At 40.9% G+C, this 142,031-nt stretch overlaps 1 protein-coding gene and 3 long non-coding RNA genes across 6 annotated transcripts; 1 reads left to right on the top strand and 3 right to left on the bottom strand.

Annotated features, from left to right (window-relative positions):
* Positions 1-21,138: 21,138 nt before the first annotated feature.
* On the bottom strand, positions 21,139-27,013 carry LOC311445136 (uncharacterized protein). The gene is made up of 2 exons (XM_084536886.1): positions 23,791-27,013; positions 21,139-22,656 (listed from the first exon to the last, which is right to left on the bottom strand). Exon 1 carries the CDS (start codon positions 26,090-26,092, stop codon positions 24,827-24,829), a length of 1,266 nt encoding a protein of 421 aa, XP_084393012.1. The 5' UTR covers positions 26,093-27,013; the 3' UTR covers positions 21,139-22,656; positions 23,791-24,826.
* On the bottom strand, positions 21,139-112,263 carry LOC311445139. Of its 3 annotated transcripts, none has more exons than XR_014698232.1 (3): positions 112,143-112,263; positions 44,273-44,394; positions 21,139-24,057 (listed from the first exon to the last, which is right to left on the bottom strand). It is a non-coding gene; the product is annotated as an uncharacterized lncRNA (long non-coding RNA). The 3 variants fall into 3 exon arrangements; XR_014698233.1 differs by lacking the exon at positions 112,143-112,263 and adding an exon at positions 91,257-91,649; XR_014698234.1 differs by lacking the exon at positions 112,143-112,263 and adding an exon at positions 47,067-47,181.
* Positions 91,899-96,251, top strand: LOC311445140. The gene is made up of 4 exons (XR_014698235.1): positions 91,899-92,107; positions 92,719-92,857; positions 94,717-95,260; positions 95,369-96,251. It is a non-coding gene; the product is annotated as an uncharacterized lncRNA (long non-coding RNA).
* Positions 95,404-102,614, bottom strand: LOC311445141. The gene is made up of 2 exons (XR_014698236.1): positions 102,533-102,614; positions 95,404-97,282 (listed from the first exon to the last, which is right to left on the bottom strand). It is a non-coding gene; the product is annotated as an uncharacterized lncRNA (long non-coding RNA).
* Positions 112,264-142,031: the final 29,768 nt, after the last annotated feature.

The following is a 142,031-nucleotide window of genomic DNA, read 5'->3' as shown; positions in this document are numbered from 1 at the left end:
TGGACTGGCGTACACTTCGCTGGGTTAGAAACTGTCTGGATAGCCAGGCCCAAAGAGTCGTGGTGAATGCAGTCAAATCCAGCTGGAGGCCGGTCACTAGTGGCATTCCCCAGGGCTCAGTACTGGGACCAGTCCTCTTTAATAACTATCAATGATCTGGATGAGGGGATCGAGTGCACCCTCAGTAAGTTTGCAGATGACACCAAGTTAGGTGTGTGTGTCAATCTGCTTGAGGGTAGGAAGGCTCTGCAGGAGGATCTGGATAGGCTGCACCAACGGGCTGAGGTCAACTGTATGAAGTTCAACAAGGCCAAGTGCCGGGTCCTGCACCTGGGCCACAACAACCCCAAGCAGAGCTACAGGCTGGGAGATGAGTGGTTGGAAAGCACCAGGCGAAGAAGGACCTGGGAGTATTGGTGGCTAGTCGGCTGAATACGAGCCAGCAGTGTGCTCAGGTGGCCAAGAAGGCCAACAGCATCCTGGCTTTTATAAGAAGCAGTGTGTCCAGCAGGGCTAGGAAAGTGATCGTCTTCCTGTACTCGGCTCTGGCGAGGCCACACCTCAAGTACTGTGTTCAGCTTTGGGCTCCTCTCTACAAGAAGGACATCGAGGTGCTTGAGTGAGTCCAGAGAAGGGAAATGAAGCTGGTGAGGGGTCTGGAGAACAAGTCTTATAAGGAGCAGCTGAGGGAGCTGGGAATGTTCTTCCTGGAGAAGAGGAGGCTCAGGGGCGACCTTATTGCTCTTTATAAGTACATTAAAGGAGGCTGTAGCGAGGTGGGGATTGGTCTATTCTCCCATGTGCCTGGTGACAGGATGAGGGGGAATGGGCTAAAGTTGAGCCAGGGGTGTTTTAGGTTGGATCTTAGGAAAAACTTCTTTACTGAGAGGGTTGTGAGGCATTGGAATGGGCTGCCCAGGGAAGTGGTGGAGTCACCATCCCTGGAGGTCTTTAAAAGACGTTTAGATGTAAAGCTTAGTGATATGGTTTAGTGGAGGACTTGTTAATGTTAGTTCAGAGGTTGGACTCGGTGATCTTGGACGTCTCTTCCAATCTAGACAATTCTGTGATTCTGTGATAAGGAATTTTCTGGAAGTAATGACTTGGCATGATACAACCCTTTATGTTTTGTGTAAATGTGTTACACATAAGGAGTGCAGCAGTCCCCAGAACCTGGTGCTTCAAATTCTCTGAAGCATCACTATCATCTACCATGAGATTTAGGAATAATATCTATTAATAGATTTAGAAATACACATGTCAGAAGACAGACTCATTTGTAGAGTGGTCACAGGGGTTCGAACATTGCATTGCAATGAGCAGCATGAAAATGACATTTGCTAGAAAAAAAATATCTGTAAGAAAAGGAACACTAAGGATGACTCTAAAGACTCATATTTCTAAGGATGAATCTTTATCAAAGATTATCTATGGAAGGGCAGGTGAGTCTGACAAATTGCACTGATTATATTTTCAGTATGAGAACAAACTGACATTTTACCCCCATTACTTCTCCATTGTTCTATTCTGAGCTTTCCACAAGGTATCTACAGGAGAGAAATGAGCTATTATGCATGATGAGTGGTGTAACCTTACTTCTGTTATTGAGAAAAAGAGCAGAGAAATTTCAGAAGGAGAATTAAGAAGATGAGTGGCATTCCAATTTATTTGATTTTCACAAATTCACATCTTGCCTGGCAAAGACATGATAAAAGATATATTAAAAAAAAAAAAAAAAAAAAAAAAAGATATATTAAAAAGAAATAATAATCATATCTGTTTCAGAACTCATAGAAGAAAAATTGCATTTCCGGAATTTATTGCCTCAACACAAAATTTCACACTACGTTTGCCTCATAGCCAATCTCCTCCTGATGCAATCTAGCACTTTCCCACGTTCTTTAACCAAAACTGTATGAAATGCCCTCTCAAACTCAATGAAACACATGGCCTTTTTCATGTCTCTCTGGATCAAGGCATCTTTCACGCCACCAATTACAGAGCTTTAAAGGAACTATGTAACTGTTAATTTGACCTTGAAATCCCAACTAAATTTGTGGCTACATTTATAAACTGGAAAAATGCATTTAGATTTGGTGGTACTTAAAAACCCTCACAGATTCTCAGATCTGTGATGTTCTGAAACAAGAGCACAAGCTCCTTCTCCCTTCTGAATATTCTGATGGGTTTAAGACAGTTGTCATCATGTAAGAGATTTGGTGGTACAGGAGCACATTAACGGCCTACAACTAAGATACTGCCCTTCTGAGACACAAAGGGTTTAAAAAGAATCCATTTCAGAGTTTAAGTTTTCTGTGAAAATTGCAAGAAAAAGATCTTGTGCCTTTTAGAGTCATTCCACTAGCTTTGTCTTTCTGTACTATAAAAGTAGAAAAAAAAATTGTTTTTCACATTAATGAAAACAGTTTGTGTTTACCTTTAGTTCCTCCCTTTCCATAAGCCACAGTGATGGTTCAAAGCTCAGAGACACTAAGTGAGAAGAGTAGAATGGACATTAATGCCCATTCCATCTGCTCTCACAGAGGGTTTTTTACCTAGTTAAAATCACTGTGAATAATATAAAATGAGGCTGCTCCTGGGACACCACACACATAGTGTCAACACCTACAGATGCTGACTGAAAATGTGGCAAGAGGCATCAGAGAGTGCTTGCAGTGTCAGCTTGCAGTTTCCTCTCCATCTGCTTAAGGATTTGCTAACATCCACACAAAAGTCAACTGAAATGAAACACAGATAAAAATAGGGAATAATAATATAAAAAAAAATAGAAAAAATATAGAAAAAATAGGGAATAATATGTCACAGAATCACAGAATCACAGAATTTCTAGGTTGGAAGAGACCTCAAGATCATCGAGTCCAACCTCTGACCTAACGCTAACAGTCCCCACTAAACCATTTCCCTAAGCTCTACATCTAAACGTCTTTTGAAGACTTCCAGGGATGGTGACTCCACCACTTCCCTGGGCAGCCAGTTCCAGTGCCTCACAACCCTGTCAGTGAAGAAGTTCTTCCTAACATCTAACCTAAAACTCCCCTGGCTCAACTTAAGCCCATTCCCCCTCGTCCTGTCACCAGGCATGTGGGAGAACAGACCAACCCCCACCTCGCTACAGCCTCCCTTGAGGTACCTGTAGAGAGCGATAAGGTCGCCCCTGAGCCTCCTCTTCTCCAGGCTGAACAAGCCCAGCTCCCTCAGCCGCTCCTCGTAGGACTTGTTCTCCAGGCCCCTCACCAGCTTCATCGCCCTTCTCTGCACCCGCTCAAGCACCTCGATGTCCTTCTTGTAGCGAGGGGCCCAAAACTGAACACAGTACTTGAGGTGCGGCCTCACCAGAGCTGAGTACAGGGGGACGATCACATCCCTAGCCCTGCTGGTCACACTGTTCCTGATACAAGCCAGGATGCCGTTGGCCTTCTTGGCCACCTGAGCACACTGCTGGCTCATATTCAGCCAACTAGCCACCATCACTCCCAGGTCCTTCTCTGCCTGGCAGCTCTCCAACCATTCCTCTCCCAGCCTGTAGCTCTGCTTGGGGTTATTGCGCCCCAGGTGCAGGACCCGGCACTTGGCCTTGTTGAACTTCATGCAGTTGACCTCAGCCCGTCGGTGCAGCCTATCCAGATCCTCCTGCAGAGCTTTCCTACCCTCAAGCAGATTGACACACGCACCTAACTTGGTGTCATCTGCGAACTTACTGAGGGTGCACTCGATGCCCTCGTCCAGATCATCGATGAAGATATTAAAGAGGACCGGCCCCAGCACCGAGCCCTGGGGGACGCCACTAGTGACTGGCCTCCAACTGGACTTGGCTACATTCACCAATGGAGCCAAGTAATGACAATGGAGCCAATGTAATGACAATTGTAATTGTCATTACAATGTTATCACATTACCAAGAAGGTATATGTGCTAACAGAGAAATACGGGAGAAAATAAATAACCAGATTTTGACAAGTAACTGACAGCATGCAAAGAGATCTTAAGGTATTCACAAGTTATTTGAGTAACAAGGTAGACATAACTATGCATTTATATTCAAATGTTTCTATTTACCTCCAGAGTATGCAGAAGGTGCAGCTTTCTTTAAGCTTGAACTATATTATCCCTGGTATTAAAAAAAAATGAAAGTTAGACAGGCACTTAAAAGTCCTGTGACGATGGTAAGTTGGTTTTATCACATGGATGTGAGTTGTAGATTCAAATAACTACATATGTGTGAAGGACATCATCTTAACACAATTTTTAGCAATGCTACTAAGTGCCTTTCAACTTTAAGAACACAAATCAATGCTAACTTCATATGTACTTTTTCATCTTAAGGTATTCTATTCATAGCAAAATGACACAACATATATTTTGCAACTGAAAGTTTCCAAGTGTTTATTTTACAAATAACGTTCCCAATATTCAAGTTCAGCTTATTTCGGGGAAAAAAAAGAAAAAAAAAAAAAAAAGTCACCAAAACATTTAGAAGGGATGGGATTTGCTATGTAATCTTGAGTTTATAGTGATTCAAAGATGCAATCATGATTCCACTAGATCTGTGCAGTTTTTACTTTTAAATTCACTGAAAGTCAGTTTTTCCATTAACTGGTTTTACATGTCATAGATTGTATTGAGAAGTGTCTCAGCAAGTTATGATTATTAACTTGTGCAATGCTTATTGTGCATTCTTGCTCTGGTCATTACTATTCAGTTACATTTCTGCTAAACAGGTCAAAATTATGAGAATGCCTATTTTATACAGCATTTCTGCTGAATGAGCCTTGATAAATTGACCAAGCTTCTATTTCAATTAAGCATTGTGCACATAGTGCAAAAAGAAAACATGGAACACCTGAATCATCTTGCTGACTGTCTCCTGGTATAAAGAAGACCAATCTATGACAGTACTAGCCTGTTTAAAGATTACATAAAATTCCAGACACTATAGAATGCTGAATAACAACAATAAACAGTAGAACAAGGATTGGAGTAAGTCACCATTGATGATGATGATAACAGCAACAGTAACAAAAGGCTGATATACTTCAACTGTGACTCCTTTCTCCCTTCTACAAGCAAATTTGCTTTGTACCACTGGAACTTTTGGATGTGTGATTTATGCAGGATGAGGCTCACAATCAAGGAACAAAGAGTTTCCAAAAGCTGAAAAATAAATAAAATAATTAGTCTTGGGCCAAATCTGCTGAAACCAGAGATATACTACTATTGGTATATTCAGGTTGCTAATGCATAATTATCACATTAGAGTTAAAAAGAGTCACTTAGGTGGGTTATGTTGTATAAAAATAACTTAATTACTCTTTAGTCTAGGCACTTACACTATTTTTATTGTCCTAGTTAAAACATCACTAATAATCTTCCTAATGCTGCTGTTAAAAGATAATATAGGATATCTCAGCTGGAATTTTGTGTTGTTTTATGTGTGTTTGTTTTTTTTTTTAATGTGATTTTTCTTTCTGCAAATTTTTGTGATTGTGACACATAGAATGAAAGTATATTGAAAACAAATGTTTTCTATCATGAGTCTGAATGGTTTTCTTTGCTGTTACACATAAACATTTTTCTTTTGCAGTGATGATATCACTGAACATCTAAAAGAGAGAGAGAGGGTCTTAATAGCTCCACAAACATTTCCAAAAGAGAGCACATTATAATATCAATATTAAACAAAATGAATAAACTGCTTTCACAACAGTACTAACAAATTAGGTTTTCTGTGCTTAGTTGTTCATTTGAATGAAACTTTAAAAGGAAAAAAAAAAAAAAGAAAAAAAAGTAAACATTTTTCAGTATCCTGCCAGGTCAGCTACAGAACATGTAACACTGTTCTCTAGAAGCAGGGAATGGATATTTATTTCTAAATCATTTATTTATATTTGCTCATGAGTGCATTCTTAATGAATATATCTACCAAGCACATTCCGAGGGAAGTCAAGGTGAAAGCAAACAGGAAATGAAACCACTCCATCTCTTTCCATTTAAGGTCTAGGGAAATAACAACACATGAGCATTTACAACTGCAGTATGACGGACAAGATGAATGTAAGGTATCCCCTGGAGCAGTGAGACCAGTTGGAAAAAACTGATGGTAACAAAATGTAAGACAACTTAGTAATTAAAAAGGAATAAAAAAGAAAGAGAGGAAATGAGAGATTTCAGGCAACATGACAATTAATAGAATTGAGATTTCACAAGATGTACACTGTAACTCCCAAGAGAAATGTTTCTCCTCTTGTTGGGCACACGCAGATTGTTGTGCTGCCACAGTGGTAAGCCACAGGTGAAGGAGCAGTATTCATCACAGAAATCCCAAATTTCCAGAAGACCTTTCTTCCCATCCACCTTCCACCCTTCCCAAAACACCTCATAACACTGCTTTTTCAGGATGCCAGTCTCACTTTAACCAACACTGCTTCCTCCAGCTCACCTTTTTATCCAAAGTTATCTACCAACCCTTGTGCCTTCTGTATGACATCTACGGCTCTGAGGCATAGAATATGTTATTTATTACATAAATTCACAGCCAGCCCTCCCAGGTAGATGATACCATTGCGAAAGCATTTTAATCCTGTGCAAAACAGGAAGCTCAAGCAAATTAAATGCAGAGGGATACCGGGCAGAGAGCAGATGTTCTGTTCACATCAGGAAAGAAATCTGTCACAGTCTGGAGGGAAAGCAGAAGTCAGTAAGCTCCTTAATTTGTTCCTTCAATATATCCTATAAAGTCCAAATTGAATTTGGAAATTGTATTTTGTGTCCTTTGTGGTGCTAACCCACCAGGCTAAAAAATGACAGTCATTCAGGTATTTTACAAAGAAGTTGAACTCACTAAATTCAATTTTCCCTTCCACCACAGCTCCTTTATGCCATTGTGCCACCCCAATATTTCCAAAGCCTCTGGAACTATTTTTAATATTTCAGGCACAGGAGAGAGTGCCACTTAAGTATTACCACATGAGATATTCCTAAATTCTAGTAACCTCTGTTGTAACATCTCTTTGGCTACTCTAGTTAACATTGTTTAGAAAGGAAGGAGGGAGGAAGGAAATGTATGGCAAGGCCTATTTCAGTGCTGGAAGCCACAAAGATGCCTTACTAATGCTCCCTGTAGAGAGCAGGCACTGCAGAAAACACCAAAAGCTTTTGAAGGCTAAATAATTCCATGTTACAGTTTAAAGACACTTAGCAGCAGTTCGTACAGGCTAAAGATATACTTTCTGTGCAAGACATTGTAAGATAGAACTAACAGATGCAATCACATCTTTTATCACATGCTTATGCCTAAAACCAGAATGTTTATTTGTTATATATGATTCCATTCAAGTCTTATATACTGGGACAATGGCATTAAACAAGAAGCAAAGTGAGTGTCCAACATCTCTGTGACAAGTGGTTGAATCGCTACAGGAGCTACGACAGAGTTGTGCAGTGATGGCAGGGGAACAGGACAGGTAATATAGAAGGAAGACATTTTTTTCTTCACATGATGGTCATACATTTATGTAAAATATGACTGCTTTCTGGGAAAGAGGTCAAAAGGAGCAGGGACTCTTTATTTGGTCTGTGGGTTACATTCATCCTTGTTCATCCTGCCAATTTGGTGGAGATTCAGTAATACCATGTACAAAACATGAACTTTTAAGTGCAGAGCCAAAAGAAAAGTCTTCCAGGCTGCAGACATCTTCAAAAAGGAAAAAAAAAAAAAAAAAAAAGTTAAACGTGCACATAAGTTTTCAGGCTCTGTTGCACAGCTTTAAGGGTATATATGTGAATGACAGGCTATGTTTAATTTCTCAGTTAATCACTGGCAGAAAACTCTCATGCGGTATTTTATCTGCCTATCTCCAACACTTTATTAAAAAGAGACAGTGCTTAAGACACAAAGCAAACAGATAAGAGAAACAATCCTACAACCCTTTATTAAAAATGAAGAAAAGAAAACAATCTCTACAGCTAGAGTGTGATGCTTGTTTTAATGACTTTGGAAAGATTATGCAGGAGTAATGGAAAAATTACATTTCCTTTGGGTTATTTAGGAAATGATAGCTATTCCACTATGTATTTGCCAAGTCCTCTGATGCAGGGATTTAGAACTAGCATTGATTTTATGCTGGACAAGACAAAAGGTTTCTATCATAGGAACACAGAAGCTAACACATCAAAATAAAGAACTGTTAATTTAATTCAGTTCCTTCCCTTAATCCCTCTGTTTCAGATGCTGAAATCTGATATTCTGTGATTTCAAATAACTACGTAACTCATTTAAAAAAAAAAAAACAAAAATCATGAAATTTGAGCAGATGAGCAGATCTGATGGGGATAAAACTTGTGAATATTATCACAGAATCATCTAGATTGGAAGAGACGTCCAAGATCACCGAGTCCAACATCTGAACTAACACTAACAAGTCCTCCACTAAACCATATCACTAAGCTTTACATCTAAACGTCTTTTAAAGACCTCCAGGGATGGTGACTCCACCACTTCCCTGGGCAGCCCATTCCAATGCCTCACAACCCTCTCAGTAATGAAGTTCTTCCTCATATCCAACCTAAAACACCCCTGGCTCAACTTTAGCCCATTCCCCCTCATCCTGTCACCAGGCACATGGGAGAATAGACCAACCCCCACCTCGCTACAGCCTCCTTTAATGTACTTATAAAGAGCGATAAGGTCGCCCCTGAGCCTCCTCTTCTCCAGGAAGAACATTCCCAGCTCCCTCAGCTGCTCCTTATAAGACTTGTTCTCCAGACCCCTCACCAGCTTCATTTCCCTTCTCTGGATTCACTCAAGCACCTCGATGTCCTTCTTGTAGAGAGGAGCCCAAAGCTGAACACAGTACTTGAGGTGTAGCCTCGCCAGTGCTGAGTACAGGAAGACGATCACTTTCCTAGCCCTGCTGGACACACTGCTTCTTATAAAAGCCAGGATGCTGTTGGCCTTCTTGGCCACCTGAGCACACTGCTGGCTCGTATTCAGCCGACTAGCCACCAATACTCCCAGGTCCTTCTCCGCCAGGCAGTTTTCCAACCACTCATCTCCCAGCCTGTAGCTCTGCTTGGGGTTGTTGTGGCCCAGGTGCAGGACCCGGCACTTGGCCTTGTTGAACTTCATACAGTTGACCTCAGCCCATTGGTGCAGCCTATCCAGATCCTCCTGCAGAGCCTTCCTACCCTCAAGCAGATCGACACACACACCTAACTTGGTGTCATCTGCAAACTTACTGAGGGTGCACGCGATCCCCTCATCCAGATCATTGATAGTTATTAAAGAGGACTGGTCCCAGTACTGAGCCCTGGGGAATGCCACTAGTGACCAGCCTCCAGCTGGATTTGACTGCATTCACCACGACTCTTTGGGCCTGGCTATCCAGACAGTTTCTAACCCAGTGAAGTGTACGCCAGTCCAAGGCCAGCGCAGCCAGTTTTCTGAGGAGAATGCTGTGGGAAATGGTGTCAAAGGCCTTACTGAAGTCAAGGTAGACCACATCCACATCCACCCTGCTTCTTACTTTGTCATAGGAGGAGATCAGGTTCGCCAAGGAGGACCAGCGTTTCATAAACCCATGCTGACTGGGCCTGATCACCTGGTTGCCCTGCAAATGTCGCGTGATGACACTCAAGATAATCTGCTCCATGAGCTTCCCTGGCACTGAGGTCAAACTATCAGATGTATAATTTCCCGGGTCTACCCCTGGCCCTTCTTGTAGATGGGCATCACGTTTACTAGCTGCCAGTCAACTGGGACCTCCCCCGATAGCCAGGACTGCTGATAAATGATGGACAGTGGCTTGGCCAGCTCCTCTGCCAGTTCTCTCAGTACCCTTGGGTGGATCCCATCTGGCCCCATTGACTTGTGTACATCCAAGTGCCGTAGCAGGTCGCCAACCATTCCCTCATGGATAGTGAGGGCCACATCCTGCTCCCGATTCCCTTCCACCAGCCTAGGGTACTGGGTATCCAGAGTCTTGCCGCTGAAGACTAAGGCAAAGAAGGCATTAAACACCTCAGCCTTTTCCTCATCTCTCATCACTAAGTTTCCCCCCACTCACCTTGCATTTATTCTGGACAAAATTTCTTCCTGATATTCTTCTCCCTCTCCTCCTAAATACAGTTTTTGAACTTATTATATACTATAAACTACATTCATTTTAAAGAATATTTGGGTATTTAATTCTAGAGCATCTCATTTGTAAACACACTCACTTACAGGTGAGTCTCCCTGTCTGTAAATGCCAGGACAAAACTGAGATCTAAGAACACAAGTAGGATTTGTACTATTGCACATTTTTTTTTGTACAGGGCTGAATTTTCTCAATCCATACTATGGCAACCCTGCAGAGCTGCAGAAGAATGCTGCCTATCACAGAGCAGGGTATCAGCCATTACACACACACACACACCTGATTCCCAAAGTAGAACAATGAGAAAATGCCAGTGTGCCCCATTCATAAGCAAGATGAACCAGATATGCTCTACTAAGTCAAGAGGCAATTTGCAGATTTAATTGAATGTTTTCAAAACAGGAGAGCAGAGGTATAAAGGTAAGACCAAAGGGAGAGATAGGATTACAGAACAAAACTACCAGGAACCAAGAAGGAGATGCCTCCTTCGCTGGAGCACAGAGCCTGTGCTGGATGCCACACCCTCCAGAAAATAAATAAAATTTAAAAAAAAAAAAAAAAAAGGCCTAGCAACCACTGAGGTCACCTTGCTGAACCTGTTGCTTGATCTAGATCTATTATCTTGGATGGCATCCCAGAAGTGGTTTTACCTCAGCAGAAAGCATCATCAGACTGACAGGAGCTGCAGCAGGAGGAAGAGGTGGCAAGTAGCAAACTGATTTATCAGCCCAGACTTGTATAAATTGTGGCAAAACCGATTATTTTAAAATACATATATTGACAAGCTAATAAAAATTAAACATGCTTAGTTAACTTGTCATGGAAAAATGCCTCAGAACACTGCAGAGACTATAAATAAGAATTTGTAAGGAGATGCCTGGAAGCTGTGAGGTGAGGTTGCCCATTGATGCTTATTAAACACAACAGAACAGATGCAGCTTTTAGCTGAGGAAGCCCTTAAATTGCTAATTGATAGAAGCAGGTGAGAATATAACAAGGAAAGTGCAAGAATTTGCTTTATTTTGAATGCTCTTTCCCTAAGCACCTACTACTGCTGGCATTGTCAGAGCTCCAAACATGCACAAAGAAAGCAGAAAGATGTAATTTCTCATGTTTTATTAGATTCAATTCTCAGTCAATCTGATTGCAACATGGCAATTCGGTCTGACCTAATTAAGCTTGTGAAGATGTGGCTTGTTTTTAAAGCTGAAAACTTTTTGAGAGTGTTAGTTGTTTCCATGCTGTTTCAGTGAAGACCATTTAGTTTTGGTCTTTTTGTTCCTATATTTTTCCTCTGCCCTTTCCTGGCACAGAATAAAATAAATCAATAAATATCGTTCTATTCTATGTTTTTCTTCTGACAAGTACAGTTTGAAAAGTTACACTTCTTTTTTTAGTTCCTGAAAAGATGAAAAGAAAAATCTACTTCCTCCAATTTGAGTGATCCCAACATTACAAAAAAAAAATGAATAGATTTGTTCTATTTCACTGCATAATAAAATATGAAAGAGTGAACCATTTTCTTAAATAAAAGGTTATTCACAAAAATGACTAAAAAGGCATTAGTTTTGCTCCAAGTTCTAGTAATCCCAACTAATATCAACTGAAAAAAAAAAAAGAAAAAAAAAAAAAAAAGAAAAAAAAAAGATCTAAAATCTGTTTTCCATTCATAGCCTTTTTTTTTTTTTTTTTTTTTTTTTTAGGCCAAATAGTCCACAATTACTACTTTTAACATAGGTGGTTTGAAGTTTTCTGGACCAAAATACATTTCTCTCATCACACCTGCATTCCCATCTGGACAGACACTTTATAAAAAGTGGCTAACACCACACAAGCATTGTACCAAAGGCAGCCCTAGTCCCAGAGAGCTTGTAAGCTAACTTACACTCCATTAAATGCATTTATAAGCAGTAACACACATGAAGAAAGACTCAGCAACAGGAGCTTCTGCCAGAAAACCCTAATACTCTCTTCTCTTGCTGGGAAAAGAACTGTTCTCTAGCCAAACTCCACTGGCACAGGTAAACACTAGTGCATCAAAGATATGCAGCTGAGTTCACACAACTGCTTCCACTACTTCAGTACTTTTGAAAGCTACAGAAAATCTGAGCCATCTCCCCATGCATACAGCAGCTGCACTTGGAAGAATCATCATTACTAATTACACATAATTACATTATGTGCAATTACATCATTACGCAATGAAAGCTGCTCCATTTGCCATTTGAAAACCTCTCCTTTTTCTTGTGTCTCTTTTCCCTTTCCAATGTTTTAAATTCAAAAACTTTAACAACTTCCCAACTCATCTGGGAGTTACCTTCCATCTTGTGGTAATGCAGGTTCCATCCTTTTCATTTCTTCAAAAAAGTTGAATATAAAATGTTAACTTTGTGAAAGGCTAAGAAAACCCTGACATCCATCAGCCCCAGGAAACCTACTTTTAGGACTAAAAGCTTATAAAATTAAGGACAGCTTTTGTCATAGAGAAGCGCACAATTTCTACTTTGACTTCATTTATGTTGTGCAGCTGGATTTTTTTGTGATGTGTTTAACACAGAGTAGAAGAAAAAAATAATGTCTTGGCAAGGTATGAATATAATAAATGTTATTCCATGCCTACAGGCTGAGTTGGACAAAATTTTTAGAGTGCAAAAGCCTCTGGTTTCAGGAGGTTGCTTTCAAGATGAATATTTTTCCAGTGGAATCCAAACCATTGCTCAGCAGCATTAACAGATCAGTGTTCTGGTCACTTTATTAATGGGAAAAAAACACTAGCTTTCAAGCAAAGCAAGACAATTGATTTCTACTGATTTATATCCCAGCTGAATATTTTTAATTGGACCTTGCTAATTTTCTGCACCGATCGTTAGTCCTTCCTTAACAACTTGTTTTTTCCTAAGCAGTGGTGCACTGAGAAGAATTACTTTAATGATAGGCAGAAAAATGGGCCCAGGTGGAATTAAAACACTGTTAATTATAGCCCTTCTGGAAATACTTTGCCAGATGCTTAGAAAATAATGCCCATATACAACTTAAATCTGGATTTTAGCTGTGTGCTTTTTACACATACATATTTTCTTTACAGAAAATACATTCCTGTCATGATTTTTTAGGTAGCTTTTCATTTCTAAACCTGTGGATTGAATCTTCATGGGCAGGTACTGGAATCACACATCTATGCTCCATAATAAGATCCTTTTCCTGAAGAAGTGTCACATTCACCAGGCTTAGAATCAGCTCCTCAGATTGCTCTCTGGGTCTCACTGCTTTCACATCATAACACAGTCTTCAGGTCTCACTACATCCTAACTAGTCTCCAAAGCAGCTCCTGTAAGGTCAGCTGGAAAAAGCATTTAAAGAAAGTCACTTACACCAAACTAACCCATTCCATGCATCACCTTTCCCTGAATTTACTGAAGGAAGATTAGGTGCCTGGGTAATTAATGCAAAGTGCCAAGTGAGGCAGCAGTGCAGCCTAGGCACAGCACCACAACAAGCAAGATGAACAGCCTCTGGACCAGCGCTGGCTCACATTCAGCCATATCAAAAACAAGAACAGAGGCAGCGGATTTAATGTCTGTCTATACCCAGTCATATTGTCATGCTCTAATCTCAAATGCTCAACTCCCATTTTGAAAATCTGAAAAGGCATGTAGACTCTTAGGATGCAGAGACCCTTAATACATGAGGAGTAGAAAGAAAAGATTTTTCAATTCCTCTTTTTCATGTCAGATCATACTGCATAAACCAAAAACTAGGATACACATGCAATCTCACATACAATCACAACTACCAGGGCCAAAAAAAAAAAAAAAACTCAAGCAAGTCAGAGGCCACGACACTGAAACAGATAAGAGATCCCCATGAGGGTTGCTTAGGAGACAGAAGAGAGGTTAAAGAATTAAAAGCCTTTTAACTAATGTTTGCATATGAAGGGCACAGTAGTCAGAAATTATTTCTGACAATAGTTTAGCATATATTTTCTGTGATTAATTAGAGACAAAACTCCTAGATTCCCATAGGCAGCACCACAGACCACAACTTTGTTACAGAGATTGCAAGCAAGCAAACCTATTGATGATGTAAACGTGGATAATGGCAGAAATCACTACTGGCTTCGATATTATTAAAATACTACTTCTTTGTTTATTCTCATGATGAGAAAAAGTTCTTCTGCACACAGAACACCCAGGAGAGAAACTGGAAGACAGCAGAAGCCATGCTTGGCTCTCTGTGGTGCAAGCATAAGCCTGGAGTCACTAAACTGAGCAATTATTATAATTCTACTTTTACAAGACAGTAATGTTCCATTCTGAGAAGAAAAAGAAAAAGAAAAAAAAAAAAAAAGAAAAAAAAAAGAAGAAGAAAAGAAAAGAGAAGAGAAGAGAAGAGAAGAGAAGAGAAGAGAAGAGAAGAGAAGAGAAGAGAAGAGAAGAGAAGAGAAGAGAAGAAAAGAAAAGAAAAGAAAAGAAAAGAAAAGAAAAGAAAAGAAAAGAAAAGAAAAGAAAAGAAAAGAAAAGAAAAGAAAAGAAAAGAAAAGAAAAGAAAAGAAAAGAAAAGGGGAAAAAAAAAGAAAAAGAAAAAAGAAAAAAAAGAGGATTTATAAACTAGCAGCTGGTTGCCTAAATGAGTAAAGTGCACATACTATCTCTTTCTCATCTTTACCAAAATCAGTAGAGGTGCAAGAGAAAGATGTACGCTTTATGTTTTGACTTAAAACAAGAGATGTTCTTCAAATAATTAGTTTGGCTTTTATAGTTCTTCATTTATGTGATTTTGTTACAGCTTTTTGAAAGTAGTTTCTCTTCCTCTTTATCACAAGGTGAGAGAAACAAAACTCAGCAATGAGCTTTGAAGTTAAAGCCCTGTTGCTTGTGAAAAAAAAAAAAAAAAAAAAAAAAAAAAAAAAAAAAAAGCATTTGCAATAATGAACTTGGCAAAATAAAAAGACAAAAAACAACTTTTGTTGACAAAGGACCATGGAGCAGAGAGAAAACTTAGGCACCAACAATTGCCCAGATGCTGCCTGGCCCATTTGGAAGGCATTTGTTGCTATGCCTGTGCTGTCAGCAGGCATGCCACTCTCAGCCCTCAGAACAACACCTCTGCAAAACACCTACTACAGCAAGACCAAATGGGCGGATTTGTCAAGGAAAAACAAACTAGCTGCTGAGGCAAATCCCACCCCACAGCACTGCAAACACCTAACGTCACACTGGAACAGCTTCAATGAGTCAGGATTTATTCAAATATTACCTCTGCCTCTCTGTTCATGGCTGGCATCTGCAGAAGGGACACAGGTTGTGAAAGGTCTGTATGTCCTTCAACAAATGGCTGAAATGCTCTTTTCCCCTTTTGCCCATCACCCCAATTCAACTCTAGCACATTATTTAGGATTATTTATATCACTGTTTCCAGTTATTGGTTATTACCAAGGTTGGAACTATTTCCTTCCCAAACAGCATCAGCCAGTGCATTCATTATTTTCACAAATCCTGCATGAGTTACTAATCCCATCCTCCTCATGTCCCATCATGATAAGTTGCCTCATCACCACTCAGTGTTGGCCTGTGTCCTCTCAAATGGTACCTCACAAGTACTCCAAATTAGTTTGTGCCAGAGAAGGATAACGTTTTAACATTGATGGTACTGAAAAGGATATTTTATAAAAGTATGGGAAATTCCTCCTCTAAGTTTGTAATTCCTATTCATTTTATCTCTAAATTCAGCATAATTTATTCAGTAGGCAAATCATAATACCTTTCAGTCCTGACATTTGTTGGTGCCCTTTTTGGGGGCATCAGAGAAACAGTCTGGATAATGAAGTTTCTTAAGGGCCCTTTGGATCTGTTGTATATCCTCTGTACTGAGAGGAATCTCAGCTGTACTGAGGCTTGGTAATATTAATGAAAATTTCCAGGAATACGGGGCTAAATTTTTTGCTAAACTTGTGAAACACTGTAAATCAATAGGTTCATGCCTCCCATTAGCTAGTAAATCATTTGGCTCCAAACCTGCAAACATAAATAATGCCTTTGCTAATCTTTAAAAATGTCTTCATTGCGGAAAACCTGTATTTATTCATGATATGCTACAAAGATTTTTAATTATATCTGTACCCATCATGATTACTACATTTCATTACATGATAATACAGGTTCTTATTCATTATGAAAATCTAATTAAGAAGAACATCACCTACACTTTCCAAGACCCTGGAAAAAAGCTACTGAGAAAGCCTAACTGTGCTGGTTTTATTCCCAGAAGTCTCACAATAGAGAACTGAAAGCTTCAGGACAAAAAAAGCATTAAGAGATATTGTATCTCCATGCACTATGCACCCATGAAGTTAAACAGAACATTGTTGTATGGTATTCTGTTGCATCCTTGCTTGGTACCATTTAGCTAAAATGTTTCCTTTGGCACTTTTATCAGGTATTTTCTTGACTCAATGAAGATTTGGTGAAGATAATTTATCTCGAGGGTAAGAGCTACACCCTGCCAGCAGTCTGTAGAAATACACTGTCACTTGCTCAGTTACCAAAAGATTTTCATTCATTTCCGGAAAAAAAAAAAAAAAAAAAAAAAAAAAAAAAAAAAAAACATTGTCTTTGGACACTGAGCTTTCAATTCTGGCAGCAGCCAGGCTCTTTTCTGCTATAGTGCTATTCCTCTGCTACCTAATGAAATATTGATCTTTATAAGCAGGTGTAGAGCAATCAGGATACTAAAAAGAGGAGAATCAGGTGCAAGAGACCATCTCCTCATTCTTTCCATACACAACTGGAACAAACAGAAGTGGACTGAAACCAACAAGCAAGAAATTTTCCAATTCTAGAAATCTTTTGTGCAGTCCCTCCCTACTACAAGGCAAAGTTTTGTCACACCATATTTGACATGGCATGGAGATACACGGTGTAACAGTTTAGTTACGCTGTGTTTGCAAGCTTTTGCTCCTAGACTGTGGGACAAAGTGAACAGAGCCAATATCCATGGTACAATTTTCCTTATAAGCCTTCATAACTATTTTTTTCTTTAATAAAAATAAAGGAGAATGTCATATGTAGCCAACCAGGAGTCTACAGGTGCCTTCTGTTTCTGTGTATGTAAAAACAGCCTCCAGTACATGGCAGCTGGAGTTGGATGGGATGAATTAGGTCACAGAAACTTTTGCCCTTCTGAAGTGATTTGATTTAAATCAAGAACCTATATTCATTCTATATGTCAACTGAGGGTTCACAGTTACATGCCATTCTTCAAGAGAGACAACTACCAACAGGGGGAGGGCAGCAGCAGGCAACGAGGATGGTCAGGTACTGGAGCATGGCATCTGCTCCATGAGGAGATGCTGAGAGGATTGAGTTTGTTCATCCTAGAGAACAGAAAGCTTCAGAGGGGATCTTATCACTACATTTAACTTCCTAAAGTTGGGATGGATAGAGAAGACAAAACCAGAGACTTCTTAGAGATGCACAGAGAGCAGAGAGGCAACAGTCAGGCTGCAACAAGGGAAATTCCATCTGGACACAAGGAAAACATTTTTCACAGTGAGTGTGTTTCAGCAAAGACACTGACTGCCAGGAGAGGCTGTGAAATCTCTACCCTTTTTAATATTCAAAGGTCTACCAGGCAAGATCCTGAGATACCCAAGCCAACACTGGAATTATGCCTGCTTTCAGCAGTTGCATTAGAAACGTTCACAGGATGTTTCAAAACTGTATTATTCTATGTTTCTATATTCCTCAATATTCCTCAATTACAAAATGACTTGTACTTTTATTTAGACTGTAAGATAACCATTATCTACTAGATTTCCAAAGACAGACTGTTATACTCATTGTCCCACCTATATTCTTTCTACCTAGATTAAAATCATAAAGGTTCTCATAATCAGAGAATCACGGATTTGTCTAGGTTGGAAGAGACCTCAAGATCATCTAGTCCAACCTCTGACCTAAAACTAACAAGTCCTCCACTAAACCATATCACTAAGCTCTACACCTAAACATCTTTAAAAGACCTCCAGGAATGGTGACTCCACCACTTCCCTGGGCAGCCCATTCCAATGCCTCACAACCCTCTCAGTAATGAAGTTCTTCCTCATATCCAACCTACGTGTAAACTTCCACTGGCGCAACTTTAGCCCATTCCCCCTCATCCTGTCACCAGGCACATGGGAGAATAGACCAATCCCCACCTCGCTACAGCCTCCTTTAATGTACTTATAAAGAGCAATAAGGTCGCCCCTGAGCCTCCTCTTCTCCAGGAAGAACATTCCCAGCTCCCTCAGCCGCTCCTTATAAGACTTGTTCTCCAGACCCCTCACCAGCTTCATTTCCCTTCTCTGGACTCACTCAAGCACCTCGATGTCCTTCTTGTAGCGAGGAGCCCAAAGCTGAACACAGTACTTGAGGTGTAGCCTCGCCAGTGCTGAGTACAGGAAGACGATCACTTTCCTAGCCCTGCTGGACACACTGCTTCTTATAAAAGCCAGGATGCTGTTGGCCTTCTTGGCCACCTGAGCACACTGCTGGCTCGTATTCAGCCGACTAGCCACCAATACTCCTAGGTCCTTCTTCGCCTGGTGCTTTCCAACCACTCATCTCCCAGCCTGTAGCTCTGCTTGGGGTTGTTGTGGCCCAGGTGCAGGACCCGGCACTTGGCCTTGTTGAACTTCATACAGTTGACCTCAGCCCATTGGTGCAGCCTATCCAGATCCTCCTGCAGAGCCTTCCTACCCTCAAGCAGATTGACACACACACCTAACTTGGTGTCATCTGCAAACTTACTGAGGGTGCACGCGATCCCCTCATCCAGATCATTGATAAAGTTATTAAAGAGGACTGGTCCCAGTACTGAGCCCTGGGGGAATGCCACTAGTGACCAGCCTCCAGCTGGATTTGACTGCATTCACTCTTAGGGCTCGGCTATCCAGACAGTTTCTAACCCAGCGAAGTGTACGCCAGTTCAAGGCCAGCACAACCAGTTTCTTGAGGAGAATCCTGTGGGAAATGGTGTCAAAGGCCTTACTGAAGTCAAGGTAGACCATATCCACAGCCTTTCCCTTGTCCACATAGCTTGTTACTTTGTCATAGGAGGAGATCAGGTTCGCCAAGGAGGATCTGCTTTTCATAAACCCATGCTGACTGGGCCTGATCGCCTACTTGCCCTGCAAGTGCTGCGTGATGACACTCAAGATAATCTGCTCCATGACCTTCCCTGGCACCGAGGTCAAACTATCAGATGTATAATTTCCCGGGTCTACCCCGGCCCTTCTTGTAGATGGGCATCATGTTTGCTAGCCACCAGTCGACTAGGACCTCCCCCGATAGCCAGGACTGCTGATAAATGATGGAAAGCAGCTTGGCCAGCTCCTCTGCCAGTTCTCTCAGTACCCTTGGGTGGATCCCATCCGGCCCCATCGACTTGCGTACATCTAAGTGCTGTAGCAGGTCGCCAACCATTTCCTCGTGGATTGTGAGGGCCACATCCTGCTCCCCATCCCTTTTCACCAGCTCAGGGAGCTGGGTATCCAAAGAGTAACTGGTTTTGCCGCTAAAGACTGAGGCAAAGAGGGCATTAAGCACCTCAGCCTTTTCCTCATCTCTCATCACTGAGTTTCTCCTTGCATTCAGTAAAGGATGGAGATTCTCCTTAGTCCTCCTTTTCGTGTTAATTTATTTATAAAAACATTTTCTGTTGTCTTTAACAGCAGTAGCCAGATTGAGCTCCAGATGAGCTTTGGTCTTTCTAATTTTGTCCCTACACATCCTTACAACATCCTTATAATCCATCTGCTTGGCTTGCCCTCTTTTCCAAATATCATAAACCCTCTTTTTTCTCCTAAGCTCAAGCCACAATTCTCTGTTCAGCCAGGCCGGTCTTCTTCCATGCCAGCTCATCTTTGGGCCCATGGGGACAGACCACTCATGAGCCATTAAGATTTCCTTCGTGAGGAGTGCCCAGTCTTCCTGGACTCCTCTGCCCTTCAGAACTGCCTCCCAAGGGATTCTGCCATCCAGTGTCCTTAACAGCTCAAAGTCTGCCCTCCAGAAGTCTAAGGCAGCAGTTTTACTGGTCCCCCTCCTGACTTCGCCAAAAATAGAGAACTCTACCATTTCATGGTCTGCCCAAGACAGCTCCCGACCACCACATCTCCCACCAGTGCTTTTCTGTTTGTGAACAGAAGGTCAAGTGGGGCACCTCCCCTGGTAGGATCACTAACCAGTTGCGTCAGGAAGCTGTCTTCGGCGCTCTCCAGAAACCTCCTAGACTGCTTCCTCTGAGCTGTATTGCATTTCCAGAATATGTCTGGGAAGCTGAAGTTCCCCATGAGGACATGAGTGACCTTTGTAGCTTTCCCTTGTTACATGTATGACATCAACCTATCTCAGCAATTTCTTGTCAGCTCAGCCAACCACATCAGAGTTTCTACATAAATATTCTGCTTCCTTTTCTTCTAGAGAATTATTACTTAAAATCTCATGTACATCAAACTTTTGCAAACCATTGACAAAGTCATCATCTAGTATTATAGATGATCATCAGAGCAGATAGTAGCTGGAGTCCAAGTTGCCACATGAGGAAAATACTAAACAACCTTTTTTCTAAATTTATAAAGTAAGTTCACGTCTCACATAGAAATGGCATATCTGTCATTTCTCTTTACCTCAGAATCCATGTCCTTTCCTTTGGGAAGTAGTCTCTGTAGCTATTCTTCTGTCGCGTTAAGGGGTGTAGCTGATTAACCGTTACGGGCCTGGTCAGATTCAGGGTACTGAACCAGTCGGACATTCACCAAAAACACATTAACCGTCTGGGGGTCCAGTCAGACATTCACCATCAACGCATTAACGGCCTGGGGGTCTGTTCAGACATTCACCAAAAATGCATTAACCGCCTGGGGGTCTGGTTAGATTCAGAACACTGAACTATCACGGATAACCACCCTCACCCTCATTGCACTCAATGAGAGTTATCACAATGCAATCAAGTATGGTTTATTACAGCAACAGATAATCAGGTTCTTTTGGATTGCCGGTGATAGTGACTGTCTGCAAAAGCAAGCTAGTATGCATAAAATACACAGGTGTTATAGGTGTTACAGGTGTTATAGGTGTTGTAGGTGTTACAGATGTTACAGGTGTTTATAGATGTTACAGATGTTACAGGTGTTATAGATGTTACAGGTGTTTACAGGTGTCACAGGTGTGCAGCCTAGAAATAAACGCGTTAAAAGGATCAAAGACTCTATAGAGATCTATAAGCAAGTATTCAGATCTCACCCAAAGGCGTCCCAATGGGGGGGGGGAAAGAGAGGCTCAGCCCGTCGACTGATCCCAGGAGTCAGGAGGTCCTAAGGATGTTGTCCTCAGGATGGTATCTCCCCTGACGGTGGTATCTTCCCTAACATCCCCTCTCTCTTGGGCCAATTTATATTATTTTCTGTCTTTTAGGTGGAGCTTGAGTGGCTCTAGTCAAGCATATCTTAGTTATGATTGGTGTAAAGTTTTCCCGTCTCCGTTTAAAGTAATAGGCTCCGAGGAATTCAGAGCGCATGCTCAGTGAGGGGTGGTCGCACCTTGGAGGCGGGTAGCTTTTGGGATGGAGGTGTGTTTTGGTATTATAATGATATTATAATGAGCAAAAAGTACACTAGGGTACAGCATTTGTCAAAACATGACAGGTCTTTGGCTTAGGGTGGCAAAAAGTGCAGCTTTGTGCACAAGAACAATCGAGGTCCCATCTGATTACAGAGCCTAGCCGTGGTGTCTCCACTCCACTCCACTCTACGCTCCGTGCTGATCCTTAGAGCTAGCACACCAAGTTTCCCAGCGCGATAGCATCTAAGGCTGGGAGCCTAGGGAACGCTCAGATAATGCAGTTATGCCCTACCCTGAAAGCCTCTTCAATGCTGTACCTTTTCCTTAAAAATGTGAATGTTAGTTTTATTTTCCTAGTTACTTCAGGCATTTACACCACATAATCCACCCCGTGACTATAGTCACTCAAGCTTCACGACAGTTGGAATATGTCGGGGATATCACAAACATTCTCGGATTGAGGTTTATCGAGTGTATGTACATTTTGTAGGGATGCCAAACATTTCATCATAAACCAGAGTTTAATATACAAACTAATTGTCAGTATAAAGCATAATACAGTGAGTATTAACAGAACAATAACAGGGTGAAGCATCTTGTAGAAGATTCCTGTGGCAGCTGGCGACCATCCAAAGTGTCCCACCAAAGGTGTCTCTCATCTCTCTTTACTCTTTCCATCACTCGATGTGTTTCTTGTGCATCATGATGGACAGTAATCAGTCTTTTGTCCATTTTCTCGGACTTGTGCCATCAGCTGCTTCAGGTCCTCACGTACCAGCAATTTCTTCACCAAGGTAAGGTTCATTCCAATAGGAGTAGCAGCAGTTCATGAAGCAGAATATAATTAGATGCAATAAGTTGATAAGAAGTGACAGGAGCTGAGTATTTAAAATCACATCCTAGAATTTTGGTAAAATTGCAAACACAAACATTAGAGTGATTACTGGTATCTACCACTGTATCATCTACGACTATGGAATCACAATGAGTTCTCATACAAACACAACCTTTCCCAATATATACAAGTACAGTTTCAAGGGTTTCATTAGGATATATCTCAAAGTGGCAAATATTTTGCTCAGTGTCAAGACAAATGTCTTGAGATTCCAGTGTGTTATTTTCACAGATGCACAATGCATGCATTTACATCAATTGTTTGCCACTTTCCTCCCTTTTGATGGGCCCATACTTTATGCTCTTTAGGATAAAGTATAGTTCCATTATGATTGAGTCCTAATGCAATGATTGGATATACATTGCATACAGTGGCATTACTTATAGTAAGTATAAAGGCAACAATTTTATCATTTTCTGCATAATGGGTAAAGTTGACTAATTGCCACCATGCTTGAAATTCTTTTTCAAATTCTGAAGCATTATCCCAAATCAATTTTCGAATTTCAGTGGGCAAAGTTCTTCCTTTTCCCTCTCTAATAATAGCTGCTGCTACAGATTGTATCCATAACTGCGCTTGGATGCAGCTCAAGGCAAGGAAGGTATTGCCTTGGGTTTTTCCAAGGGCATTTACAATTAATTGATGATATAGAAGCCATTGATTTGCTCCTAAAGCCAATAAGGATGATTTTATTGGTTGTTCCAGTTTCCTTAGGTCATCTGTAGTAGCAGTTACTCTACTCATGAGGACCTCAGCATCAATGCTATTTAATATACCTAATCCTGTCCCTAATAACCCAGTTGCATCCCGTGGCCCTTTTTAGGGACCAACTAGGGTCAAAGAGAATTTGTTATTGAATTATGTAAGGGCCTGTATTGAAGATGGAAGGAGTTAGACCAATGGGAGGCTGAGTCGGTTCGTTTTCAAATATCTGCGGAGGCAGGGGCTTCTTATCCTTTGACCATGAATTCAAATAGTAATTCTGTGCCTCTGTAACCCCAAAGACAGTACACAATTATAGGTTTGGTGAATCAATGTATACTGTCTTAATTTCAGTCGGCCGATTATAAGTGGATTGTCTGTCCAGACATGGCTTGAAGTTCAGCCATTCTTAGAGAATTGTTCCAACTCCATTCACCTTTGGAAAATATTTTGTTTCCATGTAGAACTAAAGTAGAGAGATTTAGGTCCTTTCTGTTTTGAGATGTTCCAGTGACTGTGCTATACTGTGACAATACATGGTTAAATGCCATGGTGAAACACCTCAGCTCCATGCACAGCCACAGTAGCTAAGTTTCCTTTAAGGTCTGTAATTGCATCAAGGTCGGGGTAAAGCATAGCATTATTAATCCAAACTGTTGATTCGTCATCTTCCAGCTGTCCATATACAGTTTGCTCAGGGTTCCTGTGAACACAAAAGAAAATAAAATATGCTCGGTTGTATTCAACCGGCAGGGTTAGAAAGAGCAATCTTTGATTTCCCATGCATAGTAGTTAGCACTATTACTACTGTTAGATACACAGAGGGCTTTCACTATCTCTGCCATGTTTGGAACTGCGGCAGTCAAAGGTGTAGTGTTAGCATTCAGCTGTCTGTAATCCACTGTAAAATGCCATTGCCTGGTTGGTTCCTTTACTGGCCACACTGGTGAATTATAAGGTGAATGGGTCCTTTTAATAATGTCTCTTTTTTCCAATTCTGTTACCACCCCGTCAATCCCCGTAAATACTGCTGCTGACAACAGATATTGCCGATCATTAATGATTTTAGCAGGGGATAAGGGTATGGATGTTTGTAACAGGCTCAGTCTCATGGTGCCTGAATCCCTTTGAAGTGTTGCGAAACTCCACACAGTTCCATCAGGGAGTTTCCACATACAACCATGCAGTATGTCAAATCCTAAAATATTAGCATATGCAGCACCAACTAATACTTCTATCCTGGTTAATTTTTGTTCCTCTGGCAACCAGAGAGAAATTTTTGCAGTGGGGCATTGTTTTTCCACACCATTGATTCCCGTGAATTTAACCCTGCGTTGACCAGGTGTTATGCTCAGGGTTCGTTCTGTCTCATGTGTAATTACTGACATTTGGGTCCTGGTATCAATACGAAAATTTACCAATATTTTTTGGGGGGTTCAACAGGAATGGCAATGATAGGATCAGAGTGTTCATTAGAGAGCCATTGAATTGTTCCGACACCACAACTCACTCTGTTCCCTATTAGGTTTGAACCTCTCTTTGAATTTGGGGTATCTGGGATTTTTAGTGTGGATTTGGCAGACTCGCCGAGAGTGGTCTTGGGATTTAATGCTGGCTGAATTTATCCAGCCCATTCGGTGTCCGTACTTATCTATGTCTTGTACCAATTCACTCCAGGTGGGAATAGGGGAGTTAGGATTTCGCCTACAACCACTATCATCATCCCTACAAGCAGCTAGTATGTGATTTTGGGTGTTTGCTACAAACATCTTAAGACAATCAGGGAGTCCACGGATGAGAGGGGTTAATTGAACCGGGTCAATAGGAGCTAACATCGGGGATTTCCTTAATTTATCTCTTTCATATATCGCCTGAATGCAGGCTGCTTTCTGTACTGCTACAGCCAAGTCAGCTCTTGGTGTGGTGGTTAAAAATACTCCAGGTCTCCAAAAGCCTCCTACTTCTTCCTTACACAACATCATTCGATCTCCTCCTTTAAGAGAAACTCGACACACATACTCCACTTCTGATTCCCCTGACCGCCTTGAGAACTTCTCCTGTATTTTAACCAACTCTGCTGGTGACAACGGAATCGTTCGCACAGTAGTACGGATTTCATCATTATCATCAACAGTAGTCTCAGTCTTAACCAAAGGTCTCAAGGAAATCGATTGAGGTTCAGAATCAGAAATCTCTTCAACACCATCATCACTGTCAGACCAGAAATCACTGTCCCAGCTTTCAGGTTCTACACAATGCAGCACTCCACGAATCTGCTTGACCGGAGCGCAAGGCTGTACTTTATTTAACAGATGACTAACCCTCTCCAGCAATTGTTTAAGATGATTATTCTCACTCACAAGTTTAGCATTTTCACTCACAAGTTTATCATTTTCATCCAAAAGTTTATCCACTCTGATTCCTAATGTTTTTCCCGTCTCCCTTTCAAAGGCCAATGATGACTTCAATATTTCATTCTCTGATTTCAAAGTGGTATGTTCCACATCAGAGATCAGTTTGGGAGCAGGAGTTTCCTTAGCTTCTTGCTGAGCACAAGACAAACAGGCTCCTAACACAGCACAAATCGCACCTTTACCCTTTCTTTGACCAATCTTTCGTGAAGCCTGACACTGCTCAATGCGCTCTACCACTTTCTCCTCATCTTTCCAAAACTTTTGGGAAAACTTCTTCCCTGCCTGGGAAGGGGCACATTTGTATTTTTGCAGACGTTTATCCATAGCAATCCTGCCGACTACGCCAATTTTACTGTCGCGTTAAAACTGTATTAGCTGGAGGTCTTGTGTTTGTACAGTCTTCCTAGGCCACCAAAAACTGAAGCTGTCACAGAGTATATGGCCCTGGTTGGCTGAGAACATCAGGGCTCTGACATTGGATTTACAAGCCATGATAATTTGGGCATTGCCAGGGTTTCAAAACAATCCCTGATTCCTCTCTCTAAACTGAAGCTAGAATTAGTTTCTAATGGTGGGATTTTAAAATTCCATCGCATAACATCACCATAGACTATTTCTATTGAAATCTGTCCTATTCATTTCACTCAAAGCAACTTAAAAAGACGGTTCACTAGGTAGGGTGAAGAATCAGTGTGTGTGCAGATGCAAGTTCAACTTCAGCTTGCAGGGTATCCCATTTAGCTGATTTTTATTTGTTGTTATCCATGGTTCCTCACGTTATAAAGGAATCCTGTCACAGAGAAAAACACTTCTCTCTCAGTGTATAAACTATGTCAGGTCAAACTCAGCCCAGAGAGGGCTAAGACACCAAGCAACAGCAGGATCTTGGATTAGACACAGGATACTTAGCAAGCAGCAAATGATTAAAGTGTGGATCTGGGGGCATGTGGAGATTTCTCTTCTCTTCCCAAACACCAAAATTGTCAGGGCATGCTGGAGCCTTACGGGATCATGGCAGCACTAGGAAAAATGCAGGGAACTGGCAAAGGTAGACAATGAAAGCAAAATCAAAAGAAGAAAATGAAAAAGAGTATAAAAGATGTTAAAACAAGAGGTGGGGAAAAGGGTTATCTGTGTAATAGTGCATATACATGTATATTGCAAAGTGAAGCCCTCAAACATTTGTGTAAGAGTCCAAGAGTATTTGAAGTAACTCCTGTTTCTCAGCTCTGAACACAGCTAGTAGCTACAGCATTAAAGACCAACCTTCATTTGTCTTGACTGAGAGGTCCTCATCACTTAAAAAAAAAAAAAAAAAAAAAAAAAAAAAAAAAAAAAAAAAAGCCTCTATTTTCTCATCAAGTATGAATGGTAGAACACAAATGGAAATGTTACCCATGTCTTTAAGCCTTGCTGTAGGAGTGCGTCTCTTTAGCAAGTTCAAAATTTCCTTCCTTAGCTTGTCAACTGACATTTCTGATTACTGTGAACATACCTGGGATCTTACTGTGCTGGTGACCTCGCTGCTGGGGACTTCATACACAGAAACATTTCCTGAGACAAGCTTTACTAATTTAGATATGCTTTCCACAAGTAAAACAATTAAACATTGCATATTAAGAAATTATATTAACTAATTTCTAAGCCACCTGAACTGCATTACTTCCATTGCATACCAAGCCAAATGATCAAGTTAAAATGAATCCCACTCTGTCCTTATGCAATCCCACTCTGTCCTCATCTTCGTGTCCGTGTTGGCCAGAGGAGAACAGAGATTATCCCAAATTATAAATTGAGGTAGTTTCTTTGCTTAATCAGGCAAGTGACAATACTGTTTGTCTGCATTAAAATCCAGCCAAAAATGGTTCATTAGAGATTGCATGCACCTTGTTCTACATTAACAGAATCTTCATTTAGCTCTTACAAGTCTTTGCAAATTCAGCTTGAGCATTTAGATACCTCTTCCCACTTTGCATATTTACCATGCCTAAAATTAATCAATGTTATTACTATTTGCACAAAATTCTATGCACATAATGGAGATGCAGAAAACGACTGTGTACACTCGATAATGGGATTTTCCAATTCAAGTTCAATTCACATACTACAGGTGGCTCTTCAGAATCATCCATAAAATAAGCTTTCTTGTAAGCAACTATTACCTAATGCTTAAGTAATGCCAGTTTAGATGAATATTTAAATACCAAGGGAAATACAGAGCAAAAGAATGGGTAAAAAATCAATCATTAGTCAGAACTATTAAAATAAATTCATGATGTTCGCATTTTTAAAAAACATTGCCACTAAGTAAACATGGGAAAACACGCCAACAAAAATGGAAATGTTTCTGTGAATGGACTGAAGGAATCAATACATACTTCCCAAATTTGAAGGACAATTCCAGCAAGAAAGAGATAAAAAAGGGAATATGAAAAACTATAAAACTCCTTAATAATCAACATATTCAATGACTGGTGACAAGTTTTGTAAGCAGCTCCTGGAGCACAAATCTTTCCTGCGTAAGCAAAAGGACTAGGGCTACACCCCTCATTAGGAGCACTAATGAGATAAGCACTAAAGGGTAAGAATAAACCACAAAAAATGATAAGGAAAACAAATTTAACAATTTGTTAAATTGCAGATAACTACACTGGAGAATCTGATCCTGATATCAGCAATAGGGATCTTTTTTTTTTTTTTTTTTAAACCCTGTAAAACCCTTTTAAAAAGTAACAGCTTTTTCCAGCTCAGGGTATTAAACTCAGCTCAGTGCCTTCCAGCTCCCAGTACCCTCAGGACACACTTCAGCTTCAGACACAGCCATGCAACAATTTGACTCAGCAAAGATAAGACGTTCAGGATTCAGTAGAAGAGTACTGAGAAAATTAAAATCCTACACATTCCTGAGATAGAATAGGGATGAGGCTCCACTGAGAGCCTGAATCAAACCATGAAAGGAAATACAGAGATTGAGAGAGAGAGAGACAAACCTGTTCATTGAGCTCATAACACACTATCAAAGGGAGGAAGAAACAGAAACTGGCTGTGGAAGAATATCTACTACAAAGTTGACTTTTTTTTTTCTTGACAACTTATTTTGCCTTACTCCTTTTTAAGTGCCACCAAAAGCCACATACATCCAATCCCTCATCTATCTGTCAAAACGCCCAAAGCTCCAGGCCAACAAGAAGCTGAATACATGGTCCCTCCAGCACAGAAAAGCATATTAAAATAAAACAAAAGCAATAAACTAAACTATGGTCATCCACTTACGTATGTTTCCTCCATTTCTTTCTGCTCATTATGCCATTATTCTGATAGACATTGAGGAGTATATGCCATATTAATAACACAGATGAGAGATCATTTTGTTATTCTTCATTCGATTTACAACGTAAGATCTAGGAATAAGATCACCTTATCTCCAACTTTCAAAAGATGCTGAGTGTAGAACTCACTGAAATTAATTTCTGATTTTTCTTCTTCTAATCAGACAACTGCAAATCATAATTCCTTCCATTCTCTAGGGTATTTTCAATACAGCAAATGTGATTTTAAAACTCTTTGATCAGGGGAGACAGCAGTAGCTGTTTCAAATTACCTTTTAAGTCCTATCTATCTGTGATGGTGAATAAACTAAAGAAGTTTCAAGAAGGCAAAAGAGAAAAACAACTCCATGAGGCAATTGTCTTGGGATTCTATCTTGATACCAGTTTATGCATGCCAAATAGGTTTTCACAGAAATAGGATCCATTGGATAAAGAAACAAAGAAATAACACAAAACAAAAAAACTATTCAGAACAATTAAAAAATAGACGATAAAAAGCAAGCAGAATTAATATTTCCCAGTAACGGAAATGCTGGCAAGTGCAAGAAGCAGTGTACACAGTTCCCATACAGGAAAGCAGAGACACATGGCTAATTTTAATTTTAACCTCATTTGAGACTGAAGCATGTGATTCACTGCCCCATTTAATTCAAAATTAAAATCAAGCATGTGCTTAAGTGCTTTGCTGGACCGAGGCCATACACAAGAGTTTCTCTGGTTGTGAATCCCTATGGTCATAGGTTGATTCAGAATTGAAAAGTCAAAACTTTCAGATAAAATACCTATGAAGGGGTTTTGTTTTGTTTTGAAGCAAGAATGCATTGGTAACAAAGAACCGATTGTTGGTTGCTTTTGAGAAACAAATGCAAAATTAACAAAACTGTAAAAAAAAAAAAAAAAAAAAAAAAAAAAAAAAAAAAAAGTTTTCAAAAGAGATTCATCTAAAAAATTCCCAGATCCTGACTATAAAGATCGATTACACTGTCCCATTTTTCTGTGGGCATTGTGGCCACCAGCCCTATGTATTTCTTCCCCTATTTTACAGTGTGTGGCTCACAGTCTGTGCTGTAGCGAAGACAGCTGAAAGAAAAAACTGTTATGAATATCCCCATGGAGCAATTTGGAACATAATTTCTGGCTGTCTTACCTCCTGGTTATCCCTCAGCCATAGCCTAAGTAGAGACATAATCCCTCCCTGTGCCCAGGGAAATGTCATTTCTAATGTCACCTCTCAAGCACCAGAGCCAAAACGCCTTTCAATGCCCAATAAATTTTCCAGATGAATGCAGAGGAGAAAGGAAGCCACAGTTCTGTCTTTTCCTTACTTTAAGTTATTTGTTACCTCAGTGCAGAACAGCTGGTAGAGCAGAGACAAAGTGAAGGAACTACTCCTACCACAGCTCTAAGCACCCGCAATGTTGTTGCATCACTGCAGCTCATCTACAGGTCTTAGGGAGCTTGGGAGTCACCCAGCACAGGAGGGTTTGAAGTGGGCACAACAGAAAAGAAAAGCTCCTTCATCTTTTTACCGCCTTCTCTCTCTCCTGCTCTCCTTCAGCCAAGCAAGATCAACCTACATCACTAAATATTTTATTAATGCTACAGCAGATCACTCTGACTGCACAGGTGTATAACACTCCTGCACTGTGTACACTGTATGTATAGGAAGAGACTGAGCTAAGCATTTTGTACAAGAGTACTATGCCATTCTCAGAGGACTACTTCTTTCCTCAAGAAAATCGGGGACAAACTAAGAGAACTAAGAGAGGGTGATTGATGCACAGGAAACAGAACTGCTAGAGAGCGCATCTTAAGGTCAGCTGGGGCTTTCCCCATTTGAGCATCCATCTCATCATTTCAGTTCTACACTTCACACTAATTGAGCCCAGAAGATTCTGGCCTGCCAGGGCTATTTGAGCCTAGAAGAATTAAACTGTAGAAATATGATGTTGATATGTTGTTAACTGTCTGACTATAGTCCCAGCGAGGAAAGACTCGAGTTCCAATGAAAACGGGTAAAGAAAAGAAATTAAAAAGAAACTTGCCAAAATAGAAGCATATCTGAAAGCAAAATTAAGCTCCCTTTCTCTTTATGACTCATCATTTTGTTGTAGAAACTCTGTGTAATAAATGATACATCTGGAAAATACGTTGCATGAAAATAATCTCAGCCATGACTACAAGAGAAATGGCAGAGACTTACCTGTGTTACTGAGCTCTTCTACCACTTTCCAGCCACCACAGGACAGACCTGTGTGACTGGCTGCTTTAAACACAGCAGCCTTCTTGCGCAGCTCATGTAAGCACAACTTTAAATTAGCATTATCAACATATGTTTACATGCATTTGATTGCAAAATAAGACATGCTTTTGTGCTCTGCTAAACAGAGATTTACAGAAACAGATAGCTGAAAGCTTTCTTAGATGCTGATCTGTAACATCCATGGGAAGTGCACCTTCTCAGAGCCAGACACCACATGCTGTAAACCTCCCTCCAATACTTTGTGTAGTCTTATTCCCTCCTCCTTTTTGGTCAAACAAGTACAGGATGCCATTGTCAGTCTTACCACCACATCAGTGCCCGTATTTGTAAGGAGCAGACTTTGATTACGTTAATGCTTCACAAGGCTCATTCTTAACCGAAAAACTGGGAGTCCTGACATACATATTTATGGGGGAAGCTGTATGTCAGAGGCTCACATGCTTGACATGGTACCTTCACTTGCCCAAAGACTGAGGAAATGGAGGTGTTTCCTTCCTTTGGGAAATAGGCTTGGAGAAGCTCCTCTCTCTCCCTCATCCTCATCCTATGCTGCAGTGGCCAGTGTCCCTCTCTATCAGGATAGCATCAGGCTGTCTGGCTATACTCCAGTCTCCTGCAGCTGCCACCTCCTTTCCTCAGTGATGCCAGCAATCTTCCACACAGAACTTGTTACTGGTAGCTCTGTTAGCCTGGTTATGCTGAAAGAATTCAGTGTGGATGTATCTTTGAACGGAAGTTTTGCCAATCATCATATGCCAAAATAAAGTACTAACATCATTTAATACCAATGGCATTAGGACTCCCATTACCTTACTATTCCTACTGATAGACTTGGGACTTAGCCTTTAAGGAGTTCTCACCCTGAGAGTATCCTTTGAAGGGTCTCCTTGAACAGCCTCGTGAGGGACAGGATCTGCTGGGGCTGGAAGTAGTTGCACAAAGATTTGGGACTAGAGCTCTGGTTCTGCTTATCTAATATGCCAGTTGGAGAAGCCTCATTAACACAGGAGAGGAATGTTCACCTTGCCTCTCTGCCTTCTCACTCTCATACAACACCATAGGTGAGATAAAATTATGGGTTTAAATCCCTCATCAAAGACCAGCCAGATTCCTGCAATACTGGTTACTATACATAGTTCCAGAGCCCTGATGTCTGTAGACATCAAGGAAAAAAAGGGTTATTTACAGATATCTATTGGATTTCCTTATCAATATGGAAAACTAGGATGGTTCTTTGTTAGCATTTACAGTCACATTTTCCCTTTGAACAGCTTGAGAGAGTCTTTTGAAAAAGACAACAGCTGAAAGCCGCACATAACCAAACACCACCAGGGCTGTAAAGAATAGCAAATGTGAATTCTTTTTCACTGAGCTTCCTTCCCAAGTCTTTGTGCTACTGCGTGCCTATTGGTGGACTAGTTATGCATATAAATGGACAGGGAGAAAATCTACCTGGGAATTTGTTTTGATGCCTTTTCCCCCCCTCTGTAGAATGGGGCTTGTCTGCAAAAAAAAAATGGATGAAGTGTAATTGCATTTTTTGTGCAAGCATCTTTAATGGTCCATGTTATAAATGAAGTCTCAACTCAATCTGAATTTAGTAATATTTATAAAAGGAATATTTATAAAAGGCAAGTAAACAGTGCTGAGTGCGCGGGGAGTCTGTGCTCTACCAACATGCACACACAAACATCAAACATTCTAAATATACAGAACATTGCTTTTACATACTAAACCCGAGTATGCCTATACACATGTACAACCAGAAAAGGTAACAAACAATCCTTTAAGTCTATTGCTATCAATGTCCATGACTGGGGGAGCATAGTTGGCCTGGTTGAAGTGCTCCCATATCTTCCATGACTTCACAGTCTCCATTTTCCATTTATTTTCTTGATTACAAACACTGGAGAATTCCAGGGCTAGTGTGCGAACAATGTCTCACTTTAAGTTGTCAAGCAACTCGGTCTTCAGGCCTCATGCACCCTGCTCTATCCGGATCAAAGGGAAACGTTTCCATCTCCTTTTCAAGGCCAATAGGGCCTGGGTCAAAAGGCACGTCCAGGTCAGCAGGGGGCGTAACAGCAAAAGCCTTCCATGGCTGTAGCAGCAGAGGGGCCGATGGCATAGCAGTCAGATCAGTAAAGGAGCCCGCAGCTCCCTCACTATCTGGCAAACCACATGTTTGTGATTGTGGCCCCACAGGGCTCTTTAAGGCCTCAGAGACTGCTCGCCAGGTGCCAAGCAATCCCACTGCATCCTTGTCGTTTTTAGTTGCAGAGTCCCACACCTTGACCTCAATTTGGTCCCATATTTCAGGATCATAAACTGATTGTTAAGAAGGAGAATAAGCTGTAAGGTTATGTTATATATAGAGTGGTAATTCGTGTCGAGAAAATGGTTGATATTAATAAAGAAGGGGGAGATTTGGGAATGTGGCCATGGGGGTTGGAAAGCCCCGTGGTTGAGATATAAAAGAGTTTAGAGGGAACAAAGAAAGGTGATTCAGGAGACTCCATGCAGTCTCCGGTTTCTTGTTCCCCAGCTGGTTTTCTTGTTCTCCAGCCGTTAAGGCATGGATGCTTCTGGGTGTTTGCTGTTGTTGTTACATTCAAAGTTGTCTGACCAATGAAAAGTTTTTTGGAAAAGAACTGCTGTGGAGAGAAGGGTATAAGAGGGGAGCCTGCCCTCGAGATTAAAAAAAAAAAAAAAAAAAAAAAAAAAAGCAGCACGATGAAGTTACATCAATAAAAAAGCAGGAAAAAGAAGTGAAGAGGAACAGGCTGGGAGAATGGAGACCAGGACGGGAACAGGCACTTTGATTGCCTCATTAAGATAGGTTCGGCCAAACTCAGCAAACCGCTCAGAGAAGCTCGTCTCTGGAAATAGGCGGCACTGTAGCTGGAGAGAAGCAGACCTGTGCACACAACTGCCTCTCGCTGGTAAGCAGTTGCGCATTATGGGGAATCATACGTCCTCAGGAACAAAGACTGTCCTGGTAACCTTACAGTTTATTCTCCTTCTTTACAATCGGACAGTTTATGAGCCTGAGATATGGGACCAAACTGAGGTCAAGGTGTGGGACTCTGCAACTAAAAACGACAAGGTTGCAGTGGGATTGCTCGGTGTGATAAATTAGTAGGGGTTTGTTCATTGTCCTTTGTAAGATACCACCCACCCACCACAAGACATCCTGTTTTGCCCCCACCTGAACACAAGCACAACGCACGATCACCGGAGGAAGAATAACGACCCTCAACAACAGACTGCGCATCCTCAGAACAAGTCTCGACAAGTCAACAAGTCAAGTCTCGACATGCCAGAACTTGAATGCTATAAAACAGTGACACTGGAAAGGGGAAGTTGTGTGCTGTTGCGGAGCGGAGACTCCCCAGCCGCCCAGCGCTGTTTTGCTTGTGTCTGCTTACTTGATTAATAAAATAATTTCAATAGACCAGAAAATTGTGTGCTCTAACTTATAACACTCAGCACCTGGCGAGCAGTCTCTGAGGCCTTAAAGAGCCCTGTGGGGCCACAATCACAAACATGTGGTTTGCCAGATAGTGAGGGAGCTGCAGGCTCCTTTACTGATCCGACTGCTACGCCATCGGCCCCTCTGCTGCTACAGCCATGGAAGGCTTTTGCTGTTACGCCCCCTGCTGACCTGGACGTGCCTTTTGACCCAGGCCTCTTGGCCTTCACAAGGAGATCATAGAATCATAGAATATTCTGAGTTGGAAGGGACCCTTAAGAATCATCAAGTCCAACTCTTGACACTGCACAGGTCTACCCAAAAGTTCAGACCATGTGACTAAGTGTACAGTCCAATCTCTTCTTAAATTCAGACAGTCACTGCTCGGTGCAGTGACCACTTCCCTGGGGAGCCTGTTCCAGTGTGCAACCACCCTCTCTGTGAAGAACCCCCTCCTGATGTCAAGCCTAAATTTCCCCTGCCTCAGCTTAACCCCGTTCCCGCGGGTCCTGTCACTGGTGTTAATGGAGAAAAGGTCTCCTGCCTCTCGACACCCCCTTACGAGGAAGTTGTAGACTGTGATGAGGTCTCCCCTCAGCCTCCTCTTCTCCAGGCTGAACAGGCCCAGTGACCTCAGCTGTTCTTCGTACGTCTTCCCCTCCAGGCTTTTCACCATCTTCATAGCCCTCCTCTGGACACTCTCCAGCAGTTTCATGTCCTTTTTATACTGTGGTGCCCAGAACTGCACACAGTACTCGAGGTGAGGCCGCACCAGCGCAGAGTAGAGCGGGACAATCACCTCCCTTGACCTACTAGCGATGCCGTGCTTGATGCACCCCAGGACACGGTTGGCCCTCCTGGCTGCAAGGGCACACTGCTGGCTCATATTCAACTTGCTGTCTACCACGACCCCCAGATCCCTCTCTTCTAGGCTGCTCTCCAGCGTCTCATCGCCCAGTCTGTACGTGCAGCCAGGGTTTCCCCGTCCCAGGTGCAGGACCCGGCACTTGCTCTTATTGAACTTCATGCGGTTGGTAATTGCCCAGCTCTCCAACCTATCCAGATCCCTCTGCAAGGCCTTTCCACCCTCATTCGCGTCCACAACTCCTCCAAGTTTGGTGTCATCAGCAAACTTGCTCAAAATACCTTCTATTCCTACATCCAGATCGTTTATAAAAATATTGAAAAGTACCGGCCCTAAAATGGAGCCTTGAGGGACCCCACTGGTGACCGCCCGCCAGCCTGACGCAGCCCCATTTACCATAACCCTTTGGGCCCTGCCCGTTAGCCAATTGCTCACCCATCGTATGATGTTTTTATTTAGCTGTATGGTGGACATTTTGTCCAGTAGGATCCTATGGGAAACCGTGTCAAAAGCCTTGCTGAAGTCCAAAAAAAATCACATCAGCTGGTTTCCCTTGGTCCACCATACAGGTGATCTTATCATAAAAGGAAATCAGGTTAGTTAGGCAGGACCTACCCTTCACAAACCCATGCTGGCTGGGACCAATGACTGCTTTGTCCCCCAGGTGCGCCTCAATAAGTTCGAGAACCATCTTCTCCATGATTTTACCAGGCACTGACGTGAGACTGACAGGCCTGTAATTGCTAGGGTCTTCCTTCTGACCCTTCTTGAAAATCGGCACATTTGCCAGCTTCCAGTCTACCGGGACCTCTCCAAATTCCCAGGATCGTTGAAAAATAATTGAAAGAGGTTCCGCGATGATGTCCGCCAGCTCTTTCAGCACCCAGGGATGAATCCCATCCGGACCCATGGACTTGTAGGGATCCAGGTGGAGTAGCAAATCCCGCACACGTTCAGGGTCGGTTGGGAGTTTGTCATCCCCACTGTCCCGGTCCTCCAGCTCAGTGCACCCTGGGTCCCAAGACCCATCAACGGCATTGAAGACAGAGGCAAAGAAGGCGTTAAGCGTCTCTGCTTTGCCTATGTCATTGTCTGTGAGGAGACCTTCCCTATCAAGGAGCAGCCCTATGTATTCTTTAGTTCTCCTTTTTCCATGATGGACATGTTTTTCTTCAATCTGGGAAGAACGGGATACATAAGGCCTGAAGACCAAGTTGCTTGACAACTTAAAGCGAGACATATTGTTCAAAAGTCAAAAAAAATGGAGACTGTTGTTTGTAATCAAGAAAAGGAATTTAAAATGGAAACTGTAAAGTCATGGAACTTAAAGGATTGTTTGTTACCTTTCCTGATTGTACGTATGTATAGGCATACTTGGGTTTAGTATGTAAAGCAATGTTCGGTATATTTAGAATGTTTGATGTTCATGTGTGCATGTTGGTGGAGCATAGACTCCTCGCACACCCAGCGCTGTTTACTTGCCTTTTATAAATATACTTTTATGTTACTAAATTCAGAGTTGAGACTTCATTTATAACAGTTAGCAGGACAGTCTTTGTTCCTAAGGACACATGATTCCCATAATGCGCAACTGAAGCGAGGGGCAGCTGTGTGCGGAAGTCCGCTTCTCTCAGCTTGAGCTTCTCTCCAGTTCCAGTGCGCCCATTTTCAATGACTTTCTGTATGAGCTTCTCTGAGCGGTTTGCTGAGTTTGGCCGAACCTATCTTCATGAGGCGATCAATGTGCCTGTTCCCGTCCTGGTCTCTGTTCTGCTAGCCTGTTCATTTTCATTCCTTCTGCTTCTTTATTGATGACATAACTTCATTTTGTTGCCTTTTCTATCTTGAGGACATGCTCCCCTCTTATACCCTTCTCCCCACAGCAGTCCTTTTCAAACAACTTCTCATTAGTCAAACAACTTTGCATATAACAGCAACAGCAAACACCCAGAAACTTCCATGCCTTAATGGCTGGAGAACAAGCAACCGGAGACTGCATGGCATCTCCTGAATCACACTTCTTTGTTCCCTCTAAACTCTTACATTCCTGATAGCCTCATCGTTAAGAGTCTGATGTTCTCATCAACCACGGGGCTTGCTGACCCCCATGGCCACACTCCCACATCTCCCCCTTCTTTATTAATATCAACCATCACCGACACGAAATACCACTCCATATATAACAGTCCAGAATAGTGGGGCTTCATTTTTTGTTTCATTTGTTGTTGTTATATTTTTTGTTGTTTGTTTGTTTTTAATCACATTAAGGGCAGAAAAGACAGGACATACCTATCCAAAAATAAGCAATAATCTCATGCAACTGGCCTAATCTACAGCCTCGGTCTCTCTTGTTAAGCTGTCTTGTTTTAAAAGTTTCTGGGACAAGAAACAGAGAATGAATCTATGCCTGATATTTAGGGTACTTACCTGTCACGAGTACTTCAAAAAAGTCAAGGATCTTGGTGTGAGCAAAATTCTTAGCAGGCAAAGTAAAACCTTCCAACTGATAGCTATTTAATGAAGGTTTGCTTTCACTACGTATTTACAGGTCTGTACATTCTAGGAAATTTTTATTTTTGTAGACTGAAAACTTACTTTTGAACCTCTTTTATTTTTTTTCCATTTTTTCAAGACAAACTTTTTCTTCATGAAAAATTCTCAAAAGTTCTTTCCGGCCCTAAAGCCAGACACATATCATTTGAGTGAAATTACTTCAAGTGAGCTCCTTGCCCCTCTCATGGAGATCACCAATCTGGGAAAAGATATGGATAGATGGATGGATAGATGGATGGATAGATGGATGGATAGATGGATGGATAGATGGATGGATAGATGGATGGATAGATGGATGGATAGATGGATGGATAGATGGATGGATAGATGGATGGATAGATGGATGGATAGATGGATGGATAGATGGATGGATAGATGGATGGATAGATGGATGGATAGATGGATGGATAGATGGATGGATAGATGGATGGATAGATGGATGGATAGATGGATGGATAGATGGATGGATAGATGGATGGATAGATGGATGGATAGATGGATGGATAGATGGATGGATAGATGGATGGATAGATGGATGGATAGATGGATGGATGGATGGATGGATGGATGGATGGATGTATAAAACAAACAAACAAACAAAAAAACTGTCTGGTTAAAGCCTCTCTCTATCTCCTTAAATTTTAATAAGATGTTTTCCAGCTAGTAAATCTCCCCTATTCAGCACAGCCTAGTCACTGCCTCCTTCTTCCAACAATCATATTTCTGTTTATCTGCCTCACTACGGATGCTGTAATTTCCTATCTTACACCCTCCTTCTCCCCTCATTAAGTGCTTTTCATCAAAGCACTTACACATATGCACAAGAATAGCCCATTAAAGTTAAAGCGTGTGTTTAAGTGCCATGATTTGCTGTATTAGGATGAAGTGCTGTATTGAAGTGCAGGACAGAATCTAATCCCCATAAATATTTTTTCGTACTAACTTGTTAGTCCCCAAGAAGTTCATAAGGTTCCAGACAGAAGCACCTGTTGATATCCCAAAGAAACACTGAGGACTTTTTCAACCTCCAGGAATTACTCTAAGGACTCAATAAACAAACACTTGCACTGATAATGACAAGTTACTGTTTTTTCTTCCCCTTTCATCAAATACAATATATTTATGAGAAAACTCTACTAGAAACTCATTTTTTAAATAATGTTTGACTCTTTTGACTCTTTACAGTATTTCAGGGAAGGAAATGGGTCTTGTATGGTCCAGGTGTTATTTTAAATGTATAAAGGAATAGCACTTTTGTGCATATGTTGTGGAACAAGAGGCATGAAGGATCTGTCTCTTGGCAGTCTCATCCCTTCTTATATACAGACTGTCCTTTCTGCTTTGGAGTTTGGCTGGGCCTGGTCACCAGGGGAAATAAATCAGCACAGCATGCTGTAGTTAAAGATATAAGTTAAAGGAGCTTGGTTAAAGCTCACCTGAGAATTTGGCACTCATCACCTACCATGCTTATGCTTAGATACACTCCTCATCCAATACACCAAATTTATTCCCCATATCTTGAAAAATAATATGACTGACTAGTTAACATTTGCAAAGGCCTGAGCAAGTGAGGTCTGAGAAAGGAAATGTTGAAATGAAAATAAAAGATCAACAAAGTCCCACCCTTCTAACCTATAATTTTTCTTGTAAAGTACTGACCCCCTAAGTCTCTATGGCATTATCTGACTTAAATGCTTTGTGATTTGAACACAAGAATTATTGTTCAACACAGACCAAGAAAACATGATTATATAGCTAATCTAAATCCCATTTAAAGTTAGGCCACTGGCATAGAAACACTAGAGGGAGAGACAAATGACATACAGAATAATGCTGTGGGCAAAGCAAACTTGAACAATCTGAAAATGGAGAAAGGAAGAGATAATTATCTAAATGGAACATAACAACCATTTGTTAAACATTCACAGCTTGAGCTAAAGCCCAATGAATATAATGGAAAGATCCCCATCAACTTTGGTGAGTTTTGAATTACGCTTTTAAACATTAGGACTGCTTGAGGGCTGTAGGTTTTTTGTTTGTGTTTTTGGTGTTTTGCTTGTTTGTTTTAGCATTTCATACACTTAAACTCTGCAGTGGAAATGTCTTGAAGCAGCATCTCCTTTTCCCTGTCATCTCCTCTCTTGCTCTCCAACAGCACTGCCTTACTCTGGTAGTACTTGTCAGGAGAGTTACAGTCTTCAAAAAGAACCAGGATCTGTGATCTGGTCAATTCATCAAATAGCTTAAAACAGAGAACTAAATCCACTTCGAGCAGTATTAGGTTCCATTACCTTGGAAATTATCACAAAATTAAAATTTCGTTTAAAACACAAAATGTTTTAACTGAAGTGATAGCATAGATGCCCTTCTAGGCACATACTAGAAATGTATACTTTCTACTTTGGCACATCAGAGAAATGGTCTGACTTTGTGAAATTACAATTCAGACACCATACTGGGATGAGTAAATAGAAGTATAGCATTGTTGACTCTCCTCTGGATTAAATGGGTCACCTACAATGGTTCTGCCCAGTCTTGATATTAAACCTTCATGCTCTTGATACGGGTAGAGCATGGCTCCAGCTGTGTCTCTGCAAAGCCATATCAATTTGCTAACTCTTGAGAAGGAACAGGTAAGCCATATTCAGGGCAGGTCACCATAAATTTTATCACCCAGAGCATTCACCTGGCACTCCCAGACTAAGAGCTAGGTTTAATTCCTCAGATGGGGGCATGGCACTTTACAGTGAAGAAAAAAAAATGTACGTGTTGTTTTAGCAACATTTATAGCAGGAACAATTGATCTATAGGGGGGAAAAACACTTTTTAAAGCAGTTCTAATTACATGCAGCCCTGTCGTGTTGTTAGATGAGGCCCACTGCTGTTTTATGAATAATTTGCAGAATTCATTGTAAGTAAATTATATTAGGAATTGGGAATAGGCTCTGTACTGCAATGCAGCAGGTTTTTCCTTCCCTCCTGCCTTCTTATAATACATTCAGAGTATTTGTTAGAACCATAGAACATAATTGCAATTATACTCAAAGACAAGTAACTATAACATACAAACAACAGTGCCTCATTTCCCACCAGATTGTGACTTACACAATACAAGGAACTGAGTTAGCAAGAACAGAGACTCTTTCCAATCAATGAATCAAATCTATTTGCCTGCACAGGGCTGTAAGGGCAAATTTCCTTTTAAACTTTTTATGTTGATGTCCTGAAGCCCCCAAATGTTTCTTTTCCTCCTGAAAAGTAATTCAGTATCACAGTATCTGTAGCATATCCTGGAAGGTAAAGCACCCAAAACTGGACACAACTACAGCACAGAATTCCAATTAAAACATGAAAATAGATCAAAACAGTGAACTCTCATGCTCTGCCCAGATATGTGTTTTTGAGTCCCGTGCACTTTCTTGTTGCACTGATCCTTCTCACCTCTGCAGATCTTTCCAATTTGTATCCTCATGTAATCCAAAGCTTCATTCTCAAGCACGAAAACAAGTTGTCTATGCCTATTCTCCACGCCAATGCAGGGAAAATGATTCCCCCTTTCTCTTTTCCTAAGCTACTACACCAAAAACATACATCAGCCCTTTAAATGAATTCAATATTTGATATCCTTCTGTGTCTTCTGATGATGTACCATCAGCTTTGTTGTGACTTTAGCAAATACAGTTTTATTCTATCTGCTTTAAGACCAGATTTGTCCTTAATTTTTTTATTGACTACATTCTACTCCAACACTTTCATGACTACTCCTGAGTCAATACAATCTAATGCCTCTGTAGTCATCCCAAACATCCTATATTATTCATTTATTTATTTATTTAACACTGGTGGTATAGTGATTGATTTTTGTCATTACTTAGGACATAATTCCATGATTCAAAACACTGCTGAAAATAGATGATGTGGATGATTCTCTTAGTAACCTTTAATGAACATATCCTCCTCTACAAAATTAAAAATATTTAATGGTAATGATTACTCAAAGCCGCTCTGATTACTGCCAAAATAGAAAATCATTCATTAACATTATAAAATACACAAGGTCAAAATGCTTTTTCAAAATACAGAGCAGAAACAATGCCAACACAGTGGATTTTAGTACTTTTTTGTTAGCCTCTCTTCTGCAAACCAAAAAATAAATTACACCGTTTTGATCAATTACTAAGAAAATTAGAAACAGACGTGACACCACAGGACCAGGATCACTTGATAAGTACTACCACCTCTGGCTTTGACTCCATTTATTCCATCTTCCCTTTGTATTGTGTCATGTTCTTAATATTTCATAATTTGCATGTCTGTGTAGAAATATTATTGAAGATTTCATTAGAACAATTACACAAATTAGTTGATTAAGTTCAGATGAGGAAATCTTCTCCCATTTCAAAACCTGGCAATTTTTACATCCTTTTGTAGGGATATCCTTTCTGGTAAACTGTGCTTTTATTACTTGTGCAGATATTCCCTCTGACAGCCTCAGCTTTGCCTCCACTATTCCAAACACTAGTCCTGAACACATTGTCTATTAAATCAGAGGGTAATATGTCATAAATACTGATGTATACGAAATTCTGCAAGACTTGGGCAAGCATCTCATTCTCATTACAACCTAGTTACCTGAAATGGCCATTATTTCCCCAAATCAATTTTTATTACTCATAGCAGCTACTTGAAAATATACTTCTGCTTTTGGATGTATTTCTCTACTATACAGCCAAGGAATTCTTTCTACTATACAGCCAAGGCTACTCTAGAAAAAAAAAAAAAAAAAAAAAAAAAGAGAGAGAGACAAGAGCAGTAAGCAGAGTTAAGGAGGAAGACAGTCTCCAAAGAAGGCTACTCTAGAAAACAAAACCTCTGAATTCTCTTGACTGACCATGGCCTACAGCATGAGCATACCTTCAACTCCACTCCCTGGGGTCCTTTCTCAACTTGCTTACTTGCTTTGCTCACTGTAAACCCCCAGAGGTTCTCTCTTGCTATGCATTACACTGCCTAAAAGAACAGCATTGTTGTTATATAACTATAACATGCCTGCAAGACTTTCTCTCTCTGACAGGACTATTTAGTGACATGACACAGCCATGACATAATTATGACTATTTAGTACATGAGCACTCTACAAATAAGATTGTGGAGGATTTTTCCATGGAAGATACTGAATATCTTCATAGAAGGAAAAAAATAGCTTAGATACTGAGTTTACTGAAGTCCTGCTCTGCTGTGTAAATCAGAGGATTACATGTACACCGTTTCCTAGAGCCATTTTTGGGGAAGGCATTCTAAACCTCCAGAGATTATAAGGAAAGTTCTCAAGTTAGATAAAATATAGTCACCAAAACTGAAGAATACTCTTGTATTTATAGTACAGTTTGAAAACCTGGAAATTAGTCAGTAGCAGCCAGGTATGTGTAATGCTATAACTTCACAGTTCCTGTGAAGCCAACAAAAATATTCATTTTAAACACACTGGTCTTTCAACACACATTTGTCAATGTCATCAACACAATTTTAACACAGCATGAACCAAGCTCCATGGTCTTCCTATAATGCTAATTTCAGTGGGCATATCTGACTAGGTCACTTTGTCCATAATAGTCATGGATTGTTCTGCAGGTTGTACACCACCTGCTATGTAAGATACACATGTCTACTGAGAAATGAAGGAAGATCACGATGTGAGAGAACATAACATGACAGCTGCACTTCCCTTACGCAAACATCTTTCAGCAACCTGGAAGCTAAGCACAGACCTTGTGTCAATCAGTTCTCCCTTTAAGACACAGAACAAAGAAACACGGCATCACTTTCTTTCCTGACCCTTTTTTTTATCTTTGTTATTATTCATTTTGAAATCTGTACAGGGATAAGAAGCAGATTTCTACTTACATGACAATGTCTACTTGACTTTAGAACCAGTTTTGCATTTTCAGTGGTATGCCTGCTTAGCAGCTTATCCCATTTCTGCTGGGGAACTCATTACAATGCCTGCAGTGCAGTAAATTACCTGGGAATATTCTGATAACCTGCTGCTGCTTTCCTTGATTGTCAGTGGCCTGGCTGCTCTGGTCCATCAGCACAGCTTCGCTGCATTTTCCAGGCTTTTATTCTCAATGATCTGTTTTTCTTCTGTGAAGAGTATTCAAATTAAAACAGGCAATTCTTTATGCATAAAATTCTCTGTGAAGATGCATCAACAAAAATCATGGCTTTTATATGATTAATAGAGCTGTCAGGACGTATTTAGGATTTAACTTCCTTTTGTGAAAGTTTAACTTACTGTTTACAGAACAAAAACCTACATACAGTACAAAGTTATGGCAGTTATAAGCAGTGTTGAAGTCATATGGATGCATAGGAGCTGAAGCAAAATACAGACAAAGTGTCTACTATATTGAAACACTATTAAAATCAAAGTATTCAATTTAATGTTTATATAACTACTGTTTGAAATTTTTAATCTCACCTAAGCAGTTTGAATAATCAATCCAATTAAAAAACATCCAACCACTGTGTCTAAATCCTCTGAGCACTACAGAAGTCTGTCTTCATGTATGTTCATCTGCTTGCAAAACAGCTAAAGAGTTTTAAACTTTATCACAGAGATGACAATGGTTATTTAATTCTTAAACTGCATACATTATTTCAAAGCAATACAGACTGACATGATATTTTGCAACATTCTACTTAGATGCTCATCTCCGTGGTACCCAGGGGTACTGAAATACAAATAAGAATGAAACCCAGTGCTGGCTCCCAGAAACACTGATTCAGTGCAGGTGGACAGGCTGCATAAGTCAACAGACCAAGGAAGACACACAGAGAGACATCATTAGCCAGGAGACAAAGGTTATGTCTGAGTGAGATTTGGAAAGGAATTGGCAGTATAGCAGAAAGCACACATCTCAGCATTAATCAGAGTAACAGGAGAACATCTGAATTGGTTACTAACTGATGAAGGGTAACTGGGAGTTAGCTAGTTTGCTTTAACTTATAAAATAAGATTGGATCTTTCATACAAATGCTCTCTAGGCTGTGGAAATTCCAATGGCAGCAGCGGGACAGTAATAAAGCCCCACTCCAACTTGCCACAGCTGCCAGACTGTTTCCCCCTCCTCTCCAAAGCCACGGGTTCTGCCTTGTTTCTCTGCTGATCCCTATCTTGACCTACCAGGAAGGTATGGTTTATCTGGAAACCATGCCTTTGTCCAAGCAAAACACGACAGCATGCAAGCATGCATACAAAAATCCACATGCAAGTGAAGAGTCCTTACTGCCTCCTTCCTCTTCCTAACTGCTGCAGTGCCTGTGCTAGTTGTGTCAAACACCTGTAAGAAATCATCTGATCTAAACTCCAGCCAGTAACTTTTCTATCATTCAAAAACCTATTCAATCTTTTTTTCCTAAACAGGTTGTTTTGCCCAGAGGTATTCTGTGAGACATCGTGCTATACTGTTCTTTCAAGTTGCTATGTTTACCATTAGTTTTATCTAAATTGCAAACCATACCACAGGTATGGTAAATCAGCAGTTCTACTAAGGGAGTTACTATGCACACTTTAGGGTAACCTTTCTGGCATATTTTGGCAGCAGTTCTCCGCTGCCTGGCTAGAACAAGAAGCTTTCCTCTTTCACATAAAAGAGATAAATATATAAATTAAACGTTTAGCTTTAACACAGAGGTGTTAGAAATGCCTGCAGAAGCAAGACTCAGATAATTGAAACTGTTTAATAACATTTAGCTTAATGAAATGTTGATGTTGTAACAATGGAAAAACATTGCAGACTACCCATATGACAACACTGAATAATCCAATATTATAGCACTAAAAGCATCCACTTGATTAGAGGCCAGGAAACAATTCCCTTGGAAACAAATTCTATGCTCAATAGGCTGTTTTTGATGCTGGATAATGAAACGGATACATGAACAACTGAGAGAACAACAACATGGTAGTGAGATTTAAATATTTTGCCAGGCGCAAAAACAAAAACAAACAAAAAACACTCAGCTACATCCAACATAACCCACACTCTGAGACTGCATCCCCAGTTCGCACACACTTCAAAAAACACTTTGGAGATGGGAACATTCAAAGCAAGCCACAACAGAGCACGAAAACCAGCAGTGTTTGTCCCCCAACTGCATTTTGTGCTGCAGTACAACTTAATCTTGAACACAGTCAGGGTCCCTCTGGGCTAGATGTTTTGCCTTTACTTTAGAATTAGGCTGTCCTGTCTTTAAGTTTATCATCTGAACACAGGGTAAGAGGAGAAACAAGGGCTGAGAGATGAAGTAAGTTGCCCTCAGCAGCAGCACTCTGAGTGCAGGTCAGCTGTGCCTCAGCCCTTTCTGCAGCATCCTGCTGCTCCCCATCATTAACACCAAGGTAGACAGGGCAAGCACAGCACTTACTGCATGTCTGCAGGTGACATTAGAATAGAATTGACATTATTCTCCAAGCTCTTTCAAATGACAAAAGACATAGATGTCTTGATTCCCCACCCGTCTCCATTTTTTTGGTTTGTTTTTAACCATGAATCAAGCACAACGTCTCTAAAGCTTAAGTAATTACACTGGTATAAAGCTAATTTCAAAGAACTGTAAAGCCTCATAGCTACAATCTAAAGCATGAAAACCTTGCCTAATCATTTATTTACATCAGCCTACTGAGCAACCTCCTGCTAAGATGACAACATAAAATTTGGAAGAAGAATTGGCTCCCACACAGCCAGGACCTAGGTAAGGTCTCATCAGAGCCCAAAAAAAAAGGCACAGAAAAAACGAAACAAAGTACTCACAGTAGTTTGTCCCTGCATATTGCCCTTATTAACACATGGACACATATCCTCTCAGGCAGGTAGTTTACACAGGTTCATTATCTTACACAGTGCTCATAACTCATTCTACTTTAATCTTAGACTCTAAATGAGGATGCTCAGTGTGATTCTAAAGCAGACATAGGAAGTGTACAGTGGTGTTTTGTTTTTTGTTTGTTTTTGTTTTTTTATGTTTTTAAAACAGACTTTTCCAAAGTAGTGTGTTACCTGTGGGTGAAATTCAAGTCTACTTTGAATTAAAACACCTGCCTTAGAGACAATGGAATCACAAGCACTTAAAATATGGGTGGATTGGTCCACAAACCTCAGCTTAGTTTGAAGCACATTTGGGTCAGGAACAGAGGAATTTCTCCCACCTTAACCTTAACACTTTCCAGTTCTTGAACTTCACAAAGACTCACCAATCTGCTGTTACCCAGTTGTGGACATAGGCTCCAAACAACAGAACAGCAGCAGACGACACAGCCTCATTGCTAGAAAAGCATAGTTTGCAGATACATAGAAAGGAAATACATTGGGATCCCTTTCTCCTTGGACAGCTTGAATCTCTACCTGTGTAATTTAGTTCAGAGAGTGAGACTGACACAGCACAATTGGGACATTCCTTTTCTTAAATATATGTGTCTAATACCATTTCAGACAACCTGCCTTAATCTGGTGCATGGTCTCTATCAAGTCCTGTGTTGTATTAGCCAGCTCCATTAGACATCTTCCTGTAGGCAGCTAAATCCCACGCTTCTTGACCAGTTCTGACAGTCTTTCCCATCTAAGCTGCCTGCCATCTGTTGTACAAAAACAGAGCAGATCTATTGTTGTGCAACATACAGTTTAGAACTCAGAGAAATAAATTGTGAAAATAGAATACTGCATACAGTCATCTTTTAATGTCATTTAAAATAGGAAAAGAAGAAAAATGCAAAGATTTGCTTAGCTAAATTGTTTCTCTCTTTTAAAAAGATACTGAGGACTATATGTGAGGTACATCTTTTTCAGAAAAGACTTTCAAAAACAACATAGGCAACTTTGCAGGGAAAATGTGGTTCTGAGAGAGCAAAACAAAATACATAAATAGAATGGCTAGATTTGAGAGAATAAGGCAATAAATCAAACCCCATAAATAGCACTCAGAGTCATGTACCATACAAAGTGACCTAAAGCAGTGCTGAAAAAAAAAAAAAAAAAAGTAGAAAGCATAAGAATCAAAAAAAAACAGACAATTTCAAGAGGGCAAACAGTGCAGTGCATAATTTGTAAGTGAGGTAAAACAGCAGTGGTAGGAATAAAATAAAATAAAATAAAAAAGTGAAAAAAAAAAAAAGAAAAAGAAAACAAGAGCTTTTCACTTCAAAGTTTACGTATAAAGTACAATAACTATGCTCTTATATCAGGGGTTTGGAGGATACAAGTGAGACAAATGCACAGCCCTCTGGTCCCCAGCTTAGAAGTTGCAGATGAGAGCTCACTGACAGAAGCACAAGAGTGAAATGTCCCATTCAACAAACGGCTCCCTAATGAAGGAACCTCAGACATCATTAATCTTGACAATAACATGTAGCTCTTATTTTATCTGTCTCAAGATGCTGTGCACAATTTTGTAAAGACATGGGGAAAAAGAGTTGCTGTTACTGAAAACAGTTGAATGCAATCCACATGATATTTTAGCCAGCAATTTGATCAGATTTCTTTATAGAAATACACATGGCAAGTGGAAGACAAGACAAATAAAAAAAATAAAAAATAAATAAAAACAAAACAACTACAAACAGAAACAACAAGAAAAATCAGTTCCTTCCTAGTTTCATGCGCCGTACAGTACCTCAAACTGGAAGCCTCCAGCTCCTCTTCCTGCTCAGCTCAGACTAGCTGACTCAAGGCTTTAGCCAGCCAGGTCTAAAAACCTCCAAGGCCACACAGCCTGCCTCCCTCTTTAGGCAACTTCTTCCAATGCCTTACTATCCTAACAGTGAAAAAGTTCTTCACTGAAGAACTGAACCCAGGTGAAATATCTCGTTTTTTCAATTTATGTCTGTTGTCCCTTGTCCTCCACCCATGTAGCACTGTGAAGGTGTACAGTAGGGTCTGTCTCTTTCCTCTCAATCTGCTCCTCTATACTAAAGAGTCTAAAGAGTGCCAAGTGAAGGGAGATTTATTGCTGATCAAAACAAATTTGGGTAATGACAGGTTTCCTACTGGCAGCACCAAGGGACTCTGTGGCCTGCGGCGGAGCCTGGAGCTGGCTGGGATGGGTTGGGACTGGCACTGGGCAGCCCTGGCCTCTCCTCACACATGCCCTGCTGCCAACACTGTGCCCTGGGAACACGGTACAAAGGCATACCTCACTGGGAAACATCTCCTTTAGAAAATCGATCAAAAAAAAAAAAAAAAAAGTGAAAATAATTCCCCACAAACCCATTAGAAATTCATCCATGCAGCAATATCTGTAAGGGACAGGAGAAAGCAGCACTTTATCTTGCTTCTCAGATCTGAACAAGCAACGTAGTATGATATAAGAAGTGGTTTTGTTGTTTGTTTGTTTTTTTAATATATAAACAAATACGCCGTAGCAGAAGAGTGCAGAAGAGACGTACTTGTCCAATCTACCTCCTTTAATACCATTCAATACTACCTTTACACTGAAAAAAATGAGCTGTGCACATCAACTGCATAGTTAACAAAGTGTCGGTTTTCTTTACAGAACACCTCTCAAGCTTATCATCTGGAAGAAGAAAAAAAAAAAAAAGAGCTATATTATCAATGACAGAAGTATGGCCATACTAGAACTAGTATTAGTGACTGTTTCTGGGATAAGATGGAGTCTGGACTACCCAGCAGTGACTCTGTATGATTACCACAGCTTTTATTTTATTTTATTTTAAATTCAGACTGTATATCAGAAGAAGACCCAAGCTCAGCTTTTCTATATTTACAAACAAGAAAAGGAAGTCTGCACTGACAGTGTTGTCTATGGTGCTCTGAGTTTTCCTCTCAGAACAAGGATTTCCTTCTCATCCTGCTCCTCTGTGCACATGAATTCCTTATAGCATTCAAAGCAGAGAGCAAGATTACAATCAAAACAAGACTGCAGAAAAAGAGTTCTAGCTCACTGTCATGGATGATTCCCATCACAATTACAGGCAGCATGAGAGTGAATAACAAATTCCTCTCAGCTTTTTTGTATTGCACTTGCCTCCAACAAGCATGAGCTTTAGAAGTCTGAATGTGTCATATACCCTCCATGTAAACATCCAATTTTGACCTTTTCAGCATTTTCTATTTTAGCCACCTTCTTTTCTCATTCCCTCCAATTGTGGCCTGTGATGTTCATATTTTGACAGACAATATGAAAAGGCTAGCTAGTTTTAATGGCTTTTATTATAAGCAGACTAATTTCTTCTCCTGGTTACTTTAGTTTCTCCTATGGATCCTTGTCTGAGTCATAACAGTTTCCAGCAGTGATGTAACTGTTCACTTTACTCCAGAAGTGGAGACACTGAGAAAATGGAAACAAACAAACAAACAAAAAAGAGGCAGAAATAACATCTACACCCAGTGCCACTCGCTGCATTTTCATCTGCTCTTTTTCTGCATGCTGGGCCAGCAGGAGTCACTTGCTGCCAGTTGAAATGGAAAGCAGGACCTGAGAAGATGTCATTGCAAAGGATCCAGCTCTGTGAGCTTCATGCGAAAGCAGACCTCCAGCATGGCAGAAATGGCAGCAGTCATTTAAACATAAAACGAAAATTAAGAGGCAAACAACTACCTGTGAATCTCATTTTCTGATGCATCACCATCAGGCAGTTTGCATCTTTCTGAAGGTCTGACTGAAATAAGACCAAGAAGAAATCTGTTGTGAGTTAATCTTGTGTTTTGTCTCAGGAATTAGAAGTCAAAGAAGCAGGAGTAGAATATCCAAGAAAAGAGCTGCTAATTGAAATACTTGTCAAACTAAGTTATTTTTTGTGCTACCCACTCTGACAGCATCTCTTTAATCACATACCAGAATAAGGTAATGATCGGTGCCACTGAATTAACTTCTAATTTCTTCTGAAGTATTTAACATAGCATTGTATAACTCTGGCTCATAAAAATATGATGGTGACCAAGCCTTTTGGAACATTATGTTGCTATGCCAAGAAGCCCTGGAAAAAAATATCTCATGATGAAACGTCTGTGGTGGACTGCATGGCTCCGAGGCAGTATTATTCTGGCTCTGAGATAGAAAATAAAGAAACCAACGCAGTGGCCAGTCCAACATGAACTTAGTTAAATGCTGCATTATCTTCTTAATAAACCAAAGTCACTGCTTGCAAGAAAGGTGCTTTCAAAGTACAGCGAGCACAGCTTTGGTTTCAGGCTACATATGTATGAGTCGCTAGATGTATCTATCCCTATGGCTTATAAATTCTGAACAATGGTATAAGTTTGTCTCTATAGGAGTCACCACATGCGCTGGAATGGCTGGCCTGGTTGGTCACGGCATGGGTCACAAGGGATCATTAGAGCTCAGAGATCATCCAGCTAACATCTATCACATTCTGATGAAGCATCTTGCTGGAAGATGGAAGAAAAAACAAAACCTAACAAAACAACAACAAACACTTGCTAAGACAGAGATAGAAGAGAGAATTAGAAAGGGTCCTATAAGGAGGAGGAAAGGAGAAGGAGGGACATTGTGGGACTAGGAGCTGAGGGCAGGACCTATAATGGGGCACAGAGACCCACAGTAGCCAGGTGAGGTGCCTGACTGCCTGAATGTAGATGGGCACTCACAGTCTTGTGCAGAAGTGCAGGGCTAGGGTTGAACTGCCTAGGGAAGAAAGCCAAGCACTGGGACTGTCCAGCCAGGAACAGGGAGTGGGGAGGCAGGCAGTACCTGCTTTTCTTGGCCTCGTCCTTTCTGCCTTTAAAAGCAGTCAGACCATTTCCAAAGACATCACCAGTCTGCAAAGGCAGCTAATGCATTTAATGCAGGTAACGTGTAGGAAGGACATGGAATAAAGCTTTAAGTTTTTGTATTTTTTCCTATTTTTATTTCCAGTCTTAAAATATCAGTGGTTTGGTTAGACCTTAACATGCTCACCTTTTATATATTAATTGTATCCTCTCTGAGGAAGAAATGATAAGCAATTAACAAGTATGTGAACTGTTCGGGTTTGTCAGTGTTTAAGGATTAGTTTGGGGGTACATTTCAGCCTACACATTTTAACTTCCTAACGTGACCATGACAAGTAATTTTGATAACTTTTCCACAGAAGTTACTGCAGATATTTTACTAGCTGCTGTACTGTCTGACAGATAGCTATCTGGGACAGACACTTTTAAAATGATACATGGAGCACGCCCACAGAAATCCATTCTCTCACACTATTTACAAACAGCATTTCCATTTCCCAGCAGAACCCCTCCCATCTCTTTTGGCTGAGACCCTTTCCACAGGCACAGGAGGACAAACACAAACCACTGTGACTGAGGTGCTGTGGGGACTAGACTGATAAATAGGTACATGGGGAGGAATTAATAAATGGGAAGATGTGATAGCAAAGAACAATCTGAGCACAGAAGACAAAGGAAGGAAAAGAAAAAGTGGAAGATCTCAGATACAACAAAGAGAACACTGCTATGTAGCCTGAAGGTTTAAACAACACCCTGAGAAATTGTGTTCTTTACTTAAACCTGAAAAAAAGCATGATTCAGAGGACTAGAATAGCTTCTGACCACCAAAAGCTTTGCCTACCAGTAGTGAGAAGCCTATTTTGCACATTCTTGCACCACAAAAGAAAATGTGAAAGAGGAAGGGAAATAAAAAGGAGGAAAAAAAATCTGCTGAGAGATATTTGTTGTTAAATTTGAAACAGAGTTGGTCTCTCTCTCCAACACTTACATGGGAGAAAGTCTACCTTGATAATTAACCTTTATTCCTTATACAAAGCTTTTCAACCCATTTTGCTGCTGCATCATACTTATGTATCCCTTTGAAAAGCACTAAGAAAGCACACAGAGCACAGGGCACACGAGGGAGAAGTCCTAAGATCTGAGCTGGGAGAACCTGCTTAGGAACTACCTATCCGCACTGGTTGAGGTGCAGATTGTCTTACGCAAGGAGGCATTTTAGCTTATTCTTTTCTAAAGGACACTGAATAAAACTGTTCATTAATCTAAAGGCCTTAATGTAATCTTACAAACACTGTTTTCTTGATGGTTTTTATGCATTGTAAGAAAGCCAATAATGACTCCTGTGGAGGAAAAAGCAGAACAAATGGTGACCTAAAACAAATACCTGGAGAGCAAGTAATGCCATTTTACAGCACAGTTTGAGCTATCTATAGAGAGTGATTTGGTACTGTCACTGATGCAAGCTGCTATTCCTCAGAGTGGAACAGCACTGCATTAGCACACTGCACTACAAAACTTAGGGGAACAGCCATGTCCTGGCAGACAAAACAAGTTCGTGCACCAAACACATCCCTAACTAATTTTCCATTTATAAAAACAACCATACATGTCCATAACTTCCCCCAGTTCCCTGCCACACCACAAGAGCAAAGGCTCTTTACAACACACATCCATATTTCTGTGAATGCTGATGCTCGTTTTTGTGACATGAAGCAGGGAACCACAGAAAGCCTCGTGAACCTCTCCTCCTCCACCACATTCAAAAACCATCAGGAAGTGTCTGTATCCATACTGAATTTGCAATCAGGGAAACAAGCTGAGTTAAATGAACAGGTTCATTTCATTTCATGGAAAGGACAGACCTGAAACCTACGATCTTCCTGAAAGGCAGTGCCAAGACACAACGACTGCACAGCATGGTAGTAGAGAAGGAGGGGATGTTGTTACACGAGGAAGGCAATGTTATCTCCACCATTTCCAGTTTCTGAACCCTCCCTGCCTCTCAGATTGTTTCTGTTTGAAAAAATATTCTGGCAATTTTTCTTTCTGAATATATCTCACATGAATCCTAATGCTATGCATTTAGTGAACACTGTAAAATGAAATATATGTACTAAGCTTGCCTACATCTATTTTATCATGCTATCTTTTTTTTAATCTTTCTCACTCTAAATGAGTCCTTGACATTTTGTGTAGTTGCCTGCAGGTTCTAAAAGAATTGCAGTCATGTCAGTTTGTGGGCTGTGTCTCTTGTGCAATACTAAATATTGCCATATTATAATGGCAAAGGTCCCATTCTCAACATCCCAAAACAGGGTAAGGCAGAAGACATCTGACTAAGGTCCCTAGTGAGATCTGATAAAGCCATGGGTTATTTCAGAAGAAACAGATTTCCAGTTATTGCAACCCCATGGAAAATTTGCTTCTGGACTTCCAGTCTCATGTCTGCTGTGCCCTCGTGAGGCCCCACATGGAGTACTGTATCTGGGTCTGGAGCCCCCAGCACAAGAAGGATGTCGCCAGTTAGGATGCACCCAGAGGAGGGCCACAAATATAATAAAAGGGCTGGAGTACACTCCTAAAAAAAAGGCTGAGAGAGCTGGGGCTGTTCAGTCTACACAAAGAGAAGGCTCCAGAGGGACCTCATTGCGGCTTTTCAGTACTTAAAGGGGGCTTATAAAAAAGATAGAGTGACGCTGTTCTCAATCAGATAATGACAGGACAAGCAGGAATAGCTTTAAACTAAAAGAGGGAGATTTAGATTAGAGATTAGGAGTAAAATCTTCACTCAGCGAGTGGTGAGGCACTGGAGCAGGTTACCCAGAGAGGTTGTGGATGGCTCATCCCTGGAGGTGTTCAAGACCAGGTTAGCTGAGGCCCTGGGAAACCTGATATGGTGGGTGGCAGGGGTTTGGAACTAGATGATTTTTGAGGTCTCTTCCAACCTGAGACATTGCATAATTCTATGCAGCAGAGTCAAAACTGCATACATAACATAGAACAGGCCAAACAGGCTGCCTTCCAGAACTGCCTGCATAAGCAGAAAAAGTGGCAAGAAGATACCATTGACTTTTCCCAGAGTCACTCCTCCTCTTACATCTGTGTACCACCCTAAGGAGTACCTCAGGCACACTCAGTAATGTAACACAAGCATCGCCAGCCTGAAATATAACATCACTAGAGCTGATGTGACCCAACAGTTCATTACTACTGCCTACAGGATGCACAGAGCTGGCTGCGAGAGGGCACATAGGTGAGTTTGGAGAGTGAGTTTTGAGAACTGCCTTCATATAAGAACACGTAGAATACCTCCTGAAGCAGATATAAAGGTGTTAAGTGAAATGGGGGTGGAACTGAAATGCACATGAGAGTTGAAAAGAAGTGAAATGAAAGGAGAGGCATGGGGAATGGTGGAGAGGTACTAACATGTTCCTCTGGTTTTAGGGAAAACAAGGTATATTAAAAGCAAAACAAACAGGATACATTTTCTCTGTTATTGACCTTTTTGTCAGGGGGTAGCAAGTATTCTTGGGGAAGAAGCTGCTGGTATGACAGGCATACAGTGACTCAGAGGGGGGGGGGGAAAAACTAAAATCAGGAGGCCAATACCTAAAAACACGGAGACAAGATAAAGTACTCCAGAGAGAAAACAGAAAATTCTCTTTGAAGTAGAATATCTATTTTATAATTTTGCAGCCTGCACCTCTCAAACATCTGGATAGTTTCCTCTCCTTTCTGTTTCCACCGTTAATTCAAAAATAGTTATGTGCCCAGCTCCAGTTATGGATGCTCACAGTGCATATTAAACTTATGCAAATCAAAAGATACTGTCAAGATTCTTACTGATGACTTGCAGAATAGAAAGGTCTGAAGCATCCTGGGAGGTTTGTTTGTTTGTTGCAAATGGATTTCATTTCACTAACGCACCATTCCAGCTGTAGGTACACACACATTTGAAGGGCAGAAACATCATTATCGTCGTATCAGGCCCATTTCATAGAACCACAGAATATCCCTAGCTGGATCATTGAGCCCATCTCCTGGCTTCACACAGAACCACCCCAAAATCAGACCCTACATTTGAGAGTGTAGTCCAAACACTCCTTCACCTCCAGCAGTCTCGGTGCTGCCCCAGGGAGCTGTGTCAGACCCCAACCACCCTCTGGGTGCAGAACCTTTTCCTGATATCCAGCCTGACCCTCCCCTGTTCCAGATCCATGCTGTTCCCTCAGGTCCCGTCCCCAGAGCAGAGCTCAGTGCCTGCCCCTCCACTCCCCTCATGAAGAAGTTGGTTGTTGTAAACCATAAAAAAAGCATTTAGTAATTCCTACATCAAACCCTAAATCCTATTTAGACAAAAGTGTATTATTTAGATACAGGTTGATACATCAATACTGACAGTAAGGAACTATGCTTGAAGTACTTCCAATTCCCTTTATAAATTATACGTTTCACATCATGGAGGCAACCATGACAACAGATCAACTGAAAAAGCAGATGATTTGTTGTCACTGAGGAGATCTATCATTATATCTTACTGTGACTTTTGCAGGTTTGATGGAGGACTGAAAAAGTTAAAAAAAAAAAAAAGTTTTAAGTGTTTGTTCATTCACGTTAGCTTCAGGTGATGCAGATGTCAAGGGTGATGACTTCATCTGAAAGTTGCTCTGAAACCTCTGTGCTGATAGCTGCCAAAGCAACAACATTTTCAGGATCAACATGTCTTTGATGGGTACAAAATATTTCTGCAGTAACACACTGGAGTATATTTAAAACCAAGATTAGAATCATTAAATAACTTAGGCTGGGACCTTTAGAGGTCATCTGGCCCGATCCTATTCTCAAAGCAGGGCCAACTTCAAAAATTAGATTGGTACTAGAATTAAAGACTCAATACTTTGGAGAAGATTGTGAAGAATTACCAACAAGAGGATTCTCTAATATCATCATATACCATTTAGCAGTTTTTATTTTATTTATTATGCTGAAACTCACCCTGCATACATGCACTGCAAAATAAATTAATAAATAACACTCATTTATTTCCTTCAGAAGTGTTTCTCCACCTTATACGGGAAAATACAAATTACTTCCAGACTACAAGTTTCTAACGGATTTCTTCAAGCTGCTGGGAGAGAGTCATGGAAATGAGATTCTGAAGTTTCATTTAGAAAAAAAAAATAATAATAATGGTGAGCATTATATCAGTCCTCCAATGTTTATTTTCAGGAAGACCTAACAGAGTTTTTCATCAGTTGTTGGTGAGTTATAAGGAAGAAGGAAAATAAATATAACAGCAGCAAAAGATCATCCCTAGATTCACAGAATACTGCATACAATGCAGTAAGATTTGTGTTGACTGGTAGCTATTCTGCAGGAGACAAGACCTTCTCCTTTAATGTTGATGATAAAAGGCAATGCACTCCATACAGAGTGGTGCTCATTCAGTAGGTGGGCTAGAACTCAGACCTCTGACTGGGTAGCCACGTTTTCCTGGTTTTAATCCTCTTATCTGCATGTCTAATTAGCTTTGTTGCACTTGTTCAAAGTGCCTTTGTTGTTGAAAGTAGTGACAATTTGACTGGACGTGAAGAAGATACAAGAACTATGCCGGAAAATGCAAGAATGAGTTAAGAGTACTTAACCCCAGTAAATGTTACAATATAAAATCTGGAAAGCTAGAATGTAAAACACAGGAAATTAAGTTACTACAGTAAAAAGAAGGGACAGTTTTGTTCATCTCTAGGCCAGAAATCAAAAAGATTTCATGGCCTAGATGGCCTGGGAGGAAAAAAAAAGCATTACAAATCCTCATTTGGAACTCTGCATAATCAAAATTATAAATGACAAGCAAATAAAAAAAAAATAATCACAATAACTGAGAGCAACCAGCAAAAGAACTCTTATAGTCAGACATGACAAAATTTAGTAAGAGCTTTTCCTCCTGCACATCCCAAGCAACAAGATTTGGTAAACTTCAGCAAATCAGTAACCACTGCTGAAACCAAACTCTCCCTTTAGAAAGAAATTCAGTTTTTAACTGCTTTAAATAGTGAAGGAACACATGTTTTGGAAGGATTGACTGAGGTTGAAAGTCTACCTTTGTATATCTGAAGCTAAACCCATACAGTGTGACCTCATAAGTAGCAAATGATGAGCAAGCTACCCTGCACTCTAGAACCAGCTGTGATGGTTTCAGATCTCACCTGTAGGGTGCAAAACTTGCTAACAAAGACAGTGTAAGAGTCTTCAGTGTGACAAAAGAGAGAGGAAAAAAAAAAAAAAAAAAAGCAGGTTAGTTACAATACAGAAAATATTTTCTCATAGTTTAATACTAAAGATTTGATTTATAGGTAAAGCTCACAAGAAAATTAAGCTACAAAAAAAATGGGTTCCAAAGTATGTTTTAAGAGCTAATTATTGAAATATGGCAGCAGAAGGTGCTGAGAGACAGTGCAAAAAGTAACCTGGTAATAAATTCATCCATTCTGGTGTCATGGCACATCTTCATAGGAAGTATACTTCATAGGGAAGTATACTCCGAAACGCAGCTGCAATATCTCTGTGGGTGCAACAGAGACCGATGGTAAATCTGCCTGGTGTTCACGCTCTCTTCCTAGAAACAGAGTTCATAGATATATCTGAGATGTTCACTGCTCATTGACAAAGGCAGATTTTCCTCACATTTCTTATAATACATATAAATTACGACATAATATACGACACTTTATAAGTGAGTTGTTTATCCCTTGCAAACAATTTATTACTGGAGATGTTTCACTTTCTAACAACACAGTATAAAAATAAGTAGCAAAATAAGTAGCTGAAGTGTAAATTACAGAGATTACAAGGATTGCACCTCTGTACTACCATACTATGACAGCAAACAAAAGTTGCCAAGTGTATCCAACAAGTACATGCACTCACATATGCTAACAGAAATAGCGTATGAGGTGAAAAAAGGGCATTAGCTGGAAGAGTTAATGTATTCAGTGTAATTATTAATTCATAAATCTTACAAGATAATGTCTAAAGCAGTGTTGTGGTTTAACGTGGCCGGCAGCTAAACCACACAGCTGTTCGCTCACCCTCTCCCAGCCCTCTCTGGGATGAGGGAGAGAAATTAGAAATTAGAAACTGAAGCCTGTGAGTTCAGGTAGAGACAGTTTATTAGGATAGAAAGTAAAATAATAACAATAGCAATAACAATAATAATAATGTGAACAAAGCAAGTGATGCACAATGCAATTGCTCACCACCCGCTGACCAATGCCCAGCCTATCCCTGAGCAGCCGGTCCCCCACCCCAGCTAGCCACCCCTCTATATTGTTTAGCATGACCCCAGATGGTATGGAATACCCCTTTGGTCACTTTGGGTCAGCTGTCCTGGGTCTGTCCCCTCCAAGCTCCTGCTGCACCCCCAGCCTGCCTGCTGGCAGGACAGAGTGAGAAGCTGAAAAGTCCTTGGTTTGGTGTAAGCACTGCTCTGCAACAACTAAAATGCCAGCATGTTATCAGCACTCTTCTCATCCTAATCCAAAACATAGCACCCTACCAGCTACTAGGAGGAAAATTAACCTAATTAAAATTAATCTATGCTAGCTAAAACCAGGACAAGCAAAAAAAGAAACTTTTTTTTTATGATATAATTATTAAAACTGACAAATCAAGTGTAAAAGCCTGTACAAAGAATTCAGATTTTTCTCACAGAACATAATCCATAGGAAAATTACTGTTCTTCCCATTGTGCTACACCCAAGTTACTATTAAGCTAGAAGTACAGATGTAAACAGCACAATTATTTGTGTTAGTTACAATTTTCTTTAAAATTAAGGCATACACTGGGCAGTAACCACTCAACAAATCTGACTACACAAACAGCAGCACAGCTGTCAGCGATCCATCCAGTAAAGAGTTTGTGATGAACAAAGCAGTAATTATCTTCCAAAATGATTGTGACTAGTGATTGTGAATGCCCGGCTGTAAAATAAGCTCCTTTAAGTACATCACATTAGATTCTGAAAATAGAGGTACCCAAAAAATTTATCACTTTGGAAAATCATGTGGTTCTAGTTTTTAATAACCTGACTCATGCTGCATTTGTGAAATGACCTGGTTAGCTTTATTGGATAGTTTCTTAACACAACTACAGCCCATGGAACTTACTTGTAATGCTGCATGCTTTTGTATTCCCTGAGTTTGTTTTAGGTATCCAAAGTGTCTTTGCATAAAAACCTTCCCTGTATCTCTGGGAGAAGCAGTCAGCATCCTGCACAGCAGTGCACTGGAGCTTGAAGAGTTCATTTTTTCACCCTCTCAGATCCAAGTTTCTAGGTTCTACAGCTTCAGTTATAATCCAAAGGAAAGAAAGCAAACAAGTAAGCAAAGGATGGAAGAAATAAAACAAAGTAGTGAGATACCAGCATTCTACTGTTAAAAGAAACAGCATAAGAACTCCCAGGCAAAACTGTCCCATTTCCACAAGAAGCAGCGTTGCAGGATTTTGGAGGAAGAGAAAATAGACTTCAAGGAGGAAACCAAAGCCTTCTGCAAAGCAAATAAGAATCTCCATGAGGAGATTAGAGTCTTTCAGGAGGAGAGCAAAGCCAAAGCCTTATGGAAGGAAATTAACATCTTCCAGGAAAAGAACAAAGCTTTCATGGAAGAGATCAAGAACATTTCAGAAGAGAGCAAGGACTTCCTACAGAAAAGTAGAGTCGTCCAGATGGAAAAAAAAGGTTTTCCAGGAACAAGTAAGTAGCATTCAGGAAAAGCTTGAAGAGATCTGTGAGCAAATGAAAGCTGCTGAGGAGCTGATCAAGGCTCTTGAAGAAAGGAATAAGGCTGGCCAGGAAGCAGTCAAGGCTTTCCTAAAACAGAATCAAGATATTCAAGGAAAGAATAAAGTCATGTATGAGAAGAACAAAGTCCTACAGGAAAAAAATAAGGTTTTCTGGAAGGACCATAAGGCTTTCTGGAAGAAGGACATGATTTTCTGGGATGAAGAGATGGCCATCTCAAGCAGTGAACTTATTCTCTGGGAAGAATACATAGCTGTCATGGAGAATGATCGGAAGATTCAAAAAGAAAAAAAAGCTCTTTGGCATGCAGTGAAAGCACTGTGGGATGAAAAATTTTCCCTCATGGAAAATGTGTATATTGCTACAAGAGAAGAGAAACTACCTAACACAGAAGAGAAAAATCTCTGTGGCAATTATGGCCCAGCTGTGGACACATGGAAGCAAAGCACCAGAGCAAATTAGGCAGGTCTGAAATATGACTTCACTTTCTGTCACAGATGAGTTTTTACTCTCATCACAAATGGTATTTTGCTCCTTTCACTCTTGATGTTTTAAGAAAAGTCCTGCTAAAGCCTTAAAAAAAAAAATAAATAAATAAAAAAAGATTTGTGTTTTATGTTTTAATACGTTTGCTCTCTTTTTTTTTTCTCTCTTTTTTTTTTCTTTTTTTTTTTTTCCAGTTTGATTCTCATTTCTCTTAGCTTGACTTCCAGGCTCTAGCAGTCAAAATTATTAACTGCAGTTCTCTTCCCACAATGCTACAATGAGAAGTGTTTGTGAACTGTGCACCAACACAATTATGCACAGACACACACTCCAACAGTCTTTCAGGCTGATCCATGCATTCACTGAGCTCATGTCAGATGGCTCTGTTGGTTTTAAGTCTCCTCCTGCCCAGGCCAAAGCCATTGTATATTATCTACTGTTATTCACAATTGCATTTGATTTTTATTTTTTTTTTTGTTTCCAGATCCCCATTTTATACTTTCAAGAGTACTTAATTGAAAATTTCTGAAGTTCAGTTTGAAATGAAGATTGTCACAGATTTTTTTTTCCATAAAAAATCATTAAAAACATCTAAAATTTTCCAATTCACTTCAAGAAAGTATAACGCTTAATGTTATTTGTTAACTGTATAACTAGTTCACTTCAATAATTTTAAGGCAAATACATTGGCTGCACTTTCCCACTGTATCACTTGTTTGAATCAGTTCTTTCAGAGAAGCAAAGTAACACAACTGCCCAACCTTCTGTGTTTCTGAAGCCAAACCAGGACAAGAGGCAGTGTACAGCTATAGCAAGTCTCAATTGCTGGATGAGGTTGTGAATGCACTATCTGGATTCAATCATACCTCTTTATTTTTGCTCTGTAAAAAAGCAACATTAATGAGATAGCTGATTCAGCAACATCTGTGACAAATCAATAAGGCAGCCACTTCATAAAGCAGCCACTTCATAAAGCTAGAATGTTTTCTTTATGTAGTGAAAAAAATATATATGAGAAAGGAATCAATTGACTTTGATTCATGAATTCTCCAAGAACAGGGAAAGGAGTTATTTCACATGTGCAATCACTCATGCACATCATGTCTCTTTCTTGTTAAAATTCTTAAGCTGTTGTCTACCCATGACATTTAGACAAACAAATGCAAGTTCCTGTAATAATTCTGAAATATGGCCATCTTATAATCAAAACATGATTTCAGTAGAGGTAGGCCAGTATATAAAATAGTGCTGTTAAAAGATGTTCACTCACCAACATGAGCCTTAAAGTGACTTATCCCAGGGACAGAATCATTACTGGAGCAACTGCCTCTTTCACATATTTCTTGGCCATGAGAACATCATTAGTGTGATTAAAGAAAAATCTTTCCCCTTCTCAAATATATTTAGCAGAAAACGTCTCATACTTGTCCCACTGTCTACTCTGACAGTATTTCTTATTAAGGACACAGCTGTAACCTTCAGCTTAAGAATGTAGCTTTTGCAGAATGTCAGCCAAAACCAAGTGAAGATCTTATTTATCTCTTCACAATCTAATTCATTTACTACAAGGGCAAGAAAAAAAAAAAAAAAAGCCCAAAGGAATGTAGCAGTAGTGGGTATTTCATTAATGCTGATGAAGAATGAGGAGTGCAGATGTGATGTTGGACTGAAGATGGTTTGATATCAGGAGTCATCAACTAGACAAAATCTAGGAGTTAGAAATGAGGGCACACATAAACAAGGCTGCAGGAACTTGCCTACAGAACAGTTGTAATAATGGATGTTTAGTAAGTGATACACAGGACAAGACTTCTGATCTGACATGGAATCAGAAAAAAATTGCTTAGTTTTTCAGACCTATTGCCAGGCAAGCTGAGAACTGTGAACTCATCTGTGTAGGAGGGGAAGCTGAGAAAGGATCTGGGGGCCAGGTGGAATCACTTCTTTGCTCAGGGAACTGTCTTTTGGATATTCCAAGGCTGACACATTTTGTTGTGATGTGTCCTGTCAATTTTTGTCATTTGTGTCATATTAGTTACAGTTCAAGGCATGATATAAGCTTGACAGGGGAAAACAGACCAGTTGAGACTTAACATGACGTGGCAGTTAATAGATATGCATATTTGTCAATCGTTTTGTTAAGTAAACCCCACAGGGAACAGACTATGGAAAGGGCAAAGGCAAAAAAATAAAAAGCTCTCTCTGGTGTACAGAAATAGGTTGGAACCCTCAGGTGAGTCTCCATGTTTCCATTCACAAGAAGGGCAAGTGGTGTTTGGATGCAGAGCACAAGCTCTTCTTAATTGTACTCTGTAGACTTAATTCATTGTTCCAACAGGAAGGGCAAAAGCTAGTGAATTTGGAGTCTCTTTCCATTCACCTCTTACACATCTGCATCCCTGATAGGCAGCACCAGAAGATCCAACAACTGTGCAAGTACTTCCCTTCAGCACTCATGGCTCTCTACCCAGGAAAGAAAGGAATTTTTCTGGGCCCATGACTTGTGCATCAGTGACTGTCCAGCCAGTTGCACCTAACTCACACTGATGAAGAAAAGAAGACTCAGACTGCCCACTTTGGGAGATGCTCCAGGCACCAGCAGAGCTATGCAGATACAGCCCTACTGGGCACCACTCTTCAGCCCAGGTCACTGCTCCCACCCTGCTGCAAGCTGCAGCCAGGCCTAACATCAGCAGGTGAGCAAGGTCAAGAACATTATGCTAAATCCAGGCCAGCAGGGCTGGAGACTCAGCAGCAGGTAAGTTCATGGCAGATAGAAACAGGTCTTAAAACATAAACCACCAGATGTATTTACCAGAAGTAATTACTAGCAACACTTGTTTAAGATCAGTAAGAAGGGTCTCTGGAAAGCTCATACGGAGTCATCTGACTCAGCTCCATCAGTTTTGATAGCACACTGCTAATTTACTCATTCCCAGAAGAAATCTTGCTCCATGCCAGTCTAAGAAACTGGTGATAAAACAGAACTTTCCTAAATCCGCTCTGTAATATCCCTCACTGAAGTAGGACAGTAATTAAATCTAGCATATTACCTACTAACTGTAGCTTAGACATTCAGAACTCCTCTCATAAGACATACTGACTACTGAGATTGCCCTGCAATCAACTGTACTTCAGAAGGATACAAAGACAAATTATTTCAGAGGTTCTTTCTTACTCTTTCTAGGAACCAATTATGTAAACATAATAAAACTAAGGTATCTTTTATAGTGAAACCGTTCTACTAGAAAAATAGCCTTTTTCTTAGCTTAATGGATTTGTTCTTTAATCTCTCTCAACTCTTGACCTCCGTTCAGATTTACGTGGTCTTAACTGGGGTGCAGAGCAGCTGGATGCAACAGGTAGCAGGGTGTTAATGGGAAACACAAAGAGGTTGTGTTTAGGTCTCTGTATACTGCAATTAGGGGGAAAAAATATCTCAGCTTGGTTTTTTGAAGCTTGAATATAACTGAACAGGTGGATTTGGAGAACATGTTACTTCAAGTTTTATGATTATATCACCATGTTGTTTCCAAAGACGATTGGTTTCATTGGGCAAATCCAGCGTGAAGCTGAGATGCTCCTAGAAGACGCTAAATGTACGCAGCTCTAACAGCAGTGGGAGCTCTCAAAAAAAAAAAAAAAAAAAAAGATTATTGGTTCCCTAAGCTGTAAAAACCAGAATCTCAAGTGACTGTAGCATAACAATGTCACTTTTATATGGCTTAATCTCAGCCATATAATTAAACTGGTACACAAGCTGTAAAATAATTAAAAATGAGCCACAATGAAGTCTGCTATAAATGTTTGTGCTTCAGTGCTAACTGCTGCCATTATAAATACTATATACCAGCTTCTCCTCTAGCATAACTCCACTGAATACATACAGTTGCACTAGGGATAAATTATACTTAACTAACTTTGCATGGTCAAACAAAATTGTACTGCTGCAGAGTGATTAAAAATGGTCTAATCTCTATCATTGCTGCCCTGTAGCAAAAAGAAGCAGGGTCAATATAGTAGGTGTAAATGTGATTACACCAACCCTTGGCAGATATTGTTCTCTGGTAATACAGGCACAAACTTCACAGCATTGATCTACTCCTTTAAAGAGCACCAAATCTGCTCAGGAGTATGGATCTGACACCTGGAAGAGCTGTTTAAAATTTGTTCTAGAGCTGTATAAAGAATCCTTGTATCTTAACCAATACCATGCTTTACTTACAGGTGATCTTAATGCTTATTTATCAGTAAAGTCAAGCCATAAAGTTTCCTTTGGTTATTTCTGTTCTTTCAACATTGCGCCTCCACTGAGCAACTCAGCCAAGGATCTGTGCTGCTCTATCCATTGAACAACTAAGTCCTGAAGCCCTTTCACTTCATTGTTCTCCTTTTACTGGTTTCTGTTTCTGGGCTTCCCTTACTACTTCACACACCAACGTTGATTTCTAACAACTTTATTGTCTCTACCTGCCCTCCCCTGTCCATCCCTTCACTCTTCCCCAACTTTTGCCTCCTTTTCCATGTTTGAACCTTTACACCTTTTCCTCCGGCACCTTTGAGCTTCACACCACTCCATGCAGATTCAGAGTTAGCTGTGCTCTCGCTGTCCTCCAGACATCCTGGACCTGCCAGCACTGACACTACAGCTCAGCCATGAGCCGAGCTTTAGTCTTGCCAGCCCCCAGGTGCAGTTGCAGCAGGTTTTTCTCCTGCAGCTACTACCAGGTCTGGCAAAGTCAGGGCCAAGAACTGCCAAAGTTTGCCAGGGTGCATGTTGTGATTTAGCAGAACCTTGGATTTTTAAACCAGGCAAAAACCTGCAGTAGAAGTAACTCCTGTTGTGACACAGCTCTGACATTTCATTATCCACAATTTTTTGTTAGCTCGTTGACTGCAGTTTGCATGTGTCACTATGTGAAACAAAACTCTTTATGAAGAAAAGATCTAAAGCTACAAGTAAAACCTGAATAAATCTTACAGATAAGGAGGGTTATTTTGTTCCCAAACAAGTATTTTAAAGCCAAAGACTTTGTTTTGCTTTGCTCGATTTCTGAGAACTGAACATGGTATAGCTATAGTCAAAGAAAAGAAATTATATTCTGGGAGATGAGACGTCTGGGAGGTCACAAGAACAGTTCTTTGGCACATAAACAAAACAGAACAAAACAAAACAAAGGAAAGGCAACTTTTAAGGAGTAGAAACCAAAACAACAAGGGCTTTGCACCTTTTACTGGATGTCTACCAGATCTGCAATGAGCTTTATTTTGTTTTCATGTCTTGGTGCCCAAGTATAAGATTTTGACAGATGCTTACTTTGCTTTGCTGAAGACACATCTCATTTCAAGGCATAATCCAGGCAGGAAATGGCCCCTTGACACCAAGCCTGAATTTCATCCGTCCCCATTCTGCCCATAATCACATTACATAAATGTAGCTGAGGTGGCAGCATTCAACTGCCCCTCCTACCAGAACAAACAGTGCGGCCCCTTGTTCTTCAGTACATTCCCAGTCTTAGTTGGGTTTCATTTTAAATGGACAACTCTGTTTTCTGGGTTTCTTTGGCTTCCCTCCCACCTCACACTCCTTCCGGCACATAGGGTCCATATCTCTAGAGCTAACTGAATAACAAATGAATTTGTTGATCGTCAGTAATTTTCCTGAAGTTTTCAAATTGTGAAAGCATCACTTAATGAGGTCATGGAGGAGCCAAGACTTTGGAAGTAATCAACCTCTACAGATGAAGAAGACTCAGTGTGAGGTTTTTCTCATCACGGCTCTAGAGAGGAGAACACACCAAACTTTTGTTTCACCTTTTCACATGCATAAATCTACTCAGCTCCTGTTCCAGGCAGCTCTTTACCCTTTCCATCTCATTTTGAAATGAGCAAAAATCTTTCTCTCAGGTTTTTCTCTTAATTCTGATTTTGGTGAAAATATGAGGGTGGTACGTCTTGAAATCAAATTCTTTTTTTTTTTTTTTTTTTTTTTTAAATCTCCGTGCCCCAAGGAAAAGATGAAAGATAAAAGAACAAGAAGATACATTTTTTGCCATGATGTTTAGAGGAGACAATATCAAAAGGAAGGATCTAAAGTATTGTTCATAACCATGGAAGTGCTATTGTTTTATAACAGTAAAAAAAACTCCTGTTAAAATAACTACATCATTCAAATTGTGCTTTTACTGCTTCAAAGGGGAAAGAGCTAGATCTTCCTATAAACCTACCTATACCAAAGTTCAGTCTAAGTTTATTTATATGACAAAGTTGACTAGGTTGACCATTTCCCTTGTCACTTGATTATCAATCTTGCTTTCTGTGATCTGCAATTCTTTCTAGAGCCCTTGTGGCACTGCCATAGAGAACAATTGTAGAAATTCAATTGTTTGTAGAAATTCAAACAATAAGGAAAATAGGATAAGCAAGGAAAACCAGTTAGTTTTATGTCCATCACAGACTGCAGGTTCTGCAGTGGTAATCAAGCCAGTTAGTCAAATTCAACATTGCCTTTTCTTTTTCTGGTATAACTGTACCCTTTGCCATTGACAAAGTACTGCTGGCTAGAAGGATGCTGAAAGCGATTAACTTCTGCTCCATTAAGGAGTAATGCAGACTTTTTCTGTCTTGTCCCAGATATAAGGCAACTGGAATGGTATCACATTTTCTCCGCTTCCAGCGAAGTATTTTTTCACTTCATCTTTCCTTAACCATAGCAATATTAAATGACCATGAAACAAGCTAAGCTCAATGCTTACACCCCCAGAGGATTTTAGTAACAACCTCATGTACTGACCAGACTACGCTATGATTCGATATGGATATATCAATTATATTGGATATACCCCCAAAGTTTTTCATGTTACTTCCTTGACTAAATGTAAGAGTTAGATTATTAGAAGATATGACGATGCTCAAGGTACACAGACTTCACTCCACACATACAATCACCACAGAAAACAAGCATATTGTGGTTTGGGGTGAATTCCCCCCTTTAATCCAATACTAGTGTTTAGCCAGTTAAACAAGGGATGTTTGTCACTGTTCTTTCACTGCCTTACAGGTGTACCATTGCAAATTATGCCTTTTTTTTTTTTTTTTAAAAAAAAAGGACAGGATCACCCATCAGAAGTGAACATGAATATTTTTGCTGAGGAAAAGGAAAAGGTCAACAGCCAAGGAAAACAAACAAAATTGTTGTAACGAAGCAATTTCTGGTAAAATCTGAATATGTTGCTAATGCAATAGTTTTGTCTTTAGAGAACTATTTTTCTTCTATAAAGCACAGACCTCCATGTTCTCAATTACCTTTCTGAAATAAAATGTGCTTACTTCCTCATACATCCTTCAATCTTCTTTCCAGCTGCAAATCTTCTGCAGGACACTGGAAGAAGTGTATGCCTGCCACCACTCTCGTGACTTCAAGAGGCTAAGCGAGTCCACTGGGACTACCATGTGCTTGCCAAACCATTTACACTTGTTTACTAGGGTACATAGTGAGTCACTGCATCTCAAGAGAAAATTACCACTCATTACTTCAATGCATCAGATTATAGCTAAATTATTGTTCTTATACTATAAGTCTCATGTATTATTCAAATTCTAACCAGTGCATTAACTCTGTCACTCCGCCAAGATTACAGCTAAAAATAGATGGTACATGCCCTACTTCAGAATACATTTAACATTACTACCAACAGCATCTCAGATTTCACACATGCTCAGGTTTCGCATCTTTGACCTTCAAGAGAATTTGAAGAGTAAGAATCAGTAGTATATAATTGTGTTAAGAGTAAATGAAAGTAAATGTAGCTTCCAGCCACATTGTACCAGCTGGCATATGCATCTTTGCATAATGACGTACAGTGGAGGAGATTTTTACATTTGTTTGGATGTTTTATATTTAATTGCTTAGAAATAATATAGCACAGACAGGAATAACCCTATTCCACATGTAGGTAGGTCAGATGTAGAAGTGTATATTTAAAACTTTTCTAGATTCATGGTAAGAAGTTCTATTCAAACTTCAATGTACCTGTTTTATCCGCCTAAAAAAAGTTTTACTCAAACACTGTGAGTCTGCACAGAAAGAGCTAGGGGAAATCAGTCTTTCCCCTCTTGTTTACAATCAAAATTGTTACAAGTAATCCTTTGTTCTATCACATAGCCATAGATTGGACCTCCTCAGCTGTTTCCTCCTGTTCTCATTCAAATCAACACAGAAAAGTTAAGAATTGGTGAGATTCCAGCCCCTCTTGTGAGAAGAGATGGTGCTATCTGATATTTACACCATTTATGATGGAAGACTACGTCTATACTGTATATGCTGCTAAAGCTTCTATAACATTCAGAGGCCATCCAGTAGAGCTAGTTCTGCCTGCATTCCAGCCTAAATTTGGAACCACCATATCCCATAAAAACAGCTCAAACCAAGGTATGAACAGAGAGAGAACAGAGAGATGGGCAAAATGCAGGAATGGATACCAGAGATATCATTCCAAACTACTTCTGAAGGGATGAACACATTTTCCTAACCCATTGCTTTTTCTACTAATGTCCTTCAAAAATCACCGCTCAGTTCTTGGTACACATGCAATTACTTTTTGACATGGAGCATACATCATAAAAACAGCCATTGTGTCATTTAAAATAAATCTATATTTTTTTCTTCCCTATTGAAAGACTTGAGAACAGCCTTTTAGTCTTTTTTTTTTTCCCCTCCTCCTTCCCCTAAGGACTTGAATTTGTTGTAAGTGACCCACAGTAGGACCAGAGTGCCCTATGGCTTTATGTAAGTAAGAATTTAGTCCCGGGTGTTTAAAATAAATGCTCATCTAGACACAGTCTTAGTAAGAAATGGTTCATTAATCAACCTATTCAGCTTCCAGTTTAGACAGGTTATTAGAGGTGCTCTTCTGAAGATGGAATTGTCTGGCCTATGATCTGTTTATAATCCCTTTTAGGATTCCTTTGTGTTCATTTTCCTTTTTCATCTTACTTCCACAATATTCTGAAAATTTAGGGGGTTAGAATTAATGAGAACTATCCCACAGCGCTTCAAAATATTCCAAAGCCAACAGCTCCTGCCAAGGTTAAAGATGAAAAAAGAAAACAAATTCTATTGTATTTTCACCTTTACAGGCCTTTTTTGCATGACTGATTTGCCATAGTTCCCTGCGGAATAACAAAGTACTCCCTGCATTCTCTTTATAAAACTCAGTCTTCATTGTCTGTAATAGCTACCCTATTTAAACCCCTGTTTACATCATAGAGAAATGAAAGAGACAGAAGAAATCTAAATAATATTTGCATTGCCCACTCCAGCATTTATTAAAATGTAAAATTCAGTTAATGGAGCACTTTTCTCTAAATATATATCAGCTGTCAGGACACTAAAGCTATGTATTTCTGAACATATGGCATCAGACACCTCTATTGAGGAAAAAAAAAAATCTGCCATTTCATCTCGTGTACAATGTATATGTATGTACCTTGCATACTTCCCATTGAATAAATTAAGGAGGTCACATCCTGAACCAGCACTTATTTATGGATGAAAACAAATCATTTCTACTCTTCAAACAAAGGAGGTGGTTATAATTTATTAAGTGACAACAATTGCACCCCAGAGTTCTCAACACAAAAGCCTCTTCATCATTTCATGATGCTATTCAGTGGAAGACTTTGTCTCCAGTTAGGCAGTTGCTTCCCTAGAATCTTCTTCCAGCTCTGGAGGAGTTTTTCTTTAGCTTACAGAACTGCATGGTAGGATAACAAAGATCTAGTTAAAACTATGGTTTCTCGAATAACAAGATTTGAGTCTGATTGTCAAGTAATATTGTCAAAGAGCTTAAGAAAGAGAATTGAAAGCTATGGGTGACATTTATTTCTGTGTGTACAGCCTCACACACCAGTTCTTGATGATGTGAGCTGTAGTCTATGCAGTAATAAGATTTGCATGTAGGATGTTGAGACAGGTTGACATGCACAAAGATTTATTTGCACAGCCTGTAACTGATAGCATACATCCACAGAGTTGATGTAAGAGTCCTTCTTTAAGCCCTTTTAGATCATTTTACCAAAGCGCTCACTAGCAAGAGTAAAAACTGAAAAATTGTTTCTGATAAAATTTTGTTGCACTTGTAAAAGATTAGCTCATCCAAGACTAGTTTGAGTGGGCAATGAGATGCTGGAGAGCAGCCCCGCAGAGAGGGATCTGGGGGTTGTGGCTGACAGCAAGCTGAATATGAGCCAGCAGTGTGCCCTGGCAGCCAGGAGGGCCAACAGTATCCTGGGGTGCATCAAGCTCGGCATTGCTAGTCAGTCGAGGGAGGTGATTGTCCCGCTCTGCTCTATGCTGGTGTGGCTTCACCTCGAGTACTGTGTGCAGTTCTGGGCACCACAGTACAAGAAGGACATTAAACTGTTGGAGAGTACCCAGAGGAGGGCAACAAAAGTGGTGAAGGGCCTAGAGGGGAAGACGTACAAGGAGCGGCTGAGGTCACTGGGCCTGTTCAGCCTGGAGAAGAGGAGGCTGAGGGGAGACCTCATCACAGTCTACAACTTCCTCACGAGGGGGAGTGGAGAGGCAGGTGACCTATTCTCTGTAATCACCAGTGATAGGACCCGCTAGAACGGTGTCAAGCTGAGGCAGGGGAAGTTTAGGCTGGACATCAGGAAGAGGTTCTTCACCAAGAGGGTGGTTGCACACAGGAATAGGCTGCCCAGAGACGTAGTCACTGTACCAAGCCTTTCTGAATTTAAGAAGCAATTGGACTGCGCACTTAGTCACATGGTCTAAACTTTTGGGTAGACCCAGTTGACCCAGAGCACAAGATTTACCAGAAAGCAATGAACTATCCTACCACTTATAGTTATTCGGTTTTATTTATTTTCTGCTGCGTATTAGAAATAAGTATCATCACTACAGCATGTTAATGTGCTGATATTTTATTATGTAGGTTAATAATTATCTCTGCTTTAATTATGTATCATAATTTATTAAGCAAAATATTTATATGAGAAAATGGAGACCCCTAGAAGTAATATGAAATCTTACATTACAGAAAGAAGAAAGTTTTGGCACAGAGAACATGACTTCCTATTCCCAGCAGAATGAGGGTCATATTAATTTGCAAGTGCAGTTCTTTATGCAAGCTGGAAGCCTTTAGGATGAAAGTTGCTCTACAAGTACAAGTTGACATTATTGCAACATTTATCTTCCACTAAAATTGTAGCTCTAATTACCCTTTAAATTACACATCATCTTGAAGCACAACCACAGCTATTATGAATTATTTTCATTTGCATTGTTACTATATATTACAAAATGTCATCTAACTAGCAGACCAACTCAATGTAAACCAAGAAGTTAGTATATGGGAAGATGATACAGAATCTGTAACCCAAAAGAGGCACTTTCACTCTATTGTCTGATGACATTCTCAGGACATAAATCCCTAGGACACTACTAAAAAGTCTTCAGAAAAGACTTTGGTGCGATTACTTAGGATTTACAAAGTTCTGTGCTGATGGAGGAGTCTCTGAGACTCCCTTGCACTACAGTCATACTTCAAATTGGCTATAACAAAAACTTCTAGGAAAACCACCACAGCCCGGGTCTGTAGACTGAGCAGTGCATGCACCAGCTCTGTCCTCCTGTCCCTTGCACACAGCAGACAACACAGCAAGATGTTTCTGAGCTCCTTGTAACTCCCTCAAACCCAAATGCTTCCACAGAAACCCAAGGGGAAGGCAGGAGACACCACATTGCTCAGGTTCTAGCTAAGGGGTCTCCAGTAGAAAGAGATGCTGGAACCAGTAGCTGTCTTTTTGGGAGATACAGCCTAGTGCCAGCCTTTCCTAGAAAACCATCAAGGGGCCAGGAAAACAGAAGGAGACAAACTAAAATCACCAAGATTTAATTACTCAGCCTTCAGTGGCTGGTCTTCATACTTTTTGGCTGTCCAGGCCCCAACCTTCAGGAAGCTGATGCGACAGCACCCTGACAAAGGAGCAGTGGTGGTTGTTCAACCTCAGAACTCTGATCCCCTCACATGCTCTGCAAACGCAGCCAGTGCCACACAATGTGCTGCTCCCTGCTCCAGGCCAGCCCAAGGAAAGCCCAAGGCCAAGTGCAAACACTGCAGGGCAGAGGCCCTACTTTGCTTTTGTCTACAAGGATGTACTGTAGAAAAGACTACATTGAAGAAAAGGTTCTTCAAAAGAAGTCTCTGGGCAAAAGCAGTTTTGCATTACCACGACAGCCACTTCTCTCTCTGATATAAGTAGACATAATCAGGTACGTGAACTGGTGCCTTCAGGAATATGTTTTTCTACTTAAGATGAAGCAGCTTCCTTTTGCAGTGAAAGTGTAACTTCTATTTACAGCAACATAGTATCTATTATATTGCTTTTGTCACATACAAAAGTAAAAGCATTAACACTGCCTAAATCCAGGTTTTCATCATTCACTACCAGATTTACAGGTCCAAGACTAGCTGACGCTAAAAAAAAAAAAAAAAAAAATCCTCTTCCTCTATGATCTAAAATAGATTTTATCACAGCATTAAATTAGTACTATATATTTTTATAGCAAATTCCAGTGACATTTTAAAAGATTTTTTTTAGTAGCACGGCAAATATTGAAAGCTATGGATATTTTATACCTTTTTACAGGATCTTTATCAATGCACTGATTTACCATTTTAAGTTCTATAACAATATATGGAGCAGCTGAAGTCCCATGGTACTTGCATTAATTACTCTATAACTGAGCCATGGGTCAACCTGGATGGCACTGTCTGACTGGGAGAAGAGAATGCGTAAAGAATAAAAAAAATGCAGGTACAGAGAAGTCAACCTTATCAAGTGCAAATAAGATGTGCAGTTCTGTGTTTTTCCATAGCTTGGCAGCTTCCATAGGTTTCTTCCCATGTCTCTCATTCTAGAACTGCTCACTTGCAGAGTTGGAAGGTGAGAGCAGGCAGTGCTGTAAGCTTCTCCTTATTGGAAGTTCAAATTCACTTTGCATTGCACACAATTCTTCCAAAATTCATACTTGTCAGTCAGCTTGGAACAAAATTGTCATCTCAATAACTCTGTGTCAAATCAAGCTGAAGGCTAAGCTGTAGATGTAGCTTTCCTGGCTGTTTTCCACATCACAGAAACCTTTCCAAAAAATACCTTTTGGGGGCAAATATCTATTTTCCTGTTTCTGAACAAGTGCTTTTTAAGACCTGAACCTGTAGAAAAGAGGCTTCTTGCTTTTCTCCTTGCCAGAAGCCATCCCATGGCCTTTGACCACACCACAGCCAAGAGCAGGCAATGCAGAGGCAGTCTACATCCTTTTTTGTCTCTTAGTGTCACCATTTGTAGACAAAATTTCCCAGCCTTAGTTCACATACAGTTATGCATATCAACACAGCCAGACAAATGCTAGAATCTCTCCTGTGAAGGCTGGAAAGACTGCCGTGTGAAGTTGGGGAAGCCCTGCTTCCACCACAGTTAACAGCAGCTCCCCAACCTAAGATTCTAGGTTGAGTATTTCTGAATTAAACCTATTTCCCATGGGCCTTTGCTAAGATTTCACAGTAATCTGGATTTTCATAGTATAGACCAGAGTCCATGCCACCTATGCTTTCAAGGTCACATCAGCTTCGTACTGAAACTTAAGACTGAACTAGGTGTAAAATAGTAACAAAGTCGGGATTAAATCCCATTCATTTTTAGAGGACGGGGTTTTTTTGTTTGTTTGTTTTTGGGTCTATGTCACTGTTCCAGCAGGGATTTGGAAAATCCTGCCTTAATGATAAAATGTTGTTTGTTTACCATAAGAATTCTTGAAAAGAAGGATCATGACTTTCTCTACTGCTTCTGAGAACAACTACCACAGACAGTTCCATTAACATCAGAATATTTTTAGTTTCTACAGGAAACAGAGACACTCCCTTCAGATTGAATGATCTGATTTATGTTAGAAAGCCTTAAAGTATTACTCTTCCAGAAAACCAAGTGAAAGGCATGATGAGTGTTTGAGCAACCAGCCCATCCAAATTCCAAGAGCAGCAGCAGGTGCAACACAAGAATCATTCAGACTATACAGACCAGGTTCAAGGTACATTAGTGCCTGTATTTCTCAGATTTGTATAGCAACAGAAAAAGTTTTTTTCTCAGGTTACACAGAAACGAAATAATTGATTATTCTAAAACTGAAGTTATTTCCATTCCTCAACATTTGGCCACACTACCTTTCTGGCTTAATTTAAGCTATATGTATTAGCTAAGGCACAAACAACAAGAAAAGGAACCCAGGAATGGGATTCCACATTCAGTTCTTGATGCACACACCTCCATATCCCTCCACTAAAGCCATCACCTATTTTTTTTGCAACATTTTTACTCTTGTCTTCTAGCCTCCAGCTCAGTCAAGACTCATGGGCAAGATAACAGCCACAGAGCACCAACCTGCACTAGTCTTACTGCCCTAGCCATTATTTACTGGGCTGTGCATAATCTGGAAACAGAGGTCTCCAAGAAAAGTATCTAGCCCTTGGAGTGATATTCCTTATTCATTGAATGACAGGTGGAGCTCTTAGGCAACAAATGTACTACCAGTTCATGCATCTAAAACTCTTAATAGCTGATTTGCAAGTTTCTTCTGCTTTCTACTCTAATGTGAAGACACACTGACATTTACCATTACTCATCTTCTACAGAGAACCATCCTTGAAAATAAGAGGTTAAATAACTTTATTCTCAGCACAGATTGTGTCAATTTCTAAGCCTTTCTTAAAAGATTTTTTTAAGAAAGTTGAAAATTGTTTTGCATTCACTATCTTAAGAGGAAAAGTTCTTTCCTTCAGGTGGTAAAACACTGAGGGAAGGCTAAAATTATTTAATAAATCAAATTACAGTTCACCTTTACAGACACTAACACAGTGTAAACAGGATCACTTATAAAGAAGTGACATAGTAATGCTCAGTTTCATGCTAGGGAAAAGAAAGGAAAAATCCATACAGTCAACCCACAGCTGTTGGTGTCTTGCCAGTCTGGCCACAAGAACTGAAGTGTGGTGGTCATTTAATTTCTGAGCATAACAGCTTTGATGGTTATCACTGCCACAGTGTGCTGTATTATATACAGTATACAGTATTAGATAGTAGTGCAATCCACTTTTTTTTTTAAAAGGAAAAAATTATTTTAACCTCCTCAGAGAAACTGAATTCTAGCTACTGGAAAACACCTATATTCTTTTGGGCAAAACAATGTATTTTTTGTTCATCTTTAGAGTGGCCTACTGTTTGCTTTTTATCTCTTTGCATTCAGTTGTCTTGTCCTCACAGATCTGGGGCCACTCTTTCTTTAAAGAAATACAGCCTGGTTTTGTAGTATTTAACAACCATTGCACAAATCAAGGCAGTCTTAGAGCTTGAGAGTTTTCCCTTTCTTTGCCTCACTCAGCTACGAGTTGAGTTGATCCAATGAGATGCTGACGTTCCCCAGTCACAGCTTCTATCTTCAGGAAATATGACCACACCGTATGTTGTGTATCAAATCTTTCTGACAAGGTTCACTTCCCAAGGAATATAGGGCCCCAGAACAGGAGCTGCCAAGCTACTGGTAAAGGAGTGTGTAAGAGATTTAATGTTACAAGATTCCATTTACATACCACTGGAAGATGCAGTACATTAAGCCAAGGAATGTTATACTGCTGGTGCCTGTGTTGCAGTGATAGGAGAGAGGACAGTGGGGGGAGGGTATTCATAAAAAACAATGCAGCAAAAAACTACTCTTATGACATGATAAAGTATCTGCCAACAAAGCCCCCTGTTCTCCATATTACATAAGAAGCATTAAGAAATTTAGATAGTGGGTTGCTTTTACCATTATCATTTCCAAAAGCAACAACTTCAGAGGAAGTGAGAATAATCATCACATAAAATCAGCACGCACACAATTTCTTGGGGATGAAAGTCAAGAGGTATCAAACAGTACTCCACAGTGACGTATAGCGCATCACTAGGGATACATACCCAACTTTCATCCATTTTGGACCCCAGCATTTTAAAGCAGAGAACGACATGTGAAGAAGCAAAGGGGACTGCGGACTTTTCCAGCTACTTTAGAAGAAAGGAAAACAGAGCAAGCTTCTTGCACAAGGGTGAAATAGAGCAACAGTGGCAACAGGGATAAGATCTGTAAGCAACAAAAAAAGTTACTCCACTGTTAACCTGCAATCACTGCAAGCAGATACTATCTTGCCAATGTCAATGCAGTGGAAAATTAAATGGAGAGCTGGTGCATGCTGAATTTACAGAGTGCTTTGCTATGATTTTTAAAGTGCTTTATTACTGTAGTGCTCTCATCCTGCTTGGGAACTACAACTATTATCCCTTTCTAGCTGATGGCTGCACAGGAAAGCAAGACCTAGCTGACAAGGTGTGACTGCAAGAAAACTTGACCCTGGCTGAAAACAGGATTTTTCTCTTCAGCCACAGAAATACTAAAGCAAATCAAGGCATGATTATAATCCAGCGAGCTCACTCTGAACAGCAGTTCTTGCACATCTCTCTGCATGAGAGGTTTGATATTTTCTGTTGGCTTACTTGTAAACAGCAGATTAAAAAAAAAAAAAAAAAAAAGTTTTCTTCATGATATTGGAGAAACTGGAGTTTTGGAGTTCCCAGGCATCTCTCACAAACTTAGATGTCTGACAAAGTTTACTGTGAGAAGTCTTGCAATGGGTATTTTTCTCCCTAGCAGCACCATTCACTGTATTCTTATATTTTCAGCCCCTCTATCACCCAAGAAGTTGACAGTCACAGTTTCTGGAGTTATCTGGCCAAGAGCAAAATACCACCCACTGAGAGTGTCTTCCAGACACCCAGTCCTAAAAGGCTTACCAACTCATGGTCACCCTTCACATTTCACCAGGTAAAGGCCCAACAGTATTGAGACCTACTACTTGTGATTACTGCAAACACTTCATTTCTTAAATAGATTTCAGTGGAAAGCTGCATAAAAAAGCTGCATTTGGTCATTTTTAGTGCAGGGGTGTATCAGTCTTTTCTAAAGCTCCGTTCTAGCTACACTAGATATTTTTGCAAACCTTTAATTTTTCTTCTCAAGCTAAATTTAATTCCTCCTGGGATTAAAAGTACTCTAGAAATTATGGGAGAAATGCTAAGTCTCATATCTCCATCCCTGAGAGGCTGCTTCAGCAGTACCCTTACAGCAACATGAATCATTTATCAGTACCATCCCTCCAGCCTGCTCAGGACCTTCTGCAGCAAACTTGAGTACACATCTCCAGGAGCAGTGTCAGCAGCTAGAAGCGACCAGAATAAAAAAAATCAAAAGATTTTAAAGAAGAAAGCAGAATGAAATATAGACTTGTAGATGTTTCTATGTTATCATACATACTTAAATTCTTCCTCTCAGGCTTCCCAAAGCTGCCTCTCTGCAGGACTCCCCTACTGGCTAGGTTTTCCATGTTAAAATCCCCATCCAAACCAATCCTCTCTCACAATACTATACCAAGGAGGATTTGAACGCAGTTAAACACAGTTTTACTCTGTGCCTATCCCCTGCTCTTTTTCAGTACAGAATTAGCCAGCTGAGCTGTTTACCTGAAGCATTTTGATTTAATCAGGCTGCACGTTTTCTAGTTATGCACAAACACAAAGGGTCTGGGGGTCAGTACCACAAAGCGTCTGGGGGTCAGTACCACAAAGCAATGGGGGGACTAACAAAACATCATTTGTTGGTTTGAATAATTAAGTGTTGGAGACAGGAAGAGATATCTCCTGGACGTTTCAAATGCACAGAATGAAGCTGGATTCCAAGCCCTTGATCATATATTTTTAAGTTTCATACTGTGGCAGACTGCCATCAGTGAGGATTATATGTGATTGTTAATTCATGCTGGAGGGCAATCTGACCCCTTCCAAGGCTTTCCTTCTGTACAAGGGCTCTTCAGCCAGTGTCTGCTACATCTGCAGCTCTGGATGTAAGAAGTAATTTTTTGTGAGATTAATTGACTGCCAATATCAAATAAAGCTCTTATGGAAGATACTCTTCTTTAGCAGTCATTTCACAAATAGAAGAGATGTTTAAGTACACAATGTATGAAAACAGCAGCTGAGAGAAGGCATTTTGTTGGGGGGGGGGGGGGCTCATCTAAATGTCTCAAAAGAATAGCAGTATTCACAAACCCCTTGCATGAAAGAAGAGCAGAAACCTGACAGGAGTGAGGAACTCAACCAGCAGGTACACAGCCCTGCTGGATTTCCCACAGCCCTGTGAGGGTCAGAGCAGTGGATGTGCACAGAGTGTTTGTCACAAGTCACATCTTCATTTATACCTCACTTCTATGTGCTTTCCTTTTGGGTGGGACTTGCAGAGATTTATTTTTTTTTTTTTTTAAACAGTACTCAGGCTTTGGTAGTGCAAAGATAAGATTTATGTGGAGAGAGATTTGTTAGATTGCCATGGCAGATAGAACAATGAACCCTAAGAAATATGACTATTCTGTGTTTGTTAGTTTGAAGGTTAGTTTTGGATTTGAGAGACAGCTCCAGTAGAGCTTGGCACATCTCCGCAAGCTGATATGAGCATCTCTGCAGCTAGTCTTCATCACGTGTGCGTGTATTGCAACTGGAACAGTGGCCTCAACAGTTTGCATTAAGCAAAGAGGTAGAGGTCAGGTTCACAAACAGTGAAGGAAATGTGCAGCATCCACAGAAATGCTGCGTGGTTACAGTCCAGAAGGCCTCCAAAAAAGAAGCATTAGATCAAAAAAATGAACCCTGAGAAATAAAAACTGCACTCATCTTCTGACCTTAAGATATGGGTTGCTTGAGAATGTGCAACTCCAGTCTCTTGGAGTAGATAAAGTGTTGTGATGAACAGTATGTTCTCAGTCTCCTGCCAGGTGGGATTACCTGTTTCTCCTGCTTAAACCACGTGTGCAACTTCTGCCGTCTTACTGTTTTCAAGGGGGACTTTATTTTTAAATAAGCTATATCTGTTCAAGATAGACAGGTTCTTGAAATTCAATGCCAGTCAGGCACCAGATCATCACCTGGTATGAAGTACATAAGTCACTGTCTGTTCTTTGACAGCTGAGAATGTCGCTCAATCAAGAAGGAAACTATTTCCACTAAGAAACTTTCTTGGCATTTTCTTTGGCAGTGAGTTATCTTTTGGAATAACTTGGCTTTGGTATTTTGCTTTTTGTTCCCCCCACCCCAACCCCCATATCCTGCTACATATAAGTCATTATACCTTCATCTGGAAGTGTTATAACACACAGTTAAGTCTTAAAATTGTGCAAATGCAAATTCTGGTTTTTCTAGTACACTGAATAAGACAAAGTGCCCCTGCTAGTAATTTGACAAGTTGAAGTCACAAGTAAGATTTTGTCACATACCTATTGACTTATTTTTGGCATTGAGAGGCTATTAGTACTAGAAGTTTTGCATAAGATTATTAAATGTCTGTTAAAAGAAAGACAGTAGAGCATCAAATTAATTCAGGTCTTGCTATTTGGAGCTTGTTTTTTTTTTTTTTTTGATGCAATAGTGTGGCTCACTTCACTCCTGATATTAAACACCCATGATGAGTTAGAAGTCTGAGGCAACCCTAGTGATGACAAATGTGTTTAAACACCAGTGTGCCATCTTGTCTACCCGTAAAGGTGCAGGAGGTGACCATATTCCCATGGAGTCACAATGTACAATGTCACATGGAGTCCCAAGAAACTACTAAAATGTCCACTAAAACTAGTAAGTCAAGAGAGTAAAGAAGGAAGTGATAACCAAAAGAGTTATGATTCATAAGTGCAAATGAAGTGCATGAATTACGTGAATACCAATCCTGCCATGTTAATACTCAACCTGTTTTAAGAGACCAGATTTAACTAAATCAGTGGCTTTGAAGTCTTAGAACAATGTACCACCAGACTGCAATATTTCTTGTAACCCACCATACGCTCCTATTAGGAAAACTGTTTGTATTAAACAGTTAAATTTCTTGTGATTTCAATTCCATAGAGTGTTCAAGTGTTATGTCCTAAGTGTTCATATTCTTGCTACGGCTGAAGCAGTATCTGCAGCCAGCGCCTATACTGGGAGTCAAGGCAAAACTGAGCACAGAACCAAAGGAGATAAATCCCAGTGACCCAAGGTTTAGGTTCTTCATCCACCACACGTATAATAACATCACAGAGGTTTTTAGCACCTGCTTACCCAACTGAGCCTGCAAGGAATACGCAACCCATACAAGCATCACCAGGAAGAAGAGCAGAGCTTGGAAGGGCTGCTCAGTCTTGCCAGGCTGAGCTGAGCCAATGCCTAGGGCAGCAGCATGCAGGTCAGAAACCAGGGGCAGATGCAGGGTGGGAAGTGGCCGCTCAGGAGCCAGGACAGGTTTGGGGAGGTACAGACCACAGTAGAAGTTAATTTGTCAAAAAATGCAAACAGATTGAAGCTCTACTGAAAAATAAATAAATAAAAAGATCAGAGCCCAGCCAAGGCAAGAAAGTAACAAATACCCAGACTTTCTCTCATCACCAATGATGTTTTCATCACCTAGGTTTGGTGTTTTTCATTGTATTCAATACCTCAGATATGGTAAGAGTGACTTTGTATACACTATCATTTTTATCCTGCAAGCTAAGCAGCAGCACCTTTCAAAGAACATTTGGATGGGCACTTCTTACTACCAAACACATAAGTTGTTTTTGAGGGAAAAATACAATGCACCTTCACCAAGCTAAGGTGAACCTCTCTTCAGGTAGCCAGGACATGAGCAAACACAAACCTCAACTTCCACACTAAACTAAGAACTCTTCTTTGAAGGTTTAAGCAGTGCCTATGGCTTAGAATTAGCATCAGCACAGAGATAAATATCACCCTCATGGAGCATTGTGAGAACAGTAAACTTATATATTGCCATCCACATACCCACCCCATTTTCCTATGGCATAGTCATTGTAAATAGCTTCAAAAGATTTAATACATCTTCATAAAATATATATTTTTATATAGTGCCTCTGGGGTCCCCAGAGTAGATGGAGTCAGTTACACTTCGTCCCGGATGACTTGATACTTGGTCATCAAGGTCTTGCAGGCAAGGCAGAATGGAAAATACAGAAGAGAAAGTTCACCAGAATTATGCAAATTGCATGAAACCATTACTAGAAGTCAGGAAATGCATATTTAAGGAACCCATTACTTATTTGACATATGTGCAGATGCTGAATGTTCAAAATTTGTTTAAATGTTTTAATGAAAACAAACTTAATATGAGTGTTATTTTAATTACTCAGGGACTGCCTTGGACTTGATTAGATGGCCTTAGTCTCATCCTCACCCTTGCTTCATGCCATGACAACTACTAGCAGATTTCAAAGAAAATCTGACCAGCACACTTCTTCTGGCGTAGTCCCAAATACATTGATTAAGCCACTTTAAAAAGAGAGACCTGCTTAGAAATCTGCATTCCCCTCTGAAGTTGAGATGAGAAGGTGCTGGTCTGCCAGAGACACTAGGCCCTGCACATCCTGTTAGTGACATGGTTCTGCAGATCAGGAACCAGGCTGTGGGCTCATGGAACAGCATCATCCTCCTGGTGCTGTTATTCTATGAACATGAGCTATTGACATGCAGCAGCTGGCATAGCAGTCTAAGTTTTACCTCCGAGGTCTCAACTGGACAGTTCAATAAGCACTGAGATATATGACCTCAGTGAGCCTGAAGCTGTAATGTGAGAGATCCCTGATGTACCTGAGGTACTGCACTGCTACTGGAGCTATCCAACTGGAAAGTCATAAAACAATATAAAATGAAGTGCTCAAGCAGAAATGATTCTGTCATTAACGCTACAGACACTCAACCATTAAGTCTTACCCACAAAACAGAAGGCAGACTGCTTAGATTGAGAGCCCCACAGACTGCCTTACAAAGTCAGTCTCAGGACCTTGGCACTCACACCATTGGGATTTACATGGATTACAAGGACTTGCCACAGGGTTTGCCTTGGATATGAAATAACTATTGTTTTGCTATGGGCACCACTGGGCATTCCTGTTTTATTTCAGAAACATCCATGTCCCAGAGGGTAACTTCCACAAGAGGCACCTGCACTGTCTTTACAGTACCAACAGACTTCAGGACTTCCCTAAGGCCTAAGTGAAAACTCCTCCAGAAGTAAAAGTTACAGGAGGCAGGCTTGTGCAAAGCACAGAGCTGTTCTTCAGTGCAATCACTCCATCTCACATCCCCCAGCTTCAGCTGTTTGTGGGTTTAGAAAATGAAGGACAATGACAGCATTCACTACCATGAAGCAATGTCAGTTTACTGAGATGAGAGTTGTGCCCCTGAAGAAAAATAATCCAGTTTATCATTGCCTCGCAGTTACTTCGTTATTTTGTTCTAATGCAAAGGTGTGCAAAGCACTAAATAAATCAAAATGAGCAATTACTGCTGTGAATGCAATGCAAGGATAATGACAAATTGAGCCCAGGCTTGAGGGGGGAGAGACTTCAGGAAAGATAGGAAGCACTGAAGCAGTGAGGAAAAATGGAGGAATAGAGTCCACATAGGAGTAAAGAAGGTTTTATAGCAGAAAAGACAGACCCCTGAGCCTGTTACAATCCTTCATCTTGTACAGCTTTGTTTATCGTAGCGTCCTTCTTTCCTAAGGCTGTGAGCTTAGACTTTGATTTATATTTCAGAGCTAATTTTTTTCCAACCTTGGAATGCAAGAAAGAAAATGGAAAGGTTTGTCAAAACAACTGCAGGGAAGCTGTAATGCAGCCTTTGTTTACCACCTCCAGAGTAGGTGGTATTTCAGGCTCAAAAGGCAGCACAAATATGAGATGTTCAGGGTGGATCTCAGCAGCTGGAGCACGCTCACCACTCACGGATGGTGCAACATATTGCTTTTTGCCTGTCAGGGGTGAAGAGCAATGGTACAGTATTGCAAAAACTGTAGAATTATCACAGGAACACAAACTTGTGTGTTCAGGTGCCAAAAAAAAGTTAATGTATTAGGACAGCCTGATTTTGTTCTCCACTCAAGATAATCACAAGGCTTGTGCTGATTATTGAGAATTTGGGTATAAAAGGAAAGGGTATGAACTGAAAGGTGTGGCTGTGTTGCTACAAGCATTGAACCAAACCTGTAGATAAGATACAAGGAAGCCTGCAACATCCAAACCTACTTTGTAGCGTCCACATTGGCAGAAATATCATTGCTTTAAAAACCTTCATGGGTTAGATGTATAATAGCGACAGGGTACTGATTCAATCTAGTGCTATCAATCATGATACCCCATACCACAGTTTCACATTCACCCCACCTAACTTCAGGGACCTAAAATGCATAATCACCAAAGAAAGTTAATCAACAAGTGTACAGACCCCTCCAGAGGGCAATCCAGCCCATGCAGGACATAACTTGCCTGCTGAAGCTATTATCTATAGGGGAGCACAGCCTAAGCATGCACCAAGTTCAGTCACCTTAGTTAATTGTCTGAAGCTAAGCACAACAAATCCCCACCTAAGAGTCTCAGGGAGCCTCATGGCCAGTGGAAATAACCACAGATTTCAATAGGCTTCAAATCAGGACTTGAACTTCATCCTTTTCTGATAGATGGAAAGTCGAATGCAGCATTGGACATTTAAGAAAAATTGCTATCTCTTTTGGTTTACCAAGGAAAAACTTGTGATTATCCCCTGATAGAATACACACTGTTTTCAGGGCTTTTAAATTAGTACTTAAGATGAAGAAGGGAGATCTTCAACTTAAAAAAACACACCTCTGCCACGAGAAATTTGATGGTAGTTTTAATTGCTGGTAGAAGAACTTCCACCCCCCTCACCCCCTCCCCCCCCGAGGTTTTGTGTGCACAAGAGAGAAATCGCATTCTTCACAAGTAATCAAACATGGTTTTTTTGCATTTGGTTGGTTGTTTTTTTGATGCCTTTTGTCAGCAGTGCCAACTTTGAGTTATTCTTAAATGCAGTCTCCATAAACAGAGCCACATACCATCTACTCTTATTATCTCACCACACCATAAACTGCCTTGCTAATGAAAAAACAGCAACAGATTGCAATATTCTTGTTAACAATCCTCTGCTATCACTGAAATCTGTAGGTCACATACACAAAGCTGGGAGCAGACTTTGTCCATAGCAGCATAAAAAGAAATTATCAGTAAAATGAAAGCTACCATCTACGCACAGTATCAGATGCTTATAGCTACCGTAAATTATCTGTATTACTGCAGCATCCAAAAACCTTATATCTGAACCAGAATTCCATTGTTTCAAGTGACAAATAGACAACACAGCAGCTTAGTGAGACAAGTACAAAAAAAAAAAAAAAATGTTGTGGAAGAGGCAGAGGACATAAGGCAGGCTGGGGAACAACAGCAGTGCAGGTCAGTGGGATAGGGAACCATCAGCTGCCTACCCACTGAAGAGTGTACTCTGTACTCCAAAAACTTGTACGGAGGAACTGCAGAAAAGTCCTGGAAGTCGTTTTGGCTATAAAGAGCTCCTGCCGAGCACAGGAAAACCTTCAAGATACAACTCTCAGTGCTTAGCAGCTTGTTTATTAAGGCCTTTAGCAGGGGTTAGATGAGAACTGGTAATGGAAGAGTAACAGGAAGGGTAGGGCAAAGAAAGGCCATGTGCAGCCCTGCAGCATTAAGTCTCACAAGTGAGAACAGTTGGCTTATTCTTGATGTGGTGGGAGGGGGAAGGAGTGAAGGGATACAAAGAATGGTTCTATCAAGGGGACAGGCTAAGGAGATGTCTTTTCGATTGGCTTCCCAACGTTCAGGGCAAAGGAATACTACAATTACCAAGACAAGAAAAACATTTGCTACAGTAATTGAAACGGGACATAATTAAAAGCTTTCCTATATATAAATGAGGCCTGAAATGCACATGGAAAGGAGTTTTGCAGCAGGAATCAACAAAGTTTAAACATTGGTCAAATAAAAGCATGTACAGAAAACTCTCAGTCAGGAACAATGCTTCCACCTAATAGAACTTTAGTCCACACAAAGTATGTGCTTCCAGTAAAGAAGCTGCAGGGTGGGAGCCAAGACTAAGCTGGCTGTGTTGCTACAAGGAGCATGAGCTGGCAGCTCAATGCCTCTGAAAAAGCACCAGAGGAACCTAGATACTGTCTTGAACATGGGTTAGATAGCAGCGGGAGTCATCCACTGAGAGATGGACCTGTATTTATACTTGCAAGGAGTGCAAGCTCGACACAAGGTCAGAGAAGGAAGAGGAGGAGGTGGGAGAGAGTCCTGAGAAGCCTCTCACAGGAGTGGAAGGGGGCCGAGGGGATCCTGCTAACAGGCTCCCAAAGTAGTAGAGGATTAAGGAAGCCAGAGAAAAGTGTTTATGGCTTACATGTATTCAGTCATAAGAACACAGCTGGGATAAAAACATTGGGATCTACAGTAGGTGTGAACAGGTTTTTAAAGATACCTACATATATTCTTTATTAATATAGGTATTTAACTGTTTTTTGCCACTGCAAATACCATTCCTGAGCATGCTGCATGCAGACTCTCATACTTGCTCTTACAGCTTTTAATAACCAGGGAGAAGCAGAAAGAGAAAGTAAACATAACCAGTCTTTTTCTCTGCAAAATTCTCAAGTTGAAAAGAAAGAAATTTGTCAGAAACTGAACTTCTATGCATCATTCATTTCCATTTGTACTAACACTTGCTTCGGCAGTTTGGTAATTGCTTTCTCACCCTGCACAGTAAAATGAAAAGAAAGCCAATAATGCCACCCACAGGTGTATAGCTTTATTGCTGCAAGGAGTTTTGGGGTAGGTTTCCTCATTTCGTTTAATTGGAATGTTAATTCTGATTTGGTCATGACACTCAAATAGCTCTGAGTTCACTTCCACCAGGAGTCAGAACCGCAGTGCCAGTGCATGATCTGTGCTGCTTTGGTACATTTAGCAAGCTTACAGGTCTGTCCTAAAGGTGGCTGATCTCTATTACATATTATTACAGTCAGGTTACAAATTACAGAAATTAGAAAAAAAAAAAAACACCCATCTCAGCATTCAGCACTATGATGATCTGGTGAATGCATTTCAAGTAATGAATTTCATCCACATTTTTGATTTAAAATAAAAGCAGGCACGTTTTCATATTACATGCCACATTTTTGCCACTTTTTTCCCCCCCACCATTTCTATCTCAGAGTTCCTTTGATTTTGATGACAAGGGCTGTCACAGAGTTCATTCTTACAGAATAAGGCAAAATCCAACTAAAATAAGAAAAGCCCAATCTTTAGGTACAACTGAAGCAGGTGAAGTCCTGCTTACAAACACTGTACTGATTCTCTCACGGTACTGATCCATGTTTATTAAGAGTGTTGGAATGGAAACTCTTTTCAGTATTTCTTATCTGAACATTATAATAGGAACTTATGTTTAAGGAAAAAGAGGGATTAAGGGGTATTTATTAGCCTATTCTTCCTTTCTTTCACAGGAACAGGACTCCAGAGTACACAGTCTAGAAGAAAGGCTCAGGATCAGATAGCACTGCATGGTAGGAAACTGTTTTCTCTTACACATAGTCTCTCTGAAAAGCAGCAAAGGTGGGCTATTCAGGGCAGATAAAACACTTGTACTCTGCATAGATATAACCTCTCACAGCTGAAATTAATTTATAGCCTCCTAGATAGCTTCACAAGAGCTAACTCTGAATTCAGCAAGACAGGAGATGGCTTTGTATGCCATAAACCCTTCCTATGTTCTATTGCTCTTCAGACCCTTGCAAAAGGTCATTTTATCTGTATTCTCTAGGGTCTTCCACCAGTATGGAGTGAGGCTGCAAAAAATATGCCCACACAGGGAACCTTCAAAGAGTAAGAAGTAAGAGGAGTAAATAAGAGATTTGTTGTCACAAGTGATTTGCTGAAACAATCTAGTCATAGTCAAATTGTTTTCACAGCATTAAATATGGATTGTATACATTGACACAGTCTTGGATGTACACATCAAGTGAATAACTTTAGAAAGCACAGATTTAGTATAAATATGGAAAACTTCCTTTCTTCTACAACAGTTAATACTGAAAATAAGATACATTTTTTCAAAGAGAAGAAGAGTCCAAGAACACGAAACTTTTTTGTCCTAAACTCTTCTTGGACATTCTTGTACTTTATAGATGAATTTATCATTACTCTTATTTAAAGCCCCTGAGCTTTTGAGGAACAGCTGCCATGTTAAAAGGTTGCTATCACATTGGCACCACACAGGCAAAGTTATTTAGGAATTGGACTCCCTTCCAGCTCAGGATACTCTAATACCTAACTGCTCTCTGACAGGCCCATAAAGTGCCAGATCTTCTGACAATGAAAAGCACCATCCACTGCCATTAGATAATTGAATAAGAGGAAAAAGAAAAATATAGATATATTTAGATAACTGGACTCACCATCTCCACCCCTCCCCATTAAAGCTCATGTTTAAGTATTCTAACAGTCTTATGTTAGTTACATACAAAAGGCCACACCTCCCTCTCACCCCCATGGTCCCAGGGCACAAAGCACACTTACTGTGCAGTAAGGGACCGAGTCACATCCTGGAGCTCTGGGTGGTGCTGGGCATGTGGCACGGGGGCTCTCACAGGGTACAGCAAGGCATGACTTAAGCAGAACAAGGAGCTGAACCCTGCTTTCCCAGTGAAAACCCTTTGGAACAGTAATGACTTCAAATGAGTACAAAACAACATCTTAATTTTTAGTCTTTTTTACACTACCCAATCTCAGCTATAGCAACAACTCCAAATGTTCAGAACAATTACACAGCCCTCACATCAAAAACAACACAAGTGTTCAGGGTCAATTAATTCAAGCTGCCCCCCACACAGATAGTTTACCCATACTTTTTTTTTTTTTAATTGCACTCATTACAACAAACTTATTCTGAGCTTCGCTAATAACACAAAACCATTCAAATAACCTTCCATCAGAAGTGCTTCAGCTGTTGTCATACTCTTGCCATGTAGGATTTCACAAAGCAGATGATGGTAACATGTCTCACAACAAATAAGACCAAAACACCCTCAAGGCACATTCACGGATATCCTCACTCACAGGCAAGCGTGATAAAAACATACCAAGCTAACTCCAAAATAGTGAGGGACCTGATCCCCCATAAACTTAGTTACAAAGCTGCAGCTGTCTGTGTCATCTTGAGGACATATTATTTGACAGTATGATTGCATTTTGCTGATGTGAACGACTACCCACTTGGTCGTTTTGCTCAACGAGTCTGTCATCAACTAAGTGTCAGAGTACACGGACTGTTTCATTTATGCCTCCATCTATCATAACCTGCACTGCTTGCTGACTCACTAAAGAAAATGTGTTCCACCAGGAAAATACAAAAGAAAGCAAATGCTGATTCATTGGATGGTCAGCTGGCAACAGAGGCTGTCAAAGTGAGTTTGTGACAGGAGAAAACTGTTTGGTGCAGAAGGAGACATGTCCAAACCTCCTGAATCTGGACAGCAATTCTTCAGGGAACAGATCTCCCCAGTGTTGTCTCTATGCACCCCCAAGAGGAACAGCACAGGTCTCTCTCCCTTCCTCCAGGGAGCACAGCACCTTCCCCGGAGCCAGGAGAAGTCTCACATCACAGAACTCCAACTGAGAGGACAAGAGCACAGGGACCAGCAAGGAGTATGGATAGCTAACCTGAACCAGCACAAGCACACTACTGAACACCTGCAGCACAGGAGGTAGAGCTGCCAGTTTCCCAGTAAGCACCCAGAGTGCTCTTGCTCCCTCTGTGTTATGCGTCAAGTGTCTACACTCTTCAGAGGCTTAGAAGCAGAACTTAAAAAAAAAAAAAAAAAAAAATCCTACTTTGCTTGCCATGTATTTAGAGCTAAGTCCACTTCAACTAAGCTATGATTTCTGAGTTTCTTTTGCTGGCAGCCCTGCTTTCAAACAGCTCCTCAGCTGCATCCCCTCCTGCACATTCCCAGCACCCTCTGAATGCTTTTTTTGGAAGTGCATTGAACCAAACTGGGAAATAGATTGAAGACAGGGATTTAAAAATGACCACTACTTCTAACAGTTTATTTTTTTGCCAGATGAACTCCAAGCAGAAGCAGAAGCAGAGCTTATGAGAAGAGGCATGCCACAGGGTTAAGAAGGTGCTCATGGAAGGGAGCGAGCCATAACTTGCCCCAGCTTTCACAGCAGAAGTCTGTGTAACCACACCCTAACAGGAACCCAGCAGGACAGCACAGCTGTGTAATGCATTTCAGAGGCACCACAGGGATCCTATCCTGTGCTCATGCTAACTCCATGGGGAGCTGGTCATGGTTTGCAGCAGAAAGCAAAACCTGCAAAAATAAGCTGCTGATACACTTCACTGATCTGAAAGAGATTTACAAACGTTATTTGTACCACTAGAAGATCAAAAAGGAAACCTAGTCAGAGCTTCAGTGAGAAACAGATAAGAGTCTTTGGCAGCAGTCCAGCAAGAATATAATTTGGATTCATTTGCAGAGAACCAATGATAGAAATCTTCCAGCACAAGTCACTTTTTCAATTAGTAGTGAACCAGGCAAGTGATACTTAAGGGGAAAATATCATGAAGTTTTCCTCTGCAAACAAGATTTGCTACAGCATGGATGGGACAACTTAAACCATAACACACAAGCATTCAGTTTGCTGAATCTGCTAAGCCCACCAAGCAATTCTGAGAAACACAAAGTCACTACCAGCAAAGGCTGGTAAAGCAAAGGTAGCAGGTCAGAAAACATGATTCAGAGCACATTGTAAGGGGTGGCTTGCTCCACCCAGCCCACTAGAGTAGCTACACCATGACACATAGCAACAAGCACCTCTTCCACCCCACTTTTCTTCTTTAAAGGATACTTACGTAACGATAAACAATACCAGCTTACCTGCTATCTCTTGGCCAGTAGCATCAGAGCTCATTACAGTAGCTGACACGATGTCTTTCTTTATAAGCTGCCAAAGCAAGGTCTTGTGCTCCTTCCCTTTCCTTCCAGCAAGGCAGGGTTTGGTCTTAAACAGGTTTGGCTGCGTTTGCCCCAGTTTCACCCAAAAACCACATCGCTACACCTTTCTCCTAGCCAGGAGGACCAAATGCAACTCATAGTGGAAATCAGGAAGATATTTAAGCCTACAAATGGTTTCTTCACAGGAGCTGGGACAGACTGAAGGAAGAACCTGATCTTACACAGCTGAAATCAGTAGAAGCCTTGTGCCCCACATGAAGCATTAGGTCAGAGACTCAACCTTAAAAACCACTGGAGTACAACAGTGTGATTTGGGAAAATAACTGATCCCAACCATGATATAAGTTTAAATTGCACTAAACTTAAATAGAACGAGCAAGAGACATAAAATGGTATTTCAGCTGTCTCAGCTCAGCTGTTTCTACCACCAGCCAGAGCAGAGGCAGGAGCAGCAGAACAGATCAATCTGACCCTGCTGTGTTGGGATATTAGAGAGAATCACCCCCAGCTGCACTGTGATGAATACTAATTCAAAGAAACACACAGTCATCGTTTGCTGCTTGCAGTCTATCTGCGTTTCTAATCCAAAACACATGCAAAATGTATTAGAATGTGAATTTTGAGAAGAATAATTTCTATGTTCGCTCTTATCTTTTAGAAAAATGTGCAGTTTTGGTTCAGGAATGTGACTGCCTTCCTCTCACTTTGGAAGTTGAAGCTGATAGCATTAGGGAAAAATCTTAATGATTATTCCATCCTTCAGGAGATTACAGGTACCACTAAATGTATTGTTCGGTGGTGAGATCAAATACCTGTGTCAGTAGGTTGAGAAGATGCAAAGGCTCCCACAATAATTAAAACCTTATACCCTGTTTTGGAATTGCTTTTGAGCTTTGCTCAACTTCTACATAGATAAAGCTTATTAGCACTGCAGTGAGCCCAGAGAAAAAATTTATGTGAGGTTCCCATGCGCTCTGTTCTGTCTGCTACAGGCAGCCAAGGAAAAGTTGTATAGCCCAAAGACTGCAAGATTCCCAGTGCCTGGAAGGGTTTCCAGGGAGGAAGAAGAAACTCCTTGTGAGGACAAGAGGGATATATCTGCCCGTTGGACTTCACACTCAAAGACGTCCTTGCTCTCAGGACCCCCACTAGCACAGCAATAAACAGCTGCTGCGCCTAGTCCAGAAACTAACGCTGCCCCGAGGCAAGTGTCAGGATGGGCACCACTGGTACTGCCAGGGGATGCCCAAATATGTAACAAATCTTGGGATTCAGGCAATGTTCTCATGTCTCTTGTCAGGAAAGAATAAGATTCAGGCATGGACAGATGCACCCTTGATAAATACACAGCTGCACAGGATAATTTTGGCTTCCTTGACCATAGGGTGAAGAGTCCTGAGCTGATAATCAAAGCTGACATGCACTTCATAAAGAAGTGGAAGAAATCTTTGCTTATTGCTGCTCTAGTGAAGGGGTTAGCAATAATGAAGTAGGATAACAAGGAAGAAATCAAAGGTCTACAGGTAACTATGAACAATGGTGGACTCAGCAAGAACCTAAAAATCTGGGGGATAAATTTGTCCCTAGTAGGAATAAGAAGGGGGGAAATAGTCTGTCCCGTCAAACATCCATGATGTCTGTGTACTTGTGCAAGAATTAGAAGTCTTAATAAACAACCAAATTTCTGATTACATCAGGAAAACAGAGAGTGGTGATCCAGAACAGAAAGGGACAGAGCTTAAATTTCAGATTAGCCAGCCCTGTTAACAATAAGGCTGAAGAAACCCCAGGATCATTAGTGATTGCTTTGGAGCACGAGGATAAAACAGATGGTCCCTACCCTGCCCTGCCCTGCTCGTCCCATCCCGTCCTGTCCAGTCCTTTCCATGTAGTTGCTTTATGTAGGGCCTGGACAGAGACACTGCATTTGCAGATAGGCAGATTCTTCTCCCAGGGAGAAAGTGAAGGTGTCAGGGAGCTAGGAGCCGCTTTACATACACGGTCTGCAGTAAGGCTGTCCCTTATTTGGCACCTAGCTGTGGAGAAGGAAACTTCAAAGAGACAAAAGACTGTTAGTGCCATCAAACACATGCAGTTGTTCATCAAAATTCCAAAGAAATTTCTTTTCCTACCTTTCTGCTAAGAAGAGCACAAACATAAATATTATATATCTATTAAAATTTAAAAAAAAAAGGATGTTTACTTTGTTTGGGAATTTTGTTTGTTTGCTTGTTTGTTCTTACAGCCAAATGTGAAGCTGGATTCCTTGAAACCACTGTGGACTTTTTAGAAACTTCTTACATTTAGTTGAAACTGTTTTCTCCTCAAGTAAACATGGACTTATTGGATAGTGCTTAACATCTGAAAAGAAAACAATACAAAAAGCCCGCGGTTTTGGGGCACTACATGTTTTTTATGGTGTTTGTACATATAGGGTTTTGTATTAGCATTCATTTCTATTTGGGATCATTTAATCTCTAGTCAGAGATATGGGGATGTAAACCTACATGGGCTTGGAGTATCAAAACCCCAAGAACATGATGGAAGCTGTTGTCCTTTTGTCCTTTCCACCTTCCCCCTTGAAAACTGGGGGTGGTGGTTGGTGGGCAGCTGATGCAGGCACTGAAACATGGGTACAACACTTATGGGCTGGTGCAGATCAGATATGGTGGCCAGGATAAACAAAAGATGCTGTAAACTCCACGGTTTGTGAACAGGAGGGATAATCTAGGGAAAGGTCAGAGGGTTTCCAGCCATACAACCAGTACAGTTCAGCGCCACATTTGTCACTCATGTCTATTTTTGCTGTTTGTTTTTGCTAATCTCAAATCTTACTGAATTTGCTTTTCTTTTCTATAAATTTGAATTTGCCTTTTTTTTTTTTTTTTAATAAATATCTCCCCACTCTTGCATAAAAACACATTTAAAGATTTCTGATATACCTTAGACAAAGCAGTCATTTTTTCCATGACCCCTCCTTTCCAAAATAAGTGTGGATAATCTTCCCAGTGCAAGCATGTCTAATCTTTCCAGTCTGTCTTCATGGAAGTGTATTATCATAACCAAAATTATTCCTGGAAAAGATATGGTGGGATGGTTTGCTGGCAGAAAATGCAACTAACACAAAAGTAGGAAAACTTTAAATGATTCACTCTAAATGATTTTCTATTAAGAAAAATTCAGCTCAGATACTTTGTTGTTACTCAGCTTGATGAGAGATGTTGTTCACTGAGCGGTTCTGTTCCTAACTGGATAAATGCTAAACTGCATTAACCTGTGGGGTGCAGGTGGTGCATGGGGATTGGAAATCATGTCTTTCCTTTCAAAAGGGCAGGCTGCTGTCTTAGTTTACATTTTCTGACTTTTACTTTGAATTCCCCAGGTAAACCAGAGTAAATCTCATTGAATTTCCTGAAGTAAAATGAAGAGGAGAAGAGAGAGTGTGTTGTGCAGTTTCTCTCCACATTTTTCCACCATGTTTTACAAAGAGGATGGGATCGCATCTCACTCAGTCCTGGTCTGACCCAGGAAAATGTAATGTGTTGTCCACTGACAGGCTGCCTACTTGGACAAGAAGATTTATTAGCTCTGACTAACTCTATCTGCTATGGGGCATTTAAAAGATTTTCTATTTGCAGTGAGTAAGTTTGGAATTATAGCTGGGAAGTTTCTCCGTGTTCTGACTTTAAACTGGGCATGTTGAAAAAAATCACCAAAAAGCAACAGACAAATAGACACTATTCGTGTGTCATATAACCCCTATAAAATTGCTGTGACATTAATGGAACTGCCTACTGGAGAAAGGTGATGTAAAACTGGCCAATCTCAAACCAGTATCAGGGTTTTTTTTTAAGGTAAGTTTTTCCATTTACAACCCAACAGCCTAGAGAGATTCAACTCCCTGCTCACCCCCAGGGACCAAAATGGTAAGCTCTTTGTCCTTGCAAAATTAATGTAAATTTTATCCAGATCCCGAACACAGAATGACCATGCACTTTACCAAAATGTTATTTCTTTTTATAACTATGTTACAGCTTAAGAGAGAAGAAAAAGAAGGAACCCAATGCTGTCACTTTGGAAGGCTTTTATTGTAATCAACCTTACAACGTGTTTTGTTATACAATACAAAGAAGGTTTAATCTCTCTTGCCTAGCACATTTCCTCCAGGGCTTTACTGCTTACAAAGGGAGCTTTCACTTTGACTGTGGCAAAAATAGCATCAAACCCCATTGTGCAGCTTTGCTTTTAGTCTGGATTTATTTGAGAAGTTCTGAAGAATCAATGACTTCGAGAGATATATGAAATAAACAGGATCACTTCTGAAGAGAGATCATATATTTCCTATACTTTTTGCTTCCCACGAATACAACTCTCTCTAAAATGCTGCAAATTCTTGCACAGTTATGGTCTGAGTGATTAAAAAAAATGATGAGCTAAGAATTCCATAACGCTTGTTCTTTATAAATTTTCCTCAAACACTCTGTGTGTGCAGGATGTGCAGTCTCCAGGCATTCCCCAGGACACGTATGACAGGAGGCAAACCCAGGTCTTGGAGAAATGCCACTGCACTGGCAATCTGAACTGCTGAGCTCCGTTTGCAGAACTGAGACTTCAGCTTTTTCTTCTGTGGGTTTTCTTTTTTTTTTTTTTCTTTCATGTTGGTTTAAAGGGAAGAAAAGCAGTTTGTACATAATGAGCTTTGGCCTGAATATTTTCTAAGGTTCAGGCCAAATACAAGCCCTGAGTCCTGGAAAAGGTTGTTAGAGAGTTACAATGTGAGAAATCCCACTGTACTTCCTTGTGATTGAAAGAAGCAAACAGCAAACAGAAGCATCTCTCTTGATGAAATGAGCACAGAGTGAAACATCACATAGTCAGCACTGTGTATGTCCTGCACCAGGAACCTCCTCTGCCATAGAAGTCCCATGAAACAGAAAAAATTTGTCGTATCCTCATGGTATCAACAGTTTCCAGACTAAAGAGGGCTTTTCAGGTAAACATCCAGAATCTGTTTGTATCTGACTGAAGCTGTACAAAGTTAGGCTTGTGTCTGCAGACTCTGCCAAGAAGTGCCATGTAAAGGGGTGTGATAAATAGAAAAGTAAAGATGTAAGTCATGCTGACAGCCATCTGCCCACCATGAAGATGTATTCTTGGACTTAATGCCTTCATTCTGCCAGAGGCCTTGATGACAACAGTGCTTTGTTTAGGGTGTGGCTTTCACAGATATATTTCTTCTCCTTGTATAAGAATTATGGGATTTTCTTTATGTATTGCTAAGGAAGAAATATTCAGTTTATAAGTGGATTTAACTGCTGCATTAACAGTACTTCGCATAAAAAGCATCCAGAATAATTTCCCAGAGCTTCCAGAACTTCATTTTAGTAGCAACTAGAAACCAATACAAATTGTGTACTTCTTTTGCTAGATATATTTATGAATTGATGAAATATAAAATGAGATTAAAGGGCCACAGTATCTCTGCAGCTTTCTCAGCTGTATCTTGTGCAGCTCCATCCGTGGACCCACCTCCAGTACAAGGTGATGAGCCTTGCATCCTGAGTCAACAAGGCTGTGTTTAGCGATGAGTTAGGAAAACAGATCTATTTGTTCCAAACAGAATGGAAGTGAAAATATATTAGTCAAATAACAGCAATGATGCAGAAACGTTTCCACAAATTTTACTAAAAATAGGTGAGGGTTACAAGGAGCCCAAAGAGTTACATGCCTGTTTCTACTGCTTTTCAGTTTAACATCTGAGTGTCATAGCCCCTGTGGTGCCGCTAAATGGCCAAACCGAGGTTGCCCTGCTGTCACCACCAGGCTGGATGGCAGTTGTTTGTTGTGCACAGAGTAACTCCCAGTGTGGTTGGTGGGGAGGATCCTAACAGGTCTTCCTGAAGGTCAGGGTGAGGCTGTGCCACTTGTCTTCCTCATTCAGGTGAGTCCTGTGCTATGAAAAACAAATAACTAAAGTGAACTTGGTAACTGACAATCCAGTGGCTGAAATGTTCTGGCATACGCTATTCAGGAAACATTTCTGTATGTTTAACATACAGGATGTCAAAACCAAGCATGCAATTTTCTAGTATACGAATGAAAAAAAAAAAATAGGTAATAAAATAGGTCAAGAATAAATCCCCGGTGCTGTTTAGTTTCTCATTCAAGTATTTTGATCAGTCCTGATTGAGACTCCTACGTATTAAAGAAGTATGGATAAGTAGTGGATGTAGGATAAACTGTGGGATAAGCTCTTGCTTCTCTAATGGGAAGGAGAGGTACAAAACCAGTAGTCACTGCAGTTCCTCCCAGCCATCTCTGTAGGCATATGTGCTTCTCCCTGCTCTCTATAGGTGCCAGGTAGCAAGTAATCCACCTTGCAGAAGGTTTTGTGGGGCTGGAGGGCTTTCTGGTCTGCTAGAGATATTTCTTAGTCTTGTGTTAGATATAAATGCAGAAGACAGGTTATGTGTATGCTGCTGCTCTGTTTCTAACCTTCCAGATGATAGCTAATTACTCATAAACATGTCCTACAGACACTCCAGGGATCCATCTGCACACATCTGACTCAGAGGAGATGGTTCAGGATGACTCCAGAAAAGACTAGTGCTGTGTGAAAAAGGTTGAAACTAGGGGACACTTCGTAATTAGTTTTTGCATTCTCTGACAGGAAACTAATAATGCAATGATAATAAGGTTATTGATACTATGACAGTTCCTTGGGAAACCAAGCTATTGTAGAGCCACAGAAAAGCAAGGAGCTGACCAAGTGGGGGCAGCCAGTCCAACTTTCAGCTCCAAGACAGCATCACCTATGGCCACAGCAGGCCTGGCATGTTTGTCTGATCCGGTAAAATATCCACATGCCCCCCGCCCCCCAGTTACCTATCCCAGGGCTTCACTATCTTTTTATTTTTAATGAAAAGGGTATTTTTTGTCCAATACCCAACCTCAGTCTGCTTTGTTATAACTGAAGTCCACCATTTTCTGCCCTGTCTCCTGAAGCAATGGTGCCCATGCTAATTACTGTTGAAATTAAACTCAGCTCTCTCCTGTGGCAGCCTCTTCAGCAGATGGGCTAACCTGGCAAAGCCTGCACAGAGCACAGGGAGAAAGAACGGTGAAGGGAGATGCTTAAGGTGAGTGGAGGTGGGAGTAGAGAGTACGTGATCTTTTTTTTTGACAGACTGGAGACGATCAGAGAAAAAAAAATGATCCCCCAAATCATCCAGGATAAGTCAGGACACTGAAATCAACAGTGAGACTTTCAATTAATTCAACACAAAGAGCCTTTTGTGCTGACCATCATTTCTCTGCTGCTTATGCTAACAATTTTCTGGAGCAGAAAAACTCCATGGCTGAAGAAAAGCACATAGGTGGGCAGTAAAATGGGATAAAGATGGGAGCCAGCAAAGGAAAAAGAAGAACCATCTCATGCAGGGAAGTGGAATAAACAGTTTATTTTTACAAGCTGGAAATGAACATATAACTCTAGGGATGAGAAAGAATGCAGTGACTAACAACATTTGCAGCTCAGCATATTCCATTAATATTTAATAATTAAAATAAATAAATAAATAAATAAGAAGAAGCAATGAAAGCAGATGGGAATAGAACAACCATAGTACCTCAGAATTTTATTTAACCACAGAAGTATTTTGAGAAGCAGAGAAGACATCACGGTTGTATGCGTTCTGCTTTCTGAGTGTTTCACCATACCAGGAGATGTGACCCCATAATCTGCTGCAGAAGTGCTGGTCACTTTGTGCTGCCAGTAAGATGCAAAATGAGAGCTGCTCTGTGCTCTCTCATGGACACTTACACAATTATTTTCTTTGCAGTTTTGGCCAATCCACACCAACAGTCAATTGGGCTGGAGTTTTCTTTGTCCCTCAAGATGGAAAAATTGGACTGACTCCTCTGACAAGGAAGAGAGCCAGGTATTAATTATAATAGGGTGGATTTTACCATCTGCCTCAGCTCTTTTTCTTCATTTTTCTGCTCTCACTAAGTCCCTGAATCTGTTGCTGGTTATCCCTCTCCATGGAATAACACATCATTCAACATCATTAAATATGGCCAAAAAGATTCTTAACATTAAAAACAGACAGGAAAAAGTAAACATTCACTGGAGAAAACATTTCTTCATTTGTTTTTTATGATCTGCAACAGAAAATTTTGCAATGAATGCAGTTCTTTGTCTCTTGTAATAGTTCTGATAGCGTTCATTGCTCTCCTTGCATTGCACTTTTCCATTACAGTGAAATCAGCAGTATTATCCTTGAAGCAGGACCAGACTTTCTGCAGGAGTCAAGTATCATATTTACACTGATTTTAGTACATGTAGTGTAGTGACTTGATCCCACAGTCATAATTGTAGGAATATTTTTCCTGCAATGAGACAAGAGCTAATGATGGACACTGAATGCTGGGGAGTGGCAGCCAGCAGTGTGCAGATTGTCACCAAGGTGCACAAAGCAGCTGTGGTTACAAGAGAAGATGGGCACTGAGATGGTATAGGCATGAGACGAGGGAAGATGGGTGCAAAGCTACTGGCAGCAGGTACTGGCGCTGGGCTCTAAATTAGAAACTTAAAGAATAATTTGGCTGTTCCCATTCCCTTGCCAAGAAATGTTTCTTTTGTGGATTTTTTTTTTTTTTTAATCAAGACATGGAAGAAGCTCAAAGGAGGACACAACACTCTGAGAAAATAGCCTGACCCAAGCCTTTCCCCACAAACTGGACACCAGCAATAAATGCTTTCTGCAAGGTCAGAAGCAGAGCAGCAAGTACTGATGTAGTTGCGTCTCTCTGGACCCTCTGAAGGTCTCCGTGACATTGAGCCTTTGGAAGCTAGCTCTCCTGATAAGCAGAGGCAGCAAGCTGTGCTACTGCACCCTCTGCCAGCCACACTCAGGTGATGGCAATTGAAAGTGGGCATCCAAAAAATAAAGTCTCACTTGTGCTTGCTCTTCATATTCATACAGTCATTGCTGTAATGGCAAGACTCCCTAATCTTCCTCCTAGTGGATTTCTCTGCTGCTTTGCATTTAAATTCACCTTGCCTTCATAAAAGAAGTCGAACTGTAAGCAACAAATGAGCCAGGCAAAAACAAACATGCTGTTTTTATTTCTGTGTATTCCCGAGGAAAGCATGGTTCTATATACCTTTGAGAGATCTAGCCCACTCTGTCCATACTAAATAGCTCTTTAAAAACAAATGGATATTATTGTATCAACCACCTATTTCTCAGCCTGAGAAATGGTAGGCAAATGCCACTTTTCCATAAACATTTGATTCAGGTAACAATTCTGAAAATAAAGTAAGTTGAAATGCTCCCTAACAGACCAGGCTGCAGTGTTCAGCTGCCCTATACTAATTACTGTCTCTTTGACATGCTTCTTGCTCTCCTTATTAGTGGGATGAAATCTTCTATGGGGTAACAACCACCTTGTTCCAGTGAGCAAGTCTACCTATGAGACCAAAAGCCAAGTTATTTGTCCTTGCAGAAGGATCTTTGAAATTATAGTGCTTGGCACTGGTCTGTGGTGGATAAATCACAAAAGCAGTTCTGTCCCATAGCACAGACATCCAGCCACGCATCAGTGAGGACATGGCGATCTTTGCTACAGGAAAGCCGAGGGAGCAGCGTTTATCTTGGTGGTGATTCTGCTATGGGAAAAAAGTGACAACAAATTGACTTGAATACTGAAGATACTGCAATTAGATTTACTGCCTAGTTAAATATTTCCTAATAGTTTCCTCAGCAGAATCATAGTTTGGTTGGACTCGAAATTGAGCATTACTTTGCTACTAGAACTTGATGGTTTTCTTCCTCTGCACAAAGGAAAACTAAAGCTTTAGGAAGCAATTGCCTTCTTCATCTGCATGGCAGCCGCAAACATTCTTCTCACTTCAGCAAATCCCCACGGAGATTACAAACTACTCAGACTAAAAGAAATGTTTTCCTTCCCTCTGGTAGGAGCCATGCAACAGCCCATCTCATCAGGAACAAGGCACACTTGACTAATGGACAATAATCACACCTGGCTTCCCACCCCAGCTGTCCCATACTCTCAATCACACCTGCACCCAAAACAGTCCAAGGGCCATCTTCACCTACTCCATCAACTGGTGAAATGTAAAACCTGTCATCCCAGCACAACTGGAGAAGACTGTAAACAGGATCAGAGGAGGCTCTACAGAATTGCTAACAAGAGCTAAACCCCCTTTTTCTCCCGGTTAGCCCATTCCTCCAGAGGGACATACTGCGTTAGTGCCAGTTACCTCTGGGAGCTCAACTTGAGGCAGCACGACAACCCCTGATACTTATTTCTGGCCAGGCTGGAGAGCAACTTACTGCCTGGCAGGGTCTTTTTGCAGACTGTTTTTGTTCTCACAATCCATACGGAGAGGCCCACCACAGAAAGAAAAAAATCCATATTGATCAAGTGTTGTAGCTGTGACATTTACATATCACAATGTACATTCCTGATGTATGTACTATGTAATAATGTGGTGTTTAAAACACTACTGTGAGGAAACTGTTGACTTTAATGGCAGGTGTTGTTAAGATAAAAGCTGACAAGAAATTGTAATAAGGACACTAGAGGGACCTGTACTTCTGGCTGGCAAAGATCAAACTGGCAGCATAGAAAATATCTGATTTAAACTCCAAATATAAGTTTTAAACTCAGGCTACGGATTGAAGTCAGACCTCTAAAACAGTTATTTCCTCATTGAATGACAGGCTCTTATGTGGAAGCATTTATTGTAAAAAGCAAAAGATATTTGTATGCAAATTAGCAAGTGTAATATTGCTTGAATTGCAGCTGTAACAGAATGTCCTTGTTTTCTATCACCTGCTTAATCAATGCTGATTCAACCAAGATATGAATTAGCATTGGTCCCAGAAATCCTCCCAGCTGTAGCATGCAGACCTGGAAAGCACGTCTTCTGCAATCTGATGTGCAAAGACCACCACCTTCTCCCCAACACATACTACCTCTGGGGCTCCTTTCACAAAGCCCCATGGAGCCTAGATGAAAAATCTCTTTTCAGAAAATGGCAGACAGGCTAATAACCTGCAGGGCATTTATTTGCAGAAGAAAAGTCATAGCTACAACAAAAAGACTGAAGAAAGAGGAGATGTATAGTGGAGATGTACTAAATGAGCAGAAACAGACAGTGTCCTCACCTTTCTGCTGATTTGCTCCAAGGCAACACTGAAGGGCAAGGTGTGAGCAAACTCCTCCTTCCTGTCCCCAGAAACACACACCTGTTTCATAGGAGTTACACCAAATGGGAGAAGGATTTATGAGAAATTTCATCTTCCTGATTCTTTGAATGATTAAAGATAATCCCTGAGCTGCCAAACTGGCTTTCTAAAGTGTTCACATTGTTCAGGTAAGCCTGTTGTATTTCTGAGGCATTCCTTAGATGAGGCAGTATTTACTAGTGTATGCATTTTCAACTTCCTAGTCTGCTGTTATTTTGTGCAGACACCACTGTCTCACTGCAAGCTTCTACCTGAAAAATCTTCCTTAGCATCTGTCAGAATTGTGATGAGTCAGACTGGCACAGCAAAAATAATAATAATAATAATAATTTGGGGCAATTTATTTTCCACAGCTATATACTAGCAAATGCTTATTTCCATACCACCTACAGATATGTTCATATCTTTTTGTTCTAATGTTGAGCAAAGAAAATTTTATTCACTTTCTTTCAGTAAAAGCAATCCTTGGCTTGAATTTTTAGCTGTTCAGATAACACTAACATAGCAAACATACTGGAGTTTCTTTCTGCACCATTGGGACTATGCAGACAGGCAAACTCTATTATAGCAACAGCCTCATCAAAGAAAAACTAAATCTCTTCATTAAATCTTGGTGGTTGTTATTTTCAAGAAGAAAGGCTCTTTACTGCAAGCACATTTATGGAGAAATGTGCAAATGAGTTGTGAAGGATTGCCAAGGGAGGCTGGATGGACTGCTGGGACAAGAGGAGAAGGCAATCTCTGGCAGTGCTGCACAAATAAGGTCCATGCCTATGAGCATTTGTACCACCGATCTGATGGGTACCTGATGCAGCTAGGACAGGCTGTGGATTAATGTTTATAACCATCAAGCCAATAGACAGCATTGGTACACAATCTGGTATACATTGGTATACAATCACTCCATCTTACCCACAAAAATAAATCAAAAACAGATGTTCCTTTTCCTCCTGCATATGGCCAACATCTGTTTGGACAACAAAGACTTTATTCAGGAGGACTTTGTTTGGCAAAGATATCTGCCAAAGATCACTTTTACTGAAAACTGCCCAAAATCTTAATGACTAGATTAAAATTAAACCAGTGAAGGGGACATTCCAATGGGAGCGACATTGAACTAGAATTCTGTGAATTCAATTTTAATTATTCTTTGCAACCTTAAGCAAGTTATTTAAGCCTGGATTCAGCAGAGCATCTAACCACCTAAAGAACACATGCAAATCCTACAAGATTTGAAGTGCAGTGCTGAAATAGAGCCCTCATTGCTCTCTACACCTCTCACTGTTTTGGCATCTGTTAAAATGAAGGTAGAATTAGTCCTGTCTTCTTGACACCTTACCTGCTTCTGGAGGAAGGGAAAAGGGCAAAAGGGCAAAAGGAGAAAAAAAAAGAAAAAAAAAAAAAGAGAGAGAGAAATTGTGAAGGGGGAGAAGGTACAAGAAGAAAAAACATATCTCAAGAATAATTATGCCTATTTTTATACATATATTAGAATATTATCTTGCAATTCAATTCATATGAAATGAGTTTAAAAGTTTCCAGTGATTATGTTTAAAGTATATGGAAATCTTCCAAATGATCAGTAAAATGTTGACTGGAATCTAAAGATGTTTATGTTATATTAAACTAGATATTAAAATTGCTTTTTTTGGTACTTCAAGTGCAAGAAACTGTCTAGTGCTTTTCCTGGTGCCCTTAAGAAATGTTAATAAGACTTTTTCTGACACATTTTAAACAGAAGACAGGCAGCATAAACAAAACTGCAGATTTATTTCTTTATTCTGCTGGGATATTCAGCTGTGCTCCAGTTGATCAGAGAGACCTTTGTTTACATCTTCTTCATAGATTTGTCCAACAAACTTTAAATGAATTCATACAAGGATCCTAAATTCAGTGTATTCAATGGAGAATGGAAGTCTAGTATATTATACTGAAGGCTTCCAAAATAAAAATAAATGCATAAATAATAATAATGTTGGCAACCCTGTAGGCCAGATGTTTATTTCAATTCAGGTTGCATGAATCTAACTAGCTACCTTTATTGAAGGTACCAAATTCTGACGTCTGGATCTGTGATCATTGCCTGGCCAGGCTGGAATGAACAACACAGCTGTAATGGGATGCAGAAATGTGTGCAGCATGTCTCTCTATAACTTTCAATACTTGGCAAAAAAAGGCAAACCTTGGATCAGTCAGGCCTTACGGAAAATTCAAATCAAATGAAGTTTTTGGTTTATTCTGAATCTTTTGAAATAAATAAATAAATAAAACTTAAGTCCCCGTCATATCTATACAGGTTCACTTGCTGTGATGTATGACAGAAGTACTCATCACTATCCCTTCAATTCTTAAAATAAGTTACTAAGAAAACATTAGCATTTTTACAAAATACATATATATTGGGTTGGTTGGTTTGTTTTGTTTTGCTTTTGCTGGGAGCAGACTGGATTGACTACAAAGAGAAAGGAAAGTGGAAAATCTTAGAAGAAAAAAAAAAAAGGAGAGAGAGCAAGAGCATGCACCTAGGAAATCTTTGTTGATTGTTGTTAATATCTATGATAATTAACCTAAAAATACCCACAAAGCAATAAAATTTGTAGAGATGACTCTATTGTCTTAGGCAAATAATGAAGCAAGGAATGGTTAAATTGATCTCATGACTCTCATTGCAATAATAAAGCAGCAACAACTGTTAATCTATGGCACTCACTTTAGATTACAAACTTAACACTGAACAGGCAATTTTGTTAGTGAGAACATAGCTGAGAGAGAAATGCTAGCAGGGAAAAAAAGTCATCGCCACTGATATTGAACCATCCTGAGAATTTCTTGCTACTCTGTAACCTGGGGCACAGTTGGGGAACAGCTCTCCCAAATATAAGGTACACCTGTAGGAAGTCTTCAGAGTCCAGGCAACTCCTTGTGTTTTACCCTGAAGATTAGGATACAGGATTACCCTGAAGGGTGTCAGGATACAACCAGCTGACCTAGCTCACCAGCTTGGAAGTTGCCTCAGGTAGCCAGGGTCCCTGTCACAATCTGAATGCAGGCATCAGGGATTACTGGGAAGGGACAGCTAGGAGGCAGCAAGGTCCATGCCCACCCCTGCCCTTGGTCTGAGTCCACGGAACCACGCTGACAGCGCTGTCAAAGAGGCTCCAGATTCAAACACCTGCGACACTTGTGTACCCATATGGATGGAAGGAGCCAAATGAGCAGATGGGGAACTTTTTTTCTCTCTTTTTATTCTTGTCCCCAAAACGAACATATTCTCCAAGAGCCAACCAACCCCCAAGCTCACCCACATAACCAGCTCTGCCTGGAAGAGAGAATTCTCTTTTTAAATTAGATCCTTTCAGACACTCATACAAATCCATAGATATCACAGGGCCTGCAGAGCTGGAGCCAATGAACATCCATGGGGCGAAGCTGCAGATGAAGGGAAGAAGGCTTGTTCACAATCTCTGCTGGCAGCTGTATGGACCTTCTGGGAGTAAAATCTTTCTGTTCTCACTGAAGGTAGCTGGCAGGACTATAAATATCCCCATGGAATATATTTACTGAAGGATTGAGTGCCATACTAACAGCCATTTTTTTAATATAAGACCATATTTTAGAGGTAATAGCAGCTTTCTGTAAGAAAGTCAAGGAATGACATAGGAATTGAGGTGAGAAGGGACCTCTGAATAAATCTACTCTAGCCTTCTGCTCAAAACAGAGCCAACTTCAGCCATAGGGCTGAAGGGTTGCTTAGGGCCATGCTCAGCTGAGTTCTGGAAAATTTCAAGGATGGAGAGAATCATAGAATATCCCAAGTTGGAAGGGACCCATAAGGATCATCAAGTCCAACTCCTACTGGAGTCTGCAACAAGACAGGTCTACCCAAAAGTTTAGACCTTGTGACTAAGTGCACAGTCCAATCACTTTAATTCAGACAGGCTTGGTGCAGTGACCACTTCCCTGGGGAGCCTGTTCCAGTGTGCAACCACCCTCTCGGTGAAGAACCTCTTCCTGATGTCCAGCCTAAACTTCCCCTGCCTCAGCTTAACACCGTTCCCGTGGGTCCTGTCACTGGCGTTATCAGAGAATAGGTCACCTGCCTCTCCACTCCCCCTCGCGAGGAAGTTGTAGACTGCGATTAGGTCCCCCCTCAGCCTCCTCTTCTCCAGGCTGAACAGGCCTCAGCCCCTCCTCATACGTCTTCCCCTCTAGGCCCTTCACCATCTTTGTCACCCTCCTCTGGACACTCTCCAACAGTTTTACACCCTTTTTGTACTGTGGTGCCCAGAACTGCACACCTCGAGGTGAGGCCGCACCAGCACAGAGCAGAGCGGGACAATCACCTCCCTCGACCAACTAGCAATGCTGTGCTTGATGCACCCCAGGACACGGTTGGCCCTCCTGGCTGCCAGGGCACACTGCTGGCTCATATTCAGCTTGCTGTCAACCACAACCCCCAGATCCCTCTCTGCGGGACTGCTCTTCAGCATCTCATCATCCAGTCTGTACATATAGCCAGGGTTGCCCTGTCCCAGGTGCAGGACCCGGCACTTGCCTTTGTTAAACTTCATATGATTGGTGATTGCCCAGCTCTCCAATCTGTCCACATCTCTTTGCAAGGCCTTTCCACCCTCAACCGAGTCCACAACTCTTCCAAGTTTGGTGTCATCAGCAAATTTGCTCAAAACACCTTCTAGTCCTGCATCCAAATCATTTATAAAGATATTAAAGAGGACTGGCCCTAAAATGGAGCCTTGAGGAACCCCACTAGTGACCATCTGCCAGCCAGATGTGGCCACATTTACCACAACCCTTTGAGCCCTGCCTGTCAGCCAATTGCTCACCCATCGTATGATGTTTTTGTTAAGTTGTACGCTGGACATTTTGTCCAGTAGGATCCTATGGGAAACCGTGTCAGAAGCCTTGCTGAAGTCCAAAAAGATCACATCAGCTGATTTCCCTTGATTGACTAGATGGGTGATCTTATCATAAAAGGAAACCAAATTTGTTAGGCAGGACCTACCCCTCATGAACCCACGTTGGCTGGGACCAATGACTGCATTGTCCCGCAGATGCACTTCAGTAACTTCAAGAATCATCTTCTCCATAATTTTACCAGGCACTGACATAAGACTGACAGGCCCATAATTGCTAGGGTCTTCTTTCTTACCCTTCTTGAAAATTAGGACAACATTTGCCAGCTTCCAGTCTACTGAGACCTCTCCAGATTCCCAAGATCATTGAAAAATAATTGAGAAAGGTCCTGCGATGACATCAGCCAGCTCTTTAAGCACCCTGGGATGGATCCCATCCAGACCCATGGACTTGTATGGGTCCAGGTGGAGCAGCAAATCCCACACACGTTCAGGGTCAGTTGGGAGTTTGTCATTCCTACTGTCATGGTCACCCCACTCAGGGCACCCAGGGTCCCGAAGCCCATCATCAGCATTGAAGACAGAGGTGAAGAAGGCATTAAACGTCTCTGCTTTGCCTATGTCATTGTCTGTGAGGAGACCTTCCCCATCAAGTAGCAAACCTATGTTTTCTTTGGTCCTCCTTTTTCTGTTAACATATCTAAAAAAAACTTTTTTATTGTCTCCCACAGACATGGCCAGCTTCAACTCTAGTTGGGCTTTGGCCCCATGAATTTTCTCCCTACAAACACAAACAGCATCCCTGTATTCCTTCCTCATTGCCTGACCCTCCTTCCAGCAGCCATATACTCTTTTTTTGCCTAAGCTCCAGCAGAAGATCCCTGGTCAGCCAAGCCGGCCTTCTGCCCCACCTGCCTGACTTCCGATATTTTGGAATTGCCCAATCTTGTGCTTTCAGGAGGCAGTGCTTAAAGATTGACCAGCACTGATGGATACCAGTGCCTTCCAAAGCAGCTTCCCAGGGGACCTTGCTGACTAGTTCCCTGAACAGCCTGAAGTCTGCTTTCCCCATATCCAGGGCTGAAGTTTTGGTGGCAGTTTCCCTTCTGTCACCATAAATTCTAAACTCAACCACTTCATGGTCACTATTACCAAGACAGCTGCCAATTGCCACGTCTCCCACAAGACCCTCTCTGTTTTCCAGAGAGGCCACGGCCTTTCCAGGGAAACTGGTTCTGTGCTTCATTCTGATTAACTTTTTTACTTGTTGTTTTACTTGTTGCAGTACATGACCACTGCCTTGTCATTTTGCAGCACGCTGCTGCAGAGTCTGACCCCTTAGCTTACCTTCCCCAGACTAAACAAACCCAGGACCCTTAGCTTCTCTTGATACAGATGTGCTCCAGTCTCCTGAACATCTTATGGACCCTCTACTGGACTTGCTCCTACTTTTTGACCAATTGGTTGCACTGGGACATGTCGAAACTACAATTTTCCAATTGAGTTGCATTCTCACAAGGGCTGAGTTGAGGGGAATGACTGGCCTGTTGGCTATGCTCATACAGCCCAATGCACAGTCAAGTTTCATCACCCTAAACACACACTGCTCCTATTCAACTTGTGGTCCTCCGGGACCCTCCAGTCCTTTCTGCAGAGCTTTCCCCAGCCAGTCAATCCCCAGTCCATATTGCTGATGCATCCCAAAGGCAGGACTTGCCATGATTGCTCTCTCCGAAAGTCATGAGGTTCCTGTTACCCCATTTCTCAAGCTTGTCTTTGTCTATCATTGAGAACAGATCCTAGAAACTTTGATAATATTTTCTGTATGACATTTGAAAAGGAAAAAAAAAAAAAAAAAACACTAACACCACCAAACAAACAAAAGGAGTAAATATCTCCCAAGATGCTTGCATATCTGTGCAAACTCCCAGGTGTTATGCTATTTTGCACCATCACTCTACATTCTTTACAACAGTACTAGAGGACAAGGAAAAAAAAACTGGCATCGACAAAGGTTTTACTGGCTGCAGTGAAAATACTCCAGTCACGTAAGTGCAACAGCAGGAATCAGGACGTCAGCATTAGCGCTGGGATGGAATTGTTTCAGCATGACTTTACTGGAAAGGAAGGAAGATTTAACTGCTGCTCATGAGGTGGGGCTTGAAATCTATAACCAATATCCCTGATTGAAATTATGTTAGCAAAATTTATGACACACTGGAATCCCATTTCACCAGATAAGAATATTTCTTTCAGCCATTCATTTTGCATTTCATGAGACACTTCTGCAGACACAGTGAGTTATTTCACTCTATTTCTGCTTATATAGCATCCTGAGATCTAGACACTTCAAAACTCAATGTATTGTGATAACTGTACAGACCATGTCAATGAAAGTCTACTTCTGCATGCTTAATAATTCATTTGTATCCAAATGGAAATATTCATTGCAGCATTTGCAAAGGCTGTTCTAAGCCATGTAATAACTATTCCCAAAATTTAACTTCCTGTGCCTAGACAATTTCTAGAATTCCTTCTGTACATGGGATCTCCTTCATGCAGGAGTTCAGTAAAACATTGCCTTTCCATAATGAAATTTCCATTTTTTTCCCCTCCCTTGTCGCAATTTCATACACATTTTACAAGTACACCATGGCTGTGCTGCTTTAATTTTGTTGTAATACTCAGGGAATAATTAGCTCTGTATCTTCTAATGAAGAACAAATGTATGCATTCAAAAATTAAATATTTACTTTCCTAAGTGCCATCATATGTTGTTCTGAGTGCTTGCCTACGTTACGTGTGGAAAATTAAATGTACTCTGTATAATAATTCTGCTGGTATAATAAAGGATTATGCATGACAAGGGAAACGTGACCCAGTTCACTAAGAAAAAAAAAAAAAAAGAAACCACCAGAGGCTTCTCATGAAATTTTAGTCCAAATTGCAACAACTACAGGTCAAATCAAATATAACAAATTAGGATTGCTTTCACTCTCCTGAGATACACTGATTCCACAGGAGGTACGATACTAACCCAAGAACTCTCTGCCACAGATGATTTTCGTGATCTTCTTAAGAAATCGAAACATTCAGGTTCAAGGACTATTGTGGCCTGTGAACCCAACTATTGATGATACTGGGGTGGCTCAGCCTCCCTTCTCCAGGTCTAAGACATATTTCTTCATCTGTACACATGACCAGGAGTTGTAAGAGGTGAGGCAGGTGTGGAGCATTGTGTCAAAGAGAGGGAAATACAAAACATGGGAATGGAAGAAGTGGGCTTGAGAAAGGGAAACAAATGCATTGGTTTGGAAATATGATGGGAGAAAGAGACCTCAAAAATATAGTAAATATGATCTTAGTGACCAAATATTTAAGACCAGCATGGTGGTCTAGCCATCACTTCTTAAATACAAGTGGAAGAATTAATAATTTAGGTAACTGAACTTAATATTGTCACTTGCTAACTTACAAACATGAACAAATCATCATTCACAGGACAGGGCAGCAGACAGAGGATGCTGCTGTGTTCCTTCGTTTCCCTGCACAGCATTGTTGCCTCTCCAAACCTCTTTCATGGCTGTCCTACACCTTGCACTGTCCCTCTTGGGAGGATTCTTATACCATCTTCTAATCCTAGCTCTTCTCCTTCTACAAGCAGACTATTTTATAGTATGTTTGGCTGTCTTGAGTACAGTTTTCAAAATAACTTAAGATACTCGGGAGCCATTTTCCAAAATAACCTACAGTGAAACCTACAAAATTATGGAATTGTGAAAAACAAAACAAAACAAACAAACAAACAAACAAAACATAGAGGTTTGTCTGTTGTTTTATTATTATTATTATTGTTGTTGTTGTTGTCAATGTTTGTTTTTGTTTTTAACAGGCAAGGCACTAGCCTCTTGGTGAAACACCACGACCTGGGTCAGCCACCCACCTCAGTACTCACTGTCCCCTAGGCACTAAGAAGCTTCAGTCTGAACCATTCTCAGACAAACTTGGGTTTGTAAATAATTTTGGCAGTTTTGAAAATCAGTCAGTTTAATTAGACATAATATGAGAGAACTAAACTATGATAAAAAAAAAATGTCATGGACAGAGATTTGGCCAACAGAAACTCTCCTAGCTCCACTACAGTTATAGGAACTATGATAATTTACACCCACTGAAAACCTTCACCACCATTTATGAAGACAATACGAGTTTGTGACCTGAGTCAGTGCCTAACTGTATAATCAAGCACAAAAGGCCCAATCCATTGTGGAACAGAGTCACAGAATCATAAAATATTCTGAGTTGGAAGGGATCCACAGGGGTCATTGAGTCTAACTCTCTGTGCACCATCATTTTCTTACACTGCCACAGACGCTGTCAGAGCAGCATTAATTGGTGTGAAGATAAACGCAAATCAAATTTAACAAAAGAATGCATTCACAGGGGGAGAACAGTGAGGCCATATGCATTATGATAGAGTCCTCGATGATGTATGCAGTAACAGTATTACTTTGATTTAAAGCTCAAGACCAGCTCCTGAGCTTCATGGGAGGACAGGCTACATTCACGCGTCTGCTGTTTATTTGGCTGCCCCTCAATAAAACACCTACCTGCTTGTACAAACACACAGACACAAATCACAACCATTGTCTTACCTCATACAGCACCTCAGTGATCTGTCACCACCCCAAGCTGGATGCACTCACAAGTCAATAAATGAATTAAATCAGAAGAACAGCTGTAGTTTCCCCTGATAGCAGCTGACCTTGCTTTCTGAGAGCACGTCTGCATGGGGAGCACCATCAGGCAGAGCAGCATCAATCACAGATAGTCTGAGTGGCTCCCTTCAGAGCATGAGGTACAGAGCAGCCAGCTGGAGCCTGATGATAATCAAAGGCCAACCCAGAGATCACAAAGGAGACCAGAGCTATTTACCGCTATAGAGACTGAGGCACAGAGCAATGTGGAAATTGCCAAGCAGCAGCTGAACCCATCTACCTAAGAAGTTCTATAAGAATGAAATTCCTTTCCCAAATTTAATGGGAGCTGGTGCAAGCATATTCTTTGCTTTTCCTGGCTTATACTAACCCAAATGTTGTTTTTAGATCCAATAACACTGCCTTCTGGGCCTTGATGGTATTACACTGGAGAATAGAGCTTGACTCAACAGAGGGAAGTGTCCTGAATGCAGCTGCATCACTTCAGCTGGCGTGCAATGGGCAGAAGCACAGCCCAACCCAGATTCCTGCCCAGGGCATCCTACCATCAAGTGAAGGAATTTCATAAACCACCTTTAACCATGTGGGACTGGGCTTTACGCCCAACTTTTCAGACCACAAATGTGTTTCTAGACATGATCACAATCCTGAAACACAGAGCTGTCTGGGAGTCTCACCTTGACAATCCATGGCAAGATAACAAGGGCTGCATGGTGGCTCTGTGCAGTACGCACAGGGAGCCCTTTCCAGGGAACAGATGCACTCCCAGGTTTTGTTCCTTGGACAGGCACTTGTGAACACTTTTCCAGCACTATGACATCTGCCTGTCTTGCAGATGTGAGATGCCCTGGGTCCTCCTTATCTTCCACTGCCCAAGTATGGATTTGGTGTTTCAATGCCGAAAAGAGAGCACACGCAGTCTCTTCAGTCTCAACTGGTCCAGTCTAGCTCACACCTAGGAGCTGGCCATTCCTCATATGCACTGCCTGTGCCCAGCTAACTCATAAAAATAAACCTGGCAGGGTTTGTGCCCGTGTCACTTTGGGCTTGAACAGATAAAAACCTGAAACCACAAGATAAACAGTGCTGAGCAGTTGTTCTCCCTCTTTCAGACTGAATAGATAACAAGTATTTTTGGCTGGTATGCTTACTGCTGCACTGTGGATACTTTCAAACAGCCATTCTGGCCTGCACCCTTTACCAGGCAGTTTGTTTCTGCCACTTGGTCCTACAGAGTAGATCTGTCTTGAAGGGATCGAGCTGTTCCCTCTCTTTCTCATACATCATCTCTGGAGGCATCATGACTATCCCAGAATATTTCTATTATCTAGCTGTCAGTGATAAAATGAAGAACAGAAAGAATATGGTATGTTCTCTAAATTGGTTTTTACTGAAAGGGTAAGGAACAGTTTGAATAGTGTGCTGAACAGCATGGTACATTTTCCACATCAGGATACCTTTTTTTATCAAAAGGCTTTCATTTAAGGAAGAAGCAGAATGATAGCACCAGATGTGAGAGCCTTCATTTATTCACAAAATAACTATAATAAAACTAGATATAGGATTACCTTCAAAATATAGACGTACTAATTTCCCCGTAACCAAATACTGCCACAATCAGCCCACTGATTATGGCTGGACTATTTCTTCAATAGCAGTTTCACCGTCATCTTAGAAGCACCACCGTCACACTTAAATTCCTTTTCAGTGAACAGCTATAACTGCGTGACACGTGTTTGTGCATCGTCTTCACCTCTGTCTGCTGCCTTAAGACTGCAAACTGAAGTGGGCTGTGCTGCCAAGGGGATGCATTGTGAACACAGATATCCCGATTCCTCTTGGATATCAGCACCACTTCAACCATTACATACAGCTGGACATGTGCATGTGTGTGGATTATCCAATGTTTGTACAACACTTGCATGTCAGGTAAACTGTTCAAATGAATTAGAGTGATAACTAGCAGACAGCTGAATTTCTTTAGGAAGCTGTGAATATTCTTCTAGCACCAAGTGTCATAGTGAGCTAGAGACTGGGATGACACCCAGCTGGGGTAACTTTCCTCGCAGACTGGCTTTGCCCTAGAAATACCTTCACATCTCAGGAGCTGGCCTTTGGAAACACATGATGACAATACATATCCCAAGCATACAGAGGGATTTAAACAGCTCATTCTGGAATGGGCTCTGATGAAACACTGCATCTCAGTGCTCATATGCCCTAAGGGAATACTAAGGAGGAGTTAAGATTTAATCTGTTGGGAAGACAATATGTGGCATATGCTTAAGATGAGCAGTGGAATTGCTGAGTGAAAAAGCATATGATCTTAAAATAAACGTGGTTCACCAAAAAAAGTATTCAAACTCAGCTTCATGTAACGTGAACTATTCGTATCACGTAATCTACGACTGTTAGAGGCTACTATGATAAAAAGGGATTCAGCACCTCTAAATATTAATGTGATTTTGTAAACATCTTACTATCAGTGAGCTTGTAGTAACTACTCATGACATCTCATGAGTGCAGCTATCACTTTTACTATCACTAGCTGAGCTCTTCCAATTGCGGGCCATATTTTTTTTTTCTGTGAATACATATATCCCTCTCCAATGAGTGAAGAGTGAGTGACAACTGAAAATCTAAGAGAGAAAAGGAAAAGGGTTATCATGTCAGCTTCATTCTTCAGTCAGAATTTCACATTTCTGTATATACCAAGCTACAGGCTACAAAAGCCTTATCCCACTCCTCTGATGGATTTCTCAGGGGACCAGCAGCCACCTTGCTTTTGTGTTACCCATCAGCCATGGATGAACCTATACCTCTTCCGTTAGGGTGGAAAGAAGCTTAGTGCTGTAATGATAATAGTAGGTCCCTAGGTTGGCATAAGAGATAGTCAGTGCATTACATCCTAGAGATTTTTAGCAATTTAAGAAATCCTCCTGTTCTTTTCAAGGCTGCTTTAAAATGCCTGTAAAATAAGCTGAGTTACTTAGAGTACCCTGGTGCTTAAACTTGCAGCTGAACTTTCCAAAATAGATTTTATTTCCCTTCAGAGTCAGACACTTAGCACAGTTATTTTATGGTTATTCAACTTCCTCCATTCTTATTCTGGTTCATCAACTATTTCTGGTCAAGTTTCCAGACCAATTCCATACACATTTACTCTTTCTTTAGTGAACAGGACTAGAAACAATCAAGTAAGAACCACTCTCTCAGATTAAATTTTGTAAACTCTAGACAGGACAAGATGCAAGTAGGCAAATTAGGTCAGTTTCCATTGTGCATTTTTTTCTCAAGTTTTGAAACCAATAAATAATGTTTTTCCAGCTTGCTCTGAGAATTTTCTGCATTGACCTCCCCCTTTGTTCCTTCTGAAAAATGTGGTGACAAAGTAGAAAGAGAAAATATTTCCATTCTCTTCTGGCATCTCTTCCTTGGCCTCCAATGTGCTATTTCCAGCAGGATGTGTCCAATCTGCCACGCCCACATGGAGGCCTGGCAAGGATTTCCTTCCTGCATCTCACTTTTGGGACTTATCCTACTAATTCAGAGTGGGAATAGACATCAGTATTTCCTTCAGACCAAGATGCCATTGCCTGATCACTACCTTCACAGAATCACAGAATTTCTAGGTTGGAAGAGACCTCAAGATCATCGAGTCCAACCTCTGACCTAACACTAGCAGTCCCCACTAAACCATATCCCTAAGCTCTACATCTAAACGACTTTTAAAGACTTCCAGGGATGGTGACTCCACCACTTCCCTGGGCAGCCTGTTCCAATGCCTCACAACCCTTTCAGTAAAGAAGTTCTTCCTAACATCTAACCTAAAACTCCCTTGGCACAACTTTAGCCCATTCCCCCTCGTCCTGTCACCAGGCACGTGGGAGAACAGGCCAACCCCCACCTCACTACAGCCTCCTTTACGGATCTAATTACCTCTGAACCTTGAGAAAACTTCATTTTCTTCTTAGCTCTGTGACATAAATGCACCACTTCACCTCAGACCACTATTACTTTTTAAGCAATTTTAAATGTTATGTTGTCATATTCCAATTTCTCTTGCCATTGCCCTCATTCTCATTCAAACTCTCTCTTCTGGCTAATTAGTTGGCCCCCTCTTTTCCCATCCATTACTTCCACACATCTTCAGAGGCCAGAAGAAGGCCATAACTCCTGGAAAGTTATATTGATTTCTTTTGGAAATCACCCTGTGGTTTTGAAATCTGCATAATAACAAGAAAAGCAAGCAGACCTGTAATCTGTACCTGGATGTCTACCAAATCCCCTGAGGTTGGGGAGGGTACAAACTTCAGTGGAAGCTTTCCCATTCCCCGGGGCACTGACAGATCCCACAGGAATCCTCCAGGGTCAAATGAGAACTCCATGCTGTCTTTGCTTCACCTTAGGCAGAAGGAGGGATTTTATTGTCCATCTATTGTTGTGAATCTTACAAGAGCCATATCTTTAATCCTCTACCCCTCTATTAAATATTTCTAAAATCGACTGACAGTTTCAGAAACTGTTAAGAGGGATGGACAGACACTCAGACCCTGACAAACAGCCCATGATTAGACAAGGTCCTTTCCATTAGAAAATACAGATAAAATGTCAAAGTTTTGCCTACCTCTGCAAACCTAAAGCAATTGTGGAATTTCACCCCTTTTTCCTTAAAAATTAGCAAGCCAGAGCAGAGCCTGAGCTGTTTTCTAAAAGTTGCTGTTTACTCTTTTTTCCCTCAAATAGATGTTTGCTTCCTTGCTACCCCGCGGTAATCTACCTCTGGCAAATAAAATGGTTTCTGATGTCACTGTGGGGCTAATTCTTGTTTTTGTAACAATCAGTACAGGAGCGGCAGAAGGAGTGTTCAGACAGCTTGTTCACAGCACAAACAGCTCAGGAGGAGAATGGAAAGGGAGAGGAGAGATGGAGGTAGACAGAGGGGAAACAGGTGAAAAGAGACAACTGAGAGCACAGAGGGAAAAGAGGGAGAGAAAAAGAGAAGCAGGCTTCTTGTTTCCCCTAGATGATCACAATTTGTCCAAAAGGATCTTGAAGCATATTATGCCAGCTCTCCTCTGACAAATACAGCACAGTACAGATGCAGGGATGCTAGACTCCTCTCCCACTGGAGACAGCAGCACTGCAGGCAGCTGCTCCTTGAAGGAGCCACAGGGCCATTCCTTCCAACAGCCGACAGAGGCTCTGTGATCAGAAAGGAGGCATTTCAAACCTGCAGCAAGTCCCACCTCACTTTGAGTTTTCAGCGAGCTTTCCAAAGTATCCAGCAGCAATACACAAAAACGCATTCCTCTAATCCATCACAGAAGAAAGAGCACACAGCTTTCTGAGTGCCATGAGGGAGTCAAGGAGAAAGAAGGTTTGGAAGAAAGGGAAGTAGCTACTTTTCTGGCTTGGGTTTTCTCTCATGGAGTTTTACCTACATCAAAACTGTGCAAATTTACAGTAATGTCTGAGAGACCCATTGTGAGCTATTGAACCTTGTGAATTAAGCAGTAATTGGAAAAACACAGTGAAAAGAAGGATTTGCACCATAAAGCATTCCTGCTCCATTTATTGGGATGGCTGTAGGTTTGGTTATTTAAGAGAACGCTTTGCAATATGCTGCCATACCTATGAAGGAATGCTTAGTGGAGAAAACAAACAAATGATAAAGTCCTAATAAAAGGAGATTTAATTTAAACAAAAATGTCAATATTATTGAATGAAGATACTGTCTATGAACAAATACCCAGCAAGAACTGAATTGTGTTGGATTTTCCAAGCAGGTAGATTAATGAAATGAGTTGGGGGCTGTTGCCCAAATCCCCACACAGTCCTCCAGGCCCTGCAGCATTTACCTACACGACCGAGGTGGACAACCCCCCACCCCCCCCAGCCCCCCAAAGAAGCCATTCTTGACCTTCTCCATCAGTATCTTTTAACCTTTCCAACCTGACAGCCTTTGAACTCTTGCAGTACAGACCTGGATGACTGGGGTCTAACAGTCAGTGTACCAGCGGGCACTGGAGAAAACAGTTGAGTTCAGCTGATGTCAGCTCCACCATGGAAGCAATGGCAGGGGTGAGGCCTTCGTTTGAGAGGAATCTGGACCAGTTGTGGTATTCTGTATAGTTCATCCTGGGCAGAGTTACAGTACATGAGAGTTACAGTACATGAGAGTTATCCACAGGGTAACAAACATGAGCTGTGGACACTGTCTCTGCTTCTGACAGACAGATGCTGTTGAGGAGGCATGGTGCCAAGCGACTCAGAGAAGACAAAATCCTTTACCATAGTTCTAACAGACCCCAAAATCAGCAGAGATCTCATGAATACACACCAATAGATAGAGTTTGACCCATCAGCTCTCTGTTCTAGGACCTCAGGGCTGCATGGAGCAGGCTGTACCCCCAGGTACATTTCAAAAATACTGAGTTTCCTGCCAAGTTTCAGATCCATTTTAAAAAACAGAAAGGTTGCTTTGCTTTGTCATTTATCTCTGCTTCCAGCTGTGACGCTGATACATGCTTAGTAATAAATGAGAAACAAGTACAAGATGATAAAAATATTTATCTCCTCCCTCTTTTTTTTCTTTCTGTGGATTTGCTACAGATGTGCTAGTTAGTGATGGATGAGCTTAATCCTTGCCCTTTTGCTTTTTTTTTCAGGTCTGTTGATTATTTACTGATGTTCTTGGAGTTTATGATCTATATCTACAAAGGGAATTTTATAATGTGTAATGCCTGCATTAATGGGATTTTGGGCATGTGTAAATCATCCAGCCCTGATACTCGCTGTTAAATGTGCACTTCTGAAGCAGATAAGGGCCCACAGTGCCTTTGAAAATCCCACATGGTGCTTTTCAGCCTTTTAATGTTTTTTAAAACGTCTATGAGGATCCTTCCGTCCTTCTCTCCACCCCCCTAAAACTGTGAATGCCTTTGGCATTTGATGAAACCAAATCCTTCTAATGCTTTTGCTGTAGATTTTCTTCACGTTATAGTTCAGCTGCCTGAATTTTAAATCTTTAGGTTATTTGTTTGTGCTACATTGGTCAGAAAAGACAAGTTACACTTTTCCCTATAGAAGTCTGGCTCTGCAAGGGTGGGATTTTGGTTTGGAATTGTTAAAAACTCCCACAAGTCTATAGCATTGAAGATGTGCTCTTGTTTCCTATTAAACCTTCCTTTTGTTATAGAATTATAAATATAAGAGAGGGTTAGATATTTGCATAGATGAAATACTTCCCCCAGCCTTATTTAATCAACACTATTAATATATGGACACAATCCTGGTGCACATATATCATCTGAGGCAGACAGTCACACTCTACTTTGTTGTGCAAATACAGAAGGCTGACCTTTAAAACAATACTGCAGCAATCACATTGTACATTTATAGACCTCTACTTATCCCAAAGGATCCCACAGTCCTAAAACCACCACAGGTACACTGGAAAAAGGCACCTACCATACGCAAGCCAAATGGTACATGGTGCCCTGCACAGCCCAGGGACAAAGCAAGATATTGGGCACGGTGCAGAGATAACTCTCGGAATCTCAGTGTAGCCACTAGCCTTGGGTCACTGGGCTCTGCCCTCCTGAAAACGTGCTTAGACACTCAACCACCCTCACAACCTGAGGAGGAAAGAGAGATGAGCCTGGCAGGCAGGCACAGCTCACCTACAAGTTACACTATCCCCTGAGAAACACTTGTGCACCCAGAAGTTGGCCTATTCTTTCTGTGACAATAAAAGTGATTACTTCTTCCTATGCATCTTACTCCAAATAGAAATTAACTGAAATTGAGTGACAGAGATTTGGTTTCCTTACAACATCGTGTTTTCTACTTGACTCTCAGAATGTTAATAAATGTTGAAAAAATGTCGGGGCAGAGAAGTTTCTGCCAGATGGAGAAACCTCTGGCTCGGGACAGACAAAAAAGCCCTGATCTAGCCCCATGTTCCTGCAAGACGTAGGGTGGGACAGACTTCTCGTCTCTCCTATACTGTCCTCGCAAGAGCAGTGGCAATGCAGAAGCAAACTTTTGAAGCTTGTAGGACTGGAATTTGGAGAGGAAAATGAAGACAGCCATACCCTAGTGACAATTACTACACCGATATAATTGTTCCTGTGGAAGCCATTTTATCATTTTACAAATCATTTCTGCTTAAATCAGGTTTGAGTGAGGATGGTCTTGGAAATAATGAGAGAAGATCTCATTTCTAAGTAACTCTGTTAACTTCTCAGGAAGTGCACTGAGCCTTCAGAGGCTTCTCATTTGCATGGAGAAGACATTCCCCATCACGCAGAGGCAGAACGGGTGCTGTAAAGGTTAGAATGCATCTTTCCCAGCCACCCACACTGAGAATTTACTCAAGACACCCACACAATAGAAAGCAAATGAAGGATTTCCATATTTATATTGATAGCATATCTGAGGGAAAACAATGAAAAGCTGAGATAAAAGCAGGCTCAGCTGGCTTGCTGAAGTGGGGAAGAGCAGTTACAAAATACTTCCACTAGGAAGCCCCATGCAGCACAGGTTTTGTAGGAAAACACAAACGGAGTTAACCTCTGCAAAGGCTGGAGCACAAAACCATACAAATAAATAAATGGCACCTTCTCCTTCAGAACTGTCATATCAGTCCTTGAGACAGTCTATCCAACACACTTAACCTCAAAGTGCATGTTCCAAGTATTTATTAATGCATCAATATCAAGCATATGGAATTCCGGTTTTGACTGGAAAATCAAGCCTTTGTCATGGAAGATTGTAAGAAGAAGAAAAAAAAAAAGGCAAAGTAGGATATATCATGAAAATCTCCCTCGTACTAAAAACTAGGGTTGTAATTCTGGGTTGTAATTTTCATAGATCTAGACACTAACACAAAAGAGTGTTTTCCTATACTAAGAGCGTTGCACGGCTGTATGAGCAAGGCATGTCCTTTTAAACAAAATGTTGGAAGCAGGAATGCATAGTTTACCAAAGTAACATTAATAGCATATATCTTCACTACCCAGTGAATATATGGAGAAAAGAAACATGATTCAGGCTTTTTTAAGTTGCTATGGTGAAGTAATTGGGCTTGAGAGTTTTGCTCATGTGAACAGACAAACACAGAAAAGTTTGAATGATCTGGATCTATTCATCCCAGCTCTTATGAATTCAGGCAGAGGGCATTTCTGACCTTTGTCTATTAATTAGAAACACACTAGTCTGATGGTCAGAGAGTTTTGTTTGGATGTTGGGTGTTTGTTTTTTTTACCACCATTCCCCAAAAGGGGAATGCTTTTTTCTTCAAACTGACAGAAACACACTCCAAATTCTCATGGGATAATTTCCAGGAGCGCAAAGCATGCGGGCATTTGACAAGGCTCCCCAGCCTCCTCCATGTCCCCACAATGGCTCTGCTTCTGCTGCTGGCATGGAGCTCCCACAGCATCAGTGCAGGGAGCAGCACCTTCTCACACCACTGCTTCAAGACCATGGAGAAAAGCTTTCAGCCTGGTCTCTTATATAAAGATCTTCAATGCTGTTCTGGGTTAGTAGGGAGGGAGTGTCATGAATTTTTTAGCATATTTTAGAATTTAAACCGCACTTAATTATTTTCTATGTATAAGCATTAAAAAAGAAAAAATAAATCTATCTCAGAGACAATGAATTCGTGTAAGTTTCAAGACAAGAAATATCTGCGTGAAAGAAAGAAACTCTTTCAGTGCCCTGTAGATATAGGAGCTGAAATATGAGCTCACATCTGACTACTCATTAGGCACCCACAAGGGAGAGAGCATACATATACATGTGAACCTTTTTTACAACAGCAAGAAAAGGTTTCTTAGCTTTGACTGAACCAAGCAGACATTTTTGGTAGGAAAAAAAAAAAAAAAAAAAGGTTTCATTGACAACAAGACCACTTTGAGTTTTTCAATATTGACACTCAACCATAAATCTTCAACTAAAACATCTTTTATGACGAACTACCACAGCATACCCAGCGGTGCCAGTAACTGCTGTTTGTTAAGATCACACCTGCTGTCAAGATGCACAGCCAAATCAAATGAAAGCTGCTTTCAGTTAGCACCCAAGATGCTGTTGCATTTCAAAGAAGTGATAGCCAAATGCATTCAGATGATAAGAAAGCACCGTTCAAGGAATGATTCCCAGCAATGACTAATATTTGATAATAACAACCATGAAATGAAAGCAGCGTTAAGTTTTATTGAATAATTTTCCACTGCCTCCACACTGCAGCATTAGCATGTGCAGCAGAGAGCTTAACTAAATTATCAGCTGAAAAAGTAGTGTCGGGAGCTATTACAAAATGTTTCAGAAGTAATGAAATTCACAGCCCATGATTGCTCTTAGAGAATTCATTTTATGGATGTGGAAGGGGGAAAAGAAAGTGAGTCCTAGTTAGTGGCCAATGACAACTGCAACTATCAGACTTTTCCACTTTTTCAACCTTTGCAGACTCCTTTGGTTGCATGGCTACTTTAACATTACTGTGCCTTGATATGAACGCAGGACAAACTGGGGGGCTTAAAGGCTGAGAAGATCTAAGTCATGCCTCTTGCAATCAAAGCAGAATCTTTCCAATCCTCATTGCACTTGGTGGCTTCCAGGAGGCATAAGGGCTCATTGCTTATTCAGCAGGTAGTGCTTCAGCAGGGACAGAACTTTCTGGTTGAAAAGTGCTTCCCTTACACACTGTACAAAAAAAAAAAAATATGTGTATATATATATATATATATATATATAGCTTAAGTGCACACATTTCACAGCAAAAACTACTTACTGCAGATGTAAAGGAAGCCCTGAGTGTCCCATGGTGCGGTGATGTTAACACATGCAGCCATACAAGGTGAGTGTGTCACCAGCACATGTTACATCTTTGATTCTCAGCTCATCCTGCAAAAACCCCAGAGACTCCCTTTCCAGTGAAAAAGGGAACTACTGACACTGTATGTATCATGCACAAAATTTGTTCTGCAAAAAGACCTTTCAACTCAAACTTCTTGCTCGTTGTTACACTGCTGAGAGCCTGTGGCTTTATTTGTGGGCAACATCAAGCTTGTATGCAAAGAAAATCCTCCTCAAGAACAGGGAAAGAGGGTGGAGGAAGGTTCCAGCCTTTAAATGCAAGGTATGGGGGATTAATGTTGTTACCTGGTTGCCTCCCTCCATGCCATTTAACCCCATTATGACTGTTTATTACAAATTCTCATTTTTCTTTTTCTTCTTTTCCAGCATTTTTGTGTATGTTCCTAAAGCACATGCTCCAAGTAATATCCCCTATGGTTTGGCCTCTCCAGGTGCCATCATCCACTGACAAATATTTGGCCATCATGTCCTACCAGGTATGGCCTTTTGTCTTCTTAGTACTAGTTCAATTTTCAGAACACAAAAGTCTAGGCACTCTGGCTGTGTTTTCCTGACATGTTGCATTGCTGGTAATTTTTCTTAAGGACTTTCCTTTCTCTCCATGCTACAGATAGCTGAGAAGAGTGAAATTAGTGGAGATGAGCAGCAATGCACAATCAGGCATGATTGTGCAATGTAAGAGCAGTTCTTGCAGCTGTGGAACTGCTAACACAAACTCTGGAAAGCAGTGCACAGACAAATAGCCAAAAGAAAAAGTCACACAAGAAATAAATGATGAGAAGAATACCTCTGGGATATTTAGAGAGAGAAAAAAAAAATCAAATTAAACAGCTAAGAAGTTGTTAGCAGATGACTCAATTAGGTTAACACTTTCTCTCAACCAAGAAGTCAAGGAGGACCACACCATTTCTGCCAGCATCTGAGCATGCATTAGGAAAGGAGCTGTCTAAACACTGCTCTGCATAAAAGTCAGCACAGACCAACTGAGACTGTAAATGCAGGAGAGACTAAAAGTGAGGGTGGCTTGAAGATACCCAGTAGCAATATAAACCAGAGGAATAAAGACAACAAATCAAAAACACATAATCACATACAGAGAAGAGTCACCTAAAGGTTGAATTTTAAATAAATAAATGAATAAGATAAATAAATAAAAGTAGTTGCATGAGGTGGTTGGGCTAGACGTCTATTTCATTCTTACGTATCTCTTCTTTCTGTTGAATTTCAAAGCATTATGAGTTACTGCTGCTGACACTGTATTCCTGGTACAATATTGTGCTAAATGAACATGCCACATGAAAAGAAAATACAACATGCCTTTATATTCCCGCTTGTCTATATTCCTTCACCTCTCATGAATGTCCCTCAGAGCTTCCTGTACCATGACAGTGCTTACAGCAGCAAGATGAGAACACTGTCCATGCACGACTGGAGTACCAGGTGAGTTATGTGACCTGAAGAGAGGCTATCCTTCCAGTAAAGACAGAAAAAAAGCAAAGGGAACGTGGTGCAAAGGATGTGGCCCACTCACTTTTGTTCCTTCTTGTTGGGGCCAATACTGACACCTTCTGACGTGCTGTAACTCCCACTGTTTAGTCATCTCAGAGCTAATTATACCTCCACCACCCTTTAGTTTTTTTGATCCATTATTCTTATGAGAAACTGAAAGAATTCAGTCTAGCAAGATATTTGAAGTAAAGACACCTTGTACATGAGTTATAATTAACAGCCTAGAGAGGAGATATCTGAGACTAGAAAATGTGTCCAAAAAAAAAGAAAAAGCAATACCAGACGCCATGTCTGAAAAGTGAAGCCAGTCACAGTCACTCTGAAAATAAAATCTAACCTTCACATAACTAAACACCGAGTAAATCATTCACGGATATCGTGGATTAATCCATGCTTGAGTCTCTAAATCAGAAAGCAAATTGTTCGACCACAGGCAATTAGATGTGTAGGAGAAGCTGGCTGGAAGATGTGGTCTGCTATGCAGAAGGGTCAAACAAGACAGGACTCTGACTTCTGGTTTTTGAATCTTGAAACCATTAACAACACTCCCTGCCCAATACTCCCATCCTAACTGAAGCCATGGCAATTGGCCCAATTACAAAAAATGCCTGAAAACAAAGGAATTTGCCGCCCAAATAGATAAATGCCAAAGGCAGGTAGGTCAGAGACGCTGCAAAATATATACAACTTTAAATACAGACAAACTTTGCTAGAACATGAAATGTCAATTACTTTTGTGTTTGTTTGTTTTTGTCCGCTGGGCTTAATCATTAATAACTGCTCTGGGATTACTTTTTACTATGGCAAAGAAAGGGGAGATGAGAAGTTAACTCCAGACCCTGCAACTGTAGGAAATGACAGTAATTGCATCGTTGGCTCTCTTGCCCTTCCTACTTTTTACCTTCATGGGTGTAAACACCCAAGACCCATTCTGAGTAAACTCCACATATGCAGTCCATCCAGTCTACTCCTATTTTCCTGGTGAATATAAAAAAAAATACATATATATGTACATACATAATTATAATAGCAGAATCATAATTTATCTGAGGCTTACAACTAGTGGCAGAGCATATGAGACAGAGAAACTTAGAGATTTGCATCACACCACCAATGTAAGGCATTTAAGTATTGATTCCTGCAAGTTAGCCTATTACTGCCTTAAACTTGCAGTGCGTGACAGAGGTGACAAGCCAAATTCTACCGTAAGGTTGTCTGCAGCTGCTTCCCTGCCCACCATCCCACCCTGGGGACACGCTACTAAGGGTGAGTACATTTTTACAACACACAGAGAGCCTAAGAAGTCACATCAGGCCAAGCAAAGCAGGATATTGGATGGTGCTTCTCCCTTGGTCTACAGGAGGCTATTGAGTATCACAGAATCACAGAATTTCCTAGGTTGGAAGAGACCTCAAGGTCATCGAGTCCAACCTCCAACCTAACGCTAACAGCCCTCCACTAAACCATATCACTAAGCTCTACATCTAAACGTCTTTTGAAGACTTCCAGGGATGGTGACTCCACCACTTCCCTGGGCAGCCTGTTCCAGTGCCTCACAACCCTTTCAGTGAAGAAGTTCTTCCTAACATCTAACCTAAAACTCCCCTGGCGCAACTTAAGCCCATTCCCCCTCGTCCTGTCACCAGGCACGTGGGAGAACAGGCCAACCCCCACCTCGCTACAGCCTCCCTTGAGGTACCTAAAAAGAGCGATAAGGTCACCCCTGAGCCTCCTCTTCTCCAGGCTGAACAAGCCCAGCTCCCTCAGCCGCTCCTCGTAGGACTTGTTCTCCAGGCCCCTCACCAGCTTCGTCGCCCTTCTCTGCACCCGCTCAAGCACCTCCATGTCCTTCTTGTAGCGAGGGGCCCAAAACTGAACACAGTACTCGAGAGAGCTGAGTACAGGGGGACGATCACCTCCCTAGCCCTGTTGGTCACGCTGTTCCTAATACAAGCCAGGATGCCATTGGCCTTCTTGGCCACCTGAGCACACTGCTGGCTCATATTCAGCCGACTATCAACCATCACTCCCAGGTCCTTCTCTGCCTGGCAGCTTTCCAACCATTCCTCTCCCAGTCTGTAGCTCTGCTTGGGGTTATTGCGCCCCAGGTGCAGGACCCGGCACTTGGCCTCGTTGAACTTCATGCAGTTGACCTCAGCCCATCGGTGCAGCCTATCCAGATCCTCCTGCAGAGCTTTCCTACCCTCAAGCAGATCGACACACGCACATAACTTGGTGTCATCTGCGAACTTACTGAGGGTGCACTCGATGCCCTCGTCCAGATCATCGATGAAGATATTAAAGAGGACCGGCCCCAGCACCGAGCCCTGGGGGACGCCACTAGTGACTGGCCTCCAACTGGACTTGGCTCCATTCACCACGACTCTTTGGGCCCGGCTATCCAGCCAGTTTCTAACCCAACGAAGCGTGTGCCAGTCCAAGCCAAGAGCAGCCAGTTTCTTGAGGAGAATGCTGTGGGAAACAGTGTCAAAAGCCTTGCTGAAGTCAAGGTAGACCACATCCACAGCCTTTCCCTCATCCACCCAGCGCGTCACTCTGTCATAGAAGGAGATCAGGTTCGTCAGGCATGACCTGCCTTTCATAAAGCCATGCTGACTGGGCCTGATCGCCTGCTTCCCCTTCAAGTGCTGCATGATGACTCTCAGGAGGATCTGCTCCATGAGCTTTCCTGGCACTGACGTCAAACTGACAGGCCTGTAGTTTCCCGGGTCTGCCCTCCGGCCCTTCTTGTAGATGGGCGTCACGTTTGCTAGCCGCCAGTCGATTGGGACCTCCCCCGATAGCCAGGACTGTTGATAAATGATGGACAGTGGCTTGGCCAGCTCCTCTGCCAGTTCCCTCAGTACCCTTGGGTGGATCCCATCCGGCCCCATCGACTTGTGCACATCTAAGTGCCGTAGCAGGTCACCAACCAGTTCTTCATGGATAATGAGGGCCACATCCTGTTCCCCATCCCCTTCCACCAGCTCAGGGTACTGGGTATCCAGAGAACATCCGGTATTGCCGCTAAAGACTGAGGCAAAGAAGGCATTGAGCACCTCCGCCTTTTCCTCATCTCTTGTAACTAAGTTTCCCCCCGCATCCAGTAAAGGATGGAGATTCTCCTTAGTCCTCCTTTTTGTGTTGATGTATTTATAGAAACATTTTTTGTTATCTTTAACGGCAGTAGCCAGATTGAGCTCCAGATGAGCTTTGGCCTTCCTAATTTTGTCCCTGCACAGCCTCGCTACTTCTTTAAAGTCCTCCTTAGTGGCCTGCCCACTTTTCCAAAGCTTATAAACCCTCTTTTTCCTCCTAAGATCAAGCCACAATTCTCTGTTGAGCCAGGCCGGTCTTCTTCCCCGCCAGCTCGTCTTTGGGCACGTGGGTACAGACCGTTCCTGCGCCATGAAGACTTCCCTCTTGAAGATCGCCCAGCCTTCCTGGACCCCTCTGCCCTTCAGAACCGCCTCCCAAGGGACTCCACCAACCAGTGTCCTGAGCAGTTCAAAGTCAGCCCTCCGAAAGTCCAATACAGCGGTTTTACTGGTCCCCTTCCTGGCCTCGCCAAGAATAGTGAACTCCACCATTGCGTGGTCACTCTGCCCGAGACAGCTCCCGACGATCACGTCCTCCACCAGTCCTTCTCTGTATGAAGTCCTTCTCTGTATGAGTAGAGTATGAAGAGGAAAGGTAAATGCAATCACTGGAATATATAGGTCCAGCTCTTGGGACTGGAGATAGAGCCCGAGGTGACTCCTTGATCTCTGCACAGAAAGGATGGATCCTTCTGCATCCTCATTTCTCTCTCGTTTGTTTGCCTCATCTGAACTGTTAGGTAATCCCCAATTCTACTTCGTAACATGGGGCAAATTGTCTCTCCAGTGCTACCCGCAGTGCCTACATGGTAATTGGTACACAGCCTTGAAGAAGAGAAACCACTAACCAACCTTGTTCCCAATAAAGAAGGCAGCAGCTGCATAAGCACATTTCTCCACTACAGAGCTCGGGATGCCTTCAAGGTGTTAAGAGCATTTGTAACCCTTCTTCATAACTAATAATTACTTGGAAGTACAAAAACATAATCAGCTTACAGAACAGAACTGTCTTGGCTTATTTACATGACCTGTTGTTTTGCTGCCAGTTACTGTGCTGAAGCTGTCAAAACAAATTTTCTTCCCCATTCAAGTATAGATGTGCAGAGACTGGTGTGTTCATGCAGGAGGATTACTTATGCAGGCCGGAAGGTCTCTGTGTCCCCTCCACTTCTTCAAGGACTTCTTCATTTCAGATATAATTTGCCTTTGCTATAAATACTCAAATCTGGACTCCTTTCCAGCCCAATCACATTGGTTGTCAGGATATCATTAGCAAACACAATAGGTGTATAATGCACACAGACTAGAACAGACCCACTAACCTGCAGGATGGCTACAGACTAGATTAACACCACCCTGTTCCCAAACACTGCCACCACCATTTGATCCGAACTCTTCACAGATAGTTAAAGTGTGTGGTCCCACTTGGTGTTAGCACTGAACTGGCATTCTGCCTCCTGACACTTACTGACTGCCTCCTTTTAGCTCCTTGTCCTAAAATGGAAGCTCTAAATCCAAGCTGTGAATATTGTTTTAGTCTCCAGAATGCAAATCATCCATCTTTCTTACTGCTTATTCCTTCCTCTCAAAGCCATCTTCTTGTCTCTCACTGAGCTTGAAGGGTCTCACAGTGGCCCCACATTCTGTCTTGCTGCCTCTCCTACACAGCCTGAACAGAAGAAGCTGAGAAATTGTCCACCACAACTGACAAGCAAGTATAGGCCATTCTGGAAGGATGGCCATGTAAGCCAGGATGTGCCATTTGGCCTTACTGTATATTGCCACATGTTGGCCAGTTTGTCCACACCCGCATTTCAACAGCCACCACGTTGCCTCCCAACATTAGTTTTAGGTTCTCTGTCTCTTCAGTTATGACTCCATCTCTGGACTTGGCTGCTTTGTGCCTCAGGAAAACAATCCCCCCAAATCTGTGTCCCAATTCTAAATTAATCAGAAGGCTTTATTCTGTTAGTTCATTTTTCCCCACTTGAAAAATGGCCTCATCACAGCCTATATTCATGAAACAGATATCATCTGTAGTTCAAGAATGCCTTTAAATACAGCAGTAGATTTTATCTCCTACTGAGCTCAAAACATTAGTGTTCTCAGTGAGGTCTTAAAGCAGAGCTGCATTGTTTCATAATCTCTGACTCTCATTGCACTTTTCCAGGCACAGTGCATTATATACCATTACACTCATCTACATTTTGCTGAGTACATGCTGAGGCAAACAGTTACGTATGTGAATGCTATTTGATGGCACTTCAGTAAACTGATTTTCAGATTGCTATTAGAAGCAGAAGACACTAAGAAAGGGGAAAAATGAAAGGCTGACACTATTACGTCAGTTTTAAAAGCGATCTGGAGCTATAGTGGGTTAGGTGAGTGTACTGTTGCCCACAAAATAAACCCTTTGTATAGCAACTCCACCTGAGAGATTAAAAGTCCCTCACTTCCAAATGTTACTGGAGGTCAGCACTTCCTGAGTTTAGGTGTTGTACCTTGAATTAAAATACCTGCACTCCATTCCTGGCTTTACTGCAGCAGCAAGCCCTTTTGCTTCTCACCACTGTTTACTGCTCTGCAGCTTTGGTTTTGGGGTGAACAATCTCTTGGGAAAGGTCCTGTCTCACAGTGTGCTGAGACACTGCCTTAAGCAGTAGGATCACTGGGCAGTACACCTAATTAATGAAGAAAAACACTGCACAAAAATGTTTCCTGTCAGGGCCTCCTTAACAAATAAAACTTTTAACACATGCTTTTTGCATCAGAAATATCTTTTTCACTTGAAATTAGGCAAAAGAAAGAATGTCCTAAGCTCAAGAGACTTGAATTGATTTGTCATTAGCATCCACAGGGACATATTGCAAGGTCTGGTTCATATGCTACCTATCATCATCTTGACTGCTCCACATTTACAACAGATGGGCTGGACTCTCTAGAGACTCGCAGATGGCCTGGCACAGCTATGACATTTGTTCTTTTTCCTGTAGGATACCTTTGCCTCTTGTTTTCTAATGTCTTCTGAGAGAACATCATCATGTGCATATCTGCCTTCCGCAGGAATCTAAAATGATGATGCAGAGTAGCAGTCCACATCCTACCTCCTGTTTGCAGAGATTTTGCTCTGGTGATTTGTTTATAAATTGTTTCTATCAATACTCTTTTGTGTACTGCCCAGGAAAAGTGTCAGTGGCAAACTCACGCTATTTCATTAAAATCTGGAGAGCGCAAGTCACAAAAGGGCAGAGTGATTAAGCAAAATTATTGAAAACATGTTCATCTCTCCCTAATGCAAAATCATTTTTTCTTACTGTGACTTATGCACCATGAACACTGCAACAGTTGCTCATGGAAAAGGTTCACACCTCGTGGCAAACTTTTTTCCTACAGTTGACTCCTAAAGCCCCTAAGGGAAAAAGAAATTCGATTTCAAGAACATTTCAGAAAGATACCCTGACTTACCTAAAGGCCTTTTACTTTTGGCACCAGAAACTGAAAGTTCTAGGCCTAATGTTCTCTGTGAAGACAGATACATGTAAATCACAGACTGAACAGAAACAAGCAAAATTTGGCAATTAAGTAGAGGAATTGATGCATAGGAACAACCAATATATGGGAATGAAACTGTATTTTAAAAAAGATCATGGATGTCATAGGTGAAGCAAAGTGTTCATGCTGCAAAAGGCTTCCTTCTGTACATCATCTGCAAGAGCCCACATATTACCAGCTTACAGCATTTATTCCCAGGACAATCTTCAGCAATAACTGTGGAGGCAGATGCTCTTTCTTCTTGCAGATCCCAATGATCTTTAGAATTTTAACATAGAAATCATGCTTTAGTCTATAAAAATCTTTCTGGTACTGATGAGGAACTTTTAAACAAAGCTAAAGTAATTGGCACATTGCTGGGACTTACTAAAGACATCAACTAACCACAAATACATCAGCTCTACAGCTCATCTGCAGAAACAGATGGTGGTATCTCACTGAAGTGGTCCCTTACAAACACACATAAATGCCACCTAAGGGATGTACTGTCCGGAGAGAAGAGGAGAGAAGGGGAGGGGAGGGAAGGGGAAGAACCATTTTCTATGCAGAGGAGTGTGGAGCATAAGCAGGTGCATTAGGTACATTTATGTGGGCCAGGAGAACAGCAGCCTTGATAGAGCTCTGAGTACATGATCTGGAATCACACCTCTGTAAAAGCCTCTTTGATCATACACGAAAGAATAACAATTTCATGTTTGTTCCTGAAGTTGATAAATGAAGAAAAAACATGCTTACATCCTCAGGGACCCTCCAACCTAAAAACAGAAAGGCTGCAATAGCAAAATCACTAACAGTGTGTGTAATCTGCCTAAGCACTATACAGGCATTGTGTCCAATTCCAAAAAGAAAAAAAAAATTGTTCTTGACATAACTTACAGATATTTTAAAACTGGTGCCAATGTTCTTGAAAGAATTATAAACTATTGCCGCCTACAGCTTGGCTTTTCCCCCAGTCACATGGGAAAGCTCTTTAGCTGTCTGAAGTCGATTAGAAAAAAATCAAGAACAACTCAGCTGACATATCCAAAGCTGATGGAAACTAGAGTCAGGTAAATCCAGGACAGCAAGACAAACCCACAGTATGGTTATACACACTCACTGCTGTGGTTAGAGTTCACTACTGTAAAGTAGCTCCCTTCTAGCAGGAGCTAAGAGAATAAAAGATATTGCAGGCTCCCTACCCTAACCTGTGCCTGTCTTAGACACATCCAAGTGCCCACTGAGTCCAGTTACGTCTCATGGCACCAGCACCTCTCCTATCTGGTGTCATCTACCTGAACTGCAGTCACACCCTTAGCACGACACAGACATACAGTTAAATCAGTTCAGCAAACAGGCAAATAACCAGAGCTTGTTCACCCCATCACTTGTTAGGAGACATGAATATGCACAAATTCAAAAAAGTGATACCTTTACACCTCTAGTCCAGAGTCGCAATAGCGACTCCTACAGAATCCCTTCTGACAACATTTTCTGTCATCCAACATCACAAATAGGAGTACAAAGTTTTATTTACTGATGATTGCAGTTGAAGGTAGTTCTTCAGATCTTTCTTCAGCCGATCCTGTCAGAAACACTAGCAGCAGGTTTTGCTGGAGCATCTGGGCAAATACTCACCCACCTTCAGGTTCAGCCACAGCAAAATCTTTCCCAGGTCTGGAAACCCCGAGCTTTAAAAGTATGCAAACACAGTTCCCCCTTATTACCAGAATGGTTGGAGGGAGGGACACTCTCCTAAACAAAAGGGATATACATTTGCATTTAGCCCGAGAGAGAGGGCTTTGGTTTGATGCACTTCACTGAATTGAAATAGTGAGTGTTCAGCAGCATTCCTCTTCCTAGGATTATGCAAAGTTTCTCTCTCCTAATCACTCTGTGCATCTGTAATCAAACTGCATCTTGGCTTCAGTCCTGGGTTTCTATCTTTCTGCCTGTCACTTTGTTCGCAGGTTTATAGAAGGTCAAAGCCCCTCATCCTCCACATCTTCTCTCACTGAAATCATACCTAGTTCAAGCCAATAAAGACTGATGGAGCTTCTCATGGGTGACTAGAAGATTTAAGATGATTTTACAAAATCAGTAGCAGGATGTTTTCCGTATTGGTTTATGTTCAGCTGCCAAGTGGTTACTCATGAAGATTAGCTGTCTAATAAGTAAAAGTGTTTCCAGGGATGCACTCAATAGGCCTCCAGATCATTTTATTAAAAGTTGTAAGTGTCCCTAGTTAAATTCAATTCTTGCTGTGAAAGCTATTAGGTTAATCAAAATATGAGGGAGCCCACCATCTACCCTTAATTAATAAATTACATGTTAATCAGCAAGATTCTATCAAGATTAAAATTAAGTGCTCATCCCATGATCACAATTTTCAAATGAGGATCATGCAGTAAATGAAGCCTCTATTTTCAAGCATAAATGTGACTGTTTCTGCAACACCGGAATTGGAACACTGGGAAAAAAAGTTTAAAATTAAGCACATATTCCAGTCCCATTAAAATAAATATTTGTTAGGCATATCCTTAAAGCTAAACACACACAGCAGTAGTTTTCTAATTAGAACGAATTGAAATAAACACTTATTTTTCTGAGCAGGGGTCTAAGCACCTAAGGAAAACAATAGTGCAGGTAAGGGTATCCAGAGTCCACCACCATGTACACCTGCTTGTACACATCATTTTGTGCATAACCACTTCCAATCCAAATCTTTGCATAATTCTGCAAATGCCTGCTCAGGCATCTGCTTTTGTTTACATCAGTCTCTTCATTAACTTGAAGACAGCTGCTGCCTTCTGTAAAGTGAATGACAGGTATCCATAGGCTGGAGACCAATATTTTATGACCTTCAGTGACCCACAATAAAAAATTAAACAATCTTTCTTACAATGGCTTAATTTCTTTGACTCGTAATTTCTCTGCTTCAACAATTTCTTTGCTGCTCCTGAGCTTAAGGCTCTGTAGAAGTTTTTAAAGGAACTGCATTTATTTTATTTTATTTTATTTTATTTTATTTTATTTTATTTTATTTTATTTTATTTTATTTTTAAGATAATTCTTACAGTGAAAAGTTAAGTTTTCAGTTACTTGCAGTGAAATTCTGGGATCATGAGCTTTATACTGAGCAAAAGCAGAAGAGGGAGAATAGCCTGTAGGATCTCCAGATTTGCTGAAGAACTGGACACTTAGATACTCAAAATACTGGATTTTAGATACTCATGGACTGTTTTAGATACTCAAAATATTTATCATGATTTCAAGAACACTGACATATGCAATGCAGTAGAACTCCTGCGCAGCGCATCCTTACACCACTGGTTGAGCTATATAATTCCTTGAACCCAATATGTGAAGTTCTCTATTACAGAAGAATTTTTGTTATTGTAAGAATCAGCCTTAAAAAGTAGAAGTGTGCATAAAATTCCCATTCACTTCTAAGGGGTCTTACACATGCAAAGTATGTGCAAAGTGAAGCAAATATACATGTGTGCATGCACTCACATATTCTTGCATTTGAAAAACTGAAAAAAAAAATCAAAATGCTGTGAAAAGCAAATCAAGTCCTAGGTCCTGATATTGGAAGATATTTGAAGTTAGGTCCGAAATGAAGTAGATGGTTACTTTTTATAATTAATTTCAGGGCCACATACTTAGGTACATCCTGGCAGCCAGTCACATTTAATTTTCTTAATCAGTCATGGCCTAAATTATGAGATCTCTTTGGTATCTGAGGAAATTTGAAAACTTATTAGCTCTTCTGGAATAAAACACTGATATTTTTTCCTGAGGTTCAGAGAAATTATAGTGGTACCAAGTTTATATTCAAATCATACTGCAAGGATTAGGCAAAGGTAGCTATTATGTCTCTATGCAAAATATATTCATAAGAAAGGAGTTTTAAAGAAAAAAATCTACCATTTCAATAAAATCTTATAAGAACATGAAAAACAGTAAAATCTTTATCTCAGGCATCTTATGCAACATCGTCCTCCCAGGAGCACTCTTCCCTTTGATTGGTTTCACAATTTTCCTATTCAAGAAACCATTCTTTTCAAAATGCCAAATTTACAAGCTTACATTCTTATTTCAGTGCTTTTTTAAACACAGTGACTCTGTTTAAGAGATGCTAGTGCTTTCTGATATTCCAGAAGATCAGGAAATATACAGTATGCTTTATGCACTCGGTTTTTAAAATGTTGGAAATCAGTAATTGCCACTGATGTTAACTTGGTTTGTGAAGATAATGTGTTTTTAACTTAACCTAATAGCAAGTCTCTCTGTTACTTTATAATGTAATGCAGGGACTTAGATCCATACTTAAATTCAGAGAAGAGATTTTTATTTTTAAATTGGGGGATTTTTAAGTTAGTTCCGTAATTTTGATACCCCACATCATTACTCCTCAGGTGAGAACAGGACAGAGGAAGTACAGATGTTTGATTTCAGATCCAAAAAATAAATAAATAATTTTTTTTTCCCATCACCATTTTCATCACCAAAATGGAAAAAACAAAAACCAGCAAAAATATTTCATATGACTTTGCATTTTAGACACAAGGTTTAAAGGAATTTATATAATATATATAAAAGCAATGGAAGTGAGGAATGAAAATTTCAGTCCTCAAAGCAGCTTTGTAGTTCCCATGCCCCCTGAAGGCAGGAGGCTGCTCCCACCCAGGCTCGGAGCAGCGAAGGGGGGCATGTCCCTGGCCCGTGGGGAAGGCTCTGGGGCTGTCCTACACCCCCCGTTCAGCTGAGGTTTCATTTACTGGAGACAGAACTAGCTTAGAAGTATTGAAAGCACCAGGTCCTGTTTCAGCTATCAGCATGGATGTGTGCTTTACTGCACTGGCACAAGAGAGACTACATACACCATTGTGGCAGTGGGCAAAGCCCTTTCCTTCACTCCTCTTGCAGAAACAATTTGCTGTTGCCTTTCCATAACAATTTTGGATGAAATGCTGATTTGGGGCAAGGGCATACATCGCCCTTGACTCAGGACAGTCCTGAACTGTGTCCCCCCCATCACAGCTGGCCAGGCCACACCAAGCACAGCCTTTGGCCACAGCAGATCCTATGTAGGTTTCTTTCACCTGTCAAAAGCTGTTCTTCCTTGTCAGCTTTCTTCTAGGTGGCACTGTATTCATCTGCTGTCAGCAAAGGTTAGCACAACAAGCCTTAATGATTAACACTGTTGGACAGAAAAAGAATAATCTACAGCATACAAAGATCTCCTGTGGAAAAATAGAGGCTTGCCTCTCTGATGCAGCACTTTAGCAAACAAAGCTGACTAAGTCAGGCTGAGGGGTTTACTTACTTCTTTATGTAAATCCTAAGGAGTGAAACTTCCTCTAGGTCCAAAGAGACACACACACACACACACACAACAAAAAAAAAAAAAAAAAAAAAAAAAAAAAAAAACTTTAAGGATTATTAAGGACTTCTTTACCGAGAGGGTTCTGAGGCATTGGAATGGGCTGCCCGGGGAAGTGGTGGAGTCACCACCCCTGAAGGTATTTAAAAGATGTTTAGATGTAGAGCTTAGTGATATGGTTTAGTGGAGGACTTGTTAGTGTTAGGTTGGACTCGATGATCTTGGAGGTCTCTTCCAACCTAGACAATTCTGTGATTCTGTAAATGCATGCAGAGACCTTTCTCGTATGTTAAACAATCAACACAAACACTCAAACGATGCTCTGGCATCTTTCAGATGGGTGGGATAGGTAGGTCAAACTTCACCAGAAGAAAGTAAGATTAGCTTTAAGTCCAATTCTCACTCTGATTTCATTATGTTACCCTTAGCCACATCAGATGGGGCGAAAAGACTTCCTGAGCTTTCACAGTTATTGCACCCAAAGATCAGTTATGACCCAAGGCTGTTGCACTTGAGGCACACAGCCTACTTCCCTGTCAGGTCAACAGCAAAACCCTCATCGACTCCAGCAGGTGGAGAGACAGAGGCCTGAATGCTGCTAGTGTCCCCTCTCTTGACCTGACACAGGCATCACCTCTGACCACCACCACTAGGCCCAAGCCGTGCAGCAGCCCTGGAGAAGCACACTGACAGGCAGTCCAGCCTACTCCACATGTTGGTCCTGTCATCCTCCTCCAAGAAACCCCTTCCCATGCAGGACACAGTTCAGCAGGTGACCACCACCCAAACCCCTCAGATTTCTTGAGACTTCATTCATCCCGTAAGCCTGGCAGCTGTGTAGAGCCTTGTCTATGTGAGCATATGGCTTTACATGCTGCTACCATACTCAGTAAAGCACTCAAGTGCTTAAGATTATGCAAGTACTTAAATTTGTGGTCCAGGATGGCTGCTCAAATGCTGAGGAGATCAATTACTATTTACAGTGGCAAAGGACTAACAATAATATTTGGCTTCCAAGTCTTCATCTTCACCATCTAAACTGTCTGTGTCACTAGATACGTGGGTATACAGAGCATGGTTCAAAAATCCAGAGTTAACATATAACTTTGCCTTTTAGTGGGCTAAAATGCGTAATGAGATACCAGAGTTGATCTCCCCACCTAGGACCCTTCAGGTGTGAGGGAAAAAACTTGTGTTTCTTATCACAAGTAGGCTGTGACATGGAACATGATCCAGGCCTTTGTCTTGACACTCACTGGCTCTGGAGCAGACCCAAAGCACTTTTATCTAATTGAGAAAGTTGGGTTCAATTCTCTCTGCTTCCATGCCTGACATTAAATAATTCCACTCACAGACAAAGGCTTACATTGCACGTACTAACACATGGTGATCCTTCTCTTACCACATAATTGCCTGTGTTCATCTATTCCTGTGTCTCAGCACTGCCACAGGGACCATCTACATAAGAAATTAGTGTTTTGTTTACTCTATTGACCAGATTTTTAGCTTTGCTGTACAGTACAGATACAGCTTAAACAAGAACACAGGCCAGCATTAACTTCACCTGGCTAGGAGGAACAGCAGTAGAAGATAACATCTCTGACTTTTGAATTAGAACTGGTCAAAAGACTAAAACCAAAAGCTTCTTTCCAATAAACAATTCTGTTTCAATTAAAGCACGTATCACACATGACATTTTCAACATTCCCAGTTTGGAAAAAAGGCATGCTTTTAAAAACGTCATAATTTTGGCAAAAAAAAAAAAAAATTACTGAAATATGGTCAAACTTCTCTTTCAATTTAAAACAAAATAGGAAGTTTTCAAATACTGAACTCCCAGTTTCCATTCAGCACAAAATCACATTTACACTTTTTAGCACATCCACCATCATCATCACTGTACAAACATCACTCCACTGGCTCTGGAAACCAGAAGACCAGCAACAAGCACCCTTGTGCTTACCTGCAGTTCCAATATTCAGATGCCAATGGATTTACTGAATCCACCCCTTAGATACAGAATTTACAGCCCTGCAGTCCCTTCTTGAAAGATATTATAAAACTGCACAGACACGAAAAAACTTTGTTTGTGTCCCTGTTAAAACTTCTCCTGTTCCTTCTGTTACATTTTGTTTGTTTGTTTGTCTCTCTAGGAAAAGCTATGAATCTTAGCAGCCTGAATAATTTCTCATTAGATCTTCCTTGCTATGGTACTGCATATTAAAGTACCTTTGGAGTATGGTGTTTATTTCTTTGGGGAGTGTAAATATCCTTGAGAACATGTTTTTCCACAAAACTTTCTGCTGGCAGGTCAATTTCTTGGCATTTCTCCATTTCCTGGATTCTCTCTGCACACAGTGAGTGTCACACACTTCAATTCTGCTGATTAACATCAGCCCATGTCCTGGTTTTAGTGTTTAGAGGGATTGTGTTGGGCCTAAGTGGATTTGATTGCTCTAAAAAAAATTCCCCTATCAGCTGTTGAAGTCAGTGGACGTATTTTCTTCTTTTTCCTTTCCTGGAAACCTACCAATTTTTGTTATTTAAAAAAAAAAAAAAAAATCCTGAACAGCTAATCCTATTTCAGAAGCAGGTGATTGTTCCTTTTTTGAGGAATTTAAGATCAAAAGCAAATTGCCACAGATCTATTACCTGAAAGGATCTATATCCTTTCTTGGAGCTGGGAATGCCTACTGCCAGCCCTAGAAAAGTCCCTACTGGATTTATCAAAGAATAATCTATGTTAGCTACCTCCGGACAGAATGCAAGTATTATGCAGATATTCTGCAAGGAGATTGAAGAAAATACTTAATCTTTACAATAATAATAATAATAATAATAATAATAATAATAATAATAATAATAATAATAATAATAATGGGAACAGTGGGAACAGTTCTATTATTTACTACAAAATGTAAAAAGCTGCCTTGGAGTCTGACAGCATTTTAATTCAAAGATTAAACTTTCTAATGTCCCAGTTTTGCATCTGAATAAACTCAGACATGGAGAGGTGATGTGGGAGATTGTGTCCCCCCTCCCAGTGACCTGCGTGAAAGGTTACGCCCTCTGGTCCCAGCCCCCTTTATCCCTCTGTTTCTGCCAAAGGAACATTACAAGATACAGCTGGCTCAAGGGATGGAGCCAGCTGAGGGTACAGCTCCTGTGATCTGGAAATCACTGGGAAGGAGCACAACCCTTCAATATACAAGATCCATGGGCACAGAGGATAATTGCTAATGTCAAGTACCTCCTTGGCTTTTGCTGAAACTTCCATAGGGTCAGCTAGATTTCACTGCAGCATTCCCACAGGCTTGCCAGAACTCTTTGACACGTGCTCTGCAGAGATTATGTACGACAGATTTAGAGAGTACGACAGACTACAGAGATCAGGTCTGGGGACAGCTGAGAAGGCTGACAAGAGAAGCCTAAATAATTCAGACAACTGATTTGACCACACAAAATTCTGCTCTTCTCTTTCTCCCCATTTTCTGTTTACACCACTTCACAGTATGGCTGTTTTATGGGAAGGGGATTTGTTTTTGTTAAATACTCTTTATGAGCTGTTGAATACGCTGCTTTGCTTTGTTGCTGCAGTTACCCCTTGACAAGAACAGTTATGGCAGGTCAGCGGCAGGGAACTCGGCCAGCTTGAACATGAGATGCTTGTACTCTATAAAGGGAAGGGGGAAAAGTTGTGAGTCCTGCATCCACTCCCGCAGTGCTGCAGGCGGCTGACGTTTCCATTCTTGGAAAGGTCAAATGCCTCGTAATAAGAGCATTACAAGCTCACAACCACACTCTGCAGAACTCAGCCTCAACCCCATAATTCACATTGCAAACGTCACGGTATGAATGCAGATTTGCTGTCCTAAGGGAGCCACAGGCACTGTGAAGAAGTCAGGCTGTTTCATTCCTTCTTTTCCTGTCATTGCAAGGGCAAAAACCCACACCAACAATATTAATTTATTCCTCTGATGAATAAAACAACCAGAAGAGGAAAGTGGTATAAAAAACAAATCTGACCTTATAACATTTGTAACACACTGACAAGAATACAAAATGGCAAGAAGTCCTATTTTTAATAGCCATTATCCTGCTGCTGTTGGACTGGACTTACTTTTTATTCTACAGTATTACAGTCACTGCCTGAGTTCCACAAAACAGCAGAAAATAACCAAGGACAACAAATAAAGCAATGTCTAAGATGAGCTAAATTTTAAGGTGTTATGGACCCCCACCAACACAAACAATGTTTTATTCCTTATATTTAAGTGAGGACCCCTGATATGTGCTCTTCAGCCCTCTTTGATGACATGGCTGTAACCAGCTCACCCAGTAACAAGTTCAGTTGGCTGGATTTTCGTTATCTTCAGTCTTACCCCCAGAAAGCCTGCGCATGCAGTTTAACAACAAGGTGGTTAGCTTAGGGATATGGTTTAGTGGGGACTGTTAGGGTTAGGTCAGAGGTTGGACTCGATGATCTTGAGGTCTTTTCCAACCTAGAAATTCTGTGATTCTGTGGGAGACACAAATTCTCCTGCCCAGCTCCTCTGCTCTGCAATCCAGAGCAACACCTGAGATTGGGCTCTCAGCCCTGCTCGCCCTGGGGCAGCAGCTTGGCAGGGCTTTAACCTCCTTGAACATGGCAAATAGCCCATTCCCGTTGGATGGTGGACTCTAGAAACTATTGATGATATACAGTGTCAGAATATGTGATAGGTCAGTACTTGGCATCAGCACGGAGAGAATCAAGGACATGACCTGACCCCATGGTACAAAATTATGCTCAGGAACTGGAAAATTTTCCTGAGGTTCTTTGTATGAAAGACCTCAATGCTCAGGACTCCTTTGACTATATGACTTACCTCTTGCCAATGAATGTATCAGAGATGTTAATGAGGAGTCCCACTCTATAGAGAACTCTGCAAAAGGACTGTAACGCTGAGCTGTCAAACTGTAACTCAGAGCAGCTTTCTGGCTCAGACAGCTCTCTGCTATGATGAAAAACTGGAAAACTGCCTGCACCCCTCTGGTTGACAATATTCAACTGAAGCAAGAAGCTGGGCTACCACTTGAAAACACCACAACTAGCTGTGTCTCCCTTTTAATAAAATACCCTTCTAGGGCTCTTCACACCTTGGGGAGGCTGAAGTTTATATTTTTAAAAAATCTAGTTTTCATTTTACATCTGTGTGATGGTTAAAGCTAGCCATAACTGATTCTGCAGAGGACTCCAGGTCTGCAAAGGAAAGAAACAGAGGAAGGCAGAGCCAATATGCAAATAAACAGCCAAAGTGCAAATAGTACTTAAACACTCGCAGAGACATGGTGAGCTTCAAAGAAATCTTTTCAAGATTAGATTTATGGTCCTACATTGCAAATGAGCAATACAAAGAAAACATTTTCTTG

This window comes from Aythya ferina (assembly GCF_964211825.1).
Source record: "Aythya ferina genome assembly, chromosome: 15".
NCBI lineage: Eukaryota > Metazoa > Chordata > Aves > Anseriformes > Anatidae > Aythya > Aythya ferina.
The sequence above is the reverse complement of the archived record's forward strand: the minus strand, read 5'-3'. Positions and strand labels throughout refer to the sequence as shown.

Excerpts from the sequence above, each read along its gene's own strand:
- LOC311445136 (XM_084536886.1), bottom strand. The coding sequence starts at position 26,092 with ATGGATAAACGTCTGCAAAAATACAAATGTGCCCCTTCCCAGGCAGGG.